General features: G+C 31.8%; 13 protein-coding genes across 21 annotated transcripts; 4 read left to right on the forward strand and 9 right to left on the reverse strand.

Annotated features, from left to right (window-relative positions):
• Positions 1-7,459: 7,459 nt before the first annotated feature.
• LOC126682954 (protein STRICTOSIDINE SYNTHASE-LIKE 3-like) lies at positions 7,460-9,795 on the reverse strand. Its single transcript, XM_050378746.2, has 4 exons — positions 9,269-9,795; positions 8,588-8,863; positions 8,181-8,348; positions 7,460-7,984 (listed from the first exon to the last, which is right to left on the reverse strand). The coding sequence occupies exons 1-4, from the start codon at positions 9,595-9,597 to the stop codon at positions 7,582-7,584; spliced, it is 1,176 nt and encodes a 391-aa protein (XP_050234703.1). The 5' UTR covers positions 9,598-9,795; the 3' UTR covers positions 7,460-7,581.
• Positions 9,796-14,769: 4,974 nt separating this feature from the next.
• On the forward strand, positions 14,770-24,964 carry LOC126681135 (ubiquitin carboxyl-terminal hydrolase 8). Of its 2 annotated transcripts, none has more exons than XM_050376542.2 (13): positions 14,770-15,065; positions 15,329-15,574; positions 16,032-16,173; positions 17,558-17,617; positions 17,698-17,793; positions 19,173-19,520; positions 19,667-19,807; positions 19,948-20,118; positions 20,516-20,773; positions 20,871-21,019; positions 21,101-21,658; positions 23,067-23,340; positions 24,461-24,964. In XM_050376542.2, the coding sequence occupies exons 1-13, from the start codon at positions 14,977-14,979 to the stop codon at positions 24,575-24,577; spliced, it is 2,649 nt and encodes an 882-aa protein (XP_050232499.1). In that variant the 5' UTR covers positions 14,770-14,976; the 3' UTR covers positions 24,578-24,964. The 2 variants fall into 2 exon arrangements, with proteins under 2 accessions (XP_050232499.1, XP_050232500.1); XM_050376543.2 differs by lacking the exon at positions 24,461-24,964 and adding an exon at positions 23,431-24,434.
• Positions 24,965-33,855: 8,891 nt separating this feature from the next.
• LOC126679749 (uncharacterized) lies at positions 33,856-35,696 on the reverse strand. The gene is made up of 5 exons (XM_050374721.2): positions 35,443-35,696; positions 35,235-35,367; positions 34,850-35,149; positions 34,659-34,763; positions 33,856-34,382 (listed from the first exon to the last, which is right to left on the reverse strand). The coding sequence occupies exons 1-5, from the start codon at positions 35,664-35,666 to the stop codon at positions 33,969-33,971; spliced, it is 1,176 nt and encodes a 391-aa protein (XP_050230678.1). The 5' UTR covers positions 35,667-35,696; the 3' UTR covers positions 33,856-33,968.
• On the reverse strand, positions 35,579-41,673 carry LOC126679748 (uncharacterized). 3 transcript variants are annotated; one of them, XM_050374718.2, is made up of 8 exons: positions 40,981-41,673; positions 40,809-40,898; positions 40,027-40,109; positions 37,232-39,506; positions 36,831-37,148; positions 36,654-36,753; positions 35,891-36,579; positions 35,579-35,668 (listed from the first exon to the last, which is right to left on the reverse strand). In XM_050374718.2, exons 4-7 carry the CDS (start codon positions 39,502-39,504, stop codon positions 35,893-35,895), a joined length of 3,378 nt encoding a protein of 1,125 aa, XP_050230675.1. In that variant the 5' UTR covers positions 39,505-39,506; positions 40,027-40,109; positions 40,809-40,898; positions 40,981-41,673; the 3' UTR covers positions 35,579-35,668; positions 35,891-35,892. The 3 variants fall into 3 exon arrangements, with proteins under 3 accessions (XP_050230675.1, XP_050230674.1, XP_050230676.1); XM_050374717.2 differs by lacking the exon at positions 35,579-35,668 and having other exon boundaries at positions 35,767-36,579; XM_050374719.2 differs by lacking the exons at positions 35,579-35,668; positions 40,027-40,109; positions 40,809-40,898; positions 40,981-41,673 and having other exon boundaries at positions 35,767-36,579; positions 37,232-40,020.
• Positions 41,674-45,616: 3,943 nt separating this feature from the next.
• LOC126683425 (putative axial regulator YABBY 2) lies at positions 45,617-53,329 on the forward strand. 3 transcript variants are annotated; one of them, XM_050379307.2, is made up of 7 exons: positions 45,639-45,735; positions 45,927-46,004; positions 47,323-47,442; positions 47,526-47,649; positions 50,043-50,091; positions 50,176-50,251; positions 52,921-53,329. In XM_050379307.2, the coding sequence occupies exons 2-7, from the start codon at positions 45,936-45,938 to the stop codon at positions 53,041-53,043; spliced, it is 561 nt and encodes a 186-aa protein (XP_050235264.1). In that variant the 5' UTR covers positions 45,639-45,735; positions 45,927-45,935; the 3' UTR covers positions 53,044-53,329. The 3 variants fall into 3 exon arrangements, with proteins under 3 accessions (XP_050235265.1, XP_050235264.1, XP_050235263.1); XM_050379308.2 differs by lacking the exon at positions 45,927-46,004 and having other exon boundaries at positions 45,617-45,735; XM_050379306.2 differs by lacking the exon at positions 45,639-45,735 and having other exon boundaries at positions 45,759-46,004.
• Positions 53,330-55,513: 2,184 nt separating this feature from the next.
• On the reverse strand, positions 55,514-61,220 carry LOC126683294 (uncharacterized). 3 transcript variants are annotated; one of them, XM_050379144.2, is made up of 5 exons: positions 61,074-61,220; positions 60,321-60,614; positions 59,759-60,012; positions 57,203-57,608; positions 55,514-55,839 (listed from the first exon to the last, which is right to left on the reverse strand). In XM_050379144.2, exons 2-4 carry the CDS (start codon positions 60,571-60,573, stop codon positions 57,252-57,254), a joined length of 864 nt encoding a protein of 287 aa, XP_050235101.1. In that variant the 5' UTR covers positions 60,574-60,614; positions 61,074-61,220; the 3' UTR covers positions 55,514-55,839; positions 57,203-57,251. The 3 variants fall into 3 exon arrangements, with proteins under 3 accessions (XP_050235101.1, XP_050235102.1, XP_050235100.1); XM_050379145.2 differs by having other exon boundaries at positions 55,514-55,893; XM_050379143.2 differs by lacking the exon at positions 55,514-55,839 and having other exon boundaries at positions 57,075-57,608.
• A 5,480-nt stretch (positions 61,221-66,700) lies between these two features.
• On the reverse strand, positions 66,701-69,641 carry LOC126683175 (uncharacterized). Its single transcript, XM_050379014.2, has 4 exons — positions 69,475-69,641; positions 69,092-69,193; positions 68,845-69,005; positions 66,701-67,015 (listed from the first exon to the last, which is right to left on the reverse strand). Exons 1-4 carry the CDS (start codon positions 69,560-69,562, stop codon positions 66,908-66,910), a joined length of 459 nt encoding a protein of 152 aa, XP_050234971.1. The 5' UTR covers positions 69,563-69,641; the 3' UTR covers positions 66,701-66,907.
• Positions 69,642-73,660: 4,019 nt separating this feature from the next.
• LOC126679944 (probable receptor-like protein kinase At1g49730) lies at positions 73,661-76,048 on the reverse strand. The gene is made up of 7 exons (XM_050374966.2): positions 75,910-76,048; positions 75,194-75,449; positions 74,549-74,601; positions 74,409-74,476; positions 74,226-74,315; positions 74,072-74,144; positions 73,661-74,002 (listed from the first exon to the last, which is right to left on the reverse strand). The coding sequence occupies exons 1-7, from the start codon at positions 75,971-75,973 to the stop codon at positions 73,716-73,718; spliced, it is 891 nt and encodes a 296-aa protein (XP_050230923.1). The 5' UTR covers positions 75,974-76,048; the 3' UTR covers positions 73,661-73,715.
• Positions 76,049-78,637: 2,589 nt separating this feature from the next.
• Positions 78,638-80,890, reverse strand: LOC126681512 (uncharacterized). The gene is made up of 2 exons (XM_050377055.1): positions 80,354-80,890; positions 78,638-78,685 (listed from the first exon to the last, which is right to left on the reverse strand). The coding sequence occupies exons 1-2, from the start codon at positions 80,888-80,890 to the stop codon at positions 78,638-78,640; spliced, it is 585 nt and encodes a 194-aa protein (XP_050233012.1).
• A 12,519-nt stretch (positions 80,891-93,409) lies between these two features.
• LOC126681278 (7-deoxyloganetin glucosyltransferase-like) lies at positions 93,410-95,648 on the forward strand. Its single transcript, XM_050376792.2, has 2 exons — positions 93,410-94,028; positions 94,599-95,648. Exons 1-2 carry the CDS (start codon positions 93,500-93,502, stop codon positions 95,528-95,530), a joined length of 1,461 nt encoding a protein of 486 aa, XP_050232749.1. The 5' UTR covers positions 93,410-93,499; the 3' UTR covers positions 95,531-95,648.
• A 271-nt stretch (positions 95,649-95,919) lies between these two features.
• On the reverse strand, positions 95,920-100,115 carry LOC126681277 (uncharacterized). The gene is made up of 7 exons (XM_050376791.2): positions 98,799-100,115; positions 98,579-98,709; positions 97,625-98,152; positions 96,845-97,316; positions 96,622-96,760; positions 96,447-96,540; positions 95,920-96,358 (listed from the first exon to the last, which is right to left on the reverse strand). Exons 1-7 carry the CDS (start codon positions 99,762-99,764, stop codon positions 96,241-96,243), a joined length of 2,448 nt encoding a protein of 815 aa, XP_050232748.1. The 5' UTR covers positions 99,765-100,115; the 3' UTR covers positions 95,920-96,240.
• An 8,960-nt stretch (positions 100,116-109,075) lies between these two features.
• Positions 109,076-115,096, forward strand: LOC126682850 (uncharacterized). 2 transcript variants are annotated; one of them, XM_050378613.2, is made up of 3 exons: positions 109,076-109,239; positions 109,311-109,448; positions 114,827-115,096. In XM_050378613.2, the coding sequence occupies exons 1-3, from the start codon at positions 109,149-109,151 to the stop codon at positions 114,886-114,888; spliced, it is 291 nt and encodes a 96-aa protein (XP_050234570.1). In that variant the 5' UTR covers positions 109,076-109,148; the 3' UTR covers positions 114,889-115,096. The 2 variants fall into 2 exon arrangements, with proteins under 2 accessions (XP_050234570.1, XP_050234571.1); XM_050378614.2 differs by having other exon boundaries at positions 109,079-109,239; positions 114,856-115,096.
• Positions 115,097-116,131: 1,035 nt separating this feature from the next.
• Positions 116,132-120,602, reverse strand: LOC126682211 (LRR receptor-like serine/threonine-protein kinase GSO1). The gene is made up of 2 exons (XM_050377808.2): positions 116,726-120,602; positions 116,132-116,637 (listed from the first exon to the last, which is right to left on the reverse strand). Exons 1-2 carry the CDS (start codon positions 120,123-120,125, stop codon positions 116,258-116,260), a joined length of 3,780 nt encoding a protein of 1,259 aa, XP_050233765.1. The 5' UTR covers positions 120,126-120,602; the 3' UTR covers positions 116,132-116,257.
• Between the last annotated feature and the right edge of the window lie 23,103 nt (positions 120,603-143,705).

Raw genomic sequence — 143,705 nt, forward strand, 5'->3', positions numbered from 1 at the left:
GCGTCAAACGTGTTTACTACTTTCATAAGTGTTTTTCTTCACTACCATATCCCGTGAACTGCAATTGAAATGTTGAGATGATCTGATGCATCTAGTAGGTAAAAAGTAGAGGTTGATAAGCCAAGTGCATAATTTTCGGGAAGGTCCACGAACCCGGTCTTTGGTCGGCGTACGGGTAAGGTTCTCGAGTTGATACAAAAATAATTTCCTAACTGAGATAGGTGGTGACTCCATATTATTTCAAAATTTTTCCAAAATAGAGTCCTACCATAAATTTGGGCGAACGAAAACCCCAAATCCCGCTTCCGCTCACAATAGGATATTATTGAAAGTCGAAAATGTAAAATATAGAAATATTAACAATTTTCCAAGGTTTGGGTGCAATTGAAAAAAAATTTAAAAATTGATACTTTTTGAGACATTTTGTCTAGATGTTAGTATCTGTCAACAATCAACGAAAATCAATATCCAATATACTACTGTTAATACCACCAACCTTAATTAATAATGAACTAATTTATTCTAATAGCTAAACATACATTCAATTTCTACATGATTTTGTTTAATTAAAATTTGTTGCTTTTAAGTTTATTTAGTGATAATTCAAGGGATATAAATAAATATTTTCAAAAGCCAGTCTGACTATTTATGACATAACTCTTTTTCGACATCCAATTTAATTGATCAAAAGGTTCCTGCAAAGTTAAGACGAAATTTCATGAAAATATTGAATTCCAATTTGTACTCTAAAAATCAAGAAATCGATATTCACACTACTGTCTGTGTAGAGGTATGCATGGTGAAATTATCTTATATCCGGTCTGAGTATTTATCGTATATTATTTTTTTCCGATATCCGATTTAATTGATCCAAATATCCCAGAAAAGCTAACTCAAATGCAACTTTCATGGAGACACCCAATTCATATTCTTTCTATGAGAGGAAAAATCACCCTTGAAGATGCTGCTTATGTGGAAGCTTGATGACTTTTCTCCAAAGCACTAAAATATCCAATAGATACGAATATTTGACAGGTCAATCTGACGATTTATGGAATGACAAGTTTACATGCACCTGTAATCGTCTATATTCATCTCTTCTTAAGTTTATTTAGTGACAATTTAAGGGATGATAAAAATGGTATAAGTATTTTCAAAAACTAGTCTAACCATTTATGGTATAACTATTTTTTTCAAAGTCCGACTAATTCGAACAGCTCTGAAAAGCTAACTCGGATATTTACAGCTTAATTTTATAAAGTAAACAAAATGGATTCATCCTCTAAAAGAACAACATTGAGCTGTTGTCTGTGAAGAGACATGTTGACCCTTCACCAAATTACGTATTTAATGATGAAATGTTTATAACTTTTCACCAATCGGTTTCTAAACTCTATACAAATAGGGTTTTCTATTTTTTCTATTTGTCCCCATTAGATGAATTTATTTTAAAAATATTGACATGGTAATGATTTAAAACTATATATACTCAATTTTAGTAATATATATATTTAATTATTATAAATTTAAATTTAAATTTTTCTATTAATTTAAAAAAAAAAAACTATTTTATTCGAATAATTCAACATGCATTCAATTGCTCCATAATTGTTTTTAATTGAAATTCATTGTTCTTATGTTTATTTAGTGATAATTTAAGAAATATAAATAAGTATTTTCAAAAGTCATCTTGACTACTTATTGCATAACTCGTTTTTCCAACATTCAATTTAACTAATTCAAATATTCGTCAAAAACTAACTCGAATACCTACAACTTTCATGAAGACGTTAAACTCGGATTCATCCTCTAGGATAAAATTGCCCTTGACGCTGCTGTTTTTATAGAGGTATGATGACTCTTCACCAAATCACTAAGATATCCTTTAGATACGAGTATTTTCAACAGCTTAGTCTGATTAATAATCAGTAGATACAATTTTACATCCACCTATAATAGTATATATATTCATCTCTTTTTAAGTTTATTTAGTGATAATTCAAGTATTTTAGAAAACAAGTCTAACTATTTATGACATAACTTGTTTATCCGACATCTGATTTAACATATTCCAATGCCTAAGAAAGTCTAGCTCGAATACCTACTGCTTTTATGAAGACAACAAATCCAAATTCATCCTCAAAAAAGGATGAAATTGTCCTTAAAATTACTTCCTATGTAGAGACATGTTGACTTTTCACCAAATTTCATATTTTGTGTTGAAATGTTTGTCCATTTTCACCAATTGAATCTTAAAGTATAGAAAGCATGATATTTTAAAAGTAAATAAAAATTATATTTATAAATTTATCTATATTATTCTTTTAAAAGAAATTATAAAATTAATGATATTATATTTTAATATTAAAATTAAACAAAATTTATTTGATCTACATTATGCATTACTTTATCGAGAATGGCTCTCTCAAATTTAAATTTCCTCCATTTTCCTCAAGTTCACTTAGATATTTGACAACCAAGCAAAATGATATTTAATTCCCTTCATTTTTATCACCTTACTTAGATGTCAAACATCTAAATAGACTTGACAAAAATGGAGAATTTTTTTAATTTGAGGTTATCCACTTCCTAATAAGTTATTTATGTGTTAATGGGAAAAGTATATAAAAAAGCATATGTATTATATAAATAAATAAGAAGAGAGCAAGTGAATGTTGAACATTTGTTGTAGAGAAATTTGCTATAAAACCCTTCATATATGTCATAATTCACACTTTTACTCCTTCTGTTTGAAAGTCGAACGATATTTTTTTTTATTTTCTTCAACAGTTTAGTCCCTCTGTTTTTTGGTGTTAGTCAACTGAGTTAAAAGACTAAATTAAAAAAAAAATTAGATCCTGCACTTTTGTTTCTGTCAAAAACTTCATCTCTCATGTTTAAAAGTTAATTTACCCGTAAGTCCTTTGACTCAGTCGATTAACACCAACAATGTATAAGGAAACTAAACTGTTGACAGAATTAATATGTTGACGAAAATAAAAGTGAGAGATCATATTATTTGATTTTTCAAATATGATGGACTAAAATATAAATTATGACATATGCGGGGGTTTTAGAAGAATTTTCTCCTTTTTTTATGTGTAGTAATAATATTTTAGTAACCTACAAATACATTTTTAAAAGATAAAATATTATATTTTATTGACGTTGTTTTGTAGCGCTAGACCAATTGAGCTTTGAAGTTTGAACTAAAGACCAAGCCTTATTAGATTGAAATTAATATATTTAAATTTTGAGAAGATTACAAAACTATACAAAAAATTAACAAAGTTTACAAAAATGCTAGCTAAACTCATTTATTACACTAGCACCTAAAAATTTAAAAAGTTTACATGTTATACCTAACCACTAAATAGGGGACACATGTCTTACTCAAATAATAAAAAAAGCAAAAAAAACGTGCAAAACAGCTGTCTAAACGCGTCAAACAGATGTCAAAACGCGTCTGTCGCGCGTCTGACGCGCGTCTTACACGGGCGTCAGTCACGCATCAGCATAGGTCAACATTTCAAAAAATATTTGGATATGTATTATTTATGTATTTTTTATATATCAGGAATGTAACAAACACGTTTTTGATTATTATTTTCTTACATTTCTAAAAAAAAATATGAATATATATATACACACTCATATTATTTATATGTATTAGTAATGTGTCTTTAAGGTGTATGTATAACATATTTTAAATTAAAGATATATGTATCATATACTGTAATTGAAATTCATGCATCAATAACATCTTCATTTGTTACTCAATATAAACAGCTTTATATACATGATATACACACAAAAAAGAACTAAAACAATATTATCCATTTCATCAAATTTATTAATATATATCTGAAAATTCATAAGAAAAAATATAAATTTTTATAATTTTTTGTTTTACAAATGAAAATCAATTTCAAAAACAACTCTGATACATATTAGATATATTTCAAAAAAAAAAAATTAATTACACTATTAGCCATCAATTATATAAAAAAATAGAAAAAAATTAGCACATAATAACATGTTAATAGATATCATGTAATGCATACAAAATACACAAATGATATGTTTGACTCAGTTGGCTAACACTAAAAAATGGTCGGAAAGACTATGTTGTTGACGAATTTATACATCTCAGATACTTATCGATACATATGATACATCTTAAATATACTTATTTAAAACATTAAATAAAAATTATGTGTATCTTTTATGTATATGGAAGATATTTCTATCATATTTTAAGTATTTCTTTTCATATATCTATCAAAATATATGACGTGTATTTGAAATGTATCTATGGTATATCATCTTACAAAATATGTGTTAAATGTTAGAAAAACATATAAATTATACATTAAGAAAGTATGTATAATGTATTATATATCAAAAATTGTATACATCAGATATCAATGATATATCTGTCAAATACACTTTTAACACATCTTACACACGTCTCATAAATTAAATTATATGTGAACGAGAATGCATTTGAGCTATTTCTGATATGTATAAAATATGCATCTTATATGTATAGAATTTATATTTGAGCTGTATATTTAACGTATTGAATATTATATATATAATTTATGGGTACCTGAAATGTATCTATAACATATATTAAAATAACATATGTGTCACATGCTCTAAACATGCCAATAGATATCATATAATGTATACAATATACATAAATAATATATTTTTGATACACTATTTATACATAATACATCTCAAGATACACAAATAATCTATGCTAAAATGTCGTACGATTCACTAGTATAAAAATCGATCGATGTATCAACGATGTATCTGTAATGTATTGTTGATGTATTAATTAGTGATGTATTTATAATGTACCGGTGGTACATTTATGACATATCAGGTGATGTTTTGAGTTGAAAAAATAAATGGAATTTGAGATCATCTTTACCCCAAAAGCTTCTTACTTTAATAAAAGTAATTAAAAGTTGTAGACAAAAACAATTATGAAGTAACATCACATTCTACGATTCAAACCCTGGTACAAAATTGTATACATCAATACTAAAAATTCACTATAAAAACCTTCACTACCAAAAAATATTTATAGTTTTAAAAAAATTTAGTCTGCAATGTATCATAAGAGGGGATGCTTTACTAGTGGTCTCATCTTCTAACACTCTCTCGCGCGTAATAATTAAATTGACTTGCGATCGAAGATGAAATCGCGTTAGCATATAATTATCACTTGTATGGGCTAGTTCACTAGTATAAAAATCGATCGATGTATCAACGATGTATCGGTAATGTATTATTAATGTATTTATGATATATCGGTAATGTATCTACAATGTAACAGTGGTACATCTATAATGTATTGGGTGATGTATCTAATATGTATATATATGTTATATAAATAAAAAAGATGAACCAATAACAATATAATGCCGTCATAAAATTTATTACAAATTGAAGTTAATCTTTTAGTTTATATAAAAAAATATAAACATTTACAACTTTGTATTTTACATAATAAATCATGCTCCCTCCGTCCACAAAAGATAGACTGATTAATATTCTTACAGGATACTATGATACATATTTGATTCAATAAGAAACACAGAAAACTAAATATAATAATAGAAAAAAAAAACACAAACTAAGTTACATTTCTCATATATAACATATACAAATAAAGAAATTTATAATAATAAGACTGAAAATAGAAGATACATCTTCTATACATATCTAATATGTGAAAAAGTTAATCAATTATTTAAAACTATTATAACATTAACATAATTATAAAAAACAGATAATTTTTTGAAAAACAAACAATATGACCATTAATTAAAATAAATCCAAAAACATTTACACAACCACTTAAGAAAAATATATTTCCAGTTGAAGCTCCTTCACTTAATGCAATATTATCCAAATCTATTACTTAATAATCAAGAACCATGCCAAATAAAATGAATTGAAAAAAACTACCTTACTCCACTTTTCACTTCACCTGGTTACAATTTTATTTTTTTAACTCGTTAGAATGAAAATTGAAATTTAAAAGAATCCAAAGAAGAAAAAAAATTAAGATATGTTCCATACATGATTATTTTTATCCGACACACTTCTTTTTCTTGCCTCCTTTAGTGGTATCGTTTCCATCGTCGTCTTTTCTCTTTTCATTACATTTTGAAATTTTGATAAAATTTTGAATCTTTTTAAATACCCTTTTGGAGATTTTTTATATCATACTCACATCGTAACTCACTCGGCAGAAGTAAAGAAACAAGTTTCCGACAATTCAAAAGCCTATCTCTTATGATCTTAAAAAACTAGGTCGACATTGCTCATCTCCACTTTCTGGAACAAGTCTCTCACCAACAACCCCATTGTCAGCTGCTATTATGGACCACGAGACAGCAACATCAGCTAAAGAGAACATCACAAAACAAAGAAAGGCCATAAAATGAAAAAAAACCGTTAGCACGTGGTAACGGCGTTCAAAGCAACAATAGGAGTTGCCGCGGCGGCAACGATTTGTTATTGGTAAAGAAACAACGGATAAGGTATAGGAGCATATATGTGAATTATGGAGAATTTGAGAAAAAAATAATAATTTTAAATGGGTGTGAGGAAGAAGAAGATAAAAAATAAGGTTGCCACATGTTGACTCCACATGAAAATGGTGGTGAGTGATTGAATTCATTTTTTTTATTTGGATATTCACTGTGTTCATGAAAAATGGAGAATTTTTTTTGAAAAATATGTGAGTTGATGAAAGAGAATTAAAAAATTACATGTTTGATATTTTTGTGTTGTTAAATTTTTACAGAGAAAAATGGTGAGAACAATTAATGAGAAAGAAGAAAAATGGTGAGATTTCCAAGAGAAAAGAATTTAGTGAGTTACATGTGTTGGTCTCGTACTTTTTTTCTTCCAATTAAAGGGACACGTGTACAGCTTAGATGAAGTATGTAAAAGGTGTAATAATTTAGCGTGTTTAGCTCTTTCATGTAAACCTTAAATTAGCATTAATGAAAAGAAATTGACAACTTAGCAATTTTGTAAAAGAGACCCGCATTTAGCCTAATCCAGTAGTTTTTCCTTAAATTTTTTGTTAGAATCTGAATAGATGCAAAGCAACATATCTGAAACAAAAATTATTTTAATCAATGGAGAAAGAGAAACGTTTGTAAGAGAAATTGAACCGGTAATCTAATATAATATAATACTTCTTAGCAAGTATTTGACTTACAGCCCATCAGTAAAACAAATTAAATTTTCATTTTCTTTAAACAAAACAAAATTTACAAATATTTCAAATGCAATCAAACGAGTCAATTTGATTGGTTTATTAGTTCAGTTTTTTTCAAATCGATTTACACCAAAACCAAATTAAAGTATTTTAACTTTCAAACCAGAATTGAACTAAAAAAAAGATAATACTTTTTTTTTAGAATACCAAACCAAACGAGTGATATAATTTGATTGAGATGTGAAGGGAGAAACAAAAAAATCCCATGGATGACTATAAATAAGGAACATTATGATTGTAAACTGTAATGACTAACATAACAAAACTCAAGCCAAGTTGTAAACTGCAACAAAAGGCATCAGAACACTTCCTATCCATAGCTTCCCATCTCTTTCTTCCACTTCGCTAATTGCTTTAACAACCTTACCCTCACTGTCCTCTAATATCTGCAAAAGCTTACCTTCGGGACTGTACTTCACCGCCACCGCATGAAGCCGACCCCCGATCTGAAACAGGTACTGAATCTTTGCTGGTATCGGAAGCTTATACAGGATCGTCCTCAGCTTTGGGTGCAATGCAGACATGTATGCGAAATATGATAGACGGCAATGGATCGCTACCCAAAAGTTACCTTCTTTATTCGTTCTAACATTATCAGGAAATCCAGGCATGATCGCGAATACTTCGGTGCTCCCTGCTTTCTCCCCTTTCAGCCAGTACTTGCTCAACCTGCATATTACACAGCACCAATATCAACACTATTGTGCATATACATTCAATTTCGTATTTTACGTTGGCGGTCGTGATGGTTTATCAAACTTTTAGCATCATCCTTAGCCATGTTTAATTGTTAAAAAAACACAATATATCGGGCATTATTATGACATAGGGATGGACGCTAAACGAAACAAAGAAGCAAACTCACCTGCCCATGGATCCTTCACTGAAGACAAAGAAGTTACCATCCTTGCTTAGAGACAAACCGTTTGGAAATTGAACATTCCTCACAAGGACGGTTGTTTCCTTTGTACTCGGGTTGTACTTTAGAACCCTCCCACTGTCCTCTGAAGAAAATACCAATTGCATAAAGTTCCTGAAAGGCATAAAAACAATTATAACTAGTGCATCAACACCATGTAATGTTGACGTATGACATGATTAAAAATGCGACGCTATTCATTAGAGAAGATTATACAGGTTTCTCACAATTACACTACACAATATTGTTTCATGCGCTAGACATTAAGCAGAAGCCACAGGCTCCTAATGGGGCTATATGACTCAGAATTCTTACTCAAAAGGTAGATACAACACAGAGCTCAAAAACCTCACCTTCTCTGGTATTGAGTGCTACTATCTGTGAAGTAAATGTTCCCTTCATCATCAATGTCTAGGTCATTGGTAAACCCGAGTGAGACTCCTTCCGCCTCTTTTACAAGTGACGTCGCCAATCCACCCTCTGGCCCCACCTTCATCAGCCCGAAATATGCATCGGCGATGTATAAATCACCTGTTTTCTTATTGAAGCGGAGCCCCAAAGGTCTGCCGCAGATATGCTCATCCTTCAAGTAACTGAAAGCTGATGGTTTTGGGTCACATATTCCTGATCTGAATTCACAAAAGAAGACAGCAGCATGAGGATGGAAATTCCAACATAAACAACCAATAACTACAATAATGCTCAAGCTGAAAAATAGAAGAAGAGCTCGAATCAAACAAAATTCAGCCATCTTGCTAGTCATTATTACAGGAAAAAGAGCCTCTCAATTCATATGCATCATTAATTAATACATCCAGTAAAAACACTTAATTTGGACCAACAAGTTATAACTCAGATGATATAAGCATTAGACAGCATTCTGCCAACAAGGTCGTGGGTTCAATTCCTCCCGCAAGCGATCCCTCCCCAATTATATAAAAAACACAAAATTTGGAAAACACAGAAAATTATGCAAATTACACCCAAAAAAAGAAAAAGAAAATCAATAACAACAAAAACTGAAGAAAACAAACCTATTAGATGAAGTAACAGCAAAATCATTCCATTGATGACCATCCCAGAACACAATTCTACCATCAGCAAGACCAGTATAAGGGCCCCGGCCAAGAGGGTCGAAGGTCAAGCTTTCAGGGCCTTGAAGTTCATTCAAGAACTTAATTTCAGATCTTTGAAGCAAGTTCTCTTCATCTCTATCCTTAGGAACCAAAGACCAGGCAGGCATGTCAACTTTATAAGCCTTAAAGTTGGGAAAATCAGAGAGTGCACTGTGCTTCAATGGATCAATGCCACAATACAAAGCTAGAAGAAGAAGAAGTGCAGCCAGAATCGTGGTTGGAGCCATGTCGTCTCCGATGATTAGCTTTTTTTTTGAGTTGGAAGGTATTACTTAAAGTGCGTCAGCTCAGCTGCCCACCTAACCAGGTTGGTTCAAACTTTAAAAGAAATTGATGGGCGTTTGACAATAGGATTTGAATGAAACCAACCCATGCTTTTATGTCCTCAGAGTAAGTTTTTTGTTTCAAAACTAAATCCTTTTCGGAGGCTTAATTACAACAAACTACTACTATTTCTTTTCCCAAAACAACGGTTAAGGATATATGTTTTGTCTTTTTTTTTTGGCAAAATCTATTACTCCCTCCGTCCCACTTTAAAAGTCTCATTTGACTTTACACACAGATTAAGAAAACATTAATTATTCTTGTCTTTTCATGTTTTTTCATGTTTTGCCCCTATTAATGATAGTGAAATTTTCCATAAAACTCTTTTAAGATAACTAAAATAAGGGTAAAATAGGGTATTCAATAGAAAAGTACTCTAAAAATAGTAATGAGACTTTTTAAATGGGACATCCCAAAATAGAATATGGGACTTCTTAAACGGGACGGAGGGAGTATAAAATCCCTGTAATATTTTATTTCGTTTCTAATTTGTTTTTTCTTTATTTAGTTGGCTAAATTTATTTTAAGGTCCCTGAACTATACCTTTTTTGTTCATTAGATCTTTCAACTTTTATTTGACTTTCTCAAGTCCCTAAATTTTCATTTTTTTAGTTCATCAGGTTCCTCAATTTTTATTTCGCTTTCTCAGATCCCTAACTTTTTGTTTTTTGATTTCTTAGGTCGTTAAACTTTTTTTTTTTTACTTCATTAAGTTCTTAAATGGATCTCCCTTTAAGAACCTAATGAATAAAAAAAAACAAAAGTTTAGAGATCTGAAAAAGCCAAATAGAAATTGAGGAACCTGATACACCATAAAATGAAAGTTTAGAGATATGTGGAAGCCAAATAGAAGTTGAGAATTCTGATGAACCAAAATTATATAGTTTAGAGACCTCAAAATAGGTTTAGTCTATTTAGCTCTTATGCTTTCGAAAATAGTTTTATATAATTTTTTACTAACAAAAATATTAAGGATCAAGTAAAATTATTTTAGAAAATATAAAAATTAAGTAAAGAAATAAAAAAAATTGTAAAATTATTTTTAAAATACAGGGACTAAGTAAAAAAAATAAAAACGTAAAGGGACAAAATAAAATAAAATATAAAATATAGAGATTATAAAATAGATTAAGCTTTTTTCTTTTAACAAGGTACATTACGCTGAATTTATAAAATCCACTTGTCCAAAACTTCGTATCCCTAAGAGTTTTGCTCTTGAGAGGATAATTTTTTCGATTTTAAAAAATCATCTTTTTTTGTCCATATACTACTTATGTTGTGGTTTTTATTTATTTATTTAATAATAATTTTTGTTATCATTTTTTTTAAAAATTAGTGCCGTTTTGCGTGTTTCACACGTGTCTCGTAGTGTGACTCGTCAAATTATCAAATATAATTTAAAATAATAGTTAATTTACAATAGTTTATCTTACTAAATACTTTAGATGACTATTTAATTGTTTAAAATAATTAATTGATACCTAAATTTTATAATTATATTAAATTTTAATAAAAATTAGAAAATAATAATTAAAATAGTAAATCTTTTGGAATAGTTTATCTTATTTCAAATTTTATATGATTAAAAAATAATTATTAGATAGTCAAAATAGTCTATTTTAATTAGTATTTTAGATAATTATTTTAATATAGTAGTTGATTTTAATTAGTACTCTAACTTATCTTAACATAGTAGTCTATTTTATCAAAAAAAAAAAACATAGTAGTCTATTATAGTTAGTACTCTAAATCTAATAGTTATCTTAATATATAGTTTTTAATTAATAATTTAGTTTTATAAAGTGAAAAAGACATTAACGTAAATGTGCCTATTCTCTTCCACCACCACCCCTCACCCGTACTTTTATATATAGTATAGATTTATTTTTTTTTAAAAAACTCTCTTTTCATCTCTGTCTTCTATAGGATGGGGGAATGTGATTTTTCCGACTTTAATCGAAAAATCACCTTTTTCCGTCCATATACTATTTATTTTGTGGTTTTAACTTTTTAATTCAATAAGTCTCTTGTTAAGAAGTTTATCTTTCAATTTTGATTTTTATCATGTTTGAATAAATTTTATATGGACTTATTTTTCTTTTCTAGTTTGCTCTTTTAGATCTTTCAAGAATATTTAGTGTTTGTTCGGACTTTATATTTAATTTTTTTTATATCTATGAAATTTACAGGTTTGTAAATCTAATTTTTTTTAGGATCTCATTAAAGATGATGATCAAAAAATACTAAAATTCAACAGATCAAGCAGATCATGGGTCTAATCAAAAGATGGCTAAATCAAAACACCCCTTCCAACAGAATTTGGTTTATCATTGAGTTAATTTTGGTTGATTTTCGGAGGAATTCGAATCTCCGTTGAAGAAGACACCCTTCATCAACACGACGTCTTTTCCGAGACCTAATCTCACCGGTGACAGGAATCACACTCGAAGGAGGAATATCCTCAAAAGAATCTGGCACGACAGTTGCATCGAGATCAATAATCTTCGTCGCCTCCAAAGGAGCTGCCGAAGCTAGGGGAGGGATTGCCTCAGCAGGCTCGTCATCGGCAACACCAATGTTAGCAATTTCAACACCATCAACCTTATCGGCTATGACGACTATACCATCGCCCGCCAGTAGGATTGCCCCAGCAGGAACTAAGGCGACCTCGGCTTTGCCCTTCGGAACATCTGCAACTACTTCATTTTTGCCCATCGGAACGTTCAAATCTACTTTGAAACCGGATATCAAGTCATTAAAAGAGGAAGAAATCCTACAAAAAAAAAGAAATAAAAAAGATCACGGATTATACCTTCAGCAACAAATTGATATTCTAAATCGGCGAGTCCCTTTAAAGGTACTTTCCAAAGGCATCCAACGATGCCGTACATGACCATTTATCAAAATGGGAAAAAGAGGCTCTTGAAAAATGACGTAGACTCAAACAGGATTAAAGGAGAAGGATAAATATCAACAAACTTATAATCAAGCAAAAAGGAAAATGGGAAAAAGCAAAGTCATGATAGACAATGAAATACCTAGATCGCCAATCATTGTCCAAACAAGGCAAGTGAATGACAGATCTACCTCTCCTACCGAGAGCAAAGACGAAGCACTCGACACACTTTCTGAACTCCATAAAATGACGAAACACATTTAAAGAAGGAAGCTGCCCTGAAGCCTACATGCTTCTATATAAGCAAGTATAATTTGAATCATCCCAGGATAAAGTTCTCCTACATCTATTTTCACTTCATTACACAATTCTATAATGAAATAATCTAAAGGAAATCGAAGTTCTACAACTAATTGTTCTTAAAAAATAACGGCCTCCCTAGACGAACCGGGATACCCGAAGGCCCGTATCCGGGGAGCGCCATATCCCAGAGAGAAATTATACATAAAAGAAAGATCATGAATGTCTTCGCTAGAAAGATTAAACTTAGTAAGACCCATTGAGGCCCATTCGGTTCTCGTTTTCCCAGCAGCCATCTAAAGGGCGAGAATTTTAACAAACAAGAAAAAGAAGTTCAAACAGAAAAAGAGGATCAAAACAAGTTAAATTACTCAAAAAATGAAGAACACCAAGAACAAGAAAAACACTAGGAACACAACTACAGGAAAGGATGCAAGCTATCCAAGACAAAACGCGACTGAAACAGAAAATCTTAAAAGATGTCTCAAGATAATTACCTGAAAAAATGGAGATTGAAAATGAAAAGATAAAAACTGGAAATGTCAAGAAAAAGAAACAAGAATAAATAGAAAAGCATGAAGAAGGAGACAACCATTTAAACATACAGCGGATGACATATAAAAAGTCACGAAAAGACACTTGTCCTAAATCCAGAAAAGATTAATAGATGACTGTCATGAAAATGTAATTAGTGGTTGTATATGCATTCAAGATGACTTAGTAAAATCAACCTCATTTAGACATCCAGTTTAGGCTTTACGCATGCAAAATGGTAAAGACTCACCACCGTCTATTGTATGAAAGATAATGATTGTTTAAGAGTACATGCTACATGTATCACATGCCAGTTCAAATCAAGCCATATGCACGTCTTACTTGTTTACCGCTTTCAGATGTGTTTATATTTTCAGTACTATATCATGTGGCCTGCATGAATGTTGAGATGAGATAACCATATATGTCACGTAAATATGATGTATTCGATAAGTCAAGTACACGAGTTTTGGTAGTGTCCACGAACCCGCTTTTTTGATCCGATGTAAGGTGGTCTAACCCATAAGCGTGAGAGATCCATCCCGTCAATATAAAAGGCATTTTTTAGCTGAATTACGTGGTGATTTTATTATTTTCAAAACCTTTTCAAATCTGAAATCAAGCATAAGACTGAGCGAGCGGCCCCCGAATCCCGCTCCGCTCACAAAGGTCATTTTGGTAAATAAATAAGATATAAAATAAAAAGGAGTCCAAAATCAAACAGTGCGGTAATTAAGTTGCAAAAGATTGTATATTAGGAAATTTCATCTTATAATTTTTTATAGTGAGTAAGTATAGTAATACAGAAATTGTTATAGCGGTATACAATGATAAAATAACTTTTTTTTATGAAAAAAGTAATATAAATAACGAGTCACATTACCAATAAGGTACTTCCTTCGTCCTAATATAGTTATACATTTTGCCTTTATCATACAGTTTAAGAAAAACAATTATTATTTATGAATTTTATAAAAAAATTCTTACTTTTCTTATCATACCCTTATTTAATATAGAACCCATTTTTAATTTATTTTCAATTTACTCATTAGTAGATTTTAAATAGGGGTAATATAAAAAACTGACTGTATATTAGTTATTTTTTGAAAGTGGACAAAAGTTTTGGGATAATTTTTTTTTCAAAGTTAACAACTCTATTGGTACGTAAAAAATATAAAATACATAAAAGTACACTAGTATAAATAAGAAAGATATACTTTCTTATTTTATGTTCCACGTAAAAAAATAAATAATTATATTATATTGTATTATAATTTAATCAAACTAATGGTAAAATTATAAATATAAAAAATATTAATTTTTCCCTCCTTGAAATGAATCCTCTTCACATAAAAAAGAAGAAGAAAACTCCATCTCTCCCTTTCTTTTCTTTTTCTTTCTCTCTGTATTATATGCATTTTTCCGGCCCAAAAATAAGATTAGATGAGATACGTACATAGCTTAGCTTCATGATCTGCATCTTCTACTTGTAACCCCTTTATTTCTTCTCTCTCTACAATCACAGACACAAACACTCTTTGTCTCTCTACAAATGGAACCCAACAACGTTCAAAATAATGCTCAAGTTTCATCTGAAGATCTCTGCCAGTCCGACCAGCGTCTTTATTTTGTTCCTTACAGGTTATTAACTTTCCATTTAGCTGCCCATCTGGGTTCTCTCTAGTTTCTCTAAAGATGGGGTCTTTTGCCTTCAAACGTGAGATTAAACTGTTTAGGATTGGAATTTCAATTGTTTTTAATTGATGGGTATGTTTTGAAATGTTTCTAAGAACATTTTTACTCCATGTTTAATAGGAATTTTTTGTTTGTGAGATGATTTTATGATGTGGGTGTATCTGCATTTTGTAATTTGATTCAATGTGTGAATTGGTTTTTTGGTTTAGGTGGTGGATGGATGCCCAAGATTCAATTGAATCTGATGAGAAGAGGGGGGTTCTTTATACGGGTGCTTCCGGTTCTTCGTATGGGGGGCCTATGAAGCTTATCAACAACATTTTTAACTCGGATCTTGCGTTTAATTTGAGGAGAGAAGAGGAATCGCTGCAGAATGGCGAAAATGGCGAAGTTGGCGTCTCGGGGGGAGACTATGCGTTGGTTTCTGGTGAAATGTGGTTGAAGGCGCTTAAATGGTAAGCTTTCTGTATGTATCTTCTTGCCAATTGTTGTAAATGTAAGTCCCCAGGACCTTTGGAAAATTGATATTATTGTTTAAGAACTTGTGAGATTTGCATTGCGTGTAAGGACAACCTCTGAGTTCTTCTATGATGAGCATATAAGGAAAGATTTCTTTGATGTCAGCTGAGCGTTAGATGGCACGCAATATCAGTTTGCGAATAATGAAATGTTTGATTTTCTTGATATTCATGATTTGGTTAGCGAATATTGATATGTTTGATTTACACGGTCACCTTATGCTTAGTAACCTATAAAATCCCATACATGTGGAAATACACCTGATTACTTTTCTCCTTAATAGTGTAGTGATGGTATTGAGTTTGTCGATATTTTTAGTGCTTAAATGTTCTCTTTTTTTGACTATGAAATGAAGCTTGCTCAATGTAATTGTTTCTCTGGTTTGTTTTTCAGGCATAGTGACGCTAAAGTTGCATCCAAGGGTAGTAAAACCTTTTCTGCTGCAGAAGATGATATGTCAGATGTCTATCCGCTGCAGCTAAGGCTTTCTGTTTTGCGAGAAGTGAACTCATTAGGCGTTAAAATTAGCAAAAAGGTGTGTTCATTTTCCTGATCTGTGCTTTCCAGGTTGGATTTAGGCATGCAATGCTAGAACAGCTAAAATTTGCTATTGTCTAGGTTACATTAATTTGACCCATGCGGCATGCGCTATACATTTTGCAAATGATGAAAAATAGTTTTAACTTGTTAATGATGATTTATGATAAAATTGGGAACCTTATTCATCAAGGTCAGAGTTATTAGTTTAGAAGGAAAAATGATATTCATTGATAAACAAAGCAAGAGGCTGTGTGTGTTTAATAATAATTCATAAAAATGTTGTTTGTTATTAGAATTGTAGCATCTCAATGATAGTAGTTTGAGAATTAGAAATAATACCGCATTGGATGTATTTGACATTGCTGTCGAGAATAGCGCTCTTCCAAAATTAGAACTTTTTTTTTTATCAATTTTTTGAGTCTTGAAAACTGTTTAGAAAAAAAGGTTTAAATAGATTCTTTTTCTAAAAAATATGTAGGATAAGCAGTTTAGATATATTAAAAAATCTAAAACTCTGAAAGAACCTTTTTAACTCCAAATAGCAATCTTAAAAAGGCCCGTAGTATCTATCAAAATCACTATTGAAGTATCTGACAAGAAGCTTCATTGTCCGTGATCAATGTCATTTTCTGACAAGAAGCTTCATTGTCTGACGAGCACAAGCTCAACACATCAGCTCCATATTTTTTATTTTAACAAAAGCAGGACCATATCTTAGCTGATTGGATTATAGTAGAGTCCTATTTTCTACATAAAGCAAACTCGAAAAAGCATCCTTGTATTTGCTGGAAAATGAAGTCCTATCTTTATAATAGGTCACAAAGAGTTCCCTTTGATTGGAAGGAGAATACTCCATTGTTTATATAATCTCATGAAGAAATTGTGCATCAAAAACGCGCAACTAACTAGGTCCATGAATTATGCAGTTATGTATTAGGTATAAGTGATGAGGAGTACAATAATTATCATATGATTTAAGGCGCCAAAGAATCACAGCTTGTAACCTGGGTTGTAGCAGTTAATTTCTGTCGTCGTATGTGATATGGAATACAGACGTCGAGTGCATTACAAATTAATACTTGGGAGAATTAAAATTATCAAACCAGTCTCCTGTATATTAGAATTGATCTAGGATAACTGCATGTTTGCTTGTAATCTAACTTAGGGTGGTAAAAATAGATGATTTTTTTTTCTTCTGTAAAAGATATAACACATATGAAAAGAGAAGTTAACTTTTGCATAAATTTTGAACTTGGATATCTTCTTTCATAGTTTCCTTTGTAAATTTATAAAGATGGTATGTCTTGCGGTAGACCTCTTAGAATATTACTGCAAGCATATTATGGTCACTGTACAAAGATTTATTGTTCAATTTTCAGGACAATACAATTGAACTTTTCAGAAGAGCCTGCAAGATATTCAATGTTGATTCTGAGACGGTGAGTTCTATTTTTGTTCAATAGATTAAGGTTGTATTTTTCGAGCAGTAACAGTTGACTTTTTAACTTTTGTTGCACAGTTACGCCTATGGGACTTTTCAGGGCAAACAGCCCCATTTTTTGTAAATGAGAAAAGTAAATCCCCAAAAGACTCTCAGCGGCAATTGGATCAAGAGGTCAGTGGTAGTCTAACCGTTTACCTTATAATAACTTATTTTTTGGTTTGCTCCTGTTATTATTGATTAAAGCCTGGCTAATTGTAGACTTACGACTGGGTTAAAAAAAATCAACGAGATACAATATCTGCATGAGTTTACTAATCCCCATATATATTTGAACTGAAACTATTTTATCAGACTGCTCTTTGTAATTTCCTATTTAGCTTTTGTTGGCACTGGAAACCTATTAACTTTCATTTTTAACAGTATTCTCAGGATGTTTTATTTGCATAAATCAAGTCACGAATGCTGATCTTTACCTATTACAATTCTAAGCCTCATTGATATTTGATATGACTCGTCATTTTCAACAAATAAAATTAAATAGAATATTAAGGTTTGTCCTGTTACACCTTTTGGTTTTGACTTATGAAGTTACCGTGGTATATATATAATATTTCAAGACGTCAGTTCAAATTTATATTTATAATTTTTGTAGAAAAATAGAGAAAATTAGTAGCACAATGGCGCCAGTAGGTGTAGTGGCCATTGAAAATTTTAGAAGTCCCATCTTCTTTATTTTCTATCATTCACTCTAAATGACTTTCTGTTGACTGAAAGAGTTGCAGTATTACTTGGGAGCAATACCAGAGCCTTGTAATTAAGCTTGATACATTTTGCATCACATTTACAGCTGCTCAATACAGTCGACTGTTAAGACTTTTAGACGAGGATTGTGTCACAGGGCTCAAACTGCATTGAGTAGAAATCATGTCGGATCCAACTTCCAAGTATAAGGGACAGATTTCCTTTCATCTAGATAAGGACTGAGAGACCATCTAAAATACCAAAAATTTATTTATTGCATTTAATCCAGTTAAAATTTTAGCTGCATCCCTGTGCAGATCTGGACGATATAAGAACTAACCATCTCTTATAGTCCATAATGCTATGCAATGCTTTTTCTCTTTCTGCCGAGACGAGACTCCTCTCTAAGTAGACATTTTATTGATTGGGTTTGGTGTAACTAAAATTGCATGCCATCCACCTGTCTTAAGCATAAAGCCTTTATGGAAAGCTCTTCTGTGTTGACAAAATTCTCTTAAGATTTAAAAGAGAACATCTACATAGAAGTAGTTAAAGTGATGATTGGATGACACAGCTGTTTACAATTGATGACTGGATGTACTTATTGGTTGAGTAGAAATTCAAATTGCTGTCCAGTTTGAATGCATGTTAATGTTTTTGTCTACTTGGTCGCCAGGCATCTAGATGTTCACCTCAAATCATATATCTGTTTGGATGTTGGAATTAGTTATGGTTTATAGGCTGCTATATTTTGTAATTCTGTTAGATTACATTAGCTAAATTTTGTTGCTTTGTTATTTCCTTTACAGGTTCTCCTGGAGTTACAAGTTTATGGATTGTCAGATAACATGAAATGCAGAGAAGGGAGAAAGGATGATGCTGCATCACATTATAATGGGACAAATTCTTCTGGAACTTTACTTATGAATGGTAGTTCCGGCAGTATTACCACCAGTTTTTTCCGTAGTAATTCTTCAGCTCTGTTTGGAAAATCTGGAGAAACAGGCTCTTTGGGATTGACAGGATTGCAGAATCTTGGAAATACTTGCTTTATGAACAGTGCCATTCAGTGCCTAGCACACACACCAAAGCTTGTTGACTATTTTCTTGGAGATTATGGGAGGGAAATAAATCATGACAATCCATTGGGCATGGATGTATGTTTAAATATCTCAAATTTTCTAATATGAAAAATAAATCATTTGCTCTTGGAGTCAGCATTCTGTTGTAATAAGTTTTTATGCTGTCGTATAGAGTATCTGCTTTCTTATTCGATCTCTTAATAGCTACTTGTTTTCTACAGGGTGAAATTGCCCTAGCTTTTGGGGATTTATTGAGAAATTTATGGGCTCCTGGAGCAACTCCAGTTGCACCTAGAACGTTCAAGTCAAAGCTTTCTAGATTTGCTTCTCAATTTAGCGGATTTAATCAACATGATTCTCAGGTATTCTAAGTTTTCTTATTATAAAGATGGAGACTCTTTCTCTGGTTGTTGTCCAAAGAATTGCACTGTTGCATGTATCTCTTTTCTGAGTTAGGTGGCATATACCTTATTCTAAATTCAATGTATTTTTGTTGATAAAGGAACTCCTTGCTTTTTTGTTGGATGGTCTCCATGAGGATCTCAATCGCGTAAAAAAAAAGCCTTATGTTGAAGCCAAGGATGGAGAGGGTAGATTGGATGAAGAAGTTGCTGATGAATATTGGCAGAATCACGTGGCTCGCAACGACTCCATCATTGTTGATATCTGCCAAGTAGTATATCTATTTCTTCACGTTTCTCCTAAGTGTAGAGGTTTAATTTCATAAATTGTGTTTTTCAATTTTACTAAATTGCTGCTGAGCATTCCGTCACATAGGGTCGTATTTTTTTCTTTATTTATTTTATGTTGATTGAAAGCATCATCTTATGTTATGGGACTCAGAATGGCAGAACAAACTGATATTTACACATGGCTGACTTTATTGAGATTTTTAAATCTCTAATGTTGGTTTGATTTCTTGGAGGCTTTTGTTGAAATCGATTCCAATATCCTTCACAGATCTAAATCTAGGGTCCTGAACAGTTACTTTAAGTCTTCACATTGAGATTATAATTGCGGGATTTACTTGACCATCTGACCTTACACTTTGTGCTAAATTTAAATTGCAGGGTCAATATAAATCAACATTAGTATGTCCCGTTTGCAAGAAGGTGTCAGTTACATTTGATCCATTCATGTATGTGTCACTACCTTTACCTTCAACGAATACACGAACTATGACTTTGACAGTTGTGAGTACTGATGGAAGTAGCCAACCATCTCCATATACCATTTTTGTACCAAAGTATGGAAAGTGTGAAGATCTTACCCAAGCTTTAAGCATTGCATGTTCATTGGGGATTGATGAGACACTCTTGTTAGCAGAGGTGCTTTCCAGTTTTAATATAAAAGCAGGCTGGTTATACGCATATCTCGTCGTAGATGCTGTAATTTTGATGTCTGATTGTATATAGTCTCCTGCAGGTATACAATAACCGCATTATACGATATCTGGAGGAGCCATCTGATTCTTTATCATTAATTAGAGATGGTGACCGATTGGTTGCTTATCGATTAAAGAGGGAATTGGACAATGTCCCATTGGTTGTATTTATGCATCAGCATATGGAGGAGTAAGTTATTCTTTTTGTATCCCTTCTTTTTTGGGCACATAAGAATCCAGCAAGTATTCTAATTTATCTTACACTTTTCAGGCAGTATATCCTTGGGAAACACACTTCAAGTTGGAAGGCATTTGGGATTCCTCTTGTAGGACCAGTCTATGATCTCATCAATGGATCTGGCATCCACAACCTGTATCTAAAGTTGCTTAGTCCATTTCACGTACCATTTGATGATAATAAGGGCAATTTGGATACCGCAATTTGCACTGCAAATGAAGAAGTTACAGAAATGGAGGATAACAATGGTTCTGCTTTAGAAGGAAATGCAAGTTCTTCCACTCCAGAAGAGGCCAACTCACGCTCAAACAACGTACTACAGTTCTATTTAACAGATGAGAAGGGACTGGTCAAGGACATGATGATTGATATGAATGAGCCAGTACCAATGCAAGGAGCGCCCAAACGGTTAAATATCCTTGTATGTTGGCCTGAAAAACAGATTGAGCAGTATGATATTCGACTTCTTAGCTCATTATCAGAGGTTTACAAGTCTGGTTTTCTTGCAAAGAGACCCCAGGAATCCGTCTCTTTGTACAAGTGTCTTGAAGCATTTTTGAAGGAGGAACCTCTTGGACCAGATGACATGTGGTACGTATATAGTACTATTTTTTTTTTAATTTATAACATAAACGTGTGGTCAAAGTTTTAAAAAATATTTGAAAGTCATTGATTTAAATTGTTTTTATCATCTAGCAATGTGATTCTTTATTTCTTAAATTTCCATTTGGACGTAAAGCAGTCTTGTCCAAGGATTTTTCATGTTTTGAACTCATTACACTACAGAAGGAATGCTTTATAAATGGGGCTATTGCTTTATGTAAATTGAATTTATTTCGTCTGTCAGTTTGTTTTTCCTGGGTGCTCTTTTAATACTTTCTTAATTACATTCAATCTCACAGACACGATATTTTATTAGTTAATTCCATTGTCTTTGTAAAGTACTAGAAGGCTTATGTAGATGTACGACTTCAATTTTTTTTGATTTGGAAGTCACAGTTTAAATTACAAAAGTCTCCTAATTCCCTACATATGTGAAGAGATCACTGCATACATCTGACCCTTTACAGAGCACCGAACTGAGGCCTAATCATTTTAAATCTTGAAACAGGAAAAATTTAGAGATAATTACTGTTACCCCCGAGGTTAGGTCATAATTACTAGTTCATACACCTTTTAAAAAAAAAAGCATATTTTTCCTAAATATATGTTATTTAGCTATTTTCGCCTCCATTAAGTGCTGATATCACCAAAGGACTTAATTGTTAAAACTAAAGTTCAATTTAGTTTCTCAACTTATTTTTAGTATAAATTAGTCTAAAATTGAAATAAATTCTACTTTACAATAACACTAATTTTTCAAATATTCATCAATCTACATTTAACAGAGGGGGAATAGTGGGTAATTGATCCTGAAGATCACTAAACTTTCGAGTTTTTTCATTTCAGTCACTAAACTATTTTTTTTTTCCATTTTGATCACTGAACTTTCATTTTTTTTTCATTTTGGTATTTTCCAGCCAAAAATGCTTAGGTGGCAGCCAGAATTAATTTTTTTAACCTGAAAACTTGCCATATATGCATTATTTGATCTAAAAACTCATTTTTGAAGTGAAATTATGTATATGTGATAAATTTTCAAAGTAAAACTTGTAAAATCCGGTTATTACATGTCAACTTCCGGCTGCCACCTAAGCATTTTTGGCCTGAAATACCAAAATGAAAAAAGATGAAAGTTCAATGATCAAAATAAAAAAAAAATAGTTTAGTGACTAAAATGGAAAAACTTGAAAGTTCAGTGATCTTCATGATCAATTACCCGGGAATAGTTAAATAACTTAAAAAATGGGGTAAATATGCTTTAAAAAAAAGAAAGATGTATGGATTAATAATTATGATCTAACCCGAGGAGGTAATAGTATTATCTCAAAAAGTATGTTCTAACCATATCCGTTTTTCTACTTTTGGCTGATACTATCTACTATTATTTGTAATTTAGGTTCTGTCCGAGCTGCAAGAAGCACCGGCAAGCCAGTAAAAAGTTAGATCTTTGGAGACTGCCAGAGATTCTGGTTATTCATTTAAAGCGGTTCTCTTACACCCGATATATGAAGAACAAGCTTGAGGCTTATGTCGACTTCCCTGTTGATGATCTTGATTTGTCAGCATACATTTCCTACAAGAATGATCAATCATCTAATCGTTATATGCTTTATGCTATCAGTAATCACTATGGAAGCATGGGAGGAGGTCATTACACTGCATTTATCCATGTAAGTTGCATGTTTTCTCACATTATTCCTATATTTTTTGCCTTTTTAGTCTCGATTTTTAATAAGGACCTGGTTAACTTGTTATTCCAGTCCTCTCTTTTTCATGTCCCCTGAACACACACAAATAAACACTCAGAGATTCTTGTCATCACTGAACGAGTAAACAATGGTCTATATTCTGGGTTGTGCAAATATAGTTTATGTAGATGAAGCCTTCGACCGTATGACAGGGCATGCTGCTCCATGCATGCAGATGAAGTGACGTCAGGAAGGTCTTGTTTAATGAGTTTATCATTTTTTGCACTTTATAATAAAGTTCGCTACTGGCCTCTAGCTGTAGCCAAAACTAATAGCTTAACATTAGTTCAGACTCTAAAAAATAAGCCTGAAAGCAATAGGTCAACAAGCTACAGTATTTTACTTAAGAGTCTCAAAAAGTGACATGAGGAATATCAGAAACATGTTAGGAACCATTGCACCAAAAGTCAACCCAATCAATACTCTTGCTAGTAAAGCATTCTTTGCATCTTTTCACCAAGTTGTACATATGCAGATTGCTGCTATTAGTCAGTATCTGAAAAACCCTACTGCCTGCCTTTAGAATAGCCGTGGGAATATCCTGTTTCATGCAAGCTTGTGGTCATAAAAGATGCCCGGAAGTATCCCAGCAACAGAAGCATAAGATCCAGCAATAGCAGCAAAATCTGTAATCTGCATGCCCTTCCTGTTTATGACTACTTTTAATCGTGTTAGCAGTACTAGACCTATGCTTCTAGGCACCATAAGAATTTTTTCTTGCCATTTTACTGGTATGGTTTTCATTTAGTCCATGTTTTTGGGCGGAGGTCGGCGTAAAACATTTGGTAATGTGGCTGAGAATTTCATCAGCATTCACAACCTAAGCAGTAGTTAGTATTGCAACATCTTATTCTTTGTAGAATTTCATTGTCATTTCTTTTGTATGGATTTGCAGCAAATTGAATACTTTTCCTGGAAAAAGAAATAGGTTTTTGTTATATGACTATAGCGCAAAAGGATGAGGCTTAATCTAACTCATGACAGTTTATTGTATATATATATGACCTTATGTAGTTATCTTATGGTTGTTGTTTTGATGTAGCATGGGGGTGATCGGTGGTACGATTTTGACGACAGCCAAGTTCATCCAATTAGCCAGGATAAGATAAAGACATCGGCTGCTTATGTGCTTTTCTACAGAAGAGTTGTAGAAGCTTGACTTGGGAATAGAGTTACCAATTTGAAAGTAGATGGTTAGTAAATTTTTTAAACCATTTTTTTAATCTTTGGTTAGCATTGTGTGAGAGGGTAGCATTCTTTTGTTGTTGCATTATTTGGGTCAATTATATTAGAATTTCCAGTATGAATGGAAGGGAATGGGATTTATAAGGTTAACATAAAGTAGTAGATGCAGGAGATGATTGATTGTATCATAGAGACAGCTTAAGATACTAAAACGAACCTTTTTTTTTATATACTTGTAACCATTAGTGAGAGTGTTTTGGTAACCCATTATGAAACTCTACTTCTTGCTTACTCCTGTAATTCTTGTACCACTGATTCTTCAGATAATTTGATAGGCAATTTATTGGTTACTCTTACCGAATTAGTGTCTACCGCCTTTTTCTTCTTCTTTTCCCTTCTCTTGTGTTGATTACAAAATGCTTAAAGAACTAGGCACCAGCTTATGTAAACTTTATAAGTGTGGCTGGAATCTTTCAAGATAAAGTCCCTATGATCCGACTTTTTAATCACTGGTTTTAGGTTCGTTTGCTATTTCTAGCCTACAACATAAAAGACCATCTAAACACAACACTGAATAATTATTGCCGTTTAATGTCACAGTAAGAGTTGTAAGCATAGATATAAATAAATGGATTATTGGAAGGGAATAAGAAATTGGCAAGCTCGCATATAAAATTACACTTGTAATAATTTGCTAGTTTGGAGAACAGGCAGGATGCAAGATATTAAAAAAAATAAAAAAAATGGGGAAAGGGACGAATATGCCCCTAACATTTATAGTTAGGTTCAGATTTGCCCTTAATGTCTAATAAGGTTCAAAAAATCACCTAACGTTTTTAAAAAAGGACAGAAAACCCCTCTTTATAACGAAATGTTAACTTCTGTTAATATAATCTGACATGGACACTTATAATATTATGTGTTTTCTTCTTTTCATCTCACCTCGACACTCATTAAATAGACTCTGCAAATTAGAGGTGGCCACGGTTCATAACCCGGCGGTTCCGGTTCGAAACCGCCGGGTCACGGTTCAAAAAAAAGTGGAACCGGTCCGGAACCGCCTAAGAGACGGTTTCATGACGGTTCGGAATCGGACGGTTCCGGTTCCGGCTCCGGTTTAAGACGGTTTAGAAAAACAATTAAATATTAAATTAAATTTTAATTACTAAAAAATATAATTTAACAATAAAATAACTCACGGAGATAGTATTATAAGAAAATAAAGAATTTGAAAAAAATATATTAAAATATTAACCAAAAATTTAACTAAAACAAATATAACATATATTTTATTGTGAAAATAAAGATATTATATGATAAAGATATAATATGTATTTTAAATATATAATATATATTTTTTATCAACGGGTTTGACCCTTGAACCGCCGGTTCCGATCCGAAACCGCTGGTTCACGGTTCAACAAATTTGGATCCGACCCGAAACCGCCCTTTGTACGGTTCTAGGCCGGTTTTAGTCTGGTCCCGGGCTTGACCGGTTCCGGGCCGGGTTTGACCGGTTCCGATTCCGGGCCGGGTTTGACCGGTTCCGGGCCGGGTTTGACCGGGCCGGTTCCGGACTGGTTCACGGGCTGACCCGGCCCATGGCCACCTCTACTGCAAGTGTTGATCATCTTCCAAACAAAGACATCTAAGCAATTAACATGAAGCACTTGTAATGTGGTATTTTTAGGCTCTTCGGATATAGGGCATTGCACCTCAGATCGTGGTTTAGTCCTACGATTCTCTGTACGAGTATAGCCACGTTTTCCGATATTTGCACGCAGTGGGGATGAGGCAGCACATTGTCTATTTTATATGTCTTTCGCCTAGTATTCAGATAATATGAGATCAGTATCATGTATCATTTTTTAGATACCAAGATATTAACATTAACAATTTGTATATCATACTTATGGGATAACTACAAAACTAATCTAAAAAATCATTTAATTTATAAAAATATATACTTAGTCAAAAAAATTCAACTTTACCTATAAACTAAAAAACTTTACATAATTTATGTACTTTTTTTTACTATAAAAAATATATTTTTGATATATGTTTGATACATATTTTATACATTATTAATACATCTCTGATACAGTATGTAAAAAGTGAAATAACCTATTTCCTATTTTTGTAATTTGTTTTCCGTTTCTTTCTGTTTTTTTGTAATTTTCCCTAAACCTATGGTGCATCATCAATTACAAGACAAATACAAAGCTGATGGTGGATTAATATTCAAGTTCAAAGTTCCAGTTCCAATTGTAAAATTGACGGCAACCATTGAAAAATTGATTATCTTGACATACACGAAGAGGATGATGATGAGTTAGAACTCGAAGAAATAAAAATAAATCACTGAAAATATATGAAAAAGGTGGTTCGTCATAGTGTTTGCTTAATGAATTTTTTTAATATTCTCTAAACTTTTTCTTCATTTGTTTCCTCAGAATCGTTCTTTTTTGTATGAGTTAGGAATTTTAAAATCATTTCAATGAGAATGTGATTCCCCTTTCAATGTGAATCATCCATTTCAAATTTCAAATTTTCACTTATGAAAATGAGCTTTTTATTTCTATGGAAATGTAATTAAAATTTAACTAAACATTTTAATAAATAAATAATGTATAATTAACTTAAAACATTTTATTTAAAAGAAGCAAAGAGTTAAAAATTAATAAAAATTTACAATATTTTTCATATCATTTAGATAATTTATTTTAATACAATATATTAATAAAATATAAAAATTAAAATTGAACCTCATTCTCATCCATAGAAGTATATATTCAGTTCAAACTGAACCAAATGTAATAAAAATACTGCATTTTCAAAATTGAACCGAAATTTTAAGATTTTAAATTTTCCAAATCAAACCGGACCATTTGTTTTGGTAAGTTTTATTATTTGATTATTTTGGTTATATTTATATTGAAATTTCACAAAAACATTAATGCACAAAACCAAACTGAACTATAAATATTATTTATTGAAAAAATATTAAATTGTTCTGAATTAACATGTTTAATTTTCAAACCGAGTCGAACCAAAATTTCAAGGATGCAAATTTTTAAAGTCGGTCCTGACTCCTCGATTCAATCGGGTTTTTGATTAGGCCAGTTATTTTGACTCAATTATTTTTGGAACTTAACTAAAAAAAGGTTTCTGTCCAAAATCGAACCAAACTAAACTAAAAACTTGATTTTCTATGATATCGAACCCAACAAATTCAATTGTTTTTTTGGTCTGGTTCAACTATTTCAAGTTGGTTTAAATTATACATATGTGTGTATAAAATACTAAAATATTGTCATACTAAAGCCGAATCAAACCAAAAAATTGATATAATAATCTCAAACAAGAGCGAAATGAATCAAAAAAAATTCTATTTTTTAAAATTCGAATAGAATAATATTTTTTTGTTTTATAACGAACCGAACTAAAATTTTAAAAATTTAAGGGTTAATGTCAAAAAAAATCACGAACTTTACACGTTTTCTCATTTTAATCACGTAGTTTAACTTTTCTCATTTTTATACACGAACTACCACTTTTTTCTCAAATTCATACACGGTGATGAGGTGACACTCATTTATTGGTGCAAAATGACATCCATCTCAGCAAATTACACCAATGGAATCGTGACACCTCAGCATCGTGTATGAATTTGAGAAAAAATGGTAGTTCGTGAATGAAAATGAGAAAATTGAAACCGCGTAATTAAAATGAGAAAACGTGTAAAATTTGTGAATTTTTATGACATTAACCCAAAATTTAAATGTAGGACATAGTACATGATTGAGACAAGTCATCAATTGGAATGTGCGATTTTGATCCACTAGCTTATCTATTGAGGGGCATCATTTGCTCTGCATCAAGTAGGAGGATTTCGATTAATTATAAGAGTGGCATTGACTAAAAAGACTTGTGTTAGGTTTGAATAGGTGGAGATCTTTGAAGCAACCGAACGATATGCTAGGGAGCTTGGTTACATTGAGTTCTTACAGATTGATAAGTTGAAATATTAGCAGAATTTGAAGTATTAGACAATGATTTAGATAATATAGTTTAAGTTAAATGATTTTTCAAGCTTCTCTTTACTTTAGGTTGCAGCCTATAAGCTACTTCAACCAACCTATGCTTAGCAAATAACCCCAAAATGAAAAGGCAAGAAAATGGAGTTTGTACAAATTCTAAAGCGTTAATTATACAAGATTTGTTTAATTAATTACTAAACATTGATTGTAACTCGCTAACTGTATTATTTATGAGACTATTAGGCAAATAGCATTTTTATTTCATAGGATGTTAAGATGTTATCATCATTTCTAAACTTTAATCCCAAAGTCCCAGAACTTTACAGTTTTTGTTTCGTTCGTTTCGATACTATTTTCACTTTATACTCAGTCCTTATACTAACAAAATGACACTAAAATGTTCCGAAATGGACGGAAAATGAGACGCGAGTTCCAAACGTTGTTACGTTAAACAAAATTACTATTTTATTTACTTCGTCTCTCTACTTTGCCTGTTTGATTTGCTTCGTCCCTCTATATCTTCAACCTTTGCTAGATCAATTTTCAATTGAAATTCCTCTTAATTTTGTTATTATGACTAGCACTCCGACATTCTTTATTTGCACACAACCAAATTATAGTTTAATTCAATTTAAAAACTAAGGAAGAAATTGAAAATGGAAAAATATTACATTAAAAGATCAAAAAAATAAATTGATTACCTAGATCAGTAAAGATACACCATTAAATAGACAATTAAGAGATGAATGCAATCAACTGCAAGGCGCATATAAGTTGTTAAGGCGCTATCTAGTTTTAAGTGAGGTTGCGGGTTCAAACCGTACTCATATATGCAGCCGTTTAAAATTTGGAGTCAGAGTTTGCCTTCCGTAAGTGACCAACACGGCTCGAGAGTGAGATTAATCTGAATATGAAAGATTTAAATATTCCTTTTCATAGTTGTCCGTTTAAAAAACCTCATGAACTCTGTAATAAACATAAAAAAGAGATGAATTCAATCAAATGCAAATAGATCGTGAGAGTTTAATTTTTTTTAAATCCCAAATAAACATGATCACTTATTAAATATTTGAAATTATTCAAACAAAATAAAAAATAAATCCATGTTGTAGGAAGGCTAATACCGTAGTAATTATAATTTTTCATTCTACCAAGATAAACAAAGTAATCATGTAAATAAAATAAAAAAAAGTGAATTGTTTTTTAATAGCAAGCTACACACAGGCGGATGCAAGTACAAGAGGATAAAACAAATAAAAAATAAACCATAAACAAAACATTTCAATGCTGCATGTCAACCAAAGATACGACATGGGAACCAAAATTGTAGTATTTATAAATTTTAAATTAAAAATTATCGAGTATAAATTAGAGTTCTAACTAATTAAAGTAATTTTTTTATTAAGATACACATAACTTTTTTGAGCTTGACGACGTAAAAAATCAAAAACGTTATCGTTTATGCAATTTAACATGAATTTTAAATTTTGGCAAATTAATACACCGGCTTTTGATTTTTTTACAATTTTAACGCCGAACAATTTTCCGTTAAAAACATGCTAATGTTAACACCAAAACTGTGGTTATTCTGGTGTACACATCAGCCTTTTTTTGACGAAAAACAGCTTGGTGTCTAAAATTGTAAAAAAACTGATAGTTCATGTTTAATTTGTCAAATTAAAGTTCGTATTAAATTTGCTAAATACGCTAAAGTTCGTAATTTTTTTTATGCTGCTAAGTCACTTTTTTTATTCGTTATACTAAATTTTTAAAGTACATATTTGTTTAATAATTTATTCAAAAGTTTAAGTTAAAATGCACCAAAAATCACCAACTTTAGCGTGTTGGTGATATTTAACATAATCTTTTAATTTAAAAAAAAATACATGAACTTTCAAAATTTTGCAATTAAAGACACGGGCGCCGTTTTGGATGTAAAATGACACTATTTTTCAAAGGAAAACACACGTGGTCTTAATTGCAAAAAAATTGGAAAGTTCATGTTAAATATGCCAAAATTAAAAGACTATGTTAAATATCAAAAACACGCGAAAGTTTGTGATTTTTGGTGCATTTAAGCCAAAAATTTATAATTAATTTATGCATATATTTTTGTTGAATTATATTTAGTTCAAATGGTATAAGCGCCAGTGGCGGATCCAAGAATTCTGTATGGTGGGGTCCATATATATAAAAATTGCTTTTTAGCGAAGTAAAAAATGGTCGCTAAAACCGGTCGCAATTAATCAATATGAAAGGGAAATTTCCATCGTCAGCGGTCGCAATTGGCTCCGCCATAAAAGACTTTTAGGACCGGAAAAAAATATAAATTTTAAACTAAAAAAAATATAACATTTAAATTAAATAACATCCAAATAATTATGTCTTTTATACTATTCTCAATGACTTTTCATATTTTAATTTAAATCATTATTCATCTATCAAATATCTTTTTAAATTTATGCTACTAAATAATTATTCAACCACATATTATTAATTATATATTTTTTAATAGTTTATTAACATGATTTATTAAAAAATATTTATAAATAGATTAAATTTAAATAATTAATTGAAGAAATTTTTTTAATTTAATATTTATTAATAAAAAATACATACCTCAACAATTGTTTTAATTAGTTTTTTTTTTCGAATTAATTAGATTGTTTCGAATTTTAATTTTAAAGTTTAATAGCGGTCAATTCATACCACAATAGTCTATTGTCCATAATCCATTCATCTTTATTATCACATTTAATTTTTAGGCTATAAAGTGATAGCATGTTAGGATTAGAGTAAAAAATGCTTTTCACCTAATTATCTCCGTAAGTCTAGGTAATTTTTTTCCCCAAAAAAAGGATGGGGTCCATGGACCCCACCCTAATATACATGGATCCGCCCCTGATAAGCGCTGAGCAGTAAATTGATAAGTCATGGGTTCGATCCTCTCACAAGCGCTCCCCTTTCCCAAATTAAAAAAAAATATATTAAAACATTATTAAAAAATATTTTATTAATATTTAATTAAAAATATTAGGTAGGGACAAAATAAATAAACCACACGAAAATTTTCTTAAAGCCATTTTTATTAGTATTAGTGTTAGTGAAGTATGTTCTAGAGCCATACTTCAATGAATGATTGTATTAAATTAATTCCAAAGGCTAAAATATATATTTTATTGAATTAGTAAGTGTTCATTAATTTGATGTGTTTATTAATTTGACTAAGTATTCGTCTATTATATATTGTCCTTGGTCACGTTGTTGAAGAATATAGTCTTATGTGTTAAGAATATGCGTGATATTTTTTTTTTATACACGTGATCTAAATAATCGTTCACGATCTATGGGGTCCTATGAATCGAGCATCATATTATCCCAGATCGGCACCTATGTTTATTCTCCAGATTAGTAAAGAGTTACTAATGAGTGGAGGTAGCAATTCACTTTCTATTCGATGGAGATTGAAATTTTTTGGATTAGCTGGATTTCTTCTTTTTTCTCCTATGCTCAATTGTCGGTTCTTATTAATGAAAGTCCTACCAAGAATTCTAACATGGGTAAAGGGGTTAGACAGGGAGACCCTCTCTCTCCTATGTTGTTTGTTTTAGCTGTTGAAGGTCTAAAAACCTTTCTAAGAAGGCAGTTTCCTTGGATTTTATTGATAGTATTCACGTTTATGGTAATGCAAATCCAATTTCTCTGTTGCAATTCGCTGATGATACTCTACTTCTTTTGCCAAATGATTTCGAGATGGTTATAAACTTACTTTGAATTCTTTGCTATTTTCAGGGCTCGAAATTAATTATCAGAAGTCTTCCATAATTGGCATTATTGTGGATGATTTTTCTTTATCTGAAGCTTCTAAGATCCTTAGCTACAAAAATTAAAGAGTTACATATTACATACATGGGTTTACCTTTATCTCTGAAGCCAATTAAAGTTAAGTCTTGGGATCAGATTGTTTGCATGATTTCTCTCACCAACTGGCAGGATGAAAGGAAAATTATTATCTCCGGCTGGCAGATTAGTTTTAATCAAGTCTGTTCTTAGTAGTCTGCCGGTTTATTATATCTATTTTTTTCTTATTAGTCAGTTGGTGGTTTTATCTTAAGAACGTCTTATGCGCAGGCTTCTCGTGAATGGCTCAATGCTTAACTCATGTTTTAGTAAAGATTCAAGACTCCCAACATAAACTCTCTTTGGTTCAATATGTTTCCTTATAGTTCGAGTATGGTTAAATGGTAAGATATGGAACTTGTCAAGATAAAATGCCTTTATCATTTGTAGCATGGGGTTTAAGCTGGTTGTGTGAACAATTTATTTGTTTGGGAGACTTTCAAAAGTGGGTTAGACATGAGTTTGGGTAATGGTAACGACATCAGATTTTGGAAGGATAGTTGGAATGATTCGGTACCTCTATCCACCATTTTTCCTGCTTTGTTTTCTCTATCTTTGTAGAAGGATATGGTTTCAAATATGTTTGATGCACGACAGAGCTGTTACATTTTCTACTAGCGTTGTCGTCTTTGCATTTGAAAATAACAGCTGTTTTGCACTTTAGAACCTGTTGATCTCCCACCTACCTTGTGCTAACTGACCTGATATCCCAAGCTGGTTTGACAAGAAAGTCTTCACTCGTGCAAGCTTTGTTCACTACAAGAAAACAGGGCTTTAGCGACGGAAATTTCCGTCGCTAAAGCCCTAATTTCCGTCGCAAAACAGCCTTTGCGACGGATTGGCGACGGATCGTATCCGTCGCAACATTATTGGTCGCAAACAAAATTTGCGACCAAAAACGTGTCCGTGGCTAAATTTGCGACGGAAACGTCCGTCGCAACAGCCACAACGTCCGTCGCAAATTTGTCTCCAATTCCTTTCGTTTGGAGACAAATTTGCGACGGAAATTGTGCTTTTGCGACGGACGTGTCCGTCGCAAAATGCCTCAGCCTTGGAGACGAAGGCTGAGGCATTTGCGACGGACACGTCCGTCGCAAATCAGCGACGGACAAAATCCGTCGCCAATTCATCAGCTTTTGTCTCCAAAAGCTGATGAATTGGCGACGGACAAGTCCGTCGCAATTTCTTAATCCGTCGCAAATGTCATTTTTTTTGGCAGTTTTTTGCCGTTTTACGCTGTTTTTTGCCGTTTTCCCCTGTCGTTTTAAATACAGTAATAACAATTCATTTATAAATTACAATCAATTGAAACTGATAAATAAATATATATATATATATATATAAATATCAGAGTATAAATGTAAAGGTCAAAAAATAAAAATAAAAACCGTATATATGTGTGTAACAAAATAAGCTAACACGACACTACAAAGCTGGAGTGTCGTCATCGTCTGGTGGGGTAGGTGGGCGCTGTGGCCGATACTCTGCCGGAAGGTTAGGAATCATCCTGGCAATCTCCTCGCGTATCATCTGGGCCATGTTCGCAGCCTGCTGTTCCCGAGCCAGTCGCAGACCCTCCTGAATGCCGGCCTGCACACGGCGCTCGACCTCCTCGTCTGCCTGCTGCGACGTCCTAGAAGAGCTGCCTCGCTGCACCCTGCTGCTGCTTGGCCCGGCGTACCTGCTGCTCGCAGAACCCAACCCGTACACGCGTTTCTTCTTGTTGACGCCCTCGATGTCTAGAAACACCTGGGTCTCGTCCACTGCAGCTGGGGTCGAGGAGCTACCCTCTCCGGTCTGAGGCTGTGTCGCAGCAGCAAGCCTCTCAGTGATGGCGTCCTACAAAACAATAAAAAAGATATCAGTTTAGTTTTCAAGCAACCAAAAATGCATAACATATTACAAAGTAAACCTAATTTCTAACGAAATTTCGACAGCATTTCCTCTGTAATATGAGCATCACCCATTTTTCAGGGAAGTCCTGCAAGCAAATTCCAGTATATAATCCAATAATAAACATGTTTAACAGCTAACCAACAAGCATTTTCAATCTAATAGATCATTTCCGAATTATTAAATTCAACTTAGAGAATTACAAGTTTAATAAAAACTTACAGTCATATCCTGAGCCCGTTTGTCGACCGGCTTCTTGTCAGCCTTCGTGGAGTGAAGGCGAGTGTACAACTCCGTCGCACTCGGTTTCCGGCCAAGCTCCCTTTCCTAAAATAAAAAATACAATTCAATTAGTATCAAAATAAAATAAATACGTTATTTAAGTATTTTAATTACTGAATTTTAAAACAAACCATGACATCCATATGCTTCAGAGCAGAGCGAGATCCACCAGTATGGCGGACAGGTCCAGAACCGGCGCCCGCTGGCTCGCTCATCCGATTTGCTCGGGCGGTTTCTGACCTTTTTTTCTCTTTCTCTGAGTTCCAGAACGCGTTCCAAGCATCCCAGATGTCCTGGGTCACAGAAATATGCTTCTGTTGCGTCCTCCTCATTCTGTGGATGTTGTCTTTGTAGCGGTTGGCTGCATGGACCATGAAGACCTGTCTAATGACCTCCTCGCTGTACGCCGCACTATCCCACCAGAACTCTTTCTGCAAACAGTACAAACATGTTGCATTAGTTAGTTTTTTAAAAAAAAACATAATTTAAACGTTACGAAGCTTTAAATTAAATTACCTGAAACTCCTGGAAGTAGAACTCCCTCTGCTCGGCTGTTAGAAAGCGCCATGCTGTTCCATTATCGAACCAGCACTTCCTAAAAATCTCCCGCATAGCCCGTGAAACAGGCCCAGAGTCGATCAACATCGTCCTGTGATTTTTTAGGCATAGTTTAGTATATATACATATTACAATTTAAACGTGGAAAACTAAATTGTAAACATACCTGCTAGGGTCCGGGTGAACCCTCGCCCTACCCCGGTCGTCCAGAACAGCCGGGGGCTCGCCAGGCTCACGCTGCTGCCGAGGCTGAACAGGTGCTCCAGCCTCTAACTGCTGCTGCTCCTCAGCAACGTTGTCATCGCCAGGAACAGGGTCTGATCCCCGTCCGCGTCCTCGGCCTGAGGCTGATCCTCGGCCTGTGCCTGATCCTCGACCGCGACCCCTCATACCTGCACATACATCAATTTTAAATGTTCGACAAACAACCAACAGATTTATTAATAAAATTATACATTCCTTCGTGAAACATAAAACTATGAAATATTAATTCAAATTCAACAAGTGTACACATGAATAATATAAGTATAAAACATAAATTGGAGAAGCGTTAATACATCATCTTTAACAATTAATTAAGGTTTCAAAAATCTAGTGCATAAAATATACTAAACTACTAAAGTTCTTCGCTTTCATCTTCGTCTGATGAGGATGCGATGAACTCATCTTCTGTTTCTTGTTCAGGAGGCATGAACAACGCATCTTCCTCAGCTTCTCCAGTTTGATCAGCCAAATATGTCGGATTGTCTTCTGTTGCAACAATGAGAGGATTTTCTTCTATGTCATCTTGAAAGGCCGGGATAATCCCTTCGGGCATGTCAAGCTCTGATCGCGCCTTTATCCTGCAAACTGCCCACCAATTTATTTTATCCCTTCTTTTACTCGGATATGGCAGGTAATGAACTTGGTCGGCCTGTTCAGCTAAGATGAACGGTTCATACTTGTTGTATCTCCTTCTGTTATTAATATCCACCATGTTGTATTTTTTGTTACTAATTGTGCCTGAATTTTGCGCTGGGTCGAACCATTCGCATTTAAATAAGACAGTCGTTTTCATTGGAAGCGCTGGATACTCTAACTCAATTATGTCTGTCAGAAATCCATAAAAGTCATTTTCGCTATCGACATATTGAGTTCCCCTTACGCAGACTCCACTATTCATTGTAAGTTGTTCCTCCCCATAAGCTTGAGTCTGAAACTTGAACCCGTTTACACGGTACCCCTTAAATGTTCTGACTGATCTAAGAGGTCCTTTAGCGAGACTAAGAATGAAGGGATTGGTACAGACAGTTGGATCTTGCACCTGAAGCGTAAAAGTGTATTATAAATCGGAACTTTTAACTAAAAGATTCGAAATATATTCTGTTAAATACTTACATATTGTTGAAACCAGCAGGCAAAGTCACTCTCGAACTTTGCTTCAATTTGCGAGGTGCTGATTTCAGGGTTTCCTCTACGCAACTCGCCTTCGAAAACCCTTTAGTTACGAAGAAAACAATAATTAGAAGCTAAATAATCATTGTTAATTACATTGACAGCTGTATTAAAGCTTACTCTCTGTAATTTTCAATTTCTGAACAATTCAACAGAACATATGTCCGGGCAGCAACAATCTCAGCATCTTCAAGATATCTCTTGCGGCAAGCACCCACTGATTGCCCTTGCGGCTTGAAAATCGATAGTCTCTCAACATCATCGTCGACTTCAATGTCACAAACTTCATTTCTTTGCAGCCGCTCAGGTATCATTGGGTCACCTTCTGAAAAATAATAAGCTGCAAACTTTGCGGTTTCTTCATTTAAGTATCCGCTACTAATGCTTCCTTCCACCCTCCCTTTATTGCTCACTTTTTTTTTCAGTTTTCTCAAATATCTGATTCCACATACGCCACAGTAAGTAAACATTACATGTTAATATACTGATACACAGAATTGAAAAACATGTTGAAATATTACCTTTCAAATGGGTACATCCAGCGATACTGAACCGGCCCTGCCATCATAGCTTCGTACGGTAGATGTACGGGTAGATGTTCCATAGAGTCAAAAAAGCTGGGAGGAAAAATACGTTCCAGCTTACACAATATCTTTGGGATTTCCAGCCTCATACGATCTAGATCTTTCTCTGTTAGAGACGTGGAGGTTAACTCACGAAAGAAGATACTCAACTCTGTTATAGGCTCCCACACTTCCTTCGGTAATAGCTCACGGAGAGCGATTGGCATAAGTCTTTGCATAAAAATGTGGCAGTCGTGACTTTTCATTCCATGCATTTTCATACCGATTGTATCGACACATCTGGACAAGTTGGACGCATAGCCATCTGGAAATTTTATTAACTTTATCCACTCGAGCAAAGCCTTTTTGCCGTCCCTGTCCAAAGCATACATTGCCTTAGGAAATCTCCCAGTAACCGGATCTTTTGCTAACTCAGGCCGAGCACATATGTCATTCAACTCTTCTCTCGATTTTGCATGGTCTTTTGTTTTCCCGGGAATATTTAGTACAGTATTGAAAATGTTGTCGAATACGTTTTTCTCAATATGCATGACATCGAGATTGTGACGAATTAGATTCGTTTTCCAATACGGCAAATCCCAGAATATACTTTTTTTATTCCAACCATAATTTTCCGACTTCGCAGCATTATTTTTCTCAGCCCCAATTTCATATGCCTTCATAAATCCCAGACTGTCCACCTCTGCCAACAATTCTTCTCCGGTTTTCGGCTGTCCGAAACTATTGGTTACGGTTTTTCCTTTTCGGAAATGAGTTGTATTACGCCGGTACGGGTGACCACGAGGCAAGAACTTCCTGTGACAGTCAAACCACGACTGTTTTCTACTCCCTTTAAGCGTAAAAGCTTCCGTATTTTCCATGCAGTGTGGGCAAGCCAGCCTCCCAGATGTGCTCCAGCCAGACAACATCGAATAAGCAGGAAAATCATTAATTGTCCACATAAGTGCCGCTTTCATTTGGAAATTCTGTCGCCTTTGAACGTCGAATGTCTGCACTCCGAATTCCCACAGTTGGTTCAGCTCAGCTATCAACGGTTGCAGGAAAATATCCATTTGGTGTTTAGGATTTCGAGGCCCAGGGACAATAACAGTTAAAAACATGAACTCGTCTTTCATACACATCCCTGGGGGGAGATTGTATGGTGTCAAAATTACAGGCCATGATGAATAATTCTGCCCGAAGGCCCCAAATGGCTGAAACCCATCAGTACACAGGCCCAGTCTGATATTTCGAACTTCTGCCGCAAACTCTGTATGCAATTCACTGAAATGTTTCCACGCCGGGGAGTCTGACGGGTGACACATCTTTCCATCAACCATTTCGTGTTCTGCGTGCCACGTCATATGCTTGGCGGTGGCTTTAGAAGCGTACAACCTCTGCAGTCTCGGAGTTATAGGAAAATAAAACATTTTCCTATAAGGGACGTTAACTCGTCTTTTCACAGAATTTCCTTTAGGGGGCGGTTTCCACCGTTCGTGATCGCAAATTTTGCATCGCGTTAACTCCGCGTCTGACCCCCAATAAATCATGCAATTGCGGAAACAGCAATCGATAACTTCAACCGGCAACCCAAGACCTCTGACTATCTTCTTTATTTCAGCAAAGTTCTTTGGCATCTTGTTGTCCTCTGGGAGCAGCTCTTGTATAAATTCGGTCACATCATCTACTAAAGCTACTGACCCACTATGTCGACATTTGATGTCCAACATTTTAGCAGCTGCAGACAAGGGAGAATGTTTGCTATTACCGGGGCATACAGGTTCTTCGGCCGCACGCATCATATCATAAAAATGTTTAGCTTCATTATTCGGCTCCTCCTCCGTGAACACTACTTCTGGACCCGCAGCATCAATAACCATTCTCTGAACTGAGCTGAACTCGTCACCCCCCTCATATTCCATGTCAACGTCACACTCCGGCAGTTGTGTAACAGGACGGGGATTTAAAACATTTCCCTCCCCATGAAAAACCCAAACTTGATAATCTTTAACAAACCCTTTCTGCAAAATGTGGAGCTTCACTGTTTCGACATCTCGGTAACTCGTATTTTTACATCCCACCCTAGGGCAAGGGCATTTAATATCGGGCCCGCTCATACACGCTGGATGGCGTAAAGCGAAATTTACAAACTCTTGGACGCGCTCCTCAAAACCAGGGTACAGCAACCCGCCCTGGAGCCGCCTATACATCCAACTTCGGTCTGTATCCATTTCTGTAGCACGGATAATTAGGAGGGTTTTCGCTCGAGAATAGCAAAGTCAATGTAATTGACTGCTTTAAAGGTGTGGACCTATCCCATTCGCAAAACTGGCTCCCCTTAACTCGGCCACGATATATGCCTAGCAACGGAGAAAAATATTCGGCAGCCTTCCGGCGTCGTTCTCCTTCAGTGCGATATTTAGTATATGCGCTGTAACGCTAATTATATATTCCGCGAGGAATAAGCGTTACAAAACATATACTATACATCCACCCGGAGAACAAACGCTGGAAAACAACCAAATATTTTTCTACCGCTACTAGACATATATGGTTTTCGTGACCGAGTTACGGGAGGACCAGTTTTGCAAACTGTACAAACTGTACAATCCCGTGTCGTTCAATCTCTTGAACACACGAGACGGGAACTCTAAGGCTAGGTTTGCGATTTTATTCGGTGGGAATAAAATCGCGGTCAAATTAGGTTGAAATTTGTAATTTAACTACTAAATAAAAAAAATCATAGTACTTACTTGTTGCAGAGCAGAACCGCAATAGATAACGAAAGATGTAAAATGTCGGACCGATGCAAAAAATGGACGGCTATCAAATTAACCTATCACACAATTAGATTCAATATTTTGTTATTATTTAAGTAAATACATTAATTAATTTAAAAAAAAAATTGACAGAACTTCCCCTAAAAAATGAGCATCACCCATTTTTCAGGGAAGTCCTGCAAGCAAACACAAACCAACAATACAACCCAATTACATCAAAAATTATATTTATAACGTCAATTGTAATAACTAATCAATTTTATCTCAAATTCAATAATCTAATTTAATCAACTAATTAACATACAAAAAATAATTATAAACAAATAAATATTACTTAATATAAATTTACTAATTTAAACCTAACCCCTAACCTTTAATATAAATTTTTTAAGAAATATATAATTAACCCTAATAAAAAAACAAAACCCAAACTAATTAAATAAAACTAACCCCAATCTAATTAAATTCAACTAATTCAAATATAATTTAATTAACCTAACCCTAACAAATTTTACATAATTTTAAAAAAAAAGATAATTAACCCTATAATACTAATCATAAGCTAAATAAATTAAACTAATTATACAATTATAATTAAAAACCTAATCCTAAATTACTTTAGTATTACTTAAAAACCACAAAATTAACCCTAATTTAATTTTAAAATTAATCCTAATTTAAAAATTAACCCTAATTTAAATTAACTAATCCAATTAATACAATATTTAAAAATAATTAAAAATTAAAAAACTTACCTCACGAAGCAGCAGCAGGACGGCGCCGGAGGCAGCAAGCGAGTCGGACCAGCGGCAGCAGCAGGACGGCGTTTCAGGCAGCGGGAATGGCTGTTTTCAACAAAAAAAATAAATTGCTATATTTTTGATATTTGAACTATAAATAAATTAAAAAAAAATAAAAAACAAATACTTGAGAATCGGCCTGACAGCGGTGGAGAGGAGCGGCAGTGGAGAGGAGCGGCAGTGGAGAGGAGCGGCAGTGGAGAGGAGCGGCGCCGGTGAGAGGAGCGGCGAAAAATGGATGACGGAGGAGAAAGGAGAATGGGTTGACGGGATGACGGAGGAGCAAGGAGAATGGGCGCCGGAAAATAGAGGAAGAGAGGAAGAGGAAGACAGAAAATCTGAGAAGGAGAGGAAGGGTTCGGGCGCCGGAAAAGAAAAGAGAGGAAGAGAGGAAGAGGAAGGGTTCGGGCGCAGGTTTAATTAACTCAATTTTAGCGACGGATTATACAGTCCGTCGCAAAAATTGAGTTAATTTAAACGGTGCGTTTTGGGCTGGTCATTTAGCGACGGACGAATGAAATCCGTCGCTAAATGAGCCACCCAAAACGCAGAGTTTTAAAAACGTCACTTTTTAGCGACGGAATTACATTTCCGTCGCTAAATTATTGGCGCTAATTATTCCCTCCAAAATCCCGCCAATTTAGCGACGGCTTAACGACGGACATTCCGTCGCTAAATTGGCGGGCACCGTCCCGCCAAAGTTTTCAATGATTTTGGCGACAGATTGCTCTTCTGTCGCCAAATCCGTCGTAAATATGTGATTTTTGCGACGGATACGGAGTCCGTCGCAAAAGTCCGTCGCAAAACGATGGTTTTCTAGTAGTGGTTACTCGTCGAGTCCCAACAGTCTCCTCTTCATATCTGAAGCTTCTTGGTACGTTCTAGAAGTTTAAAATTCCTCCATGTATGCTCATTTTTATGTGGTTGATGGCTAGGGAAATAATTTCTTCAAATACCAATTTGTTTCGTCAAGGATTTTCTTTTCTTAATAAAATTTCTAAGCAGCCATATAATTATTCATTGTCATTTTGCTTGGGAAGTTTGGAATTACATTCCGAGATTGAACAATATTTGTTGGGCTATTCCTTTAACAATTCACCTTTTTTTTTCCTTCTTGAAGTATTATTTCGAATAATAGACATCGTTCTTTGTGGAAGTCTACATGGTCTTTTTGTATTTGGGAATAATGGAAAGCTCAGAATAAGAGGGAATTCAGATATGAGTTGACGGATATTGATTCTCTATTCTACATGGGTATTTGCAGAGCAGTGACTTATTATAATAATGTGGATTTTTTGTATTTTGCTAATGATGTATTCAAAAATTTAGATATTTTATGAATTCTCTATAACTCTTTTAGAGCTTTTTTTATCTTCCACTACTTTGTGATATAGCTAATATACCTATCATTTATCAATTTTTTTTTGATTTTTTAATATTTTGACAACTAAACTATAACTTTTATAATATCCAGTATTTTCCGGCTTGTTCCGACGAGCTTTCCTACTTGATATGATTAGTTTCGTGGCCGTTTGGTTCATATGACATGTTTGTATATGATTTTTGCCTTGTTGTTCGTATTTTGTTTGAGATTTTTAGTCGTTGTGACATTAGTGGGCTTGTTTTGTGAGCCATGACCAATTTCGGTCATGTCTCGATCGAGACAGATCATGTCTTGATTGAGACATGTTTGTTTTTGAGGTTGTGAGCTTTTTAAAAGCTCTTGTCTCGATCGAGACAAATATTGTCTCGATCAAGACACTGCAGTTTCTTATCAGGTCAATAAATAAACCTCTTATCTCGAGTGTTCATCCCTCATTCACCCCACAACCTCTAAAAACGACCTACCACTCTGATTTTACACTTTTTATACAGTTCATATCATTCAAGGTTAGATTCATATCATTAGAACGTGATTTAACATCTATTTCGCAAGTTTGATGCTTATTCTACGATTGTGTTCTTCGTTGGAGTTTTGTGGAATCATTTGATTTCGGTCCAACAACTTATCCTAGGGTTTCATATCATCATTATCCTATTGTTCATCATTTCTAGATATGTTTACTAATCCTTTTGCCATGGTGATTCGTTGTTCATCATTTTGCCCAGACTTGCATGTTTTTGGGGTTTTTATTGATTAAATGAATGTTATTGATATGTCATGTATAGCTACTGATCTTGTATAATAAAATGATGCAATGGACATGTATTTTCTGATGTAATATGATTCGTTTGTAGTTGGACATGTTCAATCATAGGTTAGGCAATTTATATCATTTAGTGAATGCACTTCAAAATTGATGTGTGGTAATCATGTTGGATCTAATGAGGCTTGATGTAGTATGGTTATGCATGTTAGGTTACTAATACAATATATTTTGGTTTGGTACCAATTGATGAAATTGTTTTGATTTGTTAAAAAACTCCACGATTTGCGAAAATGGTGAATTTAAGGTGTTTGAATGTTGTTGTCGCCTGATTTCTTTGAAATGGTATACCTACTGTTCTAAAATGATTTAAATGATGTTTTTATTATTTAGGATCAGAGATTATATGATTTGGATCTATGAATGCATGTTTTGGATGATTTAGCACGTTTAGACAATTTCTAACGAAATTGTGAATTGGATTATTTAAGTGTCGTTGGTATGATCTTAAATCTAAGTTGGATTAATATTTTGAAGTCATGCATGATATATATCTGATCTAAATGATCTTTAATAATGTTGGCACGCTTGTGTCTACTTTGGTTGGTTTTGCCAATTGTGGCTAAGTGTTAAGTGTGTTGTTAAGTGGATTGTGTTTTGTTAAGCTATATTGAGTTCCATTGTTTTTAATGATGTTGGTTTTATTTAAAGTTTTCCGGACTTTTAAATTTGACTTAATACCTTGGTATCTTTGGGTCGGATTAGACTTGGGTCGATCGACATGTGAAATAAACTTGTAGTTGTATAACTCGGCTAATTCACTACTTTGGGGTTTTACTTGGCTTTAATGTTTTAAACTAAGTTATATAAGTATTCCAGATTATATTTTCAAATGGGAACTCAATTAGACTTAACTTGTTAGTTGACTTTGGTATGAATGTATATTACGCTTTGGTTTGTGCTTGGTTGTGATTTGAGATACTAATTTTATGTGTTGTCTATTATTCTTAGAGTTAGGGGTTGTATGGATTTTAACTTGTGTCTTGTTATTAGACCCGTCTTTTGCTCGTGTTTCAGAGTCTGCATATGGTTAGTTTGCTTGCCAGGATTTTTGCGTGTATTCACAAACAGTGAGTTTGTAGTGATATTTACCTCTTTATTAAGTAATTTATATATTTTAGTATATAAATATTTTCGAACTGTTTTGAATGATTATGGAACTGGATTGGAACGAGCTACTCGATAGGCATTATAGAGATTGTGTGCACCGGTAAATACTTTAGGATTCGGCTGACAGATATCAAGTTTACTTTGAGATTGACAAGAATTTGTTACTATTTACTTTGGGTTTCATTTCAACATAATGCTATATATATTAGTATGAAAGGGTATTATGGTTTTAAAGGTTTTCACTTAATAAATGTAAATAGTATATTATGAACTCATTTCAGTATATCTGACCCCGTTATTTTCCCAACTTTTTTACAAGTTTATGATTCTAAAGCTTTTGGTCGATCACCGACTTCTTTCATTCTTCGGAGGTTCCTTTTATTTTGTTTAATTCAAATTGTTTTACACTCTTAGAGCGTAGTAGAACTAGTTTAACTTTTATGGGTTATTTATATTTTTTTTTGTCGGATTGGTCCAACTGCTTTATATTGATGTTGACATGTTATACTTTGAATTAAGTTTATCTATTATAATGGCATGTTGTTGGAGTCTCGGATTTGAGCCGAGCATTTGGTTATATAATTGCTTATATAAACTGTTAAACTTAGGTTGGAGTCTCGGTTGCCTCCGAGCATTGTAGGTTTTATTTGTTTGTATGTTATCCGTGAGGCTAGCTACGAGTTTCGGTACTACTACCATATACATACCCTAGCGTCGTTCATGATCACTGATTTTGGGTCGTAACAGTATTATTTCAAAAGAGGTTTTTCGATCAAAATATTGACGTGGCAGTCGGATTTTGCGACTTGGCAATCATTTTTTGCTTGTATTTTCTTAAAAATTTGTCATTTTGTATAATTTTAATTCATCAAGGAGTTTTTGCCAAATTTTGCATGCATGTCAAGTATCTAAGCAAAAAAAAGTATATTCCATCTGCCACATATGCATTTTTTACCGGAAAATCTTTCGTTGAAACTGAATTAAAATCTAGTAACCGAATTTAAAAAAAAAATTAAAATTTATAACTAATAAAACACAAAATCTCATGTTGTTATAAAAATGATAGTCAGATTATTAAAATATAACAAATAAAACACCAATAACCGTCTTATAAAAAGCATATAATTTTGTAAGTGTAAATTTTTTTAATCCAAACTAACTTAAACATGGATCAGACACCGTGCAGGCTATCACAGGATCATTGGTTCCATCAATTATACATGATTGACATGACAAAATAAAATTGTAAGTATGTAGGTATGTTTGATATGCATAAATCCCAATAAACCTAATAATAAACTAGTAGAGTATAGTATATTAACAATCTCTCATCCCTAAACATTCCAAAGGCATTAATATCTCGCCCCCCTCGTCCGCTACAGAAAGAGATGGATCATTCCCACCCACTCAATCCCTCAATCATGACTCAAACTCATCTCATTATACAAAAAATAAATAAAACTACAACTTAAATGTAACAAATATCAAAAAAGAAAACCACTATCACCCCACTTCCTCCACCCCCGACCAGTCTAGTCCCATCCTCTCATCTTTCACATTAATTTGTACGTTACTCTCTCTCTCTTATAATAAACCAACTTATCATAATTTCTATTTTTTTTTCATTTTTTTGTCTAATTTGTACCATTTCTTTATATAAATAAAACCTTTCTTGATCCATATTTCCTATAATTTTCATTCTTCTTGATCTCTGAATTGTGATAACCCTACATATATTTTGTTTCTACTTCACAAGCATTTAAAGATGTCATTGGAGTTGGTTTCTGACCGAGTTTGTTATGTTCACTGCAACTTCTGCAACACAATTTTAGCGGTACACTCTTTTTTATCATATCAAATATCCTATGTAAGCATTTGTTGGTGGTTTCTTTTGTTGTCTTAGAGATGAATTCAGTTGAAAAAAACTAAAGTTTTTGTGTTCTAAACCCCAATTTTGAAATGTTTTCGATTCGGTTATACGTACGATTTTCCTTATCCATCGCCCATCAAATGGATTATGTTTCGAGATGGGTATCTAATACCTCATATTTTATGATTCCACTCCAACTGGGTTCTCCCTAAAATCTCTAAAAAAATATTAAAATTATGAATGTTTTCTTACTTAAAATACAAGCTAGAGCTATCTATAAGATACAGGGTTTGAAAATTCATGAGCAAAAGAAACAAAAAGAGTGTATGACAGCCGAGAGACGAGAGTTAATGGGGTTGGAGTTGAAGAATTTAGCAAACAAGGTGTATTTTTCTAGGGCTACATTTAGAGTTTAGGGTTACCGTACAAATAAAGAGGAAATTATAGGCAGCTTCGTATGCCATGCTACTCTATTGTTTAGAGTGGCTTGATGATCTTCAATTTGTGATTAATCTCAGAAGATATGATGAACTAGTTTAAGGTGTTGCATAAATAGAGGTTTGTGTCCGAATCTTAAGTACAAAAGGAGTGTCTAGCTTTGTTTGTACAAGAAAATGAAAATTTTTGTGTTATTTTTGAACTCTGATCATGGAGATCCTAACAGAATCATTTCTTGTCACTCTTTAATGAAAGCTGGTGATAAGTGTTAATGGTTTGCGTTGTAGTGAGGTCCCTTTCATTTGCCTCTATGCATATGTGTGATCTCTCATCTTTTAGCATCGATCTTTGCTAACTGTGTCAGCAGAAAAAAGTGATGAGCACCGAAAGGAAAAATTTGCATTATAATAATGTCAAGTCCTTATAGTTATTACCCATGTGAGGCGTCTGTGAGGTCACTCATAAACTCTGCCCTCCATCTTTACATACATAAACAAACAATTCTCTCTCTCCTTGTAACCTAGCCCACCAAAATTTGCTAATTCTTTGTCTAATATGTACAAATTCTTGCACAGAAAACGAAAATAAAGCTTCTTCTTTCATGAATTTCCTTCCATTGATCACAAACTGTTCACACATTTACATGCAATGCTTGTTAATCTCAGTTTAGCTAGGTAGCACGGACACGGAAAAAGGGACGGCGAAACGTTTCCGAAACGGTATACGTTGATTGAATGAAGTGTCCGTGCTATCTAGAAGTTTATATATGGGATAGCTTACAAGTAGATAACATAGTTGCTGAATGCCTGGTTAGGGTTTTTATGTATAGTATAATGGTTGGCAGGTTAGTGTTCCGAGCAGCAATATGTGTACTATAGTGACGGTGAGATGTGGGCATTGTGCTAATTTGTTGTCTGTCAACATGGGGCATTCCCTTCACTCAGTTTCTCTTCAAGATCCACAGGTTTTTCCATTTCTTTTACAAAACTTTGATTGCTATTAATTGTTAAATCATCAAGATCAAGAATCTGATTTGTTTGAGTTCAGCCACAGAAAGTGCAATCGAACTGGGAAGAATTGAATAAGGAAAGTGGATCATCTTCCAAATGCAACAAACTCACATCCTTCGAGTCGGATGATCATCAACCGCCGAGAATGCCTCCTATCCGCCGTCAGTCTCCTCTCTTTAAATTGTTTTTGATAAATGATGATTATATTAAGCACGTCCACGAGAAAGTGGAATGTCAGAAGAAATTACAAAAAAAGTCACATTTCTGAATAATAAAAAAATTAAAATAATATTTTTACAAAATTAATATAACTACCAACATTAGGTTAAAGTGAAGCAAAATTAATATAACTACCAATATCTACAGGTTAAATATTTTTACAGTGAACTATAGTTAATCTACAACGATTATCGAAAACGATTATCCTAATACTTTTTAACAAAATGATTACCGAACAATAAAAAGTTATAAGATGGTTACCAAATTATAGAATTTTTACAAAACTGTTAGCGATACTACAATTTTTTTACAAAATAATTATTGTCTAGTTGTGTGGTTGTACTTGCCTTGTCTAGTTCAGCCGTTTGGTAAAAAAATTATAGTTCGGTAATTTTCATGTAACTCTTTATAAGTGGGCAATTGATTGCTATAAAAAAAGAAAACACTAGGTTGATAACTTTATTGTAAGTTTTTATAATTCGATAACCGTTTTATAAAAAAAAGTTAAAATAAATGTGATAAACGTAAAAAGAAAAAAAAATTAACCTCAATAGGCAATATCTACCGTCCATTTTGCATATATATAATACGCTTTATAAATTTTATAAGTTTGGTCCATCATTTTTTTGAGTGTTATAGATTTACTGTTTGGTAGGAAGTAATGTGTTGCTACATTATATACTTCATGGGGAAAATTTTGTGTTAGAATGTCTAACACCTCATTAGATAGATTCATGAATTTTTCATGGACAAGGTTTAGATTAGAATTTTTCATACTTCGTACAACATTTACCACTTAACTGAGTCTAATTTGTATGTTTTAGCAAGATGATTTTATCAATCTATAATGATAAAAGTATAAAAGTATCCCTAAAAAATCAATAGCCTACCATACCATGATTATTTACAAGTCAATGATTATTTTATTCAAACAATAAATTAAAAGGATAAGAAATCAATTAAGAAAAATATAATGTTTATAGTCCTTTAACTTATTTTTATAATAATTAATAATTGAAAAAATAAAATCATAAAATGTTAAAATTGAATGCCTCACTAGTTCAAGCTTATATACTTTTCGGAAAATTACTCAGAAAATCATTGTCTGAAATATAGCAAATATATTTGATATTGAATTAATTAAATTTATAAAATTTAGAAATTTTGTTGTTTTTTTATATTCGTTTAATTGAGCAGAATTTGGATTTTACTAAAAAAATACTTTTTTGAAGAGTATGATATAAAAAAATAAATCAGGCAAGAAATATAGGAAGTTGAACCTCATTCAACCTCTCTCACTTTGTGAAAAAATTATATGTTTTTTTTTGACAATTGTGAAAAATTATAAGTTAACGTTAAAATAATTTCATTACTATATAAAAACTTTAATAAAAAACTTTGTCCAAATTCATATTAATTTATCGTGAAAATATATGTAAGAATTCAATTATATTTTTTATTAATTTGACTATTTATATATTTTCTCTTTTGCTTTTAAATATAATATTCAGAATCTATATTATTAACAAATAAACTGTTGAATTAATTTGATCATAACTATGAATAGATAAAATAATTCTTTTTTATACTAAATAAGTTGCTTCTCAAGAGCTGTACTTTATTTTTAATCTTTTACTCTTCATGCATTCATAGATATCCACATCAAAGATGTTGACATTACATAAAAATAGCAGAACAGCCCTTGAATATCCTACAAATACAAAACAAGACATTCATTATTAGAAAATAAAATCTATTTAGTGCCTTTTAATCAACTTTTCCTGTTTTCAATTATATAATTGAACTCTTAAATTATCATTACATAAAAATTGATTTTTAATTATGTCAAAAGTCATTATAAATTTTTTAAAAATGGCTGTTTAAGATTTTTAACAACGATAAACGTAATTATTGTGCGTTTTGACGTAATTTAATCTCTTTTTATTGTCTTTTTAAATAGTCTTCGTTGATGTGTTTTATAAAAATTGGCTATTAAAAGACATTAATAACCATAAAAGTCATTGTTATATATTATAGATTAATTATCATTTTAACATGTTATATATTTTTATAGACATTTTTTATAAATTGTTATAGTTTATTATTAAAATTTAATGAAAGTACAACCAAAATGAACAACCATTTAATATGGTTGTTAAAAACTTCTAACGACCATATTTTCAGTTTTAATAACGACATTTAATGTTACTAAAATTTATTTTTCTTGTAGCTAGTAATATATATAAGTGAAGATATTATATCATAATTATTTTTTGGTACCCAATGTGTAAGTTGATAATTAATTATTTCTCTATTTTATAATGAATAAATTCAGCTCCAGAGAAGAGACAACGTGTTCCATCTGCATATAACAGGTTTATCAAGTAAGTTTAATTAATATGCATATGCTAAAATATTCTCCTTAACATATTAAAAAGTGTATTTTCATGTAATGTTTCATTTTTCAGGGAGGAAATACAAAGGATCAAAGCTAGTAATCCTGATATCAGCCATAGGGAAGCTTTTAGCACAGCAGCCAAAAATGTAAGCACCAAATTAATACTAAAGATTAGGGTTCACATTTAAATTTTAAACTGAGTTACAAATTATTTTTCTAATATCAGAAATTTTAACTCAAAATTAGAAATACTTCGCCGCTAAATGGATCAACCGTTTTTAATGATTTGGTTTTTTTGTCATTGATTTTTGAATAATTTAAAACACTACAATATCAGTAATTATGATTTACTATTTAGTCAGAAAATTTTAAACAGAAAAAGTTTATAAACATTTAAGCAGAAAGTTCATAAAGTTGTTTTTTTTTTTTAAAGTTTATAGAATCTTAAAGAGAAAATCTTTAAATTTTAAAGAGAAGAAATTTTAAAAACGGATAATTCAAAATTATTAAAGAGAGAAAGTTTGTAAATCCTAGAGAATGAAAATTTTGAAAAATGAAAATTTATAAATTTTGAAGAAATAAAATTTTAAAAGGAGATAATTCCAATATTTTAGAAAGAGAAAGTTCATATATATTTTTGAGAGAAAAAATTAAAAGAGTGAAGAATTATGCATTTTAGAGAGATAAATGAAAAGAGGTCATTTAAAAAATTTAAAGAGAGAAAATTTAGAAAAAAAAAGTTATAAATTTTGGAGAATACTTTTGGGGAGTGAAAATTTATAAATTTTAAAAAGAAATAAATCAAAATATATAAAGAGTGAAAATTTATAAATTTTTGAGAGATAAAATTTTGGATAGAGGCTCTATTTAGAACATTGGCTTTTTCTACCATTACTTTGTTTTTAGTCTACTTTGTTAGTTTCACCATTGGATGAGGATGATAATAATTCATCTAACAGTAATAAATAGATCAAGTAAGATTTACTTTGTAAAAAATAAAATAACGGTAGAAACACCCTTAATAAATTTTAGAAAAATAACTTTTTGAAAAGATATTTTACAGATGTTAGAGAGTGAAGATTTTAAAGGGAAAAAATTCATAAATTTTGAGGGAAAAATAAATTTTGAAAAATGAAAATTTATAAATTTTAAAGAGATAATTTTTTTAAAAGAAATAATTTAGAAATTTTAGAGAGCAAAAAGTTCACAAATTTTTATGAAAAAATAATTTGTGAAATTTGAAAAATAAATTTTTTAAAAGGATAATTTATAAATTCTAGAGAGATATGTCATAAAATTTAGAAATAGAATTTTATTTAGACAATTTTAGGAAGGGAAGAATCATAAATTTAGAGAAATAATATTAAACTCTAGAGATAAAATGAAAAAGAGAAAATTTCAGTCACGCAATTTAAAAATAATTTTATAAAAATTTAATATTTAATTGAGTATATTTTAAATTATTCAAAATATAATTAAATTTGAGATTATGTCAAACACACTTCAATTTATTTTATTTCATTTGAAAAGAATCCTATATTTAATATTTGTGATACTAAATGCAATAAGTTATTTAGAATTGAATTGCAATTGAAATTCATTTAAAAATAAAATGAATATCACTTAAATTTGAACCAAACAATACCTTGAAAAAAATTTGGATATATTTTGCAACAAAACAAGTATAAAGAAAAACAACAACTATATATAAATAATTTAGGCCTAATCATCAAAAATAATCCTAACCTTTTAGCCTTTTTTCAGTTTCATCCCGATATTATAATTTTGTATAATTCACCCGAATTCGCACCTTTTCTTTTTAATTCCATCCTAAAAAAATTAAATTGACTCTTTTTTCACTTAAAAAAAATATCAATTTAATTCTTTATTTTAAGCATAATTTTAATTAAATACTTAACGTTATAAAAAAACAAAAAAACCCTATTTTTTATAAATTCAAATAATAATATAATTTATTATTAAATAATTTTTTTAATAAAATATACATTTAAAAACTCGTTCGTCTTCCATAAAGGAACACGACGAACCCAGTTCGTAATCAGATCTGGTTTGTCTTCCTCGTGACGAACCCGCTTCGAAGACGAACGAGTTTTTGATAAAATATTTTTTATTTAAAAGTTTGGATATATTAATTCATTAATTAAAAAATATTGATTATTTTGAATATACCTGAGTCGAAAAAATGGCGGCGAGGTTGAAGGAGTGTGGCTGTTTTGATATTATAACATGAAAATAAAGTATTGATTATTAATTTTTAATTTATATGGAAGAGGGTTTTTTGTTCTTTTTATAAAATTACGTGTTTTTTAAAAAATATACTAAAAATAAAGGATCAAATTGATATTGTTTTCAAGTGAAAAAGGGTCAATTTAATTTTTTAGGGTGGAATTGGAAACTAAAAGTGCGAATTTGGGTGTATTGGACAAAATTACAATATCGGGATGAAACTGAAAAGGGGTTAAAAGGTGAAGGGTTTTTTTGGTGATTAAGCCAATAATTTATAAATAAGTATGTAGTTTTTGCATGTAAATGGTTCTTCTTTGGCATCTCAATCTTAAACCTAAATAAAGAGCTATAAATTTAAAAACTGCAAACCTAACTCTAAGGAACTAGATTGATTTAACTGTGAAATTTAGTAGGATCTTTTTATTTTGATTAGCAATCAGTATTTCTTTATTTTAGTGTGTGTGTGCAATGACTTGTGGTGAAATATCCGCATACAATTTTAACCATACAAACCCTATATTAGATAAGATGTTTTGATCCAAAAAAATATTGTGAAATTGTTTTGCAGTGGGCACATTTCCCTCACATTCACTTTGGATTGAAGCATGCCAAATTAGACCACCAGCCATTCGGAGGAGAGGCTACTCAAAAATCTAATGGATTATGTGAGATCAACCCTACCACTCTCTGATCCACCAACCACAACACAACATCCTCATTTTTACTCTCTCTGTGACTCTGATATATATAAATATTAAATATGTATAAGTATGATAATAAAATATATATATTAATATCAAGAATATAAACAAAAAAAACAAATGAGAGGTTCTCTCCTAACTAAATAGGGAAGCCCCATGCAGCCTTATAATTTGTCATTAGTATATATAAATATGTGTGTCTGTGTTCCTCTTTTCCAACACTTAAAGAAGTGAGTGCTATTCTAGTGATTATTGCATTTATGTTTCTTTATTGCATTTTGGAGTTGTCTTCTTTTGCATAAATGGTAAGTATATTTCATGGTTCGGATTTATAGCCATTGGCCAATAAGTTGATACCCTATATTCTCTGGGTTTATTTACAACTTTTTATTCTGTTTTCGTTTTAAATTTTGCGACCTACTTCACTGCAGTACCATATAGTATCCATATGCACACTTGCACGTACCCTCCTCTATATTTTTGTCATATTCCGGATATTCTATATATTCTAGTATTACACTACGGATCCTTTATGTATTTGTAACAGAACAAAAAACATATAACATCTTGCATGTGATTTTTAATATGATCAAACCAACAATCTAGCCAAATATCATGATTAACACTCAAATAGCTTGTAAACCAACTAAAATCAACAAATCCAAGTTATAAGCTAACATGAAACACATGATTATGAATCAAATGAGGAAATACTAACCTTAGAATGAAATTTAAGGCTTCAGACATGAAGTCAAAGTCTACTTGAAAGATCAACTTGACCAAACTGAAAAATTCCAATGCATGCAAAAACAAGCTTCAAAATGATGATCTTCATAGTCCAAGGAACATTTAAAATTCAACGGATCAAGGTTTTATGGTGGATCAGTGTGGAATATGATTTTGGAGAGAAAATTGCTTTTGACTTCGAAAAAAATCAACTTCAAATGAAATTAAAATGTGTTTTCAGAATTTAAAATACTGACGATTAAATTCTTGGTTGGATTGAGTGTTTCGACAATGCATAAATCCCAAATGAATTTTTTCTTGACCAATGTATTTGGCATAACGCATACTTGAGTGCTTGTACCATCACACTTTTAATGATTCGGTCCTTGTATCGAAAGACGTCTTTATATATTGGATTCCTACACTATCAATTTCATCCAAATTAAGCCCTTTCGTTCATTTTCGTCCATGCTAACACATTGAGTTTATCTCTAATAGAAATGGACATAAAGACTCAACATGTTTGCAATTGATAGTGAATGTGAACGTCTTTTTAATACAAAAATCCAATTATTAAAAATGTGATACTGCAAAAACACAAATGTGGTATACTAATATATTTTCTTTTATCTTGAGTTTTATGAACATTTGTTTATTATAATTCAAATTAGAACAAATAGAATAGAATTGAAAAAGGACCCTAGCTAGGTTTCATCTAAACAACACTAGCTAGACTATAATATAAATTAATTTAACATTTAAGCTATCGATTCACCAAAAAAATCATTTAAGCTATTGATATTGGTTAAGTTTTGATGTCAATCACTCTCCTACTAAGGTTTGTTTTTTCTTTTGGATCTTACTCTCCTACTAAGGTTAAATAACTTCTTAAGCAACGTAATTATTATTGTTGTTCGTCTTATGTAGCTAGCTATAGAAACTTTATTCGTGTAATATGTAATATTGTTTGATATTTTATGTCAATAATGTATTTTCTTTGTCATGCTGACGTGAAAAATTAAAGCCCTAACTTAGCCATATAAGTTCCTTGGGATCCTTTTGAACCGTTGATTGTAGGGCAGTTTGAAAAAAGAGAGGCCGAGTAAAAAAGTGAAGAGTTGAAGAATAATTCAGTAAAAAGTGAGGAATGAGTTTGTCTGTTGGGATGGAGATAAGAGAAGAGAATCTGATATGTCAAATCATGCAGTTGGTGATTTGGAGTAACATGGTAAAGTGGGTCATCTCCGAAAATGATTGTTCATATATTCATTACTTTATGGCATTAAAATTGTCTCCATTGCCCTGTCATGTCACCTTTATTGCTCATCCAACCCTAACTAAACATTTTAAAAATTCATTTCAAAAAAAAAACATTTCAAAAATTTCATAGCCATAACCATATTACATATAGTCAAAACGTGGGTATCTTAAATAGTTAATAGAGTTATACAGTCAAAACGTGGGTATCTTAAATAGTTAAGAATTAAATAGAAATAATGAGTTAGTATCTTCGATCTATCCGTTGTTGCATGTAATAATTAAAATTAATTGATATGAGTTAGATTTGTAAGCTATCGATAATTTATACGAAGGCAATATTATGAGTTGCTTGTCATTATTGTTTATTCCATAATAAGATTATTAGTTTTAGTTTAAAGTACAAAAACATCTCATATTTGATTGCTTAAATAACAATTAGTTAACTATTTTGGTGTTAAATTTATTATTCGTGGGTTTGGCACTCTACTGACTCTTTATTACTTAATCACAACATTGTATATTGCAATTTTGTGCATCATATTTGATAGTATTACATTGGTTATCCCAGTTGATGTTCTGCTGACACCTCCCTCTGCATGAATCAATGCAGGAATCAGTCCATTGCTCACTGGTTGTGCCTTAGATACGAGAACCACTTCTGGTGGTGGCGGGTGTTCCCCATTGTCCATCGATAGCCATCGAAAAACAAAAATTATGATTTTTATTTTTTGAAACGAATACTCGTTTCTACGGCGCCGAATAATAGTTTTGGTGTGACTAGAGTAACTTCTTGAATCAACCTGTCAAAATAAAGATAGGTTAGAATGACTCGGACAGTGTTGTCCGAATACACTCTAATGCCTAAGTCATAATTCACTTGTAATAATCGAGTGTTGTTCAAGAGTATGTGTAAAATTAGAGTTTATACCTGACTTAAGCCTTCTATTTATATTTGCATAGAATCCTCTTCCTTTTTAGGTATTCTTGTTCGGGATAAGGTAAGTTTGATATTTGATTCCTATAATCTTGCGGATTATGTCAATCAGCTCATATTATGGAAGCTTATATCATGGGGGTGATAGTCAACGGATTTGATGCCAATCCTTACGAATCAAGGATTCCCATTTGTCTGTTATATCTTTTGTGTGAGTCTGAGTCTGGAACATTGCGTATTATGTTCCCTGTTAGTTATTTATCTCTAAGGTCTGAGTCTAATCCTTCCATATTGTAGTTTCAACATTAATTCTAAGCTAATTTATTTAATTTCAGTAGATAGATGAAATATAGAATTCTAAAATGCAAATCAACTTTCTAAACAACCAATGAGCTCTAGCTCAAATGGTATAAGCGCTAGACAGCAAACTACTAGGTCGTGGGTTCGATTCCTCCCACAAGCGCTCCCCCTCCCCAATTATCAAAAAAAAAACTTTCTAAACAAATAAGAGTTCCAAGTAGCTAGGGAAAAAAAGTTTTTCTGGAAATAATTTTTAATTTGAATCACTTCACTATTTATCTCCCCCCTCCCCAATTATCAAAAAAAAAACTTTCTAAACAAATAAGAGTTCCAAGTAGCTAGGGAAAAAAAGTTTTTCTGGAAATAATTTTTAATTTGAATCACTTCACTATTTATCGCAATTCTATGTACTTACAGATTTTGCCCAATATATTATTAATAATTATATAAAAAATATTAAATCATTATTTTATAGTTTAAAAATTAAAATCAAGTTATAAGTCACTGCCTTCAAACCAATGTACAGATTTTTTTTTTTTAAGCTCTAATCAACAAGCTGCCTACCACTTTCTTGTGTTAAAATAAGATGGCAGAAATTGATGTCCATTCATTCGAACAGAACTTTTTATTATTTTTTGACCGAACAGGATTTATAGTTAAATTAAAATATTTCAAGCCAAACCGAATCAGTTGATTCAGTTGATTTTTCGGTTCAATTGAATTTGTATAAAACTGAACTGAAGTCGGTCTTCTTTGATTTTTGTACTCGTATCCATATTCCTAACACTTACAACAGTAGCATTTGAAAAGTGAAATCATGTATAGACATGGAACTACCAAAACATACCTAACATTTCTTTTATGAATGAGAAGAAAAACGGCAATAAGCAAATAGTACAAGTTTAAAATGTTTGTATAACAAGCCTAACCTGGTGCAAAGGAAATAGCAAGGAAGCATATCTAAGTTGCGCCTGTTAATTAGTAATAGCGTCTTCCAGTTTCATAAACACGGCCCCCAGGATATGGACCTCTAGCCTCAAATCCTTGATCCCTAGAGCCTCCATGAACTCGAGCAGGCTCCCTGTATGAGTCAAATTGATCTGTAGCATAGGCTCGATGAGCTTCATTTGTGACAGCTGAGGGTGCACCTGCACTGTAACCATGAGGATCGCTAGGGACCATGCCACTACTAGGAAAATCGCCCATCATGGATTGCTGATATTGATGCTGGCGTGCCTGTGACTCCTTATGGAGGAACTCATCTCTACGACTGGCATGCCGGGCTCGAAGTGCTTCTAATTGTTCCTGATACTGAGTATTTATTGCACTTATCTTCTGCCAAATGAAAAGAAAAATAGCAATAGTTAGGGTAATATTATCCATACTTGTCACCATTATGTTTCGTTTTATCAATGGATAGATTGACTAATGTACAAAATGCACCAAGAATATTTTATAAACAATTTCAGGCAATAGAATCAAAATAACTTTTTCTTTTCAAATTTAATTGTTAGCATACTCATCAATAAACTAGTCAGCCCTTAAATTGCATTTTGATGCAAAATATTTCACTTCTTCTCTAATTTATATAATGCATTCGGAATTGTCAACTTTGCCCAAAGTTCCCCACATTTGATAGTATTACACACAAAGAGAAGGTAAAAAGATTATTCTTTCTAACAAATAAAAAGTAAAACTGTCGTTTTTTTAACAGAAAGTTTGGTTATTTAAACAAGCAAATACAAGAAGAAAAAATGAGACGCAAAGAAGACCTCACAAGCAAACAACCCTCTCATTCATACAGTGTATTCCCAATAATGCATCTTCAACAGCATTTAGTTTGCAAGTTCAGAATTGTATTTCCAATTGTATCGTGTAGATGCTACTTTGTATTCATAAATACAGAACAAAATTTCACCACTTGAGGCATCAGTGCACAAGCTATACTCGCAAAGAGCAGTATCCTACTCAGCTTTCTAAAAATATCTACCACCAGGATAGCAGTTCTGAGCAGGCAGGGCCGACCAAAGCTGTCCATGACATTTCCAACAGAACCAAAACAATGGAATATGAAAATAACAAATTTTGCAATGAGCATACAGTATTCAAAATTGGATCAAACATTTGACTTATGAAGTATTCCTATGGCTTCCTTCATGTAAGTTCATAATGTAACAATGTAGATGTATTTGTTATAGAAAACTCTTTTTATTTAACTCTTCGATGTCCACGTCCTTTCATATGGTTTTGTATGACACTAAGTCATAGAAACTACAGCATAATAATTATAACACCTAATTGTGCACGAGTAGTTCAAAAAAATAGTAAATTTGCAATCTAGTCACAAAAAGATACTCAATTAATACGGTTCCAGATATCCCTGATTAAAAAGATATTACTGAGTGTATGTACATATTCATGCTATCTATGTGAAAGTCCGGTAGAAGTGGGCTTCAAAATTGAACATGTTTAGCAGGGGATGAAGATGAGGAAAAATAAAAATTACTTCATCATTGCTTCCCCATATTTCATGCCAGTAAAAGTTTTAGGCATAATGCGTTCCTTTAGCACTAGTTTAGGAACTCTCCAAGTTTCTGAGAAGTTATTGCATCTCAGTACAACAACCCAACATTAACTTTGTAGTATTTGAATTTTACTAGCAGAACTACAAATATCTCAATCTAGTAAGGTTTATCAAGGGTGATAAATTAACCAAGTTTCCAGATGAATTATTTCAACAAGACCAACCCCATAAACCTATGTGATATTTTCACCCATATAACAATGGGAATATAATTATTTTAGTAAGGAGCTCTCTCTCGTCTTATTCTTCTACTAGAAGGGTGACTTGTCTTATTTTAGTTGCTATGGCAACATGAATTACTCGGTGATAACCATTGATCCTCTCTGTCAATCAATCTAATCAGCCCCAATGTTCATTCCATCATTGTTTATGAAATATTCCTTACTCCCAACATGTCATTTCTAAGATGTGGCACAAAAAACAAGCAAGTTTCAATTCCATCCCTTTTTTGTAAAAACAATTAAGCAAATGAAGGGAAAAAAACTATTCAAATTTTTCCTAGCATAAGAGCACTAGTAAGTAGATTGCTCCAGATATTCAAGATGACTCCATCCCAATTGAGGTCTTCACAATTATACCTTGTCTTTCACTGCCCTCGTCCAGGTAAGAATGGCAGGTAAACTCAAACCACCTTTACCATCTTCAGGAGTGATTAAAAATATTCTATTTAAGCAAAAGTGGAAAATTCTTTTATGCTGAATAATACAGCTTAACTTGGTTTACTCCATTATGCAAACTTATTTATGTATTATCATATTTACTGCAAATACTACCATACAGCCCAATAGAGAAGAAAAGCTCAAGTGCACAATCAAATAAAGCTATCCATCATGTTGAGATAATCTTTTTCATAAATAAAACATAAAAGAGGCTATCATATTAATTTATTATCTGAACCAACCTCTCTATGTCTGACATTTTCTGCATCCTCAGCATCATTTTGATCTTTGGCAAGTTTCATAATGTCGTCGAGGAATTTATGTTCAATACCTTCAAAATTCTGCACCAAAGGTTTGTCTTCAAATCCAATTTGCATGTTGTCCTCACGGGGTCCAAATCTAGGATCATTAGTGCCTTGCTTCTCTAAAGCCAGTTTCGCATCTTGCCCAGGACCTTTTCGTTGGAAATAGGATCTTGTCGCATCAACCCCTTGACCTACATCAAGAACATACTCTTGAGTATTTGAAACATGCAGGCTATCGATCTTGAAAACATGTAAGGCGCAAGAAACTCTGGAGGGTCGGGTCAAGCACAATTGACAAAGACTAAAACTATCCAGAAACAAAAACGTGACCGCATTGATTCTTATAAATCACACAAGCAAGGGAATGCCCTAAAGGGAGGACAATGCGAACTCTACCCACTAATCTACACAATTAACAATATCATGAAACTTGAGTCAGGAATGACCAGCATCACAAATCAATCAAATATACTCACAAAATTTCTGCCTGACTTCTCACCTTCAGCGAAAATTTGAGACGGAAGTGGATGAGACATTTTTGATTCATCTCTTTCCCATCTCCATTGTCCCTCAACTTTCGAACTGGGATAAAAATGCTGCTCTCGTTCCGGAGTGAACGCCTCAAGCCGTCCTTGGAAATGGTCAGACTCGGGCCTGTTTTCCATCCTCTGAGAAGATAAATGCTGCATATGAGCACCGCCAGTATATGTATCAGCTCCATGATGATCACCATATTGCCCCTGTCTTCTCATCTTTAACAACTTATTTAATCAACTTTTATTGAAAATTAGACCTATAAAAGAAAAACAAGAGGAAAGCAAATGCAATCAAATTCAAATTACATTTCACTATTTCACTATTTCAGCATTAACATAAAACAAAAATGAAGCTGATATTGCAATTAAGTATAATTTATGTGCACATTCTAAATTAAACTAAAGTTCCCAGAAAAAGATTTTAAAATGCTCCCAAAAACAAATGCATTAACCCTAAAAAGAGTTTAAAATTAAAATATTTGTTCACAATCAACTATACAAATAATTTGTTTAAAAGAATTTAACTTCAATTATAAAATTACAGTTTCCAAAGGATACCCTAAAAAAGCAACTATATAATGAATTTGTAAGAATATTTGTAAGAAAAAACATTGCATAACAAATGTAAATTAAAACCCTAATTTTTTTAAACGAAAACAAACGAAACCCTGAAAGTTGAATACTTGAATAAACTGAGTTTTGCATATTTTTCTTACCATTAATTTTCCATTGTGATTGTGATTTTCTTTCTTCATTTCTTGTGCTTCTGCAGAGCTTGTTAAACAGGCAAAATAAAAAGAGGATATTACATCAGGTATTTTCCTCATCACATTTTTACATAATATTGATTTTACACTTTTTTTTTTTGCAAAACCTATTCTTTCTAAAAAAAAATATTTCGTCTATAAATATTTTTATATCCTTATTTGGTCTCTGTAATTTCAAAAATAATTTTATAAATTTTTTTTATTAATAAAAGTGTTAAATAAGGACTAAGTAAAAAAAATTAAACAATTGATTTCGAAAGTACAGTGACCAAGTAAAAAAAAAACTAAAACGTTTAGGGGTGAAGTATAGAGATAATTCAAAATAGAGAGACCTTTCGGATAGATTAAACCGATATTTTTCTATAATTTTATTTTTAGTCTATTGTTTTTTATCAAAAATAAATATATTTTATATTAATTGTTAGCAGAAAATAATATTCATTTTTATCAGACAAACAACTTTTGAGAGAATCGGAGTTCGAATTCGACCTCATGCAACTACGAAGAACTTGGCTACTAGGTCAAGCCTTCATGTGCTATTTTCAGTCTAATTAGATTAACAAAGTTATAATTCATTCAATGATAATTAAAATATTATTCACAAAGTCCTTTCTACCCATCATTTTAAATAATTTTTTTTCAATTGTATAAAAAATCATTTCAAATCTAATTACTATCATTTTGAATTTATTTTATTTTAAATTTAACATGGATCAAAAAGAGCCTCAATGCCCAATGGGCTGATAGAGTATTAACCCAAAACAATTTATAATTATTATTTTAATTTTTTTATTTATTTTTTAACAAAAGATTGTATTTCATTAAGAATAGATTTTTGTACTAAAAGTAGAATTTTACTATGTATAAATTGTTAGATTTTTTTTATTTAACATTTTTAAATACCGATTTGTTGGACAAGGAAATGCAAAAAACAATGTTCAGGATGTCCAATAATGATTTTTCTAAAAATGGGCTTGATGACAAGCTGATTGATCCTTTTAAGAAAAACTAGTTTTGCTTTACGTGTTTCACACGTGACTCGTAGTGTGACTTGTCAAATTATGTGGCTCGTAACGTAACTCGTCAATTACATATTAGTAAATTTATTATAATTATATCAATTTTTTATTTATAATTAATATTAAATTAGTTAAGAATTTTCGTAAAAGTAAATATAATATATTCGGTTGTTAATTTTTTTCCATACTAAATTTATTCTTCTTTTGGTTTTATAATAACTATAATTAAATATTTGACTTAATTTTATTAATAATATCTTTAAAAATAATAAGATAGAAATTTATATAATAATATATTAGTCAAATATAGTATTTTAATTTTTTAGTTCAATCAAACTAAAAGATAGATATTCCTATTAATTTGGAGACAATTTAGTTATTTTTTACATAATAAAAATTAAATTGGAGATAATTTAGCTACTTAGTCTAATTAGGACTTTAATTACAATTGTGATTAATTAAATAACTAATTAATTAATGACTATAAAACCTTTATTTAGTAGTAAATTAAAAAGGATTATTCAGTAAATTTGTCTGCCCCCCCCCCATCCGTGCTTTTATATATAGTATAGATTAAGGACTAAATTTAGCATTTGTTTCATGAACTTACGTGATGAATCATCAAAAAAAATAGAGGATGATCTGATCAAATTTGAAAATCTGAAAACAGAGTATATGGTCAAAAAGAATACCCGAAGGAGGTTCCGGACATTGACGCTCAAGTAAGTATTTGATGAAGAATCAGAAAGAAAGAAAATCTGGATTGCTAAACACCGCCCCTTTTTACTTAGCACCGCACAGCCACATTACATTTTTGCCCTTTTCACTTTTTGAATAGAAAACCAACTCATAAACAAAAAACATAAATCCTCTCAACTCATTCAACTCTATTCAAATTCATATTTTACGAAAATGTCGGATTCCGAACGAGATGAAAATCGACATAATCTTCTAAATGAACCTGCAAAATATAAATACTTACGTTTAACAAATCGTAATAATATGTAATAGAAAGTCGTAATAATATACAATAAAAAATCACTGTAATTATTAAAAAAAAATCATTTTAACGTTTTTTTAAAAAAAAATTAATTTCCGGCCGCGACGTTTCGGTCGCGGCCGGAAAAGGGGGACGTCGGCGTCCTCTCCAGAAGAGTGGACGCCGGCGTTCGGCGTCCCCTCCTCTGGAGGGGACGTTGGTTTTCACGTCCTCTCCCTCTGGAGAGGACGTGAAACGCAATCGTCCCCCTTTAAAAAATTTAAATAAAAATTTAAAAAAACTATTTTTTATCTCGGAAAAGCCGGAAAAACTTGTTTCCGAACGTTGATATTCGTTTCCCGACGAATTATACTCGTTATCCGTCATTTTACTCGACTTTTTACGTAGTTGTTCGAGTGTGTTCGAATGAGTTGAGAGAACTTTTTTTTTGAAATTTTGCTAGAGGGGCAGAAACGTCTTTTGCCTGTGCGGTGCTAAGTAAAAGCGGGCGGCGAATCCCAAGAAAATAGTACTGATAAGAAAGAGAATATCTTAGAATTTTAGGATAAAGTGGTATATAAGTACTCTTCTTCTTCTTCATTTGTATTTCCATGATGAGGCGGCCCTCTATAATATAGGATGAGTTGACCTTTATATTATTATGGTAGAGTAAGGTGGCGTTTGATAAAATTGAAAATTATGTGCTGAATTTTAAGTGCTGAAAATAATAATTGTTGATCTTTTTAAGTGTTTAATTAAATAAGTCTGCTTGATAACTGCAAGTCTACAATTACTGAATATTATTGAAATTATTATATTTATATATTAAACCTTTAAAAATTAACTATTTTATAAATAATTTACTAAATATAAATTATATTTTATTTAAATTTTTAAAATATAAATAAAAAATATATAAAAAATATTATGAATATTACTATCATAAATAAAAATTATAAATTTTAGTAGCATATGTTGATAATTAGTACTTAAATATTATAATGATTCTCTTATTTAATTTGAAAATTAGTCCTTAAAATAAAATATTAGTTTTTAAAAATCTGAAAAACTGTTTAAATATGATAATTAATGTTGTGTGTTACAAATAGAAGTCCATAGAATATTAAAAAGCGAAAATATTAAATAAATGACATATAGACTATAAAAAGAAAAATAAAATAGAAAATAAATATTTGTAATAAAAAAATATAGTATTTTGTAATTTTAAATGTTGATCTAAGTATAATACACTCATTGTGATATTAAAAAAATTAAAAAAAATAATATATGTGAGATAAAATATTTTTGTTCGTGAGTAATAATTGGAAATAATAAGGATATAAGGTTTATTCAATAATAAAACTAATATTTAATAACTTAATATTTTCAGTAAAAAAAATAAGTCAATATTTTTGACTTATTATTTTAAGTGGTTTTTGACTTAACTGAATAAGTTAAGTTGACCTTTTTTGAATTATCAAACCAACATAAAATAATTAAGTGCTTAATATATTAATTTAAGTAATAAGTTGAGTTATCAAACACCCGTAATGGGCGTGGTGTATACTTCTTCTCTTGCTAAAGAATTTTTTGCAGCCCAATAGGCTAACATGTCTTTCATAACTTTCTCATCCAATAAAGTGAATTATACCTGAATCTCGGTAGTGTATTTGATAATTCTGGTTCGAGATACGGCTTGAGATAATCTCGAAATGAAAGTAACCTCGGCCAGAATTGACATTCTCGCAGCTTCAATGCTCTAACAATATCATTTTGCTAGAGTTCGTCATATATATATATATATATATATATATACACACACACACTTAGAGGTTGCTTCGCTCTTGCTGAATTATAACTTACCTCCTGAGTCTTTTGGATATTTAGGTAGGAGGTTGGTATTGTTCCCTCTGCTTTCAATGTAGAAATTTTCTAAAGTCGGTATTAAAATACAGTTTGTCGAACTGAGCTTGGTGATATGTTGTGTTTTGACAAGGTATGCAAAAGGGTATTTTATTTTGAATTTTTAAGCGCATCTTCCTATTGTTTTGCGTTATTGCTCTCCATGTTCATATGCCACATGGTGTTTCATGGTTGTTTAACTTAATTAAGAAAACATTTCAACTGTTCATCGCAACTTTCGATTTTCTTCTTATAAATCGCCCTCGTTCTCTTTTTTTTATTCTTCCTGTTCTTCTTGTATTTTGAGGATATTTTCACCAACTTTCTGGTTATCTTTGTAAAATTTGTCGACCCTTTTCTTTTGCACCTTAATTTTTATATCTAGGGTTTAGTAATTTTATTTGCATTTGTACTAAAACCTGGATTTTGATGTAAAAAAAACTTTTTTTTTCTTAAATTTATTTTACCATTGCTTGATTTTGGTTAGTTATGTGTGTTTTCCTTCTTTCTTGAGTTTGATTTTAATTTGTGACCTTTTTATTAATGTGCGAGTATCGACCTAATTGTATATGAATTCATGTGTAGGACTAATGAGATATTGAACATCTAAATAATATAATTGTCATGTTTTTTGTTAAAATGACATTATTTTTAATTTTAAGATATAAATGTAAACTTTGAATATTTTAAAGTAAATTACTTTAAAGTCCCCAACATATGTCTTTATATTTTCATCCCTTTTATTTGAAATTCAAACAATATGGACTTTCTATTTTTTTCCACTAACTTTTTAATCTTTCTGTTCTGTTGTGGTATTAGTCAATAAAGTCAAAGAACATAATTAAAAAAAAGTTCAATTTAGTCCTTAAACTTGTATTTTTAATATCTATAAACATTAATTATATTATCAAAAATTAAATGACTCAATGACTTCTATTTAATTTTTTTAATATTTATTAATATTTAAATTATTTGAAAATTAATTTTTTTATTCTTTACTTTTAGAAAGTAAACAAAGTAAGAAAATTTAAAAAATTAAGAAAAAAAATAAAATTTTAAAATTTTAAATGAAAGAAAAGTAAAACAATTTAAATTAAATTATTAAACCGTTGAATCTCATAAAAAAATATTATTTTTATTTATCTTGTGTCAAAAATAAATTTAAGAACTAAATTGAAATTTATTTTTTTTAGTTAAGTCTGCTGATGTAGTTGACTAACACAAAAAATAAACTAAAAAATTAAAAAATTTACAAAAACAAAAGCGAAGAACTGTATTGTTTGATTTTTAAATGAAAAGAACAAATGTGTCAATTATAACATACATGAGGGGTCTAAAAATAATTTGCTTAATATTGTTTTACGAGATATTTGCACAAAATAGATTTGTATAGTTTGAATACAGATGAAATGAAAATTCGGTTATTTGTGTAGATAATCCTATTTACTTTCATAGTAGCATAAAATATAAAATGGATAATTGACCTTGGAATATTCAAATTATTGAATTTAAAAAAAAAACAAGTAAAAAATTATTGGCATGCAACAAAATCCAGCTGCCACCTATAAATTTTAGCCACAAAATGAAATAAAATTAAAGTTTTAACCAAAATAAAAAGAATCGAATTTCAATTACCAAAATATAATAAAGGAATAGTTTGGGCACCCCATAACTAATTACCAAAAAAAAGGCATATTACACAAATGCCACAAGACATTCACATTCACTTTAATAATTCAATTTAAACCATACATACATGATACATAATACATAATACATTCCCTTGTCCAGGGGGAAAGAGAGAAGCAAAAGAAAGTAAGAAATAGAAGATTTGATCTGGCATTAAATAGCTTACAACCTTGAACACAGTATTGCACTAAAACTCAGACGTCGGAGATGAGAGTTCCGAAATGAATTTTAAAATTGAAACTAATGCAGCTCAATTCCTGACCATTGCCATCAATCATTGTCATCTTAAGTGTGTAAGAGCCCTGTAGGACAAAAATCAGACATAAATTTATCTTCGAAATGCAAATTCAACACTCGGAAAGTTTACATTCCTTGAACTCCCATTGAGCTTAACAAACAAAAGGATTATGGAGTAGGAAAAATCAATCATACAGTATGGACAAAGTTGAAGGTAAAATAAAGAAAACCAAAGAGATAGCACGAAAAAAACATGACACAATTTGGGTGGCTCGGAAATTTGCTACATCCATGCTGATAAGGAATAAATTGGGGTTTCTTCCTTGCTGCTTCTATATGTCTATATTTCTGATGGCCACAATGGATGCATGATACAATGATAGATTCCTAAATGACTTCTCAACCGCGTAAAACACAAATGATTACTTCCAAAAAGAATAAATGGGAAAAGTGGCAAGTGTAAGACTAGGGATTTGATTGAAGATTTAAAAAATAGAATTTAATTTCTACTTATCAAACATGACGACTATTGGGTTAGAAATGAGAATGGAAACATATGAGGCATAGAGAAACATACAAGTTACATCATCGAACAGTCATGTTATCCAAACAAACACCAAGTGAAAATCAATTAAAGCAAGTTTACAAAATGATATCAGTATGGAAGCAACAGAGCCAGTTAAAATAGTCTGGACTGATGATGTTATCTGACTCAAAGCAAGAAAAAACATGGTCATAACACTGAAGCTGGTGTAAATAGTTCGAGAAGTATATAAGTATATTTTTTTGACGAAGAGAGTCGAAACAGAAGTTTTTGATGGTTGAAAATGGGGCTTTGTCTAACTAGGAAGAAAAATGGGATGAAACCATATCCTTGGCACACAATTAGATTTATCCGACTGTCAAATACAAGACTTTAAAAGCATGTCATGCTATCTTAGCGTACCCTCATGTGGAAAAGATAACACGGATCCTTTCTAGTTTAGGAGAGTAATAAAAATAGCAAGGTTTCAAGTAGGATTGATAAAATCCCATGTCCCTGAAAAGGCCATAAAGATCTGAGCTAAGGACTTCAGTTTTTCCAATTTTTGAAAAGATTTAGTTAACATTATTCAAGTAGTTATACTGAACTTTCATAACCAAACAGTAATTGCAGACCATGACAATGGGTATCTCCCTCCACCCATATTAATTCTGAGCCCTAAGACCAATGCAGCCGAACTGACTGAATGAAGGCCGGCTCTGGGTTAAACATAGACCCTTCACATTACTTGGAGAATCCCTATTTAAAGGTATGATTAGGGGAAAGGCAAGAGGTGCATGTGTACAGTCTCCACCATTAAACATCTGGTCTCCGAGAAAGTACGGCTCCCAATTTATTAAACCAATGAGGTAGAAGTAGAACACAGTCATAATGCATTTAAATGTAGCATCTAATTATTATAGATTTTCTTCTCTAAAATTTAAAAGCAGCCAGGCTATGACATAGTTGAACCACAAAGATAAGAAGCACATAGCACATGATAAGGGAAGAACAAGAATTTACCATTAGCAAAACAAGGACATTACATGGAAAATGCACTTATTTTCTATTTGGGCATCTTATCTTTATGCATAGCATCACTAAAAGAGCATTGTGAGGTAGGACTGACTACTGAGACACCCAAATGCTATCATAACAACCAAATAATGAGGCAATGAATCCATTCCGATTTCCGTGTTGTAACATTTATGAGTAGAGCTATGAAACTATGAGGCTTAATCACCAAATCAACAACATTCTTTTCCCGTGTTATCATACCCGACAATCTAGATTGAACTTGGAATAGTTAATGGCGAAAGAAAGGAAAAACTGCAGAGGCAATAACATAGTTTCTGCTAACATGAAACTTACCGGCGGAGTAAATACAGGTAAAGTTTGGGAGTGGGACAGAACAAAGCTACCGGCTGCAATTGGACATGGTATGTCCTCGCAAAGATCACGGGTTTCAGAATGCACATGAACTGAAAAGAAAGAAACGGCAATCTCTACCTTCCCACCAGCGACGGATTGACCTGAACAAAAGATTCACGCAAAGCTTTATACAAGAAATGTTCAATTGAAACATAAACATGAGAACAAAATAAAAAAGAAAAATTACTAGTAGAAGCTGAGATATTAAAGGTGGCTGGTTTTCCAGGCAGCACAGGATCAGGAGAAATGTCAACTCCTTGGACCTTTATAGCATAGCTATCTTTCTTATCTGCACAATTGTAAAGATTCAATGTTTACTTATACAGCAATACGGTTATGCCATGTCATTCATGCAACAAACCAATAAGGCGTTAGCCGCTAAGTACAGATAAACATTCAGATTCAACACACCAATAGCAAAGAAATTTAAGATAATTCTATCAACACAATTCAGTACTTGATGTTACATAAACATAAAAGTTGTGATTTTTATAAGCTATAAATTAATTTGATCAAGCATAAAATTGAGAATTCAGCTCTAATAGATTAAAAAAAAAAAGGGTAGCTTACCACAGTACTTGAAATGAGTAGCTTGAGCAAAGGAAAAGAAAAGATGAATAGCAAAGAGAATCAGAAGAGTGTGCTTTAGGTGTTCCATTGTAAGATAGTTTTGGTGGAACAGATCTCTCAACTCTCCCCTTCTTCCCGATAATTGTATTTCGTTTCGATAAAACCGAATAAAATTGGAATCTTTACATTAATACTTGGAAAATAAAAATCATTATTCATAAATGATTTTTTTTTATTAATATTTTTATTTCTTTTTATTTAAATGCCATTTTTACCATTGTCAATAAGCCGTGGAATCCTTTTAAATAGAGGATTAAAAATGGGGTTGTTTACGTGTTTACTTTAAAAAATAAAAACAATTATTTTTTTATCTTAATACGGAAATTTAAAAAAAAATACTCCACATTATTTTTCAGATTAATATTTTTACTCTTGGTTTTAAAATAATTATGATTTTACTCCGTTATCATGTAGGTATCATAATATTATCATGTCGTTATCATAATTTTTTTGTAATTTTTTTTTATGTATGTATCATATTATCATACTGTTATCACAACTGTAGACACATATTTTTCAAGAAGGTAAAAATTGGTAAGAGAATGAAGCGTTTAATGATGATTCTCAGAGAAATTTGTCCGGGTGACGAGCTATCGATTCAGTTGTTTGAATTCAAGCAGACGCGATCAGTGCATATATGCGAATGTAAGGGGTTAAAGTGTAATTAATCGTAAATAGCTTATAAAAATCTAAAGAAATTGTAGTTTAAGTCTAGAAATAGAACTAAATGCAATATCTTAAAAGTTTATGGCCCATGCAATTTGCAAGTTTGAAGGACTAAAATTAAGTATGCCCAAACTCATATGGTCCCAGAAGCCGTTTATGATACTTCTAAACATCAAATGTGACTTTTAGCACACTTTTACTTAGTTAGCAAGTTTAAATACGATTTTTTATTAAAAATAATAAAATAAATAATTTAAAAATAAACCTAATTATAATAGCTTATCACTTAACACTCTTTCAACATTAACTCAAACTCCAACTCTAGATAAATAGTAATTTAAAATTAACTTAAACTCTAGGTAAAAATACCGTAACATCATCACTATAAATAGAAAGCATGTACAACATAGCAAGGGGAACAATAATCAAACACCCGAAACACATAACCCTAGAAAATACCTAGTCTATCTAAATTGCACAGCACTTCGGTACTGATTCGTAGCTCAATACCATGTCCGGATCACTAGGCCAATGACTCAGAACGGTGCCTCTGAGAACCTAATCACGTCTTTATCAAAATTGAATTTTATTTATTTTTTGAAGAGAAAAAGATGTGAATAAGGGTATATGAGATGGTATAGTAACTATACAAATGGGGTTAATCTGATACTATTTTATTCCATTTTGAGAGTTATATGGGGTAGAGTTCGGAATTGTGCCGATTCACCATTTTAATATTACAAATCGTAACGACTGTTATAGATTGGAATTTTGACGATAATAATGACGTTAGAGGCTTTGATTGGTGAGTAAGATCAATATGGCGAGGTTTTGTTAATCGACGATTTCAACAAAAACGTCAACTATCATTATTAAAAACCATAATTCGAGAGTATTTGGAATAATCCAAAAATATCACCTTTTCGAATTTCTTTGATTATATCTCAAACTTTTAAAATCGTTAATTATGCAACAATTCTCAATTTCTAGTATGAGTTGAACCCATTTCTAAAAGTTAAATTTTTTTCACTTGGAAAAAATATTCAAATATGTTTTACATATTTGGAAAATAGACTAAATAAACCCTTAGTTTTTTAAAAAAATACAGAAAAACTGAAATAATTCTAAATTGTACAATTTAAATTCCATATATCAATTCACGAATTTCAAATCTCCTTTTTGAATAAAAAATTTGCAAATGTCATATTTAAGTCATAACTAATTATAATTATAATTTAAAATTCAATTTTATTTTTTCAAAATATGATTTTTTTAAAATTGAAAAAAATTGAACTAATATTTTTTACTTTTTCAAAATCAAAAGACAATATTTGAACTTATTTTTTTATTAAGGACCTACTTAGACTATATGCCAAATATGAAAGGCATATTTGAACCTTTTCAGAGTGGAAAAGGCTCAATTTTGAAAAATTGGGTACAATTAAAAAGAGGAATTTGCACAAAACACTCATTTTTTTAACTTATTTGTTCTAAATACCTCAATTCCAAAAATTTACTTTTTTACTCTATTTTTCTATTACTTTTAGTTATACCTCAATTAGCAAAATAACTTATTTGTATTTTTACTCTCCTTCTTTTAAACACATGTATATCTCATTTTCCTTTTTTTTCTCTTTCCTCTTTTTTCTTTCTTTTTTCGTTTTTTTTTCTCTCTCCTTTTTCTCTTTCTTCCTTCTCATTTTTTTCTCTTACTTCTTTTTCTCTCTCTTCTTCTTCTTCTTCTTCTTCTTCTTCTTCCTCTGCAATTTTTTTTCTTCGTTTTTCTTAAATCTGCTTTTTCTATTTTCTACATTATACAAATGAACTCCAAGACAAAGAAATTTGAATAAAAAAAGAGTTTAAGAGATAATATGATGGTGATAGATGAGAAAGTTCTTCTTCTTTTTTTTCTTCTTTTTTTTTTCTTTTTATGTTGTTTTAAATTATTTTAGCATCGCTTTTTGGAATTTTTTACAACTTTTTTTGAAAAAATCGTAATGTTCTTCATTAATGATATTTTGACCTGGTTTTCAAATGTTTTAAATTAATTTTAAAAATCGTTTAAAACTGTTTTCTCGAAACTGTTTTATACTGTTCGAAACCTTTGTAAACGGTTTGAAACTGTTTTATACTGTTTGAAACTGTTATTTTTTAAACTGTTTGAAAGTGTTTTTTAGAAACTGTTTTAGACTGTTTGAGATCTTTGAAAACGGTTTGCAACTGTTTTATACTGTTTGAAATCTTTGTAAACGGTTTGAAACTGTTTTTTTGAAACTCTTATTATTTATGTAAACGGTTTGAAACTGTTTGATACTATTTGAAACTGTTATTTTATAAACTATTGAAAAGTATTTTTTAGAATCTGTTTTAGACAGTTTGAGACCTTTGTAAACGGTTTGAAACTGTTTTATACTGTTCGAAACTGTTTTTTGAAACTGTTTGAAACTGTTATTTTTTAGATTGTTTAAAAGCGTTTTTTAGAAACTGTTTTAGACTGTTTGAAACCTTTGTAAATGGTTTGAAACCGTAATTGAAATTTTAATTGAAACCGTTTGAAACCTCTTTTAATAGATTTTTATATGAGAACAAATAAATTAATAATTTACAGTTTTCTTTGTTTTTTAAGAAAATTATGATCGTTAGATTTGAATTCGAAGTGAAATTTGAAGCTATTTGATTAGGAATTAAAAATTCGAACGGATCGAAATTAAATTTGAAAATCACAATAAATTTTTAAAAAGTAATAATAGAATTAGAGAAATCAATTTGTTGAATTGTTATGAGCTGAAGATTTTAAATTGAATTGTTGATTTGTTGTTTTTTTTTCTCTTTAAATGAGCTGAGAAGAGAAGAAGAAGAAGAAGAAACTTTGAATAAAGTGTGTTAGGTATAAGTGGAGTATAAAAAATAAAGAGCAGAGTAAAAAAATAAATGGTTGACACGCTTGGGGTATGTAAATCAAGTTAGAATTTTAGGGTTACTAAATGCTAATATTTTTCTAATTTAGGTAATTAGCTAATTCTCTCAATTAAAAATCGGGATAAAATTGACAATTTTAAAAATTTGGGATCTAACTGAAGAAAGTTGAAATGTTGCGAAAAATATTTTTCGATGATTAAGTCTTTATAATATTGTGTCACTCAACCACTTTAAAAAATTATTATACGATAAAAATATTTAATTCATATATATAAGAAAAGATCAGAATCAAAATCAAACTAAACTAAATCTATATTTTTGGTTTAATCCAGTTTGGTTCAATTTATACATACTCCTACTTGAGATAGTTTCCCAATCTGAAGCCTGTTTGAATAGATATCCAGTGTTAACTCTGTCTGGATTGAGAGTTAAAGGAAGAAATTAGAGCTCTAGAATTGACAAATGAATGTTACATGTGCTTAAAAATTAAAATTGATCCAAATAGAAGACCTTAATATGCAAGAATTGGTTCAGTTCAGTGTGAAGAGTTAAAAGAATTTCATATGTGCAAACTCTAGTAGTAGTGACATGGAAGTCTAGCTTTTCTGCAGATATCTAAATACCTGAAGAATGGAAAATTTGGGGTAATTTCCAGAATTTATACACAATCTGGCTACAGCTAATAGCTTTTGAAGCTCTCTAGAGTCGTAACTGTTTCCAAGATCCGGGTCTATCATCCGCAACATGGAACTTCGAAAGCAAGATCCTCGGACCCACTGGACTAGATCTGCGCTTCCTTTCTCCGATGATTGACCAGTCACTAACTCCAAAATTAGCACACCAAGCTCATATATTAACTTCCCACAACTTTGAGCCATACAATCTGCAAATTAAAGCATGAAAGTTTAAACCCGATGAGAGCAAGCCCAGCAACTCGATCGTCAAAAACTACCTGTTGTGCAGGAGGCATGGGGTGTTGGTGTTGTCACATTTTCAACCGAACTGACAAAACCAATGTTGGAGAGCTGCCATAATGATGAGTGACTATATGAGATTTTCATCAATTCCGAGCACTGGAAGCAGAAGACGAGAAAAAATAACTTCACCTTTGCAGTGAAGTTTTCATCTAGCATGATATTACTGGAGCTGATGGACACATGATACATTGGCGGGTTACTAAAGATAAGCAAATATTCCTGTAATGTACAATAACCATGGATAAACCACTCTTCAGTTTTTACCAACTTGCACACATAGTTTGATAGTAAAATTACATACAAGTGACTAACCAATGCAGCTGCTACCCCGGTTGCTATCCGTAACCTAGTCTTCCAATTCAATGGAGTCTTGAGAGGATCTGCTAAGGACTGTGTATATGAGAATAAATCAAATGTTGCAATCATTAATCAAATTATGCGCTCAAGATTACCGTTGAGATGCTCCTTCAAGCTTCCATTTTCTATATTGTCAAAAATTAGCAATCTGCAGAGAGAGTAATAAATAAACAAGTATGTTAAATTACAAGGACAAGAGAAGAAATAACTCAAAGCCACAACAGAGATGATCTTTCAGAATCACCATCATACCATGACAGGAGATCATCTAAGATTAGAATGAAAGATCTTGGTAAGCAAATCTTTTCTCCAAAATTTCCCTATCATATTCAACAAGCAGTTGCACACCACACATAAGCTGTAACACAACATTTATAGGTGTCAAATGATCTTTCAGAGATATACAAGCCCATGGAGTATCATTTATTTTACACTATTTTGCTGTCAGACTGGGTGTCTTTTTGATAGCTAGCTGCGTTTTTTTATTATCAAGAATCATCTCTTTCACACACTTGCATGCATTCATGCTCACGCATAGATATAGACACTAATACTAGCACATTTATGCTAATCCACGCAAACTTCTCGAGTCCTACATTTCCAAAACTTCCCGAGTCCTACGTTTTACTCGTGCACACATGAAAAACTAAAATTTCTATGTTTTACTTATTTCTCAGACAATGCAACAATTAGCTACTACGAAGAGAAGAAGAGTTTATAACAATGAAATGATGGCGCACCTCTTACGTCCAACGGAAAAGCCTTTGAGGGCGAGAAGATGACGGTGATTCAAGCGCCCCAATAGTTGTGCTTCCCTATAGAAAATATGTTTATGTTGAGAAATGTGTTTTATTTCCTTGACAAAAGCAATGGCACCATCTTGAAATTTGGCCTTAAAAGCAGTGCCATCAGAATCACTGTACAGTATCCTCCGAAATCCATCAGTTGCCTTCCTTACATCCTGATACGAGAAACGCCTGATAAACGATATTTGGCCTGAAAAACAACCTCTCTTACACAGTTACAAAAACCATGAATGAAGCATTTCTTTTTCTTTTTTGTGCAATCAAATTAAATTCCTGCAGTCAACTCCTTTAGACTTCCACAACACAACTGAATTGCATAGATTTAGATGCTAAAAATGTTTGAATTGGCCATTGTCATAAAGTTTTTCTTAATTAAACACAATTGACTAACACAAAACATTTGCCACCCAGAAGTCAAACAGCATTTTCAAGTCCAAATTCATAGGGAAATTCATGAAACATTCAAGAATAACATGTAATTATAATTATATAGCGATAAGCTGTAGCTCAAATGGTATAAGCAGCGGCAAGTATTTTGTCAACTAATGAGTTCAATTCATCCCATAAACGCTCCGCTTAATTATCAGAAACAAAGAAACATGTAATTATAATGCAGAAATTGGTAAACAAGTGAAATGGAAAGACTGTACCAGAACGAGATCGACGAAGCCAAGCAAGAAGATGAGGTCTAATCTTGCGGATCAAGGGATCCATCCTACCAAACAAATATTCTAATTGCTTATTTTTTTTGTTTTTATATACTACTACTTTATTATTGAATTAAGTTGAGTATCAATTTATTATTTGTCTGATTAACTATTTGTTAAAATCTGGGTATATTAAGTTTCGTTTCTTGTGATTTTTTAACCATTGTCATTTCAAAACTACTCTATATCACATTACAACATCATTTTATTCCAAAATTTGGTTTCTTGAATTTGATTTTCGAATTTAACCAATTCTAGTTTCTGTGTTTTTGTTTCATTTTAGTAAGCGTTTTTCTTTTAGTTTCACATTTAAATTTGGCTTAATTACTTAAAAAATCTCACCTTAAACTTTTTTTTCGTTTATATCCTGACCTTATAAAAAAGTCATTTGTACCCAATTTTAGATTTTTAGGTTTCATCTCTATCCAATACAAGAATATAGTTGACAATTTAATGAATTAAAGGATGAAAACATTAAAAACAATTAAATGAAGAGTTATATCATACGTCTAATTAGTATATAAATATAAATTGAAAGATTATTTTAAACTTTTTTTCTAGTGAAAAGAGACAATTTTAGTACTTTTGGGCAGGGATGAAACATGAAAACACAAAATTGGGTACAAATGATTTTTTTACAAGGTCAGGGTATAAGCGAAAAAAAATTCAAGGTGAGTTTTTTTTTAAGTAATTAAACCTTTAAATTTTGAAAAAAAAAATCCAAATATTACAAAGCAATTGTGGTGTTTGGTTAAAATACATAAATACTCTTGTACTTTTCTATCATGACTATCAAATTTATTTTAAGATTGAATTATTTTTAGGGCCTATTTGGTTCAGCTGTTTTTTTATAGCTAGTAGTTGTGGCTGTTAGCTGTTGGCTGATAGTTGCTAAACCATATGTATTTAATGAGATTTGATTAATTATTGATGTGGCTGTTTATATATAAAATGACCATAAAAAAATAATTTTTATTAAACATAAGATGCAACATTTAGTATTAACATATTTAAATATTTTTTTCTCGATAAATTTATGATTTATTTTAAAAAGTTATTAAATTATAGAAAGATCTCATTTCCAGGTCCTTAAACTATACATGTTTTGTTTATCTGGTCTTTAAACTATTTTTTTGTCCTTATCTGATCTTAGTGAAAAATTATTTTTCAGTCCCTGACGAATAAAAACAACGCCGTTTATGATATCAATTTGCTTTTTTAAAAATAACAAAACAACGTCGTTTTAATCATCTAGGGACTTGAAAATGTGTTTTCGCTTACACTACTAGAAAACAGCGTTTTAGCGACGGATTTTAGTGACGGATCTAAAATCCGTCGTTATTTTTTCGATTAGCGACGGATTTAGCGACGGATCTAAAATCCGTCGCTAAACACCACATTAAATTGGCGGGAATGATCCCGCCAACTTTAGCGACGGATTTTCCGTCGCTAATGTTGGCGGGAGTAGTCCCGCCAATTGTTTTGATAAAATTTAGCGACGGATTTTAAAATCCGTCGCTAATTACTGGCGGGAATACTCCCGCCTTTTATTTTTCGCAATTAGCGACGGATTTTAAAATCCGTCGCTAAATTATGCCTTTTGCGACGGAATTTAGTGACGGATTTCAAATCCGTCGCTAATTTTCAATGTCAAAAAAAAATTAAAATGGCATCTAATATTATTTAGGATAGTATTTAATAAAAAATAATTATTAATTTTTTAATTAAATTTATATTATTATAATATAACGTTTTTATTTATAAAATAATAATTAAATATTATTTATGAAATAATAATTATATATTATTTATTTATTTAAAGTATATAAATATTTTAATAAAATTATTAATTATAAAAAAATTATCTTAGAATGCGGGTTTAAATTATGAAAACAAATATTTGTTGTTTTTAGTTAACATTTAAGTATAATATACATAAATATATAACATCAATATGAGCTGGTTAAGATGGAGTTGTGCGCGGGAGAACTACAAGGTTAAAGAGTCTTGAGTGGGAGCAATGGAATGATGGGTGACCTACTGGGAAGTTAGCGAAAATTGACAGGTGGATGCGGGTGGTTGATTTAACTCAGGTGGGTGAGTGATGGAGGACGCGGATGAGGGATTGATTAAATAAAAAATTTCTTTTACGATGTAATTTTTAAATTTTTAATTTTTTTTAAAATTAGTGACGGATTTAAATCCGTCGCTAAATCCGTCGCTAATTAGCGACGGATTTAAAATTCCGTCGCTAAAACGGAGACCAAAATCCGTCGCAAAAATTTTTTCCCGTCGTTATCAAACGTTGCGACCAAAAAGGTTGCGACGGACTGTTTCCGTCGCAAATCCGTCGCTAAACGTGTTTAGCGACGGATTTTGGTCATTTAGCGACGGAAAAATCCGTCGCTAAATGACTGTTTTCTAGTAGTGTTAGTTGAAGGATTAGATAAGGACAAAAAATAGTTTAAGGACTAGTTAAACAAAATAGGTATAGCTTGGGGACCTGGATATGGATTATTTCTAAATTATAATTACACTAATATAAAATTTTATATAATTTATAAATAATTAAAATATTTGAAAATAATTTAAATAATTTTATATATTAAAGAAACGATATATTCTATTAGGGATAATTTTTTCTAAATAATTAAAAATATTAAAACAGCTATCAGCTGTTGGCAAAAATCTCCAAAATGGAATTTGTTTTCAACAGCAACTGTTTGAGGTTCAAAAAACTCTAAAAAAACTCTTAAAAAATCTCACCAAACGTTTTAGTGGAATTTTTTAAAAAAATAGAAGTTAAAAACTCTACCGAAAAATTGAACCAAACACCCCTTTAAACTCTATTTTTTCGTCGTTGCTTTTGTAACTGTTTGTGAAATGAGATAAAATAGTATTATAATCTATAATTTTTTCGTAATAATATCAACACGATCGCTATACATATTTTCCCTTTTCAACGAACTAGTTTTAACATGTGTGTTAGCACGATATTTATTTAATTTTTATTTTTCTATTAACTTTTTAAGAGTATTTAGTAGAATTTTGTGTTTTTTATTTGCATAGTTTCTTATCTATGAATCAATAGATATTTTATATTTTAATTTTAATAAGTAAGTACGAAGTGATGGATTCTGTCCTCTTTATCGTAGATTAAACCTGCAAAACAGTGTAGATGGCTAATCAGATGGTGTTTGTTCGATTAACGCTCCGATGTTTAAGTTAGGTTAGGCTTAAGCAGCGTATTTGTTGTATTGAATTCATTTATGATTATGGGCACATATCTCATGTCTTTACATAGTGCGTGGCAAATACCTTGTATGAGTTGGAAATGGAAAGTGATTCCTATTTAGTGGTATATGTTTGAATGAGAAAATAATTTCTTATTCAATGAGAGTCCTATTCGGGAGTGTTTTCTTAGATAGGGTTATCTTTCCAGATAGGAGTATATTTCCAACTAGGATAGTGATTCTGTTATATCTAGACTTCTAGATATTATTCTGTTTCCGTGTAAGCAGGTCTTTAGCGACGCGTTTAGAACTCGATTACGGATAGGATTCGGTTTTGTTTGGGGATTCAGGCGAATCCTCTTTTCAGTCTTTAAGTATAACAGAATTCTTAGGACTCGGGTGCCGTTATCTTTGGGCTTGCGCCTTATGTGAGTTCTTGGATTCATTCGAATGAGTGGATCCTATACGACTCAGTTTCATAGTACTTATGTGAATTCGGTTTTCATTAGGAAGCATTCTAAAAAAATATGTCTTACCGTTTTTTAAATGGTTTTTAAAAGATATATAAAAAATTATTTTAATTAAAAAAGTTGGCTTCTTTATTATTAATTTTTAATTTAACCAAAAATTACTATAATTATTTAAAATTTTAGTCAATAATTTTTAGTCAAAGAGGGATTCGTTATGTACTTTTATATATTCACTCATTTCAAAATAAAAAATTTCAAAAGTGAAAAATAAACAGTAGGTAAATATGTTTTTCTAATTTTATTTTATTTAATTTATTTATGCTCTATTTAAAAATATATTGTTTTTATAATAAATATCATGAGACATGAAAACACATAAATGGAAAGTGATATAAGTTTTAACCTTGGCAAAACCCATTCGCAGGCCCCTGTATTTTACATTTTTTATTTGAGAAGCTCCTACCTCAAAGTTGCTCACGCTTGAGTCCTCATACTTTCAAAAAGCGTATTATTAGACCCTTACGTGGACGAAAAAAAACACGTTTGCCGCACTCGCCGTTACTCTCCGTTAACCATTTCCACGTTAGTTTTTTGTTAATTTGCAATGGGACACGGTGGAAAATAGAAAACACGTGGCAGTGTCCTAAAAGGTAAATTAACCCAGAATTGCTTTTTAACATGTACCTCATCTTCTCCAACATAACTTTTATCGCTGCTATCATCACCACTACCCTCAAAATCTATTATATCCTCTTCTACAATTGGATGGTCTGGCCCAGAGTCTACTCCATCATCTCCTCCATCCTCTCCTTCATCCTCTCCTCCATCCTCCCCATCATGTTCACCAACCTCTACTCTAGCCTCATGTTCCTCAATACCCAGGTTCCTATCACATCTGTTATCATCATGGAAAATCAATTTTCTCTTAGATTTTCTAACATTCTTTGTAGCATGTTGTAGCTCTTCGTCCTCCTCATCATCAGTCAGTATACTAACATTGATACATACATTGTCAAAAGTTTGATCCCTCTCACCATCCTGCACCCTGCTAGGCTCACCCCCCTTTACAAGACCCTCATTAACTACTTGTTCCTGAGCTACTTGTTCCTCCTCAGCTTCTTGTTGCTCCACCTCAGCTTCTTGTTTCTCCACCTCAGCTTCTTGTTGCTCCTCAATAATATCTACCTCAGGCTGTAATTGCACAAGAGGTGGCAGTTCCATTGGGGGGTCCTGCTTGCCATTCACAATGTGCTCTAGATAGAATTACAAAACAGATCCACTCAGCGGCTTCCCAATCATATCATACAGTCCTTTATCATCAAATATTAGGACATGTTCCCCAGAAGCCAGTCTGTAGTATAACCCACTGATTTCGGCATACACCAACCTTTGCACATATGACATTATAACACTGTATGAGAGCAAATCCATATCCAAATATTCTTCTACCATGGTATGTTTACCAGAAATGTACTTCTGTCTTGCTGTAAAAATACCACCATGGTGAATCACAATGCTAACGTATCTCATTTTCCTGCATGAAATACAACACTACCCTTTAGGACTGCATGCAATAGAAGCCATGCGAAAACAATAATTGCATAAAAGCAATAAGTGTGACTGCACAATAAGCAAATAGATAGAACCTCCAAAAGGTCGTCACACAGTTTAAAGCATACTACAAATATTCATTCACTATAATAACCACACATAACTCCAAAAAAACAAGTCTAAACCTAGGGACCACATATTCAGCCCCCACAAACAAAATAGCATTAAAAAACAGAAATAAATATTGATCCAATGTTATTACCAATCTAGTTATACTATTCAGTGCATAAAAATGTAAAGTAATATCAAAACCCTAATTGCATAAATTTTAATTAATTAAAGTACTAGCAGAACTCTAATTACATAAAGTTCAATTACAGATACTAACTTTCAGAAAGGGCATTGAGAAACCCAAAATATTGAAATTGCCGAGCACATAATGATTTAAAACAAATGTATAATGCAGAGCACATAATAATTTAAAACAAAACCCTAATTGCAAAAATTTCAATTACAAACCCTAACTTCCAGAAACACCATTAACTTCTAAAATTGGGGACCACATATACATTACACAAATTTACAAACATAAAATAAAAAGATAGAGACTGTTCTACCAACTTTGCATTTTACCCAATAAAAAACCCTAACTTTCAAAATCCTGATTAATAAAGAAAGAGAGACATGGGGACCACTACCCAAAAGAATAACTAAACAAACAAACCCTACATGATACAGCCAACAATAATGGGGACCACAGTTAATGAATAAATATGTGGAAACTTACTAACCTCTAGAACTACACCCAACTTTACAGCCTTTCTCTTACTTCTGCGATTTTTTGCAAGCACCAGCGTTTTACAACTTTTCTCTTACTTCTCAAATCTTGTCAACAAACAATCGCTAAACAGCGTGTTAGGACTTCTTTCACTTCATGTTTTCTAGTTTTAGGGTTATAGAATTGAAGCGAAAAAAGGGATAATTATGAAACTGGGGTTACATAATCGAAGAGATGAAGGGATTTGCAGTTGCACGAAGCGAAAATTCTTAGTATAAGTGATTACTAAGTTAGGGTTCTTCGATTTTGTGAGTGTTGAAAAAAAAACGATTAAGTTTCTTTTACCTTTTAAGTTTCAACACCGACACCGTTTTAGGAAAATTGCTACTGATGTTAGTTGAAAGAATACGACCCCGTTCTATTATGTTCAGATCAAAAATTAAACGGCGTCGTTTAGAGTAAGGTGACTTAGCATCGACGTGGAGAACATGGTAACACACGTGGAGAAAAAAGTCTAGGCTGGCATTGCAAACTTACTCGTAACGCTCTGTAACGGCGAGTGCGGCAAACGCGTTTTTTTCGTCCACGTAAGGGTCTAATAATACGCTTTTTGAAAGTACGAGGACTCAAGCGTGAGCAACTTTGAGGTAGGGGCTTCTCGAATAAAAAATATAAAGTACAGGGGCCTACGAATGGGTTTTGCCTAACTTATTTATTATTCTTTTATAAACATTGTTCTTAATAGAGTCTGACTTTTGATCCGGTTTGTAACCTGCAAAACAGGGTAGAAGTTAACCGGACAGTTGTTGTCCGATTAACTCTCCGATGCTTAAGTTAGTTTACGCTTGAGCATCATTTTGAGTATATGAATGTAATCGTGTTCTTAGGCATAACTCAAACTCTTTATATAGTAGTTGAGAGAATGCTTAGTGGACTTCGAACAGGAAAGTGATTCCTATTTAATAGGATTTAAGATTGAATAGGAAAGAGATTGCTTATTCAAGAGAAAGTCTTATTCAGGAATATTTTCTTGAATAAACTTATCTTACTAAGTCGGAGTTCGTATCCAAATAGAAAAAATATTCAATTTTGGGCGAATCTTTTCAGGCAACACGCTTTTTTCGAGAATTCGGGGATTCGGCTTATCCTGGAGATTCAGATGATTCTTCTCTTGATATTCGGATATGGCGAATTTTATGGATTCGGCCACCGATATTGTTGAGTTTCTTATACTTTGGACGAGAACTTAATTTTTAAATGAAAAAAAAAACTTTTTCTTAGAAATATTTATTCAGTGCATTTCTATATGCATAAACAATGAAGATAAAAGGTTGGAGAAAGCCAAAAGTGAAAATAACATCCCACAAAAGGTAATCTATTTATCATAAAAAAAAAAAAAAATAATGAATATAAAAATAAACATCTAGAAAGCACAAAAAAAAGATGTTACTCTCTCTTTAAAATTTAATACTCCCACTTCTTTCTAAAAAAAACTTCATTTCTCTTCATCTTTTCAACCGCTATATAATTTTATTTTAATTAATGTTATTATTAAAATGAAAAAATGATCCGTTTTCCTCATAAAAAGTAATTAATCTACATGTAATGTTTATACCGCGTGTAACTATGTTCTCTATTTTTTAGGGTTTTATGGCCTATGTTTTAATTTAACAACGCACAATTAATGCCTCTTTTATTAGGGTAAACTGGATTCTCATTAAGCAAAGTCAGAAGCAATTACATTTTTAAGAAATGTCGAAAAGTTATAAAACCAATCCAGCTGACCTGACATAGAATGAGAAGCATGTGCTAAACAATACGTTGCAACGTTCGCAGATCGTCTTACGAAACTAAACTTAAAATTACTGTATTACTTCACTAGACCGACACACTCATCAATGAGTGGATCGATACCATGCATAAGAGGCAACCTAAGACCAAAAATCACATCCAAAGCGTCAGATTTAAAAAAAACTTTCAAAAAAACTTTCATACAACTCAAAGCGTCCTTAGTAACCATAACCTTCGCCATTCTAAATGAACACGTACCACAATTTTTATCATAATTTATCATAACCTATTTTCATAACGGTATAATAATATTATCATAATGTATTTTATCATATCAGTATAATAAATATTTTCATAATATTATCATGATCATGTAATTTATCAGAAATTTATCATAAACTTATCATTCTATTATCATAACCTTATCATACTATTATCATAAACCTTATAATATTGTTCATAATTTTATCTATCTATTATCATATAACTGTATCATACTATTATCATAATCTTATCATACTATTATCATAACGGTATATTGTAAAAAACATTTTACATACTTTATTATAACCTTATCATAAAAAATATTATCATATAACTGTATCATACTATTATCATAATCTTATCATACTATTATCATAACGGTATATTGTAAAAAACATTTTACATACTTTATCATAATCTTATCATAAAAAATAGGCTTAATTTCTTTAAAAAAAACCCACCTTGTATTTTTTTTCGTTTATACCCTGACCTTGTAAAAACACCATTTGTACCCAATTTTGAGTTTTTATGTTTCCTCTCTACCCAAAAGCATTAAATTGTACTCTTTTCATTTGAAAAAGAGTTTAAAACAATCCTTCATTTTTAACTTATATACTAATTAAATATAAATGTCATTAATAGTACAAAAATACCATCTTTTTCAAAAAAATTAAAAATAATAATAATTTTTTTAGAAAATATATCCGATTTTTTTTTTCATTTTTTTAATTTTTCTTCATTTTTTTAAAAAATATATCCGACAAAAAAAATTAAAAATAATAATAATTTTTTTAATTTTTTTAATTTTTTTATAAAATTAAAAAAATTAATTAATTATTTGGATGTGTTTGATTATTTTTTAAATTTAAGGATTTATTTGTATTTTTTAAAATAGAAAAAAGTATGTTTTAAACTCTTTTACAAATGAAAAAAGTACAATTTAATCCTTTTGGGTAGGGATGAAACATAAAAACCCAAAATTGGGTACAAATGGTGTTTTTACAAGGTCAGGGTGTAAACGAAGAAAAAATGCAAGGTGAGAGTTTTTTAAGGAATTAAGCCTAAAAAATATTATCATATGATAATGTTATAATACCGATATGATAATATTTTGATACCGTTAAAATACTGATATGATAATAAAGTACTATTTTCTATAGAAAATCGTTTTTCTGCAGGTTTTAAGATCTGCAACTGAAAAAATTCAAGAATAATTTTTTAAATTTGAAAAGTAAAATAAATTATAAAAATCATCACAAATTAAGAAAAAATTGCTATAATTAAATACGGAAGAACGACGGAGCGAGAGAGTGACGACGACAACAAAGGAGAAATAACAAAGAAGAAAAGAAAAAAATGGAGGAAAAAATGAAGAAGAAGAAGAAGAAAAAAGTCATGTAGAGAGGGACAAATTTTAGAGTAAAAACAAAATTTCATATAGTAAATAAATAATAACAAATAAATATTATTATAATAAAAACGGATTTTAGGGTAGAAAAATAAAAATACTAAAAAAATGAAGTATTTTTTCTATTTTTTCAAGTAACAATTATTCTTAAAATGGAATATATTCATCAATTTCTCCAAAAAATATAGGTCAATAGTGTTTCAAATTATAGATTTGTTTTCTTTTTTAGAAATTAGTTGACTATATAAATATCTAAAACACTCTCAATTGAATTAGTTGTAGTCAACTTAATTAAATTATGTATGGTTTTGATAACAGCAATAATTAACAATTTTTAATAATTTTCATATTAAAAATAATTTTATATATGTATATATATGTATATTGGGTTATTTGGATTTACTATTTAATAAAAATATATTGAAAAGATGGATGCATTAATTATTTAATAACGATATTATAGATAATTAGTATATTTTTAACTAATAAACTAAGTTTTTTAATGTTTGTGCAAGTCAAATACTCCCTCTGTTTTAAGAATGGACGAATGAGTTTTGCACCAAGATTAATAAAATAAGACAACATTTTATGTTATCATGTGTACTTCTATTAATTAGTGTAATCTCACCTAATAATATATTATATTTTAAATTAAATTGCATTTAATGTATATTGAAATAACTAAATTGATAAAAATGGAAGTTCAATATAAATTGACAAGAAAAATACGATATGACCTTTTTAAATGAACATATTAAAATGAAATATGTCCCTTCTTTATCGGGGTAGAAGTAGTATATATTTTACGAATGGAGAGAGTATTTTATTCGTCAATTTAATTTTACTCATTGATTATTTAGATATCATTTAGATTAGTTTTAATTGGAACAAAGGATCAATTAGCCCCCTCAGCTTGACAAACAATATCAAAAAAGTCCAAGGTCATCAAATGGGGTCAAAAAAAATCCAATAGTTGCAAAAATCAATCAAAAACACCCTTTTTATACATAAAGAGAGTGAGTTAACTAATTGACCTGAATTTACTCTAATTAACTCAAATTTACTCTAATTAACCCTAAATTTAAACTCTAACTAATTCTAATTAATGAAAACTCTAATTAATAAAAAATTAGGGGCTAATACCCTAAAAAACTACCGACCTTTACTTTTTTTTCAATAACACCACGACCTTATAATTTCATCAATTGCCCCCTATTTCGTATTTTTACGTTTCAATAGAATCCTAAATTTAAAAAATAGATGATTTTATTTTTGTAAGGATTAAATTTATAAAACAATCAAATTTAAGGGTCATTTTATATCTTTTTCTACTTGGAAAAATTCAAATAAATTTCTTAACATAAAAATCTTTTAAATAAATCCTAAATAAAAAAAATTAATTAAATAAATGTATAATTAATTGTTTAATTCAAAATTAAATAAATATTTAAAACCGAATCCACTGAATCTTTTCCTCCACCACCTGTCGCTCTCTATTTCCGGTCTTCCACCGGAGACGAGCAGCTCATGTTTTATGGAAGACCAGATCATCTTCCCCAAGGAAGACCAACTGATCTGTCGGTGCCGGCGCTACAACCCCTACTTCTAAGACACCGATAACTGCTTCTCTGCCTCCACGGCCACCGTTGCTGTTCAACGCTGCTCCAATAGATCCTCCGCCAATGTTTGCCGTTCATCGATCTTCGTCTTCAACCGTCTCCATCATCACCTACCATTCATTTTTTTATCGGTCGCTGGTTAAGGACTAGCTTCGTTGTTCATTCGCTGTCTTCGAAGATGAAGAAGGTTTTCAGATCTAGCATCTTCATTCCTGATGCCGTCATCTGTCTTCTCCAGTCGCCCATATAAATCCTACTTGTCGTCATTCATGGGGTGGTGACAATATAGAAAAGACACGAAGAAGGAACAAGAGTCGAAAGACATGGTGAGACTTGTAGCGGCGGTGGAACTTCCACTAGTGGTGGGACCTATTAATTTTTGGGTTAAATGCTAATTCATACACCATCTGTGACCTAATTTGCAATTACAACACAAACTTTTAAAGTTGGCAATGCCTGTAATGAACTTTGCACTTTTGGCAAATCGATACACCGATATTTTTCTGGAACATTTTTGTTGAGTTGGAAGTCAGATTGTCACGTAGGCTGACAAGTTGGAAAATAAACGGTGTTTCGATTTGCCAAAAAGAAAAACTTGATGCCTGTTTTTGTCAAAATTTTAAAATTAGTGTTGGAATTGCAAATTACGCTAAAATTTGTGATTTCATTTGCAAACGTGCCAAATTACGTGGAAAATATTGTAATCCATTGTGTTAGTATACGTGTTCTTTCCGGCTTCCAACTCAACCAAATTTTTCCGAAAAATAATCGGTGTAGCGATTTCCAAAAGTGTAAAGCTTATTACCGACATTGTCAAGTTTAAACGTTTATGTTGTAATTGCAAATTAAGTTAAAATTGGTGTATGAATTTATATCTAACCCTTAATTTTTTGTTCTTGGCAGTGAGAAGATGAAGATGGGGATGGTGGTTTGGGTTAGGGAGAAATTTAGATTTTAGTGGAAATTTAAGAAAATGTATATAATTGAGAAAATTACACATATGGGCTGAATGCGGGTTTGTTTTACAAAAATGCTAAGGCTTTTATATTCTTTCACCTATGCTAATTTATTTATTACATTAAAGTGCTGAAAGCGGGAATATTTTACTTGTTTTACGTGAATCATTCCTACCCTACACCTGTCATTTTCATTTCTATTTCTCCTTCTTTTTTCCCTCTACTCACCCTAATCTCTCATCCCATTCCTCTGCTCATCTCTTCATTCTTCTCTTGATCCATGATGTGGTGCAAAACAGAAAAAAATAAACAACACCCATTAACCTATATTGATTTATTATCTGTTCACAAATTCAAAGTTTTAATCTTTATGAAGAGTATACATAGATCGATTGATTATTCATAACACCCATATTATAGCGTCTATTTGTTTGTTCAAAGTAGTTGTACTCTAGCGTCTATTTGTTTTTTTTATTACAATGATAAAAGAGATTCGAAACTGGAACTCTCAGTTTTGAACAATATTCGTATTAAAATTAGATCATGTCTTATGAGATTATAAAAGTGAATTTCTTTTTCTTTTAAAACATTTTCCTTCGCTTGGTTCATGTACTATATCAATCATTTTCCTTCACCTTTTTGCTGCACTAATTATGTAAAGTTAAGTTATTAATGGAAATCAATCTCACAACCCACTTTTTTATTTGCTTTTAGAATTCTTATAATAGTTGAAAGGAGTTAGAACCAAAACTGAAAATAAAACTAAAGTGAATTTAAATTTAATCATATCATATACTTAATACATTATTAACTTAATACATTTATTTTTATTTGTTTTGTCGTTAATCTAATATATATCATTTATTTATTTATTTATAATTTAAATTATTTTTAACTGAATTACCAAACCAAATAAATTCTATTTAAGTGAGGAGTTCTCTTATTATTGTTTATACATTACAACTTATGTTAATCCAATTTATACTAATTTTAATTGATTCAATTATGTTAGTTGACCTTGTTGTTGATTCAATTATGTTGGTTGATCTTGTTGTGTCCTTAAGTAACTCTAATGATTGACTAATATTTAATTAAATTATGCCACTGTCTCTTAATTACGTCATTGATGTACCATCAATATATTTGTAGTTTATGGTTTCAACAATGTCTTTAATAAGAAGTTTAGTATATTTTTTTTAAAATGTATTTAAGTTGTCTCTGAAATGTATAAAACATATATCCGAGTTATCTCTGATAATTTATTGATACATCTCTAATACATCGTGAGATAAATATATAGAGGAAGAGATTAGAACTTTCAAGAGAACTAGTAATCAGGTATTGACAGCCAAAAAAACTGTGAAAGTTCGTTGCAACCAAACCTCGTCAACCTCGTCATTCAATCCATTTGATAGGACTGAATAAATCATTTTTATATTGTTATGTTAAATAACTATAAGATTATGTATCAAATGTATTGTATAGATGTATCATAAATATTTTTTTTAATAAGTTTCATTAATAGTATGTGACTGTCTTCGAGATACATTTTTAATACATATCAGGTACATATACTATACATGTCAGAAACAGCTCAAATACATTTATTTTAAAATATATATTAATTCATCAAACGTGTTTGACTTGTTTTTTTAGATGTATTTATAGATAAATTTTTAATATATAATTTATACATGATAAATATATCATTGATATGTATAATTTATACATGATAAATATATCATTGATATGCGTCTTCTCGCCAATGGTGGTAACTCAATGTCTTCGAGATACATTTTCGGTACATCTCTTATACATTTTCGATACATCTTTGATACATCATCAATACATATCAGAAACAGCTCAAAGAATATATATATATGTCTTTTAGATGTATTTTTTCGATCCATCTTTCATATCCAATAAAAACATGATAAATATATCCTTAATACGTATCATTGATAAATAATTTATACAATTTATTGAGCATGCGACATATTTTTTATTTTAATATATGTTATAAATACATTTCAACTACCCGTAAGTTATATATTCAATACGTTAAATATATAACTCAAATACAAATTCTATACATATTCGATATATCTTTTGTACATACCAGAAATAGTTTATACGCATAATAAGAAATTGTTGCAAATAATAAAGAGAAAAATATATTTTAATGCTAATGAAGTGGATAATATTATTATTAGTTTTTTTTTGTATATATCATGTATACTAAAGATATTTATATCGAGTAACATTTAAAATTTTATTGATGCGTGAATTTCAATTAAAGTATGTGATACATGTATTTTTAATTTAAAATATATTATATATACACCTCAAAGACAATAATATATCAAATAATATCAATAACATTTTTATATTATATATACACCTCATAACTTATTATTTTTGTGCTTCAATTTATAGTGAATAATAACATATCAAAATGTTATTGATATTAAGCAAGTGATGCATATATCTTTTAATTTAAAATGTATTACCTTAGAGACACATAAATAATACATACTAATAATATATATATATATATATATATATATATATATATATATATATATATATATATATATATATATATATATATATATATATATATATATATATATATATATATATATATATATATATACACATACATATATTTATTTTTGTTTTAGAAATATGAAAAAATAATAATTAAATATGTCCTTGATACATATACATAACAGATACATAAATGATACATGTTTGAATAGTTTGACAAACTGACGCGGGACTGACGCGCGTGTCAGACGCATGTCAGACGCGTTTTTGACGCGGTTTTGACCTATTCTGACGCGTTTTGACCTTTTTTTTTATTTGTTTTGTGTGTGCCATATGTTGCATCCTCATTGGGAAGGTATTAAATGTAAAGTTTTATTTATTTGAGGTGCTCATGTAATATTTCAGTAAATTCAGCATTGTTGTTATTTTCTTCCTTTTTTTGTATAGTTTTGTTATTTTCTCTATAAAATTTAGGTTTAGAGTAAAAAGTAGCAAAAAGTACCTAGTTTTTAGATAATGTTTTTGATACATAAACTTTTAAAATTATAGAAGTTAAATTGATTTTTAAAAAAATTTAAATGTTAATTTTAAAATAAAATAAATATTGAGGAATTTTTGGCTTTTTCCATTTGCTAATGGAGAGTGTGTTGCAAACACGGAGTGAGAGTGGGGGAGGGTGTGTTTGATCCGATTTGGCATAAATGTAGGCTTTTTTGATCCGGTTTCATGATCTTGAAGGTATTTGATCTTTTGTGCCAAGTTCAGAGATTTTTTTTTTATCCTTTGTTCAATAATAATCATCCATGTAGAGACAAAATTACCCTTACGCTTTGCATGGATAAAGGGTAAAAAAAAGAAGGGAAGGTAATATAAAGGGAAAGGGAAGGGAGGGAATAGAAAGAAAAGGTAAAATTAAAGTTTAATTTTATTCGGATTGCTAACATGATTAGAAAGGTAAAGGAAGGGAATAGAATATCATTTTTATTTGAACAAATAAAAAGACGGCAAACAATAATTTTTAATTGACAAGTTTATTCTTCATGATTTATCATACGTTTTTCATTTTTTTAATAATTCTAAAGAAAACCAACTAATTATTAATAAATTTAATAAAATTAAGTTCATAACAATGAGCTCATGCGACACGTCAGCGATTTTCACCTGATTTTAAACGGTATATGAATTTGAAAAGATTGATAGTTGGTGTATGAAAATAACGATTTTAGACGGTGTGATTAAAATGACAAAAAGTTTAAAGTTGGTGGATTTTGTGTATTTTAAGTTGGTGACAAAACGTTTAAAGTTGGTAAAAGAATTTCATTAAAATATTTAAATAGGTATAATATAAAAAAAATTAATACGGATTCTTTTGATATGATGTGAATATATACAAAAATAAGTTAAAATTATTGAAATTTGGTAAGGATAGAAAAGACGTTTATTAACAAATTCATATTTTTAATTGGAGTTGAATTTGTCTACACTCCAAATGGGGTATAATTGATTTCAACTCCTGTAAGGTGAATGAATGAGGTCATGTTTGGTTCATGGAATAGGTCCGGAATAGAATAGCTATTCCGTATTGAATAGTTATTCCTCACTTTGGTTCATGGAATACTAACTCCATGGAATTGTTATTCCATGATTTTATGGAATAACTACTCCTCTCAAAAAGTAAAGAATAGCTATTCCATTCCTCATGAAATAGCTATTCTATTCCATGCTATTCCATTCCATGAACCAAACATGGCCGAAGGGGAATGATTCACCTTTCTTTTCCTTCCCTTTCTAATTAAATAATTTGTCCAAATAAGAAAATATTTAATTCCCCTCCTATTAGACTACCGTAATTTCCAAGTCTGATAAAAAGGTAAATTCCAGCTTCAGCTAGAACCAAATATTTTTAAAACAAAGATAAATTTGTACTCAATTTAGGGCAAGACTGAGATTAACAACAATGAAAAATCACAAGTGAATTAGAAGTTAAGTATGGACTTAAAAAATTTAATTCTGCCACTGGAATAATACTATACTCAAATAGTCACTAAAATATTAGTTGATAACAATGCTGTACTCATAATTATGAACATCAAATGGCAATCATCAATTGCCTAAATTATGTTGCAAATCACTATCCAATTGTCTCATAATCAGAACAACTTTTTTTCTTTGTTAAAAGGAAAAAAAGAAATCTTTTGCCCAGATCTGCATGTAGTATGGTTTCTCTTACTAATTGATATCCCACCAACATTCATTCATCTTTAGTACTTTTTCCTTCCCACTGCTAGACCTATTTATGGAATTGGGTACCCGCCCACGCCCACTCAAATCCAGTCTTTAAAATCGGATTTGGGTCAGGCCGATCTCGAAAAAAGCCCATTAATTTATGATTGGATTCAAATTTTTATTTTTATAAAATTCTCATGTAAGTCTGCTCAAGTCCGGCCCCAGCCCACTAATATATAATGTCAGGACTGGAATTGGTAGAAAATAATAAATCCGAGTCTGGCTCAGACTGGTTTGGACTTATATAAAAAAATAAAAAACCAGGCTGGCCCGGCCCATGCCCATGCCCGGACCGGGTTCCGGGATTGATTATTGAACGCAGCCTAATAATAGTACGTCTGACATAGTAAATAATAGAAGTATGATATATTGATATGCAATAGTTGGTGGCATTATTGTAGAACAATAATTGATATTGGCAAGCAAAGTTTTTCATTGATTAAATTATCTCTTTTTAAATTTGAATATAGTTTTTTCAGATGAACTTATCAAAATAAAAGAATCTTACTCATGTCTTATCAATTACTGCTCTAGATTACACTTGTTTACAATTACAGTATAAAATGAACATATCTACTCTTTAAATAGTGGAACTGTAAACTGAGAAGATAGTGAATAATACTAGCCATGGCTTCTTCCAAGATCATAGCAAATAAGCCTCATGCTCTTATCATCCCATTTCCACTTCAAGGCCATATCAAAACAATGCTTAAATTGGCAAAACTTCTTCATTCTAGAGGCTTTCACATTACTTTTGTCAATTCTGAGTTCAACCACAATCGTTTTCTCCATTCCAGAGGTCCTAATTCCATGGACGGATTACCCGGTTTCCAGTTCGAAACGATTCCCGATAGTCTACCTCCTTCCGATCTTGAAAACACGCAGCATATTCCAGCTCTTTGTGAAGCTGTTATGAATAAATTCTTCCAACCGTTTCTTGATCTTGTTGTTAGGATTCAAGAAAACGGTTCTTCCCGCGGGGATGTGCCTCCGCTTACTTGCATAATTGCTGACGGTTTTTGCTCGACGTTCACCGTTAAAGCTGCTCGAGAAGTCGAACTTCCTGTTGTCATTTTTTTCACAATGTGTGCTGCTGCTGTCATGGGATTTAAACACTTTGTTGCTCTTAAAGAAAAGGGCATTACACCTCTTAAAGGTTTGCATTTACTTCTTGTAGATTATTTTTATTTCTCCCTCCGTCCAATAAATATAAAAAAATTAACACTTATCATAAGAACTAAGGAAGTGATAATTATAGTTATATTATTAAAATATTCTTTAAAATTTCAAAATGAATCATTGTGGATTGATGATTAAAGAAATTAAAACCACTAAATTTAATGCATTTAAGACTATAATAACATTTTAATAACCTTATCAATAATTAACTTTAAATACTGTTACTTTTTCTGTCTTTACGGACAACAATATTTTCTATTTTAAAAGTCCTGTATATATTTCGGTGTGTCTTTTCAGTTTCTAGAAACAGTTACGAAACTCCAACATTCTATATATATTCCGCGATTTCGTTTTTATTTCCGTGCTACAGAAGTTGCTAGCTAGCTAGGCTGCACTTAAAATGTAAATGCTGAAATGTTATATACAGGGAGCAACTTTTTCGAAAGTTCCACATTGTACAAATGAAAATACTACACGATCTGCAGAATTTTTGCATAACATAAAATGCAATTCTTGAATTGAAAAATGAGATTGTGTGCTGTTGCAGATGAAAGTTACCAGACAAATGGATATCTGGACAGCACTGCGGACTGGATTCCAGGCATGATGAAAGGCATTCGACTGAAGGATCTTCCTAGCTTATTCCGAACAACGGATCCTGACGATTTGCTCTTTACTTTCACCATGGAATGTGCTGAAAATGCTGTTAAGGCTACTGCAGTTGGGTTCGAAACATTTGATGCTCTGGAGAAAGATGTTCTTGCTGTTTTTCCTTCTATTTTTCCTCCTGCTTATACCATCGGCCCGCTGCAGTTTCATCTAAATCAAGGAACTCATAGTCTAGACTCTATCGGTTACAATTTATGGAAAGAAGACACCGACTGTCTCCAATGGCTCGATTCCTTCGAACCTGACTCAGTTGTTTATGTCAACTTCGGGAGTGTAACGATCATGAGTCAACAACAGTTGATTGAGTTCGGGATGGGACTAGCTAGCAGCAAGCATCCATTCTTATGGATCATAAGGCGGGATTTGGTCATTGGTGACTCGGCCATTTTGCCTCCTGAATTCTTCGAACAAACTAAAGAAAGAAGTCGAATTGCGCTGTGGTGTCCTCAAGAAGAAGTCCTTAATCATCCGTCAATCGGTGGATTTCTTACGCATTCTGGCTGGGGTTCGACGATGGAGAGCTTGTCAGCAGGAGTGCCTATGCTGTGCTGGCCTTTCTTCGCAGATCAGCCGACTAATTGCAGGTATACTTGTGATAAATGGGGAGTTGGCATGGAGATTGATAATAATGTTAAGAGGGATGAAGTGGAGAAACTTGTGAGGGAGCTGATGGAGGGAGAGAAAGGTAAGGAAATGAGGAACAAAGCCATGGAATGGAAAAAACTTGCAGAAGAAGCAACCAGTCCGAATGGTTCATCAACTTTGAATTTGGAAAAGATGATCAATGAAGTTCTTTTACCAAAAAATTAAATGTTCTTTGTATTGCATTTGGCTGAATAACATTTTTGTTTTCCCTTTATTATAAGGGAAGTTGATTTGTTTCTGTTTGAAATTATAAAAATAAAAATTGGTTTTCGGTTTGGTTTGATTGTGAGAGTAAAAGTATTTAAGCGTAATTTTCGGTTTGGATTGAATGGAAAATGCTTTATAACTCAACAGTTTGTACCATTTCCCTCTTTATATGTAAATTTTTCATTTGTCGAATTTCCTTCCAAAAATATTTAGCACTCTTTTATTGTCATGTCAGGTGAGAAACACCATGTGGTACAATTTGTTGGGTTGTATAGCGGAATTCGGATTGAACATTCATTCCTACTTTAGGCTATGCCTACAGCAACATTTACACAAAGTATTGAGCAGAAAACAGAATCATAGAAAGGAGAAAATTGTGATAAATTGAAGTATGAACAGAGTTTGTGAATGTTGTTACTCCTCAAAAAATCATATACAAAAGTACATGTGGAAAGAAGAAACAATTAGTTTGTGGTGAATTGCTGATCATATACAGAGAGACTATAAGGTAAAAATTAGAAATAATCACATCAGATGAAGAAGAAAACAATAAAGAAAGAAAAAACAGAAACAATGTGTATTTTTTGTTCAGTATCATGGTTAAGTTAAATTGGTGTTGGTCTGAAGAAGATAGACGGTCCTCTAGAGCAAGAACTCGTTCGATGGCTCTACGAGTCCATGTATGCTCTCACCACATCCAGTATTGGAGCTCGACAAATCGGACATTTTCCACTGCTCCATTGCAGCTCATGGGCGCATTTCAGACAGGTGCACATATGTCCACATCTTTAACAACAGTAAATATATATATCAGGATATCTAAAACTGAACCATAGATAGAAAATGTGAATATAATAGCTTCATAATGATTTACCTGTACAAGAATGAGTCGACAGGCATTTCGTAGCAGATACAGCAATTGCGTTTCTTTGTTGCGATATCAATTGCATTCTTTGATGCCTCTTGCACTGCGAGGATTTCCGGATTAATTTTTTTATTGAAATTGCATAAGCAGACATTTTGAGGTTAGTGCAGTTTTATGAGTTTACCTGGATGTGCTTCCTGCTTCATAGAGTTCTGCATATTTGCTTGCATTTCCTGCATGGTCTGCATTGAGTTTTTGAGCTCAGACATTTCGCGCTGCATTTGCTCCATATTTCCTCTTAAATCATGTATCAATTCCATTTCCTGCAAGTCAGGCAATGCCATTTATATAAGATAAATTGTATGAAAACTTAAATTCAACTTTTAAAAGAAATTCTGAAAACGCACGATTGATGAATGACTTGGAGAAGCAAAGTATTGTCTGTGTCGAGAAGGAAGTGAAGTGTGTTCAGAATTATCGACAACTCCGTGATTCTGAGGACTATAATTCCATGATGTGAATGGAGATGAAGAATGCACTGATGGTGGGCTTTCTTCTTCTTCATCATCTTCTTCTTGTTGCCTTCCATATTCATCAACTTCTTCATGTAGTACTTCTTGTCCTCCTCCTTCTTCTTCTTCTTCTTCTTCTTCTTCGTCGTCTTCTTCTGTTTCCTCAACTCCGTCTTGATCTTCTTCTTCTTCGGGTTGATGTGAATGTTGTTCAAAGAAAGACAATATTAACTGTCCCATTCTCTCCTGACTTTCCTCATCTAATTCTTCTCCATCATCTTCATTCACTTGTCTCTGTACATGAGATTCCATCAACTGGTCCATTCTATCGCGAAAATCACTTGACAGAAAAGTCGACACTGTTCTTCTGCAATTCGTGTTTTCTCTCTAACATTAGTCTTTGCACTTACTATTAGTTTGCAAGGCGGTACCGAAAATTTAATTTACATTTCAGGCGACTGTACTTAAACAAATGCAGGCAAATGTATGTTGATATGGCATTTCGGATATAAAGATATTTGTCTGGCTACCATATGCCACTTTAGCATGCATCAGTCTGAATTTGTCCAAGGACCATCGTCTGAAATGTAAATTATATTTACGATACCACTTTGATATAAATTGAAGTTTCGTAACCATGTTAAAAATATCACACCGATGGGTTAATCATTTTACCTTTCAAGAAGTTGTCTAATTTCACTAGTGTCAGAACTAGTATTAAGCATCTCTTGATACCAGGCTTGCCTTTGATCCTCCCAGTAACTTCGCGGGCGAGCTATATCAGTAAACCAATCATAATCTTGCTGATCAGCAATCTCTTCGTCGTCCCAGTGATTCAAGGATATTCTCGATCCGAATGCTTCTCGGGGTTCAAAATTTTCGCCTTCGGAACTTGCTCCTTGCCATCCATTATCTGAAGCTGTACTAGTTTCTTCATGAGCATCCTCTTCTTCTTCTTCTTCTTCTTCTTCGTCATGGATGCCACTTATCTGTGATAACGCGTCTTCTGCTGGCGTGACAGTCTGCTGCTCGGCAATACAGATTTCTTGATGATGATTCTCTTCATTCACATGGCTGACTGGGGAAATATTTTCATTATTTACAGAAATATCATTCAGCTTCTCCTTAGTGTTTCTTGGAGTAGCCGCATCATTCAGGCTAGTTGTAGCATGTTCAGCATCACCTCCACTGCTAAATCTTTCCCTGTAATGATTCAGTTCGGGCCGGTAAATACCACATTAAATGTAAGATTTCTGTCCCTATCAAGTTGATATATTAATAATTTAAGGACCAAATGCCACTCTTCTATCTCTACTACCGCATAGTCTAATGGTTGAAAGTTATGTTCAAGTTTGGAGTCCTGAACCTCTTTGCCTTATTGCTACATTGCACATAACCTTAATAGAGTACTACATTTCAGCATTTCATTGAGAAGATCACATCTAAACATTGTCTATTCAATAACTAAAATATGATTTCACTTTTATATCTTTTTATCATATACAATATTTATCACCACTCGCATCAAAAATTAATAAATAATCGGATTAAAGAGTGAAGACTCTAACCAAAAATATACTTAAATAAAAATCGTTAACAAGAAATGGAATGTCTAAAACAAAGGCATACCTGAGATGCATGATGGTTGAGCATTTTTTGAATCGACTAGAATGGGATACCAATGTTGATCGAATCGATTGTGATCGTTGCTGATCTTGAATAGCCACACCGCGTTGCAGGAACCTTAGCCGAAGCATGGCCTATTTACATACAAATCATCATAATAAATTTAGCATTCAAGAACCCAATTGTACTCATCAAGATTGAAAAAAACACTATGACTCGTCACCTGAATGCGGCCGCGTTGAGGGAATCTCGAAACAGATTGTTTCCCAGACAATGACTCCAGCTCTCTTTGCCTGTCTTGTTCCATCTGGTATAGCAAATCGTTGTAAGCTTGTCGTCCTCTTATCTTCGGTGAATTTACAATCTGTGAGAATGCTCTCAGCTCTGGTTGATCAGAGGCACAAGAAATACTGCTTGCTTGCTCATGATCGCTGCCAGAATCAGATGTCAATCTTCTGATAATGTCTGAAACCCGAACTCTCTCGCTCTCTCCCGCATCAGAGTTCCTGGAATTTACCGAACTCTGCGCAGTTGATTCCAAATCGGCCAATGCGTCCTCATTCGGAGCAGAGTCCGTTATATCAGAATTTCTCGGCGGTTCTTCGATAGAAGATGATGGGATTTCGTTGTAGCTGGATGTAGAGGCTGTCCTGCTTGTTGTAGGAGTAGAATTGGAATTGTTTTTGAAGCTATTAGACCGCTCTATCTTAATGGCAGGTTGACTCATCCTGGCTTCCCATATCTGCACGAGCGAGGAGGCCACACCAGAAGACGAAATCTTTTCCGAAATAGTCGAGAAGGCGGTCTCCTGGCTATGGTTCGGATTCTCTATTGTCGATACCATTTCCTGAGCCTGTTTCGCAGCCCACCCGTCAAAAATTCTCGCCTGTTTCCCGCTCATAACAGAACCATCATCCACGTTACTATCATCACTGTTGTGATCTTGTTGATTAGTCAAGCAACGTAAATGCCGACGCGCATTATGATTGACAGAATTACCACCATTATCGACGTGAGTCCTGCGCGAATTCTCATCAGACGAAACAGAAATGCACGTATGAAGATGATCCCTCACGAATTCCTTAAGATTCTTTTGAAACGCAGCATTGTTCCGCTCGCGCCTATTATGATCTTTCAAAACGCAACCGAATGGAGCCGAAGAAGAAGCGATCTCAACCTGCGACGCCATGTCCGAGTTTCTAGACTAAAAATATATACATTTCCATGTTGCGAAAGGCGGAGAGGATTGTGAAATACAATCAAACCCACAGGAATAAGAGAATGGCAACTTTGTAGGTAGAAAAATGAATAGAAATCCAAAAAAAGAGAGGATGATAGTGAGCTAAGAGCCTCAAAAAAAGTATATATTATAAGGAAAAGAATGAAATATACTAAGAATAGAAGAGTGCAAAAATAACAAACATGACAGGGAAAGAGAGGCTAGAATGGCTTGGAATTGAAAACAGATTGAGATAGATTGTGTTACCTTCAAAAAAGGAACAAAAACAAGGTAAAATGTGTTATGGGAATCAGAAGGAAAAGTTTGTTTTTGGGTAAGAATTGAAAGCAAAGGAGGGTTTGGTGGCACAAAATGTGAGAGTGGGAGAGAGAGACGTTAGAGAGTTTTTTTATTTCTTTTTAGCCGTTATGAAGTAAGGGCTCATAAGTAGGTTTTTTACTTTTTTTTTGTTTCAAAAAGGTAACTATGAGAGCGTAGCTCTGACTTTTCAATTTTTTTAAGGCAAAACGGATTATATAGAAAAACATTACACTTAAGCATTTTATTATTGAAATTTACAAAAAATACAGTCGCCCTAGCGTTTACACCGTTTGAACTTTAGCTCACTGGTATCTTTCGAAACATTAAAAAAGAAATTAAACTAAAAAATATTAAAAAAAACCACCGAATATACACCAACAAAACTCGTAAAGATAGCTTATATATAATAATCAATAAAATTCAATTGTCCACTAGTCAACAGTAGGGATGGGCATGAACCAGTGGCGGAGCCACGTTGTACATAAGAGGGGCAATTGCCCCTCTTAATATTTTTCTTTTCAAAAATTCCTAACTATTACATGAAGTCCAATTGTTAATTTAAAACAAAATAAAAGGCCCAATTCATTACTCTAGATACGTAAAGAGATAAATTTGTGTCCCATCCACCAATTTACGAAGTAGAAGAAAACAAATAGAACCCTAATTTTTATTAGAATTAATGTTACCATATAGTACAATTTTTCATATTGTTTTTGATTTAAGTACAAATTAAAAAGTGTCTTATTTATTAGTACAATATTTTTATATTTTTTATTTTTTAGCCCGATATGTATTTTATATTTTAATTTTTATTAAAATGACGTCGTTTTTAGTCGTACGGACGACCAAAAGAGCGTGGTTTTACACATTTATGCTATATATGCCATATAATAGAAGGTTGTGCAATTAATTGAAACGTTTTATACAGGGGCGGAACCAGCCTTATGTTAAGGTAGCGACCGCCCCTGTAATTTTTTTTTAACAAAAACACCCTTGAACTTCTTCTTTTTTTCTTCGAAAAAATATAATAATTTTTATACATTTCGCCCCCTCAAAATAAATTTGTATGATTTCGACCCCTATTTAGCAAAAGCTAGTTCCACCCCTGGTTTTATAGTTCGTGTTTAAATCGAAAAAATATTAAAGATTGAACTATATGATGACATTAACTCTTTTATTATAAACAGTTTTTTGTAACGTTTCTATGTTTACTAAGTTTTAATTTCATAAGAATATTAAATAATTTTTGGCCCTCTTAATTTTTTTTTCTAGCTACGCCACTGGCATGAACTGGTTAACATGAGCATTATTTATAAAATGATCCATAATAGTTTTTAAAATTAAAATTTAAAACGATTAAACATTTAAAATAATTTGAAAGTTTTGCAGTTTTTAACCACATAGCCATAAAAAGATAAAATAACAAAAAGTAAAACTCTACAGAATAAAATTTTAAATTTATATTCTTTTAACAAATAAGAATACCATTATTAATTTTGTCATGTTGTCTTCTTATTTCTATTAGGTAAATTCTTTATTAAGAAAAAAAAATCCTTTCAAAATATTATTTATATATATGTTCCCTAAAAAAAGTAGTATTAAGTGTTATTAAGAGTTGTTTTAATACAATTTATGTAATAAATTTATATATGATCAGTTTGTTAATATATATATATTGTGTTTATATTTAGAATTATTTTAATAAAAATAAAATATAATATTAAATTATTAAATGACCGGTCTTTTAATATAAAATAATATTATAGTTTTATTAATTTAGTATTACAATACATATATAAAAAATTTATTTTAGTATATTATTTAATAGATTAAAAAAAGTTTTAGAAGTAATAATTGACATATAACATGATCCATTACAAATTATTTATATCAAAAATATTATATATAGATATATAGATAGAGAGGGGGGAGGGGATAGAGAATTTGATCAATCATGTTTATTAGAAGTGGACAAATAAAGTAGTTGTACTAGCGAGCAATACAATCGTGCTGCTAGGCAAAAAGGTGGCGAAGAATTTGATAGAAAGGGTTGTATTTGCCAGAGAATTAGGAGTTTCTATCGTAATCTATGACTACTTAACATGTGATCACTTCCTAAACCCCATATCAACCCTTGGTAAGTGCATTTTGATTCTTGTTCTTTGATTTAACTCGGTAGTGGAATTATGGAAAGACAAGCATATGGTAGGATTTTTTTTGTCAAAGATGTTAATCGACTCTTAAAATTTCAATTGTTAATTGTTAGCTGTTGGTTACGGAGGCGAGGTCTGAACCACAACCTCTTAATGTATTTAGAGATGTCTTACCCATCTAAACTAAACCCACATAGTCATATGGTAGAATTGACATGTATAAATATGAGAGCTTAATTCGTTAACCTTTTAAACATTTGTATGCTAGAGAGTATTTAGTGAGGATTGCTTTTTTATGATTTTGCTATACAAGCTTGTAACATCGCCACTTATTTTAATTCTTTTATTTATTACTCTTGAGTGATTAACATGTATTGATAATTGATTCTTGTTAAATTTGAGTAACTAATGAATTTATTTGAGTATTGTTGGCGATATTGGTTTATGTTTAATATTAGGCATTACTATTTAGTTATTATTCTCACTTTGTTGTTCAAATTAAAAGTGCTTGTTGAGTGATTCATCATTTGGAAAGTTTTTAAATTTTTGATCTTTCATAAATTTTGACAAGGTAATCGATTGGTACTGTGGCATGAGTTATGTTCTTCCTTAAGAACAAGTGAGGGTTAAGTGTAAGTATGACTGATAGGAGTAAAATTATCCTATGGTTCGGTTGTGTTTTGATATATTTATAGCGCATTTGTTACTTGTTTCGAACGTTATTATGCTCATGATTGTATTTAAGCGTTTTAGGCACAATGCGGATGTATTTCATAGTTTCATGTCAAATAGAAGTATTGCAGATTGAATTTGAAGTATAGCTGATATTTGTGTGAAGATCCGATGAATATAGACGCTCAGAGCGCAAGTGCCTATTTGTGAATTTGACCCTGTTGCATTAATTGAAGAATTTGGAGTATTTAGACACTTTTATTGAATTTATATTCTTCACAAGAAATAATGTAGACATCTTAAAATTTTCAGGGAATCAAGAATCGTTTCATTCAGAGTTGTGTACACCGAGTTATGAATTGTTGAAATTAGTGTTTGTGTAGGAAATAATTTTGCTCGGCAAGCAAGCCTTTCAAAAGGCACCAAGAAGAAATTTTTAAATGTTGCTCGATGAGCATAACTTTCCAAAATGACTAGAGACCCAGCATATAAGACTTGCTCGGTGAGCAATTTACAAAAGTGAGCTAATTATTTGTTTTGCTTCCCGAGCAGAACAATTTTTCTCTACATGTGCTAAGCGAGCACAATAAAAAAAGGAATAGCCTGTTTGTCGAGCAGGCCACGAAATTTACCAAGACTTTATTCGTTTAAACCACACCTATAATAACCTAAATTTTTACTGAAGAGGTTGAGATAGATTGTGTTACCTTAAAAAAAGGAACAAAAACAAGGTAAAATGTGTTATGGGAATCAGAAGGAAAAGTTTGTTTTTGGGTAAGAATTGAAAGCAAAGGAGGGTTTGGTGGCATAAAATGTGAGAGTGGGAGAGAGAGACGTTAGAGAGTTTTTTTATTTCTTTTTAGCCGTTATGAAGTAAGGGCTCATAAGTAGGTTTTTTACTTTTTTTTTGTTTCAAAAAGGAAACTATGAGAGCGTAACTCTGACTTTTCAATTTTTTAAAGCTAAAAGGGGTCAAATAAAAAAATATTATATTTAAGCACTTTATGAAGCTTATAAAAATACGGTCGCCTTAGAGCTTATACCGTTTGAGCTATAATTCATTAGTGTCTTCCGAAATATTAAAAAAGAAATTTAACTAAAAAATATATAAAAAACTACCGATTCACCAACAGAACTCGTAAAGATACACTTATATATACTAATCAATAAAATTCAATAGTCAACGGTATGGGTAGGTATGGATTGGTTAACATGAGCATTATTTAAGAACTGTTTCATAATGTAATAGTTTTTAAAATTAAAACATAAAACTAAAATTTAAAACGATTAATCATTTAACTAGTTAAATATTTAAAATGATCTGAAAGCACATAACCATATAAAGATAAAAGAATAAAAAAAATAAACTTTACAGAATTAAAATTTTAGATTTATATTCTTTTTTAACAAATAAGAATACCATTATTAATTTTATGATGTTGTCTTCTTATTTCTATTAGGTAAATTCTTTATTAAGAAAAAAAATTCCTTTCAAAATATTATTTATATATGTTCCCTAAATATAAATATATTCCTATCTTTTGTTTAATATTTATGGTTAGGATTTTTACATGTGTGTATGTGTTTGTGTATATTATTTATATAGAAGCTTTAACCATAATTTTTGAAATTCAAAATCGTAAAGCTAAACCATTAATCATAAAAAAAATGAAAATTCAAACCTAAACCTAAACTTTTGAACCGATTAATCACATTTTCTGATTCGATTTTTTGGTTTCGGTTTGATTAATCAGTTTGGTCGGTGTTTTTGTCCACCCCTTGTCAACATTGAGCATACAACTTGTTGATCGTTGTTGACCGCCATCGGTTGGACGATGTTCCGATCAAAATTCAAACGAACGGTCACCAAACTCTAGTGAGGTCTTTTTGGTATTTTTGTGTTAAAATGAAAACGTGACGAATAAAATGAGACTAAGGATTTTATTCCATTAACAATTACACATCTTTATTAATGAACTATAACTCGAATGATATAAGCAGCAGCAATTTGTTAGATTGTGAGTTCAATTTCTCCCATAAGTGCTTCCCCTCATAAATTGTTAAAATAAAAGTATACCTCTTTGTAGTTTTACTAAAGAGGGATTTTCACAAAATACTCCTTTTTGCAAAATATTTGCAAAAAATACTCCGTTTTTTTAAAAAAATTACCTTTTTCCGAAAATATATTTTTTTACTCCAAAAAATTAATTTTAACTCTGGAAATTTGTAAAAATACTCTGTTTTTCTTAAACTGTTTAAAACTATATTATAAATGGTTTTCAAAAATGTCAATTTAGAAACTTTTTGAAACTTTTTTAAACTGTAATAGAAATAATTTTTAAAACGGTTTCAAGTTATTTTTTAAGAAACTGATATAAACCATTTGAAACTCAATCAGAAACTGTCTTTGAAACGGTTTATAAAACAGTTTCAAATTGTTTTTATTTCAACTGTTTGAAATTCTATTAGATATTGTATTTGAAACGTTTTGCAAAACAGTTTCAAATTGTGTTTTTTGAAACTGTTTGCAACTATATGAAACTGCGAGTAAAAACTAAATTGCGGAATAAAAAATAAATATTTAATTTTTTAGGTATGTTTGTAAACTTTCAGTTTTTGAGATAATTTTGACAAATATTTTTATTTTTTTAAGTATTTTTGTAAATTTCCCTTTAATAAAATCTCATAGATATTAGTTTTAAATATATTTGGAGCTTCTACGTAATGCATGACTACTTAACATGTGATCACTTTCTAAACCCCATTTCAACCCTTGATAAGTGCATTTTGATTCTTGTTCTTTAATTTAACTTAATAGTGGAATTATAGAAAGGCAAGTATATGGTAGGATTTTTTTTTGTCAAAGATGGTAATCGACTCTTAGAGTCTCAATTGTTAATGGTTAGTTGTTAGTTACGGAGGCGGGCTTTAAACCCACAACCTCTCAATGCATTTAAAGTTGTCTTAACCATCCAAATTGAGCCCACATTATCATATGGTAGGATTGACATGTAGAAATATGAGAGCTTAATTTGTTAATTTTTTAAATACTTGTATACTAGAGAGTATCTAGTGATGATTGTTTCTTTATGATTTTGCTATACAAACTTGTAACTTTGCTCACTTATTTTAATTCTTCCATTTATGCTCTTGAGTGATTAACATGTCTTGTTAATTGATTCTTGTTAAATTTGAATAACTAATGAATTTATTTGAATATTCTTGGCGATATTGGTTCATATTTGATATCAGGCATTACTACTTAGTTATTATTCTCATTTTGTTATTAAATTTAAAAGTGCTTGTTGAGTGATTCATCATTTAGGAAGTTTTTGAATTTTTGATCTTTCATAAATTTTGGCAAGGTAATTGCTTGGTACTATGGCATGAGTTTTGTTTTTCCTTAAAGACAAGGAAGGGTTAAGTGTGAGTATGTTTGATAGGAGTATACTCCTATAGTATGTGTTTAGATACGTTTATCGCGCATTTGCTGCTTGTTTCGAACATTATTATGCTAATGATTATATTTAAGTGTTTCAGGCACAATGCGAGTGTATTTCATAGTTTCAGGTCAAATAGAAGAATTAAGGATCGAAATTTGAAGTATAGCGGATAGTTGTGCGAAGATCCGATGAAAATAAACGCTCAGAGGGCAAGTGCCTATTTATGAATTTGACCCTATTGCATTAATTGAAGATTTTGAAGTATTTAGACACTTCTATTGAATTTATATTCTTCACAAGAAATAATATAGACATCCTAAAATTTTCAGGAAATCAAGAATCGTATTATTTAGAGTTGTATGCATCGAATTATGAACCGTTGAAGTGAGTGCTTGTGTAGGAAATAATTTTGCTCGGCAAGCAAGCCTTTCAAAAGGAACCAAGAAGCAATTTTTAAATATTGCTCCATAAGCATAACTAGACAAAACGATTGGAGACCAACATATAAAACTTGCTCGGTGAGCAACTTACAAAAGAGAGCTAATTATTTATTTTGCTTGCCGAGCAGAACAATCTTCCTCTACATGTTCTTAGCGAGCAAAATAGCAAAAGGAAATAGCCAAGCCACAAAATTTACCAAGACCTTATTCGTTTAAACCACACCTAACTAGAGCCAGATGCACCGAAACAGACCGAAAGTTAACCGAACAAAAGAAAAAAGAACCGACTTGATCAAGACATGGGTTAACTTTATTTTAAAACTTTAGAAAGCTATAAATAGCTAATTAAACCATTATTTTAGGGGTAGCCATTAGTTGTCAGTTTTAAAATGTCAGAACGATAGTTTTTTTTATAGCTTTCTTTTAGTTTTTGATTACTCTCAACAAGAACAATCAAAAATTGAAGGGACGACGATGATATCATATTCAAAAGATTTATTGTTTGTATCCTTCTACTATGGCTTCTTCTTTTGTTACTGTTAATTATTTTTCAGTTATGGGCAACTAAACCCTTGATTCGGAATTGACTATTTGAACTATACTTATTTGATTTATTGGATTATGAATTTTTACTAGAGTGTGTATTGTTTATTGTTCTTAATGCTTGGTTTGAATTGGTCACTTAAATTATTGCCATGCGTTTTGAATTTGACTTGAGAAAAGTAATTTGAAATAACCATTAATAAATAATAACTTAGGATTTAATTATGCAAGAGTTAATTGTTGATTAAGTGTTGTTTAGGTTTTCTTTATCAATTTAGTTAGGTTGATTGCTTATACTTATAATTATATAAGAATGAGTTATAAATTTAATAATTGGTTTAATTAAATTTTTGTCATATTATAACTTGAAAGAGCTTAATTTGGTGCACTCCAATAACTTGAACCACAATTAGGTAAATCGTCCATAATCTATGAATTGAATAGCATAAAATTAGTTGTTAATTCATGATTCATCTCCCATAAGCGTTAATTGTTTCTATTTGAAATTTAGTTATTACATTATTCATTAATTTAATTCGGTAGTTTAATTTCTTAGTTTGATTTGTTTGATTCAAATTTTATTTCTAAATAAACTAAGATTTGTAATTGGATGGATACAAGTTAGTTATTTCTGTGAATACGACATTCGGACTTCCTGGCATTTGTATATTTTCGTATTTTTATCAACAATAGATACAATTTTTTTTTATTAAACACAGTTAGCGAAGGTGGAGAATTTGAAAGTTAAGGAACATGTTACATGTGAGTTTGAAAAAAAGTAGGCAGAAACGATTTACTGAAGACACAGTTTAAAAAAAAAGACGACGATGGCAAAATTTTAGATAAATCAATAAAAAAACTCAGAAATTTATAAAGAGAAAAGAAATATCGACTTTACAATTTTTAGAATTCTTATGTACTATAATTTATGTTTTTTTAGTTCAAATTTTGTTTTTCGATATTAATTTTAATCATAGTTTTAATTACAATTTTATTTTCAATTTTTGATTGCAAAAACTTTCTTTCAACTTTAAACTTTATCTATAGATTGTTTACAAACTCTAACTTTTTTAGGTCCTTTTAAAACTGTCACAATCGCTTGATTTTAACTTCAAAATCTCCAATTTGATGTATTACCATTTAATACGTTAACATGCAAAGACCACCAACCATTTTTTTTTAATTCATAATAAATAATTCTATATAAAATTATACAAGTTATTAAACATAATAAGATAGCTATGAATAAATAACAATTCTATAAAAGTTTGATCTAGTTAAATAATTGTATATTTTTAATTAAAACGAATTAAATTATATATTTACAAACATTAAATTATATATTTATTTATGCACAAATGTGATATAATCTTTATATTGTAATTTTATTTTTTGATAATTGGAAAATAAGAGCAGGAATTTAATGCACAACCTATCAGTACATTGTTCATCCTTTATATTCTTTGAACTATAGTTTATTGGTTTATAATTTTTTTATAGTTGTACTTTTAACTCTATTTTCCAATTGATATAAATTTTTTAGATGCGTTATTTTAATTTATTTATTTTATGTATTTAAAATTATAATTACAACTTTTGTTAATTAATATTACTGAAAAAGATTTTATTAAAAATATAGTCTGAAAATATAAAAAAAAATTAATTTTTAAAATAATAATGCAACGAGAAAGGCTTGAAAGGACACATAAGTTCAACAAGAAAATTATCTAGCAAAAAAAAAAAAGGTATTGAAGAAGAGAGGAAGCAAGACAGTGAAAGAAAATGGTGTTGAGTGCGACGGCGATCGGAGCATTATTGGGGCTGGGCACCCAAATGTACTCTAATGCCCTCCGCAAACTGCCCTACATGCGCCGTATGTTCTTTTAATCCTTCATTTCAAATTTTATCTGAAACAATTGCTTATGCAAATACAAATTGTTGCAGATCCATGGGAGCACGTTATCGGAATGGGATTAGGATCAATTTTTGTTAATCAGCTAGTCAAATGGGATGCTCAGCTCCAAGTAGACCTCGATAAGATGCTCGATAAAGCCAAAGCCGCTAACGAACGCCGCTACTTCGGTAATATTCTTTGTTTTTACTATCATTTATTTGTGATTGCCTATGTTTTTGTTGCTTTATTGATTGTATTTTTTATTTCACTATGATTACTTAGAAGTGGTAAGAGTTAGGGTTAGGTTTAGGTTTAAGTGCAGTTTGCAGAATTTGTTTTTCTGATAATTAGAGAGGAGGAGCATTTGTGGGAGAATTTGAACCCACGACCTTAATAGAATGCTGGCAGGTGCTTATACCATTTGAGCTATAGCTCATTGGTCAGGCATTCTTTCATTTTTGTGTGGTTATGTACTATCATGAATGCCTTCAAGGTCCGGTAATTAAATAATTTTGTAGCTTGGGATGTCCTAAGCTTTCTGATACTGGGATATCAGTTATATCAATAAGCTAGCTTCTGTTCTTGCTAGAATTGGTGACTTGCCTTTTGGTTTATGTCACCCCATTGCTTAATTGGTGTAACAAACGAAAACCTGAGGATGAAGTGTCTGCGGCACATAATTCTTGGAGATGACTAGGTTCGAAGGCAGTGTAAACAACGGCCAATAAACTCACTAGAAAAAAGTGGCTAGCCATTTCAGTTACTAAGAAATACTGCAACTATTTTTCAGTAGCGAATTAAGTTGGAGATGTGAGTGTACACATTCTTATGGCTATAGAATCGTCTTTATATAGCGAACAAAGATTAGTAATTTTGTTTGCAAATCTAGTAGTAAAAATGTTATAATTTGATCCGAAAGTTTTAGGTTCGAAGTTTTCTCTTCCATCATCATAAAAAAAGCTTAGCTATTAATTGTAGTTTATTATAATTAGGGTTTTTTGTATGATATAGCACATACTTTAGCGTTTTTTTCGTTTTAAGCACATACTACAATTTGTATCAACCGATAGCACGAACTTTCAAATGTTTCCCTCTCTGTTTTACTTGAAAGTGTTCTATTTTTAATATATATATATATATATATATATATAGTTTTAGTTTTAGTTTTTGGACTATTTAGAAGAAGAATTGAACAAGTATAAATCATAACAGTGCTGCATTTCTATGATAATGCTGCTATTTGCCTGTCTCTATCAGTTTTAAACTGCAAGTGATACAAAATACATGTTTCAGACTTGTAATCACACAAGTCAAGTTATAATGTGTCTTCTTTTTGTTCCATTATTCTACTTATAAACTCCAGTTTGTTCTGGCACCTGAAATAAATTTAATTGCATTACAACATGCCAAAATTTCTTCCATTTCAAAGTAGGAAATGAAATTTTATCTTTAACTCTAAATTTTATAGTCTCTCCTTTTTTACTCTATAAATTTACGCTTTCAATGTTTATTTAAATGCTTTTCTATGGTCCTTGCTCTATATTCATTAGATTCCTACTATCAGTTGAAAATACTATTTAAAGTCTGTTACTCTGACTCTTCTATTTGCCCTGCTGTACTCCTGTTGACACAACACGGACATGGACATATGATCTGGATCAGGCTAAAAACATTGCAAGATAGATTACTTGGCTTGGTCTAAATAGAACGATTCCTTAGAAAATTAAACGTGTCTACATAGAAGAAAGGCACGTAAAGTATTAACTGGTTTGAGAGTTGTGTACTAACTCTTTCCCTGCTATCTATTAAAGAAGTGTCTAACTGTCAGTTTAAGTTCTTTTTTGACAGCTGCGTTAATGATAATGATAATAATGTCATTACTAATATTGAAGAGTCAAAAGTCACAAAAATCTAATAATCACGCGTAGCTTAAGCAGTAAGTTTACAATTCAAGAGTCACACTTAAATCATAACAATAAAATTAAACCTGTATGCAAATTAACCTTACGTTTTCTTTTTTAATGTATATTATTATTTGAAGAACAAAGCAGATTATTTAATTTGGTTTCAGTTTTTTCAATTTAACGTGTCTACATAGTCATATACTGTTTGGGATCCATACTTTGAATATATAACATTAACATGTCCGGCGTGCAGATTGGTGTCCATTTTGGACACCCGTGTCTGAGTCCGGGTGACATAGTTTAAGGTTGATTTGAATAATGCATATTGTTAAAAAATTCTTCATTTTCATTCTGTTCAGCCTTTCAGTTTTCTGCTTTTCCATATCTGAGCTTCCTATGGATGTCACAATAATGATCAGTTCTATGTTTTTTTAGCTTTCTAGTTTACATGTCTTTGTTAGTTTTGATTTGAGATTTTCCTTGTTGCAATTTGTGATTTAAATTGTATAGTGTCATTAGCAATCTTAAATATGCCAGCATTTTGTTCATCTATAACAAAGGCTAAAACTCTTTCTTTGATTTTCTCCACTGCAATGTCTTACTGTTGGAACAAAGAAAGGAATCTTTGTTTGCATAAATTTATTTATCTTATGCTGTAAATTTTGAGAACAAAGGTAGTGTCGTATGACTACCTTAAAGTTGAAAACACATCTCAATGTTCTTTGTGTGTGGAAACTACTGCTTTATTCTTGATAATAACTGTCTCAAATTCTGTGGGAACCATAATGTCTCAGTTTAACTATTATGATCAGCTGTTTTATTACAGCTGTAATAACAAAGTTCCCATTCTGTTAGCTAATATCTAGACTCTTAATTAGGAATGTTTTGTTTTCTATTATTTAGGAAGTATTATTTATGCTTATTAGGAATCCATATTAAGTAGGGATTCTTTTCCTTTTGTAGTTTAATTCTTCTCTATTTAAAGGGGAAGATTATATTCAATAAAGCAATCAATAATTCAGTCAAAAATTAAAGAAAAGGAGAGTTGGTGATCTCTTGAACAAATCACATTTATCATCTCAAAAAATAGGGTTATCGAAGAACAGGAAAAACAAGGGAAATCGACAAGATTTTCCGAGTAATAGACCTGTGACGAGATCCTATTTGCGGGACCATAACAACTTGGTATCAGAGCCAGTCGTCATGGGTGACCTAGAAATTTTAGCAATCAAGCTGGATGCTTTTATGGAACAGATGGCTGCACGGCAACGTGCATTAGAAGAGCAGGTGGCAGAATTATCAATCTCCTTTAGGGGAAAAGGCAATGGATCTGGAAAAGATAAGGCTGAAGTGCAAGAGAGTGAAATCGGTGGCTGCAGCAGAAGTTCTGGACGTGGAGACAAATCTGATTCGCAATCTGGAGGATATATGGTGCCCAGGTACTCCAAGATGGAATTTCCTACTTATGATGGCACAAATGATCCATTAGGATGGCTAAAAAGATGTGAGAAATTCTTCATCAACCAAAGGACTGCTGAAGGAGATAAGGTAGGCCTGGGTGCTTTCCATCTTTTAGGCGAGGCACAATTGTGGTTCGATCAAGTAGAACAAGAGGAGGCTGAACTGAACTGGGGGAGATTTAGGGAATGTTGTCACATTCGATTTGGACCACCATTGAGTAATAACCCTCTTGGTGAATTAGCAAATTTGAACCAGACCGAATCAGTGGAAGACTATCAACGCCAATTTCAATCCTTATTGGCAAGGACTTCAGATCTTACACCACGTCAACAAGTGAATCTTTTTACAGCCGGATTGAAAGAAGAACTCAGAATTGATATTGAGTTCCAGCAACCAGGGAATCTTGGAATTGCCATGAATTTGGCTCGAGCGTTAGAGCGTAAGCAAAGAGTTTCACAAGGAACTTTAACCTCACGAGCAAATATGAGTGGGCCCACTACCAAACCCTATAATAATGAAATTGTTGCATGTGTTAACAGGAATTCAGTTGTACAAGACAACAATTTTGAATCAGCTTCCAACATAGGAAGTAAGATGGTTACACCACCAATTAAGCTTTTGAGCAAAGCTGAGATGTCAGAACGAAGGGCAAGAGGGCAATGTTTTAATTGTGACGCACTCTACTCTCCAGGACATAATTGCAAGAGACTTTTTTGTCTTTTGTTGTACGATCCCGAGGAAGAGGGAACCTTCGAATCTGAATGTTAGATTGTTTCGAGCTTGAGGACAAGCTCTTAGTCGACGAAGGGAGTAATGTTATGATCAGCTGTTTTATTACAGCTGTAATAACAAAGTTCCCATTCTGTTAGCTAATATCTAGACTCTTAATTAGGAATGTTTTGTTTTCTATTATTTAGGAAGTATTATTTATGCTTATTAGGAATCCATATTAAGTAGGGATTCTTTTCCTTTTGTAGTTTAATTCTTCTCTATTTAAAGGGGAAGATTATATTCAATAAAGCAATCAATAATTCAGTCAAAAATTAAAGAAAAGGAGAGTTGGTGATCTCTTGAACAAATCACATTTATCATCTCAAAAAATAGGGTTATCGAAGAACAGGAAAAATAAGGGAAATCGACAAGATTTTCCGAGTAATAGACCTGTGACGAGATCCTATTTGCGGGACCATAACATTAACCTTCTTTCATTTCCGAGTTTCAGTATCCTCAACATATTGATGCTACCTTGAAAGCAAGACTCTGTGACTCTGTCTGCCTCTTTTTGATTGAGCATAACCCTGGAAATCTAAGAATAAAATATGGAGTAGTCTCTTTCTAGTTCTGTTTATTCATTGACTTGACATGTATTTTGATATGGAGGGAGCATTTCTATTCTCTAAGTCAGTAATTTGGTAAACATAGTTCTTAGCTGTTTGTTTCCTCATTTATGTTTTCTTGGTAGGGAACATATCAATGATAGTTTATATCGACTTTCTTTTATGTTTTTCTAATAAGCTGGTTTTACCTCTATATTCTGAGTTGATCATAGATTTTTTTCGATGGAAATGTCCAAAAATAAGATTTTAGTCGACATTTGGGTCCAAGCATCAAGCTGATCTTATAATACAATTGTCTTTTTAATCAACGTATTTGGCAGGGGTACCCAAATATCAATTTTAATTACATAGGTGATCGGACCTTATATGAATGATTGGTATTCTGATTATTTGAATTAGCGGTTAGCTATGAGGCTCCATATTACACCTAGACTTGAGCTATAAGAAGTGAAAGAAGCTGAAACGGGCGCACAACCCTTTGAAATTACAATGAAATTAGTGTTGAAATTGTAATTGATTGTGTCGGCTGTTATTTTACTGAAACTAATTACTTAGTGGGTTAATAGAACATTCATTTGAAAGTTATTATAGACATTTTATCCTAATCTGAGTGTTCTGCATATGTTACATCTATACAACTTTATTATGATTGGATTGGTATCTGATTATGAACCCAATGAACAGTTAACTAAATTTTCGTCGTGCTTAACTCTAGGTTATATGTGTTTGGTGTGTTCACTTTGTGCGTTTAATCACATTTCCCTAATGTTCCTGTTTTCTTTTCTAGTAGAGTTTAAAGCATAACTTGCAGAATGTTTTTATTTTACCCAGACAAGAAAAGTTTGCTCATACATGCATGTGCAGATTTAAAGTTCAATTTGTTTTTTCGGCAGATGAAGATGACAATTAGCGCTACTGGTGGATAGAGCATCTTCCTTACAAGACGATCTTGTTTTCCAAAATGTTTGGGCTCTGATTAGTTTTTACTATGAGCTGGACGCATTTCATGTGTTATTTTATTTTTGTTTTCCAATTCTCTGCTTGTAAGATAGATAGAACTTTTGTAACTTTTACATTATGGGGGGAGTTGCACATTTCACAATAATTTGAAATTGAATGTTTTCTCTGCTGAAATACTGGGTTTAATGAGATACTTTCCCATTTTATATAGTAAATTTTGCCAAGTGCATATTTTGCACTAATATCAAGACTATATGTAATGAGAATGCGTAGAGGGGAGCACGGTTTGGTTTGTAAATAACTAAAACTAAACTACTCCTATAAAAATTAAAACGACTAGTTTGGTTTATGTTTATTTCGGTTCGAAATGGAAAGCAGATCGTGTGAGCGCGTCCTTTTCTTCAATTTCAATTAATGGGTTAGTAAAAATGTTTTTATATAGGCCTAATCACTCAAAAACCCCTCACCTTTAAACTTTTTTTCAATTCCACCCCGACGTTGAAAATTTGTCAATTTTACCCACTTTTGAATTTTTCGTTTTCAATTGTACCCCAATATTTGAATTTTTGTTAATTTTTTTACTTAAATGATGAAATCATTCAATTAATTAAGTCTAAACATGAAATTAAATTCTTTTTTATTCAAAAAAGTACAAATAAGTCCTTTATTTTTAAAAACTAACTAAAAACCATAATCAAATTAACACTAATTTAAATTCTTAATTAATTTAACTTAATTTAAATAAATTTTAAAGATATACAATCAATATATGCGAGACATGGAGAATGTTTTAAACAAGTTTCCAAACGCAAAAGACGTTAATTTAATTTTTCAGGGTATAATTGAAACACAAAAATGCAAAATAGGGTAAAATTGACAAATTTTTAACGTCAGGGTATGATTGAAAAGGGACTAAAAGGTCGGGGTTTTTTAAGACATTAGGCCTTTTATATATATGTTATATCATGTGTATGGAAGTTCAGTTTTTCAGATATGGAAGTTCAGTTTTTCAGACCCGGTTCATTTTAAACCAAATAAAAACTGAAAACGAAAACTTTTATGAATTCTAAATTAAATCATACCATATTAACCACTTTAACCAATATACTAAATTCCAGTTCGGTTCGTACGGTTTGGCAGTTTGTTTTGTTTGTTGCTCACCCCTTAGAATGAGTTATACTATACTTACAGGAGCAGAGTACTAGAGGATGGTGCAATAATGCATTTACTAAAATTAAAAACCTGAAGTTAGCACAGGATTTACAAAACCAATAGTGATGCTTCTAGTTTATTTTGACTTTTTTTTTTGAAACTTCAATCCCTTAAAAACAATTGTCAGGAACTATATTTGTGAGAATCTGAATTCAACTTCTTGAAATCCACCAATCGATTATGGAACAAATGAAGGAGGAATTCACAGGCTTTCCGGGACGAAGGCCTCTCGTAGGGGCTGGCTTTAGTGCATTGCAGGGCAATTTCTAGTGCTTGATATGCAGCAGATTCTTCACCTGGTAACATCGGTCTCAGTTCAGGATCTATCAACTGTTCTCGTCCTGATTCTTCCATTTCAATATGCTTTTCTACCCATCTCACCATGTCCATGTCAACCCCGAAGAATGAATCTGTCGGCATTTTTCCTGTCACAAGTTCCATCAGCACGATACCCATGCTGTAAACATCGCTCTTTTCTGTGGCCTTAAACGAATAGGCATACTCTGCAAACAGAAACACAGCAATTGTTAGTTAATATATGTTGGAAATGAAACCAAAAATGATCATTCAAAGCCGAAGCCGTTACAATACCTGGCGCAATATAGCCGTAAGAGCCAGCAAACCATGAATTGGATTCTGTGTTGGAGTCGTAATCCTCCACCATCGCCTTGGCCAATCCGAAATCCCCCAGATGTGCTTCCATATCGGAACTCAATAACACATTGCTTGACTTGATATCTCTATGGATCAGCATCGGCACGCAATCATGGTGCAGGTACTCCACTCCCTGAGCTAATCCCACAGCTATTTTTAACCTCGCTTCCCAGTCTAAAGTTTTCTTCATTTTGCTATTAACCGGTTTTTGATGCAACCAGTCCCACACGCTTCCATTCTCCATATACTCGTAAATTAACAGATTAGAACCTGCTCCTCTGTTGGTACAATATCCCAGCAACTTCACCAGATGCCTGTGCCGGATCCTTCCGAGTGTCTTCACTTCCCTCGTGAAGCTTTTGTTAAGCAGGTAGTCATCTTTCCACAGAATCCTTTTTACGGCCACTGTTTCTCCCGTGTGCAATTCAGCTCTATAGATTGTTCCGGACCCTCCCGAGCCAATGATGAACTCATCACTCAAGTTTTTTGTGGCTTTCATGATCTCTTCCCATCTGAAGTCTCTCTTGGCTACACCATTTTGAAACAGTGGTTTGCGCTGTGCTTTTGACGAACTAGACGAGTAAAACAGGTTCAGTTCACTTGCTCTTTTAAGAGATTCTCGCCTGTGTTTGAAGAAACAAGCAAGCAAAACTAACAGTAGACTAATTGCAACTAAGCTTGTTATTGCTGAGACAACGACCACCATGGATTCGCTTAGTCCAGATTGTCTATTCCCTGAACCAGATCCATCGCAGTGATCAAGAGGCGTTCCACAGAGATTCAGATTCCCTTCGAACGTGTCAGCTGGCCAGTGTGAGAATCGCTCGCCTAATTTTCCTCGAAGATTGTTGTATGATAAATTAAGCTTTCCCAGGCTGCTCATTTCGCCGACTCGAGGAGGGACTTCTCCTACAAGTTGATTGTGAGATAAATCAAGAGCTTCAAGCTTGGACAATGTTGATATGGAAGCCGGAATCGAACCAGTGAGATTATTGTAACTGAGATTCAACATGCTCTGAAGATTCTGCAGCTGTCCAAGCTCAAATGGTATTTCACCACTGAAGCTATTATGCGACAGCCTAAGCTCATACAGCTTGCTTAGCTTACCGAGATCACGAGGGATTGACCCTGACATCTGGTTGCGCTCGAGGTTGAGAACATTAAGAGATTCCAACTTGCCAACTTCAACAGGAAGAGTTCCATTGAGTGAATTCCCATCAAGAGAAAGAACCAGTAATTTGGAACAATTAAACAGCTGCGGCGGAAGCGACCCAACGAATTGATTAGAGGAGAGCTTCAGCTCTCCCAACTGTTTCACCCTGCCAAGCCACAATGGTATAGACCCAGAAAGAAAGTTGTTATTCAGATCAATATGAGTCAATTTGCTGCACAACATAAGGCTTGGAGGTATAGCACCCGTAAGCGAATTTCCTGACAGGTCTAACAAACTCAACTGGCGAATTTTTCCAAACGTCCACGGAATTTTACCCGTAAACTTATTGTTTCCTAGTCTTAACCTTTCAAGAAAAGGCGAATTCCCTAGTTGTAAAGGAACCTCCTGATCAAATTCATTATCCGTTACATCGAAAGAAAGAAACAAACTCGAGCTACACAATGGAGCAATGCTACCATTCAATCTGTTTCCTGAAAGATTGATTCTTGTCAGGTTTCGTAAATTGGCAAGTGAATCAGGAATTTTACCTCGAAGAGAATTGTTATAAAGCATCAGCTGTTCTAAAGCTTGGAGAAACCCGAAACTTGCAGGAATCCCTCCTGAGAGATTATTATCTGCCAAATCCAGAATAGTTAGTTGATGACAGTTACCCAAACTAACAGGAATCTCACCCACAAGCTCATTTTGCCTCAAATGAAGCAAATTTAGTCCCTTCAGTCTCCAGATTGAAAACGGTATCTCCCCGTTAAAACGATTTCCGAAGAAATCGACCATTTGCAAGCTCGAACAGTTGCCAATTTCGACAGGAATCTTGCCAGATAACTGATTATCATAAAGATACAATATTTCAAGATTTCCAAGCATGCCAATCTCTTTCGGCAGGCCGCCTTTTAAATTGTTGTGATAAAGTGCAAGCTCCTTCAGGTTGCTGAGATTTGCTATCAGGGGAGATATTGAACCCATCAGAGTGTTGTTGTGGAGATAGAGATGAGTCAGCTGAGTCATATCGTAGATTTCATTGGGTATTGACCCGTTAAGGGTGTTGTTGGATAAGTCAATCTGCTGCAGTGATGGACAATGTCTTAATTCTTTCGGAATCGGACCGGAAAGTTGAAGCTCTGACAGAATCAAACTCATCAAATTAGTAGCATTCGAGCAAATGCTTGTCGGAATGACACCTGATAGATTGTTGTTTGACAAAACCAGGTACAGAAGCTGATCCATGTCGCCGAGTTCGTCAGGAATGCCTCCTGTCAGGTTGTTTAATGATAAATCAAGACTCTGAAGATTACCCAGTTTGGCTAATGACTTTGGAATTGGACCTGAAATATGGTTCCCCATTAAATTTAGATAAATGAGCTGAGTCATTTCTCCGAGTTGACTCGGAATTTCCCCTGATAGGCTATTATTGGCCAGATTTAGGATATTAAGATTTTGTAAGCGACCCAATTCCTTTGGTATTGATCCATTCAGATTGTTGAGAGCAACAGTGAAGACAGTTAGGCTTGAACAGTTTCCTAACTCAGCAGGAATCGGTCCCTCCAGCTGATTCTGTTGCAGAATCAAATTCTCAACTCGGTTGAGTCTTCCGAGTTGAGGAGGTATTATGCCTGTGAGACTACATGAGGCCAAACCAAGACTGACCAAATTGGTAAGATCACCAAAGGATGCAGGAATAGACCCAGTGAGTCCATTATCACCGATTCTCAAGACACGAAGACTCGCGAGAGAACCGAGTTGAGTTGGAATAGAACCAGTGAGTTGGTTAGAGAACAAGAGTAGAGATTCCAACGAAGATAAGTTTGAAAGAGCAGTTGGAATGGGACCCGTTAGGCTGTTAGAAGAAAGATCAAGATGGATTAGGTCATGCAACCGACCCAACAAAGGTGACACCGAACCAGATAACAACGAGTCAGACAGGTTTAAACCCACAACTTGAGCTGAGCCAGAAACCGAGTTGAACCCACAAGTAACTCCACTCCAAGTACAAAAATTCGAGTTGCTTCGATTCCAATCATGCAAAACATTTTCCGGGTCATCAAGAAACGACTTCTTGACCTCTAAAAGAACCGCCAAATCTTCATTTTGACACATAACAAAACCAAACAAAAAAGACAGCAAAACAACAAAAAAAACCATCACCACCTCTTTAAACAAGGCCATATCAATCTTTAAGACCTTGAATAAGCAGAAGAAAAAAGTTCAAGAAAGTATAAAAAAGAGTAGTTTTTCACGGTTCATGGCGGTGGATTGCATGGAAGGGCGAGTTGGGTCAGATAAGGCATTAAATAAGGGTATGCATGCACATTTTTTCTGTCTGTCAGCTGCAGAAAATGCCATTAATGATGCATGGAGATAGCTATACAACTGTAACTGTGTTATTGAGGGGGATGAGAAGGAGGCAGTATATTTAATGAAATGAACGGTCCAAAAAAGGTCAGAGACCAGAGGAAGAACATGGAAATATGAGCAAAGATAAAGATTTCAATAAATGATGAGAATTGATTTATAGAAAACATAAGTCAAAGTGTGCATTGGAAAATGGTTAGGAAAAAAAGAGTTGGTGGGTTTTGATAAAAGAAGATGATATGGATTGCATGGGGAAGATACAGTGGTTTATGTGGGTTTGCTTGAATTAGTGTGTTAGCTCAATTAGTGTATTCACTATGAGAAAGTGAGCAGTTGAATTACTTAATTTATTCTCTTTTTCATTAAATATTTTTTGTACTTTCAAAAGGCTTTACGAAGTCAAACCCATGTAATTTGTCATTCCCCACGGACGCAAAATGTTCATTTTTGGCTAAAGGTATGATTTGATCCTTCATAATAGACTCGGTATTCATTTCGTACCGTAATGTTTCTTTTATTTCTATTTTGTATCTAACATTAGTAAAATAAATCAAATTCAACCGTACTCAACATTTTCTTTTTGTTATATATCTCTCTTATGTGAATCACATTGATTTTATGTTAAAAAAAATGACATGCGGCGTGGCAAACCCATAACAGGTAAAAGATTGACTTTTCATAATTTTTTTTATAAATTTCTTATGAGAAAATTACTTTAAGATTCCTCATATTTGTCATAATTCACAGTTTTTATCCTTTGTTTGAAAATCAAACAATTTGGTAACTCGGTTTTGATTTTACAAACTATAAAGTCCTTTTGTTAGTTCCGTTAATAATTTGAAATTTACTTTCAAACGATTTGGTATTCCGGTTTTAATTATATAATTGATACCTCGGTTTCAATTATGTAAATGATTTGTTACCTCAGTTTCAATTATGTAAACAATTTGGTACCTCATTTTCAAACTATTTGGCAACTCACATTTTATTCCGTTAACAATTTAGTATTTATATTTAACAATAGGGCCTTATAATTTATAAAATTAAAACTGAGGTACCAAATCGTTCGATTTTCAAACAAAGAGTACGAAACTGTAAATTATAAAAAATATGAGGGACCTTAATGTAATTTGCTCATTTCTTATTTACAAAATCTAAGATAAAAAAAACTATTAATTTTTTATATATATATTTATATGATGAGAGGGATATAATATTAGTACTCCCTCCGTCCCGTTAAAATAGAAAAAATAACTACTTTTTTTGTCCTATAAAAATAAAAAATAGTGTTAGTTAAATATAAAATTATTAAAATATTCTTATATCAACATTAGTTAATTTATAGTTCCAATATATATATATATATATATATATATATATATATATATATATATATATATATATATATATTTATATGACTTTATGCATATGAAATTCTATTGGAATGGCTTTGGATTTCGTAAAATTTAATTAACATTAATTTATTTCAAAGAAATAAAAGAATAGTTTAAAAAATTTAACATAATTTAATTACAATAACTAATTTTTCAATTCTTGTGAAAGAGTAATTTTTTCTATTTTTACAGGATGGAGAGAGTTATCTTTTAGTCAGTCCATCTAATTTAACTTTAATTTAAAATAATTTTTAATTATCAAAGAGCTATCATCACACTAAATAATAGCCATTATAAATTATAAAGTCTTATTTCTTGGCGAAATAATCTATAAAACAGAGGTTAGAATGCTAATCAGGCAGTGGGAACACCCAAATACTTTAGTCAGTTGGTGATGACACCTTAAGAGCTTTTATAATAATTGATATATGAACAAAGGATTACTTTACACCCTGAACTTGGCACAAAATGTCAAAAACGTTCAAATTAGTAAAACAGAAGCACTTTTATTCTTTTTATTATTGATAAAAATACCAACTTGTAATAAAAGTGGACTTAAGTCCGGTTATCGAACCCAGATGGATAGAGGTTAAGCAAGAATAATTTTCGTTCAACTCTTAATTCGTCTAGCAAAGGATTGGGAATATTGTTCACACACGATTAACAACTAAAATTAACAACTAATGAATTGGAATCTAGAAAACTAACTAAATAACAACTAACTAATCACAGATTAAAACAAGAATTAAAAGATGCATAAAGGTTACTAATCATGCCAATATTGAATCCTCGGTAAAAGGGTCACGTCTATGGATATTGGTTCGGGTCAAGCTATTTAAAGGTATCAAATCGCTCTCTCAAGCCGGAAATTAAAAGAATCGATACTTGATTAATACACCGAAATCTAATTCACTCTCGCGCAATTAGATTTCGATAGGACCAATCAAGCCGATTAAATTGCAAACTACACAACCGCTCAATCCCCAAATCACGCTAGTGCATCTAGGTCTCAAGCTTATGTTAACTAGGTCTGTTCAATTAGATAACACTCGTTCTAATTATTAAACATGAATCAAAGATTAAGAGGCCAACTCAATCTAGGCATTAGGTCCAAATTAACACAACAAAACCCTAATCCAATAACCCAATCTAATCACCTATTCAACATTCATGGCAATCATAAACAACCCCTAGACTATGGAGTTAGCCAATCATAGCTAAGCAAACATCTAACTATTAAGCATAATGGAAGATATAATAAATACCTTAAGTAGAAATGAAGAGCAATCAACCATAGACAAGATAATGAAGATTCAACTAAAAGAACTTGCATTCAATAAGTATAAAATTTGTTCTTACAATCAATAAGAGCTTCAAAACCCACAACAATGGTGGAAGTTATGGAGCACAAAACCCTAAGTAGATTCTAGCTATTCTAAAAAAGACAATAAGAACAATAAAAGTTGGTGTAATAAAAGTTGCATAACCTAAAAATGAGATAATGTTGCTTTTATAGTATTAGACAAATGAGGAAATAAAAATACCTATGACAAGAGTGTTTGGCTCAGAATAGAAGTGGGCCTCAAGCCATGTGCAAATGATCCAAAGCTGAGATTCCTCTTCTTGTGCATGTCTCAGATCGAGACACTTGACTTGGAGGAGTGTCTCGATCTGAGACGATAGCTTCTGCCCCCAATTTCTTTGTTTCTCGGATCGAGACACTTGCATAAGTTGAGTGTCTCGATCCGAGACAAGGCCATCAGCCTCGATTCCTTGCTCGCTTCGCTTCTTTCTCGACGATTCTTTTCTTATTTTACGCCAAAATGCACCGCAATGCTCCCGAATACCCGAAACACTCTCACATGCAATAAGGTATACAAAATACTATAAAAGCATGGTGAAACATAGCAAAAGCATGCGGAAAAAACTCTATACATAAGAGTATTTTACTCCTATCATCTATGTAATAACCCGTAAATTTTTAAACTATTAGATTGTGCCACGTGTCATAAATTACGAAATTTAGGTCAAGTAGGTCGGAATTGGAAATCGAGTTGAGAATCGTAATCGGAATAAATCGATTAAGTTAATCGCAAAATAATAATTTTAATTGGTAATTGTTATTCGTTGGAGCGGGTATTAGCAGGACTAAGGAAAAATTAAGAAAATTTACATAAAATTAAGAATAGGTCCCGAGCTAATAATTTTTACGCCGTCGTCCGTAAAATATTTTTAAGAATTTATCGGTAAATTTTCGTGTCATTTGGAGATCGTTTTAAAAATTTACGCGGATGTTAATTAAAGAATTGAGTTAAAGTATGAGATTAAACTGCTTGAGTTAAAGTGTACTTTAACTAATATATATATATAATAATCATCTACTTCAAGATGATCAGATTATAAACCCTCATTTTAAACGTTAAACTTCGATGATTCATAGTGTTTTCGTTTCTCGACCAAATTCGACGATTTTTGTTGCTAAACGGTCCTAAAACGTAGGGCTATCAAGGTAAACTAGTCGTTTTAAGGTTTATTTGGTTGAATTTGGTGAGTTTTGGATTTAAACGTTAGGTTACTGCAAAATCGTATCGCAATTACGTATTTGATTCTTTTTATATGTTTCTCTTGCGTTTTTGGATGAATTTAGATGTTATTTCGGTATTGGATTCGTTCGTGAGCGTTTTAATCATGAAGGGAGGAGATTTGGTGACATTTCAAAGCAGCAATGGACTGCTGCCCCGACCTCACGTCGTGCCAGCCTAGGGCGCCACGCGAGGGATGATGTCGCGACGTGAAAAGGACCTTCGCCGGTGCGACACCCCTTGGCACGACGTGCCAAGGCCAAACTCGGTCGCCTTTGGTCTTTTTTGACCCCTCCCGATGCTCGGAACTTGGACTGGATGTTTCCTAAATCGATATGAACCTACAGACTCTAGAAATGTGAAATTTGGACTAAGAACATGTAAAATGAGATTAGGGTTTTGATATACGGGATGAGACGTTTAGGGTTTAGGTCTAAGTCGTAAACCTAAAGCCGTATAGCGTTAGTACCAAAGAACGATAAGTAACGAAGGAATGACGTGAGATTAAACATGATTAGAAATCAATGAGTTACGTTTATGTTTATATCTCGAGTTTAGAATGTCTACAGAGTTAGATTCTTACTCGAGTTATGTTTGTTTGTTTCCTAGCTCCGTCGAGGCAACCAGCTACCGGACAAGAAGTTTGAAAGAGGCCGTGTGATAAAGTTTTTGGAATAGCGAGCAGTGAGTTTATAAATATTTACTTTTGATATATTGTTTCTAAATACAATTGTTTTATATGAATCGCATAGCATGATTTATAATCGAAATGCTTTGTATGAAGTTCACGCATCATTATCTTAAAACCAGTATAGATCCGATGAAACATTATTTTCTATTGGGCGGCAATAGGACTACGTGATCACTAGTATAATCGAGCGATATACATATTTGTGGTGTGTGTGAATGTGGTACAAGGTCAGGTTGGTTGAATTATCCCGCGACCTATATCTAGTGAGTCGCCTTGGTTGAACTATCACGGGGCTCCACTGTATAGTTGGATTAAAGATGGTATGAGACAAAATGGTTGAACTATCCCAATGCCTGACTAGATGGTATGGTTGATACGGTGGAACTATCCCGTAACCTACCGCCAAGATTAAAGTTATTAATTTTGATTGTGAGGAATACTTCAAGGAATCGAGGTTTAGGATTTCAATCGAAAGTTATATTTGGATGCATATGAATAATGATTTACAACATTGTTTTGTTTTATAGAATGCTCATTAGTAAACTATGAACTCGCTCAGTTTCGACCGACCCCGTTGTTTAACATTTCAGGTGAATAGTCTTTTTGACGTGACAAACTTCTATCCTTGCTTCTAAAGTCTGTCTAAAGAAATGTACAAAGGAAGTGTGTATCGTTAGTGATGCAGCACATTAGTCCTAGATGTATAAATAGTTTTGTCGAACGGTTTTATGTATTTTTATACTCTGATATTTGTAAACTTGAATAGTTTTACTGCGCTTTAAACCGTTTGCTTTTGATGTGCGAAACAGGGCAATGCTAGATGTGGCATCGCGTTGTAAGACCCTAGTTTCTATGGATGGTTTCCAGAAAGTATATAGATGTTTTTACATCTTAGCGTTTTAAAAGCTTTTCTGAAAACGCTTGTATGATTGTTATATGATTATATCGCGAAAATTTTATAGTGGTTTTAGGCTTGCTACGGGTTTTGGAGCTACCACTCCCATTCCCTAGCGCCGGTCTCAGCCGAGATTATGGGCCGTGACAATTTATATGTCTGCTTTTTTCTGGGATTTGTTCTTTATCAACTTGCTCTCCACGCATGTTTGAGCATTGTTGCTTTGATTTCTTGGGTTTGTTCCTTCATTCCTCTGTTCACTGCCATCTTTTTTGGTCGGTGTTTCTATATTTTGTCGATGGCAACTCCGAGCTGGAGTCATGTACAATGTCCTATGGACATTGATATGCTCCACATGAGCTCTGGTTGTATCTCTGGCTTCTTAAGCCATCTGGTCCAGATTCTTCTGGAATTGCTTTTATCATCTTCATCAGAGCTTGATAATAGATTTATGGGAAGACCAATATTAGAGCTAGTTCTCCAGATCTATCCAAATAGTTGGAAAAAATTTGGGTTTGATACCCTAACTTGTCTAGTACGATAGCTAGGAGTGGCATTATTATTGTTCAATGGATCACTATCTAAGTCACTGTTTCCCGATGTGATTCTTGTTACAATTGAGGTTCCTATGCCGGTGGGCAACGCATGTGGTAGAATTAGGCCAATATTTTTAGTATCACAACTAGCTTGTTATTTTTGGATCAGACCTATCAGTGCTCGTCCTTCAATGAAATTTGTTTAGTTCGTAGAAATTTTCTACGATTCAAAGTTGTTGTAAGCTTTCCCATAGGCGGTGCCGATTGATAGAGTATGCTTACTTGACGGGTTAATTTACAAAACAAAGGTTGGAATGCTGATTGGACGGTGGTTGTCCAATGAGCACTCTGATTCTTAAGTTATTAATTGAGCGGTGATGATATCTTAAGAGCTTTTATAGCAATTGATATATTATGTCCTAATAGGTGATACCTTATACTCCTTTTATAGTAGTAAGGTGATGGCAATACCAATTAATATCCAAATAATCCTACATCATAGTTGATGTAGTTTAAGTAGATTCTCATGATATCTTCATGATGGTTCAAGTCTTCTAGATGATACTAGAACCTTCTAGATTGATGTAGAATTGTACTTAGACAAGAAGTTCGTATGGGGATTGGTCTTGGTTAGGTGAATCCTAAAGGTTTCGCCTTCAGTATGCAAATACTTAGAGATTCGGTAGTTCAATCATTTAGTTGATCTCCCTTACTTGGTAGAATTTGGATGCATCGATCCGGTTTTAAAACGATATGTTCAGTTTTCATCAATAAATATGATGTTTCGAGTTTAAATATAGATGCAAAAAAAAAAGATATTAAAATTTCAAAGTCTTGATTAAATTTTAATAGAAAAGCTAAATGCACCTTTAAAACAAATCACATGTATTTTGTTTAGATCAACATAGAAAGGTTATAATATATAGTGTCACATTTTTTTATATTGTGTTTAAAGCCGAAAAAATAAAATAGAAAATGAGGATATTTCTTCATGAGAGTTTGAGTTTTTGTTTCCGTTTTCGGATTTTGGGCTTGTTTGCCTTTCACTTCTTGTATTTGAGCTAATATAACTATCATTTATATTTTTTTTTTATGATAATAGTCTTAAAATTTAAGATTTTAAGGCTCATTTATTCAAACAAAATTAATAGTTTGTTAAGATAAACAATTATAAATTTTTAAAAAATTATCATTTAAAAGTCAATCATCCTAAGTAATTTTTTTTTTGAGTAATGGGTCATTTAATTTATAAATATTTTTGTAAAAGTAGTAACTTTATATTCGATCTAAATTAATGATCTAATTTTTTAATCGGTAAGTATTATTTTATAGAATTTTTTAAATTTTAAAAAATATGGAGTCAAATTTTGTCATAATTATACCTTTTCACAAGTAATATAATGAAGACGCCACATTGATTGGAATTATGTAGATGCTGACATTTCTTTTTAAAATTTGCAATTGGGTTGAGCTACCAAATCTTTATGTCCTTTTGTGGCCATTTCATCTTTAATTGGTGCAAGTAATCCTATTTACTACTCCAGAATTGCTTGTTTAAGTTTTGTTCCATTAAAATTATGCATAATTATGTAACATTTCTCTATTTATCAATTATCATACTCATCGTTATATGCAAACAAATCCAACCAACTTTAGCAGCACTACACTTAAAAATTCTCCTTTTTTTAAAAAAAACAAATCTTTGCAAATGCCTTTTTCCATCTCCTACGATTTTTTTTTTAAAAAGATTGTACTATTTAATTCAATAATTTTGTATTGATTTTTTTACTATATCATTTCATGTAATAAAATGATATTCCTTCTTTTGTGGCCAATTCTTGAGCTAGTATTTCTAATAGATATCCCAATGGTAATCTTGTTATCAAACTTAGAGAGTTTCAGAATATTATCCGAATATGAAATCTTGACTATTTCAGTGATCTTAATGCTAGAATTCCTTCTATTCGTGCTGATATTACTGAAACTGAGGCAAAGTCCGGTAGCCTTCCCTATCAGAAGATGATAATATTCAGTTATCAGTTCTTTATGCTGATTTCAATCGGGTTTTGAAGTATTTGGAATTTTTATGACACCAACAATCAAGGTTTAATTGGAATCTTAATGGTGACAGGAACTCTGAATATTTTCATACGGTAATTTCGATTTATTCTAAGAATAATGTTCTTTATGATATTATTATTGGTGGAGTCTGTTATTATTCTCTAACTGATATTAAGCAGAGAGTTCATCTTTATTACAAGAACATGTTCAAGAAGTATTTTCACTCTTACTTCTCTTTGAATACCCTCCTAATCCATACTCTGTCAGATCTCCAAGCAGACTCATTAGCTTCTCCTTTCCCTAAGGAAGAAATATACTATGCTCTTTTGGATTGTGATGATAACAAAGTTTCAAGTCATGATGGTTTTAATTTCTTTTCCTACAAGAAGGCTTGAAAACTTTTAAAACAAAATCTGCTTAGCTTGTTTTTTAATTTTTTTAATTCAAGTTATTTTCCTACAAGCCTTAATACTGCTTTTTTTGTGTTAATTTCTAAGTTTCTGGGAGCTTCTGACATTAAGGATATTCATCCTATCACCCTGGTCAATGGAGTCATTAAGCTCATCTACAAGGTCCTAGCTTCAAAATTGTCTCTGATCCTTCCTTTGGTTACTTCTAAGAACTAATTTGGTTTCATTAAAGGATGTAGTATACATGACTGTCATATGATAGATTCAGAGATTCTTCACTAGGTAAAATGCCGGAGGGAACATGTTTTTTTTATTAAGCTTGATTTCAGGCAAGATTTTGATACCATATCTTGGTCTTTCATTTTTGAAAATGCTGGATAGGATGAAATTTGATAATAAAATTGGAATACTCGGGTTTCTTCAAATTTTAATTCAGCTCAGCTATCCGGTTTTCTTAATGGTTATCCTACTAAGAATTGTTTTATGGGAAAAGGTGTTAGACAAGGGGACTTCTTATCTCCTATGCTTTTTGTGCTTACTGTAGAGTGCTTGCGTGCTTTGTTCTCTGAAGCTTCTAACTAAGAGGAGTAAAATACGCCTATGTATTTAGTTGTTTTCCGCATGCTTTTGCTATGTTTCCCGCGCTTTTCTAGTATTTTATATACCTTATAGCATGTGTGAGTGTTTCGGGAATATTGGAGCATTACGGAATATTTTGGAACAAAAAGAGGGAAGAATCGACGATTCGGAGAAAGGGCGAAGTCTTGAAGCAAAGCGAAGCTGGAATCACATTTGAGAATCTAACCCCGCCATACTATTTGACGATTTTGGATTGGTTAGAGGCTTCTAACGAGTTTGTGTTATAAAAAAATAAAGTAGACATCCTAAGCTTTCCAGGGATTTAAGAACCAACTCATTTGGACGTTTCCACACCAAGTTATGGAGTTTTGAAGTTCGTGGTCGTGCAGCGGAATGGGTGTCTCAAATCGAGACACTAACTTAAGTTAGTTGTGTCGATCTAAGACACAAGAAGAGGGGAGACAGATTATAATGTCTCGATCTGATCGAGACAAGAGAAAAAAAGAGGGTTTTTAGGCTTCAAACACAAGAGATAAGACTTGGGACCACTTTCTCTTTTGGCTAGACACAACTTGTACATGGATGTTTTATTTTCCTCTTTTGTGTGGCCTATTTATGGCACCTTATCTCATTTCCAATAGGTATCAAACACACAGCACTTATTCTCTACGCACTTTTAGTCATCTTTTAGGAGTAGAATAGTTTTAGAGTTTTGTGCCTCCATAGTTTCCTCCATTGTTGTTGGTGCTTTGAAGCTTTTATCACCTGTAAGAACAAATCTCTTATTGAATGCAAGTTATTGATTACTCTTCATTATCTTATGAGTTATTGTTCTTCTTTTTCAATTAAGGTAACTTCCTTTTACTCTTTAATGCTTAGTTTATTATCTATTGCTTGTGTTGAGAACTTAGCCACGTGTGGCTAAGCCCCTTGTTGGGGGGTTTGTATGATAGCCTAGGGTTGTATGATTGGTTGGTTTCTAGTGTTGTTTACTCATGTTCCAATCTTGTTGCTTATTGCTTGCTTATAATTAGCTACCCTAATCATGTTTAGAGTGTGATTAATGCACCGGGAGGTGGTTGATTAGATTAACTAATAGGATTGAAAACCTAGGTTAGAGTACCATGCGAGTGGGTTTGAACCTAGGTGGCCTTAGAGTTGATTGATTAATTGCTAGTTGATTATTTGGTTGTGCCTTGTAACACGAGAGTGAGCTTGGTATGGATTAGGTGATTAGGTAGCGGTTTTGTTGTTCTTTGAGGCTCGAGAGAGCGGGAATGGCGCGTTAGGCTTACCTCGGCCCTTGAAATACCTCCAATTGACCAACCATGAATGCATGATCTAGGTGTGATTACCAATCCCTTGACGTGTACTTTTATTGTTTTTAGTTGAATTGCGTGTTCGATTAGTTGTTTAATTTAGTCTCTTTAGCTCTTAATTACCAAACAATTGCCTTTCGTTTCGTTAGACGAATTAGGATTCAATCGAAATTCATTCTCACTTAACCACTATCCATGTTGGTTGATCACTCGGACTTAAGTTTATTGTATTACGAGTTGGCATTTCTGCTAACACTAACCAAGGCTTACTTTTGGAAATTGCAGTTGACAGCCTCCATTATTCAATTTCTATCCTCCAGTTTACGGATGACACCCTCTTATTTGTTCCTAATGATCTTGAGATGATCCGCAACTTGCTCAGAGTTTTGAGATGTTTTGAGTCGATATCTGGTCTCCAAATTAATTACAATAAGTCTTCTATTATTGGAATTAATGTTGACAACTTGTCTTTAGCCCGAGCTTTTAAAATTCTCAATTGTAAAATTGAGGAGCTTCCAATTACCTATCTTGGCCCTCCTTTATGAATAAGATTAGTCAATGCAAAAATATAGGATCTGATAATTTCAAATTTTAACTCTCAGTCTTCTTCTTGGCGAGGAAATCTTCTATCTCCGGCAGGTAGACTTACTCTAATTAAATATGTTTTCAGCAGTCTTCGTGTTTACTTTTTATGCTCTTTGAAGATTTCACAATCTGTGATTCTTACTTTGGAGCATATCATGAGACGTTTTTTATAGGATCAAAATTCCAATGCTCCGAGGTTCAAACAAAGTGGCACGGTCTGATGTCTGTATTCCTCATTCTTTGGGAGGTTCGAATATTACTCCCCTTCGTATCAATACTCGAAGTTTGTTATTGAAATGGGTTTGGAAATTGCTTTCAATTTATATGAGTTTTCTTTGTTTAGTAGTCCATCTCTTATAGCTCTTCAATCTCTTCTTGGGTTGATTTAGATACAACTAATGTTCCTCATTTATATCTTCTATAAAAGGGTATTTATTATTCATGCATAAAGAATCATAATTCTTGGGATAATTTCTCAAATCTCTTGTCTATGAAATTGGGAAGCTGAGATAATATTAGGTTTTGGCTTGATAATTGGCTGAAATGACATCTCAAAACTCATTTTAAAACCTGTTTAACATTTTCAGGAATAAGTTATGGTATCTTTAGTCCTCAACACTCACCAGGGCTTCTTCGATAATTTTTTATGATCCAATCATCTTCGTTCTGGTGAGCAACAACAGCTTAATAATCTGCTTTAGCTGCTACCATCGGGGCTTCCTTTGCAGCAAAAAGAGGATTGATTTTATGGAGAGAGAAAGAAAAATTTGTAGCAGCTGACATGACAAACATGTTGTTCAATTTCGACAGTCACTCCCAGCCCCCTTCATTCATGGCTTGCCGGATTTAAAAGGAAAATATTTCACCTTAAATCCAATCCTTGGCTTGGCTTCTTGTGAGAGATCACATTTCTTATGATGCGACTTTAATGAAATGTGGATTCTTCAATTTGGACAAATCCCTTTGTTCCTTTTGCAACGAAGAAGGATCAGGTAATGCACATTATTCTCAACTGTAGATTCGCTTGGCCTTTTTGGTCTTCGATTATTCTCATGCGCACCGTGATTTGGGTTGCTCCATTCTTTCTTGGTAGTTTTATATTTTATTGGGAATTCTGCCAACAAGAAAATATCAAAAATATGAAAACTTATTTGATACTTTGGTATTTGGGATTTTTATAAGGCACGGAACAATCAAGTATTTCAACATGAATTAGTGGGTGCTAACAACGTGGTTTACATGTATACTTTTAGAGTGGTAAATTTTTATAAGTCTCATAACTCGAGTGATGATTTGAGTTTTTTCCATCCACATCTTTGTCTTTGAGCTAATATAACGAGCATTTATGGAAAAGATGAATATCACACTGATTTTATTAATAAATTGTATGTGTGTGTGTGTCTATATATATATATATATATATATATATATATATATATATATATATATATATATATATATATACATGTGTGTGTGTGTATTCGCAAAATATTAGGTTGAATAAATAAAAGTCTATCATTTAAATAATAGCGGACAATAAGAGAAAACTAAAGGTCAGGTCACTGGTTAGATTCTCATATCTCACGAGACTTATTGGAAGGACTGGAATGAGTTGTTAAAGGCTCGTATTAAGTGGAAGGCCTGGACGGTAGGATGCCGAAGGTTTACCCAAGTGGTCGGGCTCCGCCTCAAAGGGGTGGTCGGGCTCCGCCTCAAAGGGATGGTCTGGCTCCGCCTCAACGGGGTGGTGGTCGGGCTCCGCCTCAAAGGGGTGGTCGGGCTCCTCCAAGGGTTCTTTCATCATTAAAAATAAAATAAAACAAATAAGTATGAAAATAGAAGATTCGCAACCAAAACAGACGAGACAACATTAAACTGACTAAAAATAACAGAAAATATGAGAACTAATATAAGACTAAAGCTAAATAAAACGTTTTTCCCACCATCACATTAGTTCACACATTGTCCTCAATGAAATGAAATAAAGATAAAATAGTAAAAAATAGTCGACATAGTCGACCCTTATGCATCACATTAGTTCCCACATGTTCTCATGCACTATTGCATCAACATAGCCGACCCTTATGCATTTTCATCATCATTAAGGCTCTGTTCACTATTCTTCATACCAAAATCCACGCTTACTTCCTCTATTCGTAGACTTGTCTGCATTCACATTAACTGGTGCGCTACTTGTGTGCATGATGTCAAAAAGCCTATCAAGCTTGCTAAAGACAGACTCTTCAGGAGCTCTCGGCAGCTATTAAAAAACTGGTGGTTGCAAAGGCCTGTTTTCAAAGTTATTGAAGTTACTCTGGTTGTGCTAAGGTCGGTGCCTAGGGTTAAAATTAGAACCACCATTGGAATTTTCATCGACCTCATTGTCCCTCCTTGAGAAATTCTGTTAGTTTTACAAGCCTAGTTTATAAGTGTTGTGGAACGGGTCATTGCCTTGCCTTTGACCGCCTACAGAATTCACCTGCTCATTCACAGCTTGGCTAAGTACAGGATAGTCCCCTCTAGTATAGTTATAATGACCACATATCTTGCAATTGGAGAACTAGCCTTTGAAGCTGCCATTTGTCTTATGAGCATGTCAACTTGAGCTTGTAATGAAGAATTCTATGCTCTCATGGCCTCAATAACAATACTACTCTCAACTGCCATCTCTTCTCTCTGAATTGTTGCTCTAGATCACTCTGTTGGACAAGAATGGTTGTTCAAAGCCAATTCCTCCAACGGCCTAAATTCTTCATCAAGCGTCTTCCTCATCAGAGACCCGCCTACAACTGCGTCAATGGTACCCCTAGTGGGTATAATAGAGGCATTGTAGAACGTCTATACAAGAATCTCCCTGGATAAATTGTGACGAGGGAAACTTCTCTGCTATTCTTTGAATCTCTCGCATGTCTCATATAATGACTCCCCACTATATTAGTGAAAGGTAAATTAGTTTTGCAGTCTTTGCCATTCGGAAGTATTGGCAAGAAATGCCTGAGCTAACTCTCTTCATGTGGTGATGGTTGAACTGAGTAGTGACTGAATCCACACTTTGGCCTTATCCCTTAAAGAGAATGTGAATATACCAAGCTTCTTTTGGTCATTTGACACACCACTAATCTTGAAAGTGTTACGGATTTTCAAAAACTTCGCGATGTGGCTATTCGAGTCCTCACTTTGTAGCCTATGGAATTGACAATGATTCTGCAAAAGAGTGATATTCTCTGACTTGATCTAGAAGTTGTTCGCGTGAACAGGATGCAGAAAATAACCATGGTTAGCATTACTCATGTTCAACATGAAGTACTCAACCATGGACCATTGAGCGGGAAGTGGAATTTGCTCGCCATTGTTATTTTCTTATAATACTCAGTTGCCCATAAGATTTCTTTTATCCGCCATGTTTTGTTCTCTCTGAACTGATTTGCGGACACTACATTCGAAGCTTGGGAGTTGTTCTTGATATTATTGTAAAGGTTGTTCTGAGTTGTGTGTATTATGCATATACCAGAATAAGAACACCTGAAACAAATCAACATAATTGCAAATGTAGTAGAACAAGAAAATAAAAAAATAAAAAATAAAAAAAACCGCTAAATCAAGCTGAGATATCTTAACTTAGGTGTTAAGCATGTAATGCTTTTCCAGTAATAGCGCCAACAAATTGCTTGCGAAAATTTGCAATAACAATCAAACAGTATAGACTATGAAGTCCAGGTATCGTCCCCACATGACATACCAATTTTTAACCACCAAATTATGAATTTCAATTTTTTAGTGAATAAGTGAGTTTTAATTAAATTAATTATCTAAGAGAATTATAAAACAAAAAGTGAAATAAAATTAGATTTAAACTTAAGCCTAACTATTTTTTAAATTTAAAACTTTGCGTTTTTATCAATTACGACCAGAACGTTTACAATTATGTCCAATTGGAAGTCTTTTTTTTATATATAATTATGATTAAACTTTAGAATTTATTTTTTTAAATTCGAATCTTTTGCATTTTTTTATCAATTACGACCAAATATTCTTATTAACTCATTTAGAAGTTAGACAATTTTTTAAAATTTGGTTGTAATTGATGAAAGGCACAAATGTTAGAATTTAAAAAATGAAACTCAAAGTTTTAGTCACAATTGTAAAAAAAGCTTTCAAATCGAACAATAACTATACAAATTAAAAGGTTTGATCGTAATTCATAAAAAATATAAAAGTTTGAATTTAAAAAATGTAAAAACAATTTATCGACGGATAACAATATTCGTCAGTAAATTTACCGACGAACTGTGCTAGTCCGTCGGCAATTTGTCGGCATTTATGGGCGGGAAGTGTCCTGCCAATTTTTAGCAACTGATACTTAATCTGTCGCTATAATCAGTCGGGAAATTGGTATTTAGCGACAGATTTCTTATCCGTTACTAAAATCCGTCGGTAACACCAAATTTTTTAGTAGTGAGCAATAAGGAACTAATAACTATTTTTATGTTATTTGTTTATGGATTATGATTAATTTTACTTAATTGCAGTTCAGGGTAGTTGAATGCACCAAATTACACTCTCTTGGATCATTAATAGGCAAAAATCTAATTAAATCAATAGGAAAAGGGTAATATATGCCTATAATGTTTGACTCAAGATCATTTATGCCCTCATGGTTTATAAAGGTGCAAATATGTCCCTAACGTTTTTGAATGAGCTCATTTAGGCTCTTGCACTTAACACGGTTAGGGGCTTATATGAATTTAAAAATAAAATTCAAACTTTTGGACAAAATTGTAATAAAACTTTTAAAATTGAACATAGTTGTAAAAATTAAAATATTAAGTTGTAATTGAAATACATAAAACTTTGGATTTACAAATAGTTTATCCTTCTCTAGATTACAATATATTCACCCCTCTAAGATTGCTATATTGCGATTTCGACAATTTTAGTTGTAGCCAAGTATATTTATTAGGACTAATTTTATATAAAATCATCATCTTTATACGTTTTTTAAAAGTGTCAAATAAAATCATAATTTTTTTTGGGTTAATTACATATAAAATCACCACCTTTACACGAATTCTCAAAAATACCACGACCTTTAAAACGTGTCAATTCAGGGCATCACCTTTCATTTCTTTTCAAAAACAACATGGGCACGTTTTTAGATAAGATTTTGCTGACTTGGACACCCAATAGGAGTGCCACGTGTCATGCCACATCATCAAAAACGCCACTAAAAAGTGTCCATGTTGTTTTTGAAAAGAAATGAAAGGTGGTGCCCTGAATTGCCACGTTTTAAAGGTCGTGTTATTTTTGCAATTTTGTGTAAAGGTGGTGATTTTATATGTAATTAACCCTTTTGTTTTTTTGCAAATCTATCACGAATGTGAAAATTCGGTGTATATTTGTTGACTCGACAACTGGAATTAACAAGAAAAGAATAAGATAAAGACATTTATTTGTGCTTAGGCCTAGAGAAAAAAAAATTCTATTAAAATATTGTCTAATGCCTTAAAAACTCCCGACCTTTTAGCCCCTTTTTAATTATATCATGATGTTGAAAAACCACAAATTTTACACTATTTCGCATTTTTGTGTTTCAATTGTACCCTGAAATATTAAATTGACGTCATTTTCATTTTAAAAAATAAAATAAAAAACATCCTCTATGTCTAGCATATATTAATTGTATATGTTTAAAATTATTTAAATTTAGTTAAATTAATTAAAAATTTAAATTGGTTTTAATTTGATTATGATATTTAGTTAGTTAATTAAAATAAAAAATTTATTTATACTTTTTTAAATGTAAATGAATCTAAATTTATCTTTAAACTTAGTTAATTAAATCATCCTTTAAGTAAAAAATTGTCAAAAATTAAAAAATTGGATAAAATGCGAAAATCAGATAAAATTGACCAATTTTTAACGTCAGAGTAGGTTTGCAAGGAGTTAAAAAGTCGGGTTTTTTTTAAAAAACATTATACCTAAAATATTTGATTGAAAACAATCATTTCGTTTACATTTAAGTGTTTAACAGATTAATTTAGTGTATATGATATTTTAATTAAACTTTAGTCGTCTATTGTTGTAAAATATTATAAGTTAAATTAATTTTATTTATTTATTGTGGCAAATTAATAATATCAGATTAGTGAAAAGTTAATTACTTGCACATCTAATTATGAACTTTTTTTTCATTACAATGGTCTAATAAAATTCCGATCAAATAGGACTTTCAAATACAATTATCATAATCAATGACATATAACTCAAATGGTATAAACGTTAAACAGCAAACTGCTAGGTTGTGGGTTCGATTTCTTCCACAAGTACTCCTCCTTCCTAAATTATCAAATAAAATACAATTACTATAATTTATTTAGTAAACCGCTTTTAATTAATATATTCTTCCAAAAAGGAACGTACATTGGTTATCCTTTTATAAACAAAAAGTTAATTATTCTTCTAGGAATGACATGATTAAAATATTTCATTTCAAATAATTATTTTGCTTTTGCACCCGACAATGATTGACTTCCTTAATTGTCTCATGTTATATCTAATCTCTTATCAGTTGTACACGCCAAATTTACTGATGCATGCTCTTGATTGCCAATAAATTACTACCAGTAAATTATATATCTAAAGCCGGAGCTTAATCGAGTCGAGTTAACTCACTAATTATTTAAATCGATCAAATAAAAATTTAAAATTTATTCGATAATAATCAAATTTGGTTTGAATCTGAGCTACTTAGACCAAATTTGCTGATGCATGCTTTTGACTGCCAATAAATTATTTATTTAAAGCCGCTTAGTCGAGTCGAGTTAACTCGCTAATTATTCAAATCGATTAAATAAAAATTTAAAATTTATCCGATAATAATCAAGTTTGGTTTGAATTTGAGCTACTTGAGTTAACTATCAATCAAACTAAAATATTCAAATTTTCAATTAGACAAATTTGCAGGACTAATTAATTTTTAGTATATATTTATAATAATATTTTTATTTTCATACTAAAATTTATATTGGTCAAACCCAACTCGAATTTCAATTGTTCTGTAGCTCAATTTTTAATGGCCTAATGTCTTAAAAACACACGATTTTTTAGTTCCTTTTAGTTTCTTTTCAATCCTATTCCGACGTTCAAAACTGATTAATTTTATCATATTTCGTACTTTCTCGTTTGAACTGTACCCTTAAGCATTAAACTGACATTTTTTAGTTTGAAAAAAGTTCAAAATATTTCTTCAAAAAAGGTCAATTTAATGCAAAAAAAAGTCAATTTGAAGAATTTTTTGAACTTTATATAAATAAAAAAAGGTCGATTTAATATTTAAGGGTACAATTAAAATGAGAAAATGCAAAATATGATAAAATTGACCAGTTTTTAAAGTTAGGGTGGAATTGAGAAGAGATTAAAAGGTCGAATATTTTTAAAATATTAGGCTATTTTTAATTATCCTATCAAGTATGAATTTGGGGTTATAAAACAAAATTTGATTGAATACAAATCGACAACAGTGTTTTAACTTGATTCACATCCATTATTCTCCTAATAAGGTCAACTAAAGCCTTCTTAGCTATGCTATATGATTAGACAATAATGCGTTTTGCTGATATTTAATTATTTGTTTTCTTGTAATTAAGCTATGATACAATTATATTATACTATACATTAAAACTGAAAGAAAACGACATCAAATTGCAAACGACAGAGAGAAAATATATAGTTATACATTATTTGTAAGAAACTGAATGTCGTCAGGCCTAAAAACGTACCGCTTATTATTTTCAGAGTCAGATATATATGTTAAGTCAACATAGTGATATAAGCATATCATTACACTTTGAAATTAGAGAATACTGTGTATACATTAATGATAATAAGGTAAGAATGAAATAGTAAGTACATATCTATAAGTGCACGTGGCACTTTGCATGTATTCATGCATAGCTTACTTGCTACTTAAAAGTTAAAACACTAATATACTTCTAAATAATTTTCAATTACAATTTTTTACGGTTTATGTTTTAGTTTTGGCGAAACTTTTTATCTCTGTCACACCAGTTCTTTAACTTCTTACAAATACCGTCAGATTATTGAAACTTCTTCACTTATCTTACAGTACTAGTACCTCAGATTACTAATCCGAAGCTCAAATTTCAAAAAAAAAAAACATCAAAGTAACTTTACGATATGAGTAATTTTTAGATTATTCGGTTATACTTAATATTTGCAAAATACTGATGATTAAAGTTCATTGCCAATTATATATATACAATTTATACTCACAGTTAACATATATTATAACAATAAATATTTAAAAAAAAACTAAACTCGATATTTAAAAAAAATTGAGTTGAATTAGAATGTAATTTCAGTTAATATGATTTAATTTGACACATAAATTATTAAATTCTAACATTATGTTACGTATGTTAGGATTAATAAACATATTGTCGGATAATAGTAAAATTAGTAAATTTTAAAGATAGCATTTTTTATTTTTTTTATTTTTAGATTAATGATATAATATTAGTTCAGTTACGATCGAGAGTCTAAAATCGGTATAGTAGTGTTATTTATGACGAATACATACGTTTAAGATATTTAAGTAACTTTTTTTGATGAATGAGAATAAATATTAAATATATGAATTGATTGCTACAATTAGAAAAAAAGAAGATAGAAGAAAAAAGTCACAAAAAATGTTCATCATCTCATATAAAATGTAGCAGTCTGTAATTTATATAGCATGAAAAAAAAAATCGAAACAGCAAACGCTAAAACAAAAAAAAATTCTTAATATATATATATATATATATATATATATATATATATATATATATATATATATATTCTTATTTAAGATAATGATAATAATTCTTTTTTTATATTATATTATTTAAAATATTATTTAAAAAATAATAAATAAATTTAATAATAAAGAATTATCAGTTTATAATAATATATGATGGTTCTTATTCGGCAAAAAACTAAAACTTTTTTTTGATTTTTTTTAAGATTCCAATTGATTAATAGAATGTTAATTTTTTTTATATATTCATAATAATGATATAAAAAATAAATATGAGATACATTAAAAAAAAAACGCAACAAAATTACAGATAAATAAAATAGTTCACATGACATAGGAGAGTGACATAGGAGAGTTATAAAAAATAATTATGTTGATTGATTACAATGTGTATAGAAGATTTGACATAATCAAAATTACTCTATATATGTGTGTTTATATTTTTATTTTTATTATTTATGAATTTATTGGTTTATAAAGTAAATTGTTGAATAGAAAATTTATTTATTTAATTTCAATTTTTTAATAAAATAATAGTTAACTTTTTTAATTTTATTTTAGATCTATCATATAGAATGTCTTATTTTTCCAATTAATTGAACTAATGTTACTATTATCGTAGATTGTGGCACCAATCGGAGTAGAAAACTTTTTTATTTAAAGCATCAGGAGGTAACTTTCATTAATATTTGTATTTAATATTTTTCTTAATGCATGTAATAATTAATATATTTAAAATAAATAGTTAATGCAACTTAAGTAAACATAGTTCAAAAGATATATAAAACAAACTAAACTAACATATTAAACAACACAATATTTTGATTTCTCAAATTTTAATTTCTTTCATAAAAAAATAAAATAGTTTTTTGACGAAATTAAAAATTTAATCAATTACTTTTAATTTTTTTTTATTATGCTAAATTATTGCATATATTTTTTAAAATTAAAAAACAAATATACTGAATTTATCTTATAATCTATCATAAAATTATTTGATTATAATATATAATAAAAAAAATAAAAAATTATTGTTAAAGTTAGATGTTAAATATTCACAATCATTATACTAAAAAATCATATTCAAATAAAGTTTTAATTATATGATAATATTGGTATCTTCGTTGTAGCTTTTTTTTTATATATAATATGTATCAACAATTAAAAAAAGGTAGACAATTATGGCGATCGTGAAAATTTACAAAAAAAAAAACGAGATAAACAAACTAATCAGTAAATATAAATAACTAATATTAATATATAAATATATTTGAAAAATATATAATTACTTATTTTTATGTGTAGGAGAACAAAATATAATCTTAAATTTTGGCGCACCAACGGAAATATGTCAGTTTTGTGGTGCAATATTTTGGAAAAAAGAAAAAACACGAAAAGATAAACAAACTGAAAAACTACAATTCTCTTAATGCTGTAATAATGGACGAGTTAAATTACAATTTATAAAACCCGCACCAACATTTTTAGAAAATATATTAGGTTGTAATAAAGATAAAGTGACATTAAAATTTTAAAAAGATATTAGAATGTGTAATTCTATGTGTGCAATGACATCTATAGGCGGAAAATACGATCATGAAATAGAAAGAAAAAACAGACCATATACGTTTCGAATTAGTGGTCAAAATTATTATTTTATTAGATCTTTATTACCAATAGAAGAAAATCAACCTAAATTTACATATCTATATATCTATGATACAAAAAATGAATCAAATAACATAATTTCTATATTTTTAAATTTAAAAGAAACAATAAATAAACAAGAAAAATGTTTCACAAGCATAATGAAATTATTGAACATTTTCAAATAGCCAGAGATAAATTTAAGGAGAACAATATTATACCCATGCGGTTAAAATTTGTACATTTAATTTTTTGATATTAGCTTAAAGATAATATGGCTCCATATTATTGTTTTCAAGTACAAGTTAAATTTAATAGTTGAAGATGATATAGGTCCAACATCTTTGTGTTTGGAAAAGTTGCAAAAAAACTAATTAGGCTTCCTCTTTAGTTACCACTCCCACAGACAATTATTGATCAACATGAATGACAAACATTCTTCCCATGAGCGCTTCGAAATATAATTAGAACAATAAAAACATTTCAAATACTCATCACCAAATAAGAGTTAGATGCCGTAAGTCTGACACTAAAAGTCACAGAAATTTTTCCAAATGATGAATTGGCTGCGTATTCTGAACAAGCAATAATGCAACCATGTAAATTTCTCAAGCTTCATTAGGTGTTTACACCGATGATCACTGAATTAATATATTAGTCATCAAGTAAACGATTTTAAATCAGGTAAAATGATCACATTGCTATAATATATTTAAACTTCTAATTTAATTATTAACAATTTAACGCATGTAATTTAATATTTTATAAAAACAGCTTCAAAGACAAAGGAAAAAATAAAAAAGATCATAGTAAAAAACATGAAAAGGAAGAAACGAGTATACATGGCCATAACAAAAAAAAAACTATAATGACTAAATAACTTCAAGTGCAAGTTAGTTTTTTTGTTGTTGCAATGTTTATAAAATAAAATAGCATGTGATGTGTATATGTATGAGATACAAAGAAATTTTGTATAAATAAGCTTTGCATAAACTTTTTTTATGTAACATATAATTCTTATATATTATGTAGTGAAAATCCGCAGCGTAGCGCGGGTGTTATGCTAGTTAACATTAATCCACACCAATATATGTGGGTCATGTGAGGTAATTTTGTCTAGCCCCATCAAAACAAAGTAATTATCATAGTGAATATTAAGTTGCTTAGTTTTTTTTTTCTTTTTCAAGTCATTAATTTGCTATTTGTCGCTTTTGATGGTTGTATGTCAAAGAAGGTGGTGCCATAATCATCATGACAGCCTATCCATGAATTTTGCGTGATAAAAGTTGTACCTATTGCATAATTCAAATGTCTAAATTTTAGTACCTATTTAAATGTTGGATTAGTTTTTCACTTTGATTTATACCCAACTTAAAACAAATTTATTCAATTATTAAATTTAGATAAAACAAATTTATTTAAATATATATTAGGCTAACCGTACATAGTGGACCTCTCGTTTGGGTCCGGTTTTGAATTTGAACTCTACTGAATTTTTTACGATAGAAATACTTAATGTTATAAAAAAAATTCACATCAAACCCTACAAACATAAAACACCACATGTCCGTTAGTGACTAATCAACTCAGTGATGGTTCACATTAATCAGTCACTAACGGACATTGACATTTTAAGTATGAAGAGTCCGATGTTAAGCACCTCCATCGGGAAAAAAAATCATTATGGCCCAAACTTAAAATCAGACCAAACAAGATGATCCAATCCATAAACTTGGCATATATACATATGTGTGTTTGCACGCGCTCATATATATCTGAACTTTACTAATTTGCTAGTTTACTTTTATTTTTGTTGAGCGTTGTCAAACATATATATGACTCATCTCGTGTTAATGTTGTGTAATGACGTATACACT

Source organism: Mercurialis annua, linkage group LG5 (assembly GCF_937616625.2).
Source record: "Mercurialis annua linkage group LG5, ddMerAnnu1.2, whole genome shotgun sequence".
In the NCBI taxonomy this organism is placed as follows: domain Eukaryota; kingdom Viridiplantae; phylum Streptophyta; class Magnoliopsida; order Malpighiales; family Euphorbiaceae; genus Mercurialis; species Mercurialis annua.

Bases quoted from the DNA above. Each gene is read 5' to 3' on its own strand.
- LOC126683175 (XM_050379014.2), bottom strand. From the start codon at position 69,562: ATGGAACACCTAAAGCACACTCTTCTGATTCTCTTTGCTATTCATCTT. The intron at 69,194-69,474 runs GTAAGCTACCCT...ACAATTGTGCAG, and splicing joins TACTCATTTCAAGTACTGTG to ATAAGAAAGATAGCTATGCT. The intron at 67,016-68,844 runs GTAAGTTTCATG...TTTGTCCTACAG, and splicing joins TACCTGTATTTACTCCGCCG to GGCTCTTACACACTTAAGAT.
- LOC126683425 (XM_050379307.2), top strand. From the start codon at position 45,936: ATGTCATTGGAGTTGGTTTCTGACCGAGTTTGTTATGTTCACTGCAAC. The intron at 46,005-47,322 runs GTACACTCTTTT...AATGGTTGGCAG, and splicing joins TCTGCAACACAATTTTAGCG to GTTAGTGTTCCGAGCAGCAA. The intron at 50,252-52,920 runs GTAAGCACCAAA...ATTGTTTTGCAG, and splicing joins TTAGCACAGCAGCCAAAAAT to TGGGCACATTTCCCTCACAT.
- LOC126681135 (XM_050376542.2), top strand. From the start codon at position 14,977: ATGGAACCCAACAACGTTCAAAATAATGCTCAAGTTTCATCTGAAGAT. The intron at 17,794-19,172 runs GTCAGTGGTAGT...TTTCCTTTACAG, and splicing joins AGCGGCAATTGGATCAAGAG to GTTCTCCTGGAGTTACAAGT. The intron at 21,020-21,100 runs GTAAGTTATTCT...TACACTTTTCAG, and splicing joins ATGCATCAGCATATGGAGGA to GCAGTATATCCTTGGGAAAC.
- LOC126679749 (XM_050374721.2), bottom strand. From the start codon at position 35,666: ATGAGGGGTCGCGGTCGAGGATCAGGCACAGGCCGAGGATCAGCCTCA. The intron at 35,368-35,442 runs GTATGTTTACAA...AAAAAATCACAG, and splicing joins GTTCACCCGGACCCTAGCAG to GACGATGTTGATCGACTCTG. The intron at 34,383-34,658 runs GTAAGTTTTTAT...ATTGTTTTGTAG, and splicing joins AACGGGCTCAGGATATGACT to GACGCCATCACTGAGAGGCT.
- LOC126681512 (XM_050377055.1), bottom strand. From the start codon at position 80,890: ATGGAACTGCCACCTCTTGTGCAATTACAGCCTGAGGTAGATATTATT. The intron at 78,686-80,353 runs GTACATGTTAAA...AACCTCAAACAG, and splicing joins GTTATGTTGGAGAAGATGAG to TTGCTGTTGAAAACAAATTC.
- LOC126683294 (XM_050379144.2), bottom strand. From the start codon at position 60,573: ATGAGAAGACAGGGGCAATATGGTGATCATCATGGAGCTGATACATAT. The intron at 60,013-60,320 runs GTGAGAAGTCAG...TTCTTGATGTAG, and splicing joins GTCTCAAATTTTCGCTGAAG to GTCAAGGGGTTGATGCGACA. The intron at 57,609-59,758 runs GTTGGTTCAGAT...TTCATTTGGCAG, and splicing joins AAAATGTCAGACATAGAGAG to AAGATAAGTGCAATAAATAC.
- LOC126679944 (XM_050374966.2), bottom strand. From the start codon at position 75,973: ATGGATCCCTTGATCCGCAAGATTAGACCTCATCTTCTTGCTTGGCTT. The intron at 75,450-75,909 runs GTACAGTCTTTC...GTTGTTTTTCAG, and splicing joins GCTTCGTCGATCTCGTTCTG to GCCAAATATCGTTTATCAGG. The intron at 74,477-74,548 runs GTAATCTTGAGC...AGTCCTTAGCAG, and splicing joins CTTGAAGGAGCATCTCAACG to ATCCTCTCAAGACTCCATTG.
- LOC126679748 (XM_050374718.2), bottom strand. From the start codon at position 39,504: ATGGATACAGACCGAAGTTGGATGTATAGGCGGCTCCAGGGCGGGTTG. The intron at 37,149-37,231 runs GTAATATTTCAA...ATGTGGAATCAG, and splicing joins TGGATGTACCCATTTGAAAG to ATATTTGAGAAAACTGAAAA. The intron at 36,580-36,653 runs GTAAGTATTTAA...TTTACGCTTCAG, and splicing joins CCTGCTGGTTTCAACAATAT to GTGCAAGATCCAACTGTCTG.
- LOC126681277 (XM_050376791.2), bottom strand. From the start codon at position 99,764: ATGGCGTCGCAGGTTGAGATCGCTTCTTCTTCGGCTCCATTCGGTTGC. The intron at 98,710-98,798 runs GTGACGAGTCAT...GTATGTAAATAG, and splicing joins CTCAACGCGGCCGCATTCAG to GCCATGCTTCGGCTAAGGTT. The intron at 98,153-98,578 runs GTATGCCTTTGT...GAATCATTACAG, and splicing joins TCAACCATCATGCATCTCAG to GGAAAGATTTAGCAGTGGAG.
- LOC126682211 (XM_050377808.2), bottom strand. From the start codon at position 120,125: ATGGCCTTGTTTAAAGAGGTGGTGATGGTTTTTTTTGTTGTTTTGCTG. The intron at 116,638-116,725 runs GTATTGTAACGG...TTCTGTTTGCAG, and splicing joins TTACGGCTATATTGCGCCAG to AGTATGCCTATTCGTTTAAG.
- LOC126681278 (XM_050376792.2), top strand. From the start codon at position 93,500: ATGGCTTCTTCCAAGATCATAGCAAATAAGCCTCATGCTCTTATCATC. The intron at 94,029-94,598 runs GTTTGCATTTAC...GTGCTGTTGCAG, and splicing joins GGGCATTACACCTCTTAAAG to ATGAAAGTTACCAGACAAAT.
- LOC126682850 (XM_050378613.2), top strand. From the start codon at position 109,149: ATGGTGTTGAGTGCGACGGCGATCGGAGCATTATTGGGGCTGGGCACC. The intron at 109,240-109,310 runs GTATGTTCTTTT...AAATTGTTGCAG, and splicing joins CAAACTGCCCTACATGCGCC to ATCCATGGGAGCACGTTATC. The intron at 109,449-114,826 runs GTAATATTCTTT...ATGCATGTGCAG, and splicing joins TAACGAACGCCGCTACTTCG to ATTTAAAGTTCAATTTGTTT.
- LOC126682954 (XM_050378746.2), bottom strand. From the start codon at position 9,597: ATGGCTCCAACCACGATTCTGGCTGCACTTCTTCTTCTTCTAGCTTTG. The intron at 8,349-8,587 runs GTGAGGTTTTTG...TATGCCTTTCAG, and splicing joins AGCACTCAATACCAGAGAAG to GAACTTTATGCAATTGGTAT. The intron at 7,985-8,180 runs GTGAGTTTGCTT...TGTAATATGCAG, and splicing joins AGTGAAGGATCCATGGGCAG to GTTGAGCAAGTACTGGCTGA.